Below are 139,759 nucleotides of genomic sequence, written 5' to 3' on the forward strand. Positions count from 1 at the left end.
ACTCTCATCCTCACTGGACATGTAAAAGCAATCAATCACTGAGTGACATGTGGCAAAGCTGTCAGGCTATCCAAGTCCTGGAGGCCAGGGCTGGGACCAGGAGGGTGAGGGAGGGGAGAAGAGTCCTGAGACTGGCATGTGGATCCTGCTTCCTCCCATGGACCCTGTCCTTGGACGTGGGAGCTGGGGGGGGCGGGCAGTGAGACTGAGGTTTGGGGCTCCACCTCCTGCAGTACCTCTACTCTCTAATCTTCAGGGTGCTCCTTCTCCCCTGACCTCACCCACCTCTTCCTCAAAGTCTAAGACAAAGCTGACTGATTCCTTGCTGTCTCTGGTGCTTTCCCCAAGTCCCAGGCCCCAAGTCACTTCAACTGGCCTCGAACACCTGCCCTTTGTTCTCCTTTTCACTTTTCTTTTCTTTTTTTCTTTTTAGGGCGGTACCAGCAGCATATGGTGGTTCCCAGGCTAGGGGTCGAATCAGAGCTATAGCTGCCAGACTACACCGCAGCCATAGCAACACAAGATCTGAGCCGCATCTGCAACCTACACCACAGCTCAAGGCCACGCTGGATCCTCAACCCACTGGGCAAGGCCAGGGATCGAACCTGCGTCCTCATGGATACTAGCCAGATTCATTTCTGCTGAGCCATGAGAGGAACTTCCAGGAAGATATATTTTTAAAAAATTTTTGGGCACGCCCAAAGCACGTGGAGGTTTCTGGGCCAAGGATTGAACACACGCACACAGTAGCCACCTGAGCTGCTGCAGTGACCACACCAGGTTCTTAACCCACTGAGCCACAGGAGAACTCTCCTGATTTTTTTTTTAAACTAATGCCTTTATTTTTATTTATTTATTTATTTATTTATTTGGTCTTTTTGCCATTTCTTGGGCCACTCCTGCGGCATATGGAGGTTCCCAGGCTAGGGGTCGAATCGGAGCTGTAGCCGCCGGCCTGCACCAGAGCCACAGCAACCGCGGGATCTGAGCCGCATCTGCGACCTACACCACAGCTCACAGCTACGCCAGATCATTAACCCGCTGAGCAAGGGCAGGGACCGAACCCGCAACCTCATGGTTCCTAGTCGGATTCGTTAACCACTGCACCACAACGGGAACTCCAGAACTCTCCTGATTATTTGAATGACCAGTTTGCTGGAAAATCCCATTTGTAGCCAACAAGCTCTGGAGAAAAGGCAGAGCTACCCTGCAGTGAGCCCAGGGGCAGTCACTGCTGGGATCCGCTCACCAGGTACGTGTGCGCCATTCATTTATCATATTCTGCCTGCTTCCGGGGGCCTTGGAAGTGGACCCTGAGTCGTTTCTTTCTCAGAAAAGTTGGCTGTGTTCTTTGCGTTGCTCAGGAGTCTGGGCTGCGTGGAGGGATGACATTCCCCTGGCAGAGTCCCTCTCACATTGGACTTTCACTGGCCATTTGTCTTTTTGCCCCACTGGACGTTGGCCGACGGCAGCAGAGACAACGAGCATCTTGTTCACCATGTGCTCCCAAGCATCTGGTGGGTGCGTGGCATGGACCCAATGAACATTGTTGAATATGGAATAGCAGTCGTAATATGTTGCATTTAGTTGTGGGTCAAAAGTGAGCTTAGCCACAGCTTACGTGGCTTGAAATCATCATTACTCTGTTTAATACTTGCCTACTGCAAGCCAAGAGCTTTACCTGTTATCTCACTAATGGCAAAGCCACCTTATTACATAGATATTATAACTCCATTTGAAAGATAAGGAAACTCGGAGCTCCTGTTTTGACTCTGTGGTAAAGGAAGTATCCATGAGGACGTGGGTTCGATCCCCGGCCTTGCTCAGTCTGTTAAGGATCCGGTGTTGCCATGAGCTACAGTGTAGGCTGCAGATGGGGCTGGGATCTGGCGTTGCTGTTGCTGTGTTGTGTTGGCAGGTGGCTACAGCTCCGATTTGACCTCTAGCCTGGGAACTTCCACATACTGCAAGTGCGGCCCTAAAAAGACAAAAGAATGAAAGAAAGAAGGAGGGAGGGAAGAAGGAAGGAAGAAGGAAAAGGCAACAGAGGTTCGGAGAGAGATTGTGACTTGGGTAAGAGGCTCAAATTTGGACCAAGGCTCATTTACCTGCCAGTCCTAATCCTTTTTGATATACAACCTCTCTTATTTTTTTGCATTTTTTTTCAGGGCTGCGCCCTGAAGGGCTGCATATGGAGGTTCCCAGGCTAGGGGTCAAATCGGACTTACAGCTGCCAGCCTACACCACAGCTGCAGCAACACAAGGATTGAACCCACGTGCTCATGGATGCTAGTCGGGTTCATTAACCTCTTGAGCCATGAAGGGAACTCCCTATATACAACCTCTCCTATTTATAGTCATGGACCTGTGTGTTGGCTCTTTCTATATATAGAATGATTGGTTCACACATAGGGACCAGAAGAATGACTTCATCATTGTGTACAATTTAGATCAGTCCATCCTTGCCTCTTCAGAGACCTACATGAAGATGGTAGTTATCCTCTTATACAAAATGTCTTAGTTTGTTCAGGCTGCTATAATAACTATACATAGACTGGGTGGCTTAAATAGCAGGCATTTACTTCTCACAATCTGGAGGCTTAGAAGTCCCAGATCAAGGCACTGGCAGATTTGATGACTAGTAAGAGCTCACTTCCTGGTCCTTAGATGCTGTATCCTTTCATGGACTTTCCACCTCCAAATACCATCACATTGGGGATTAGGTTTCAATATATGACTTTTGAGGAAACACAAACATTCAGTCTATAGCAAAAGTAATTGTCTATAATGGCATTCATGGTGACAAGATTTCACGTGTGGCTGAGCATCAGAGAAACTGTTTTTTTTTTTTTTTTTTTTTCTTTTTAAGGGCTGCACCTGCAGCATATGGAGGTTCCCAGGCTAGGGGTTCAATTGGAGATACAGCTGCTGGCCTTTGCCACAGCCACAGCAACTCCAGATCTGAGTCGAGTCTTCGACCTGCACCACAGCTCACAGCAACGCTGGATCCTTGACCCACTGAGCAAGGCCAGGGATCGAACCTGCAACCTCATGGTTCCTAGTTGGATTTGTTAACCACTGAGCCACGACGGGAACTCCGAAACAGTTTATCTTGAATCTGAGTGGGTGTGTAAATGTATAGGAACAGGTACCAGGCAGGATAAAATCCAAGACCTTACCATTGAGTAAATTCAATTTCCTTTGTGAAATAGTTGCTGAAAAGTCTGACCCTTAACTCTGCCTCCTTAAAATGCACCTTAGCCCACAGTCATTCAGTGTTTACCATGTGCTCCCTCAGATTGTCAGATTTTTGTTAAACAAATAAAAATTGTCAACTGTTTGTTTTCTACCTATTCCATTTCCTTAAAGAAATTGCCTGAGGGCAAGGACTCTCTGCCAGCTTTGCTAGGTGTTCAATCATTGTTTCCAACGATAATAACAATTATGAAAGAGGAAAAGGTATGCTTTCTAGTTAGTAGAGGAACAAATTTGAGCCCTGGGTGCTCAGCCCCACCCCCTGGCTATGGGGTACCCCATGCGAAGAAAGACAAGGCTCTTTTCTTTAAGGGCTTGCAGTCTTGTGTGTTCTTCCTCAGGTAGTGGAAGGTAATGGCTGAAGAAGATCTGTTTTCCTCCCGCCTAAGGGAGTCTCTTGAACAGGCAAAGGGGGCAGAAGGCAAAGGGAAAAATTCTTGCCCTGGCGAGGTAGGTCTGCGGCTGACCAGTAGGAGGCACTTCAAAGGACCATGCCTTCGTTCTTAAGTGGCAGAGAAACCCACACGAGACGCAAAGAAAACCCCGGCCTCTGATGACACTCTGTGCTCTTTTCTCTTCTGGTTTTCCTTAGAAGGGGCCGGGAGAGACTTCATGGGATCCTCTGCAGTTCCGCTTCCATCTCCCGGTATCCAGTCTCAAGCAGGCATGGGAGAGACCGGCTGAATTCGACAGGAGCGTAGAGGGGCGGGTGAGAGCCCTAAGCCAGCGCGGAAAGCGCATTGGACTCCCGCCCTCGAGCTGCCCCGCCTACGGCACTGGAGCCCCGCCCCTGGCGCGCAGGCCCCGCCCCGTCGACTCCGCCCCTCCCCTGGACCCGACTAGGTTGCGCTTACTCCTTAGCCCCGGCCGGGGAGCCTCTGAGCGGAGAGGCTCCCGCCCGCCCAGAGCCGCGGTCTCCGCATGGAGGAGCCGCGCGCTCCGCCAGCGGGGTCCGGGCAGCTCCCGCCGCCGCTGCAGGGAGGCGGAGCCGCCGATGTTCCGGAGTGCGGAGCCCGGCAGCACCCGGGACACGAGACGGCGGCTCAGCGGTACAGCGCCCGCCTGCTGCAGGCCGGCTACGAGCCCGAGAGGTGACGCCCAGGGCTGAGCGCGCGGGGCGCATCCGGGGCGGGCGCGGCGGCTCCGGGAACCCGGCAGCGTTGAGGGGGAGGGGAAGGGCCGGTCCCACCACCCATGCCGTCTTTACTACTTCAACCTCTAACTTCCTGAAACCGGGCTCAGACGCCGCGCACCTGACTTTGGTTGGGGGATGCAGGCGGGCACTGCAAAGGGTTCGGGGCTGCGCTGCACGAGGGAGCGGATCAGGAAAAAAAACGATCCCTAGTCTTAGCCCTGGATCTGCCCTCGACCGCACACCAGTTGCACCAGGTCCAAGTGGCTCCCACTCCTGGGGTTCAAATTGTGCCTGTTGGAGTCCTTGTCCAACTTTGCTTACTCCTCCTTAGCTGTTTCCTCCTAGAACTACCTGGAGAGTCTTCCTGGCAGGTCTAGTTGTCCAGATGGATGGCCTCCTCAGGGCAGGGTGAGGACAGCATCCCCTCCTCACCACTCACTGAGGTCTGATGAGGCTGCCAGGGCAACTCATCCCAGGGTCTCGCCTGAGATTCAGAACTCCCTTCTGCCCTTACCCTGCTGGGGTCTATAAGGGTCACTGGAGGAGCGTGGGGGTGTTGAGCTGGGCCCTGGGGGACTGGCTGAAAAGGAGCCAGTGGCTAATCTCTGGATTGTATCGCAGCTTGAAATGCAATCCCACTGTCCTTCCGGTCCAGAGGATTTGGACTTCTTTCTCTCTCCCATCTGTTGGTGCTCAGCAGCTTGGGGAAGTGACCTGGAAGCTGGGTTAGGGTAGGGGGTGGGAGCTGGGGGAATTAGCCCTGCAGCTCTGCCCAGGGGTTGGCTGCTTATGTAAGAACTTTTAAGGGCTTAAGGGGCTTCTGGGTGAAGCCTGGCCCCTCCTGCCCCTGCAGGGTGGCTCTCAGGAATTGATTCAGGTTCAGATGACTCTATCCTTCTTCCCATCTTGGGAATCCAGCTACCGGGGCTCAGGGTCCAGGGCAATAGAGAAAAGCCACAGGAGGTGAGGGAGTGTGCTGGGGCATATGGAGGCCTGAGGAAGGCAGTGTCTTAGTTGGAGCAGGTACTGAAAAAGTTATTTCAGCGCTCCGACCAGGGCCATGCAGGAGCATCCCAGATTGTACTTTTGCACTGAGGGGCTATCCCTATAACCCACCGGGCTCCGAAGGGCCTGTGTATAAACCTGAGACCCAGCCAGGTGGTGTAATGAGATTCAACACCTGCTGGCCAGACCTCCATCTGCTGCCACTAGCTTAGAGCAGTGGGGAGAAGACAGGGTTCCATGAGAGGTCTGGATTTGAGGCCCGAGTTGCTGCTCTCTGGCTTCCACTTGAGCAAGCTGTGTCGTCTGTCCCAGCTCAGCAATGTCCATGGTATTACCACCCCCACCCCCAAACTTTTCCCCTTGGAAGTGTTTTGAAATCTTGTCCCTTCAAGTAGCCCCAGACTAGAAAGAGACCTCTGGGCTCCCTGCCTGGACCTTGGTGCCCAGCTGGTCACTATTCCCCCACTGTCCACAGGACGGGGCTTGAAGAGCCTCGGGCTGTCTCTCCACTCTGCAGCCCTCAGGTGGGGAGCCTCAGGGGACCAACAGTCCTTCCTCAAGCTGCAAGCTGCAGAGGCCTACTGGTTGCCTGGTGTCTCCTCCCCGTGGAGGAAGCAGCTGGGGAAGATCAGGGGAGGAGGAGAGCCGAGGGTGGGGGTGAGGGATTAACAGCCTCTGGAAAAGGGCAGCCTAACCCGGGGCTGAGCCCCGCAGCTTAGAGTAACGAGGAGCCCTGACCCAGGTCAAAGCAGGAGGGGATGTGGCGCGGCAGGAGAGGCCAAATGGAGCTGTGAGGACTTTTGCCACCGGAAGGGGACCTCCCCTCAACTCAGCCTGGCAGGCTCCTCCCCTCCTTCTGAGTTCTACGCTGGGGCAGATGTCATACTAAGGTCACCTGAAGTGGCAGAACTCAACTGCTGTCCTAGGCATTCCTGACCCATGTTGTAGGAGATAGTGACCCAGAACAGGTCCCCTAGAGACCCAGGGAGACCACAGGGGCAGCCTGTGCACTGTGTCTGCAATGCCATTCTAGCCCCATCCTTCTCTGGCTAGAAAGGTGCCCAGGACAGCTCTGAATGGCTGAGTACTTTCTCTGGCTGGTCTCACTGCTCGGCCTCCAGGTGGCCAGTGGGAAGTCCTAGTGCTGGTCCCCTCAGGAGAGCGCCCCCCCATAGGGCTTAAGCCCTCCAGATGCTGAGGGGTCAAGTGCATCCCAGGGAAGCTGGTTCCAGCCCCCACTGGGCAGAGAATCCCAGCAGGTCTGCTCCCTCCTTCCCACACCAGAGCGCCTCTGGAGGCCCCCATTAGGAGCCTTCTAGGGGTTCCCTGAGTGGAGAGGGAAGCTGGCGGCGTGGGGGGGGGGCTGTGACTTCTGGTCCCCCACAGTAAGAGGACAGAGGGCAATAGGGACATCTCTGGGTCCCCTGTAGCACTCTCAGCCTCTCAGGCCTCATTGCCCTGGTTCTGTGGGAAGCCTCTGCACACAGATGAAACAGTCTGTGTTTTCCTGGCAGGGTCCAGGGGCGTCACTGGGGGAGGCTGGGCATCCCAGGGAGCCTCCCTTGGGCCTGGCTGCCACCACACTGCTGAGAGGTAAACAAACCAAGCCTCCAGGGCTGGGTGGGGAGGGAGGGAGTGCCACAGACAGCTACCTTTCAGGGAGAGGACTGCGTCCCTGGCCCGTCTTTCCAGCACCTTGCCAAGAAATGAGCTATAGGGACCATAGGAGGACAGAGGGGGAGACCATGGTTTTTGGGCTCAGGGTGGGTGTTGAAGTGTGGGATTTTTTTTTTCTTTTTTTTTTCTTTTTAGGGCTGCACCCATGGCATAAGGAGGTTCCCAGGCTAGGGGTCAAATCAGAGGTACGGCTGCTGGCCTACACCACAGCTATAGCAACGCAGGATCGGAGTCACCTCGGCGACCTACACCACAGCTCATGGCAACATCAGGTCCTTAACCCACTGAGCAAGGCCAGGGATTGAACCCGCAACCTCATAGTTCCTAGTTGGATTCATTTCCACTACGCCATGATGGGAACTCCGGGGTGTGGGGAATATTGGCTTTCTAGCTTCCAGTCAGGGAGTAGAATTAGCAGTTCTGGTCACACAGGGGGAAGGGTTTGCTCTCTGCAGCCCCTCCCCCCATGCATCAATTTGCTACCTAATCTCACTACCTTCATGGAGAAATCCGGGTCTTGCTGGGCACCCGGGGCCACCAAATTTCTGCTTTGGGAAAGTCTTAAAACTACCCTAGCCTCTGTCCTAATTTATACGTAGATTTACATGCCTAAACCAGGCCTGTGGCCCGCCCTGACCTTCCCACCACACCACCCTCCTAAATAAAAGCAAACTTTACTCTCTGGGGTTAAAACCCCTGGTATTCACACCACTTTCTGAGCTTAGGACAGGATGTCGGACTGAAGCATTGGCCCAGGAGTTAAGCAGTACCTGTCCCTCCCCCCTCCTGAACTGTAGGTTTTGCATCTATAAAGGGGGACTACTAATTGGCAATTAATAGATTTTGTAGAGTAAACGTGATTATTTGCGAAAAATACCTTGTAAACGGCAGAGGGCTCCAAGGCCACCCAAAGGTCAGGGAGTGTCATTGTTAAGAATGCCTGCCCGCTAGGAAGGATGCCCGGCTCTGGGGAGCGGGGAGGGAGTGCACTGTCCAGAGGGCACAGCCTCAAACTCCGGTGTCTGGGGACCTGGGAGCCCAAACCAGTTCCTCGAGCGGGCGGGCCCTGATTGGGTGTGGGCCTTAGTCGTGGGGACCGTAAACCCTGTGAGAGCTGCCTCCGGGGCTGGGGAGGAGGGCCAGCGGGAACGCGGGCTGGTGGGGTCCGGCGGCCCGGAGTGGCCCGGGCCGTGGGCGGGCCTGGGAGGGCTGCGGGGGGCCTAGGGGGCGGGACGTGGAGCGGCGGAGGGGGCGTGTCCAGGCCTGGCCCAGCCCCCTCCTCTGCTGGGCCCACACCCCAAGCCCGGCCCGGGCCCCGCGGCGCCGCTGGGCCACTGCGGGCGGCCCCGGGCGTGCGCGTGGAAGGAGCGGCTCGGCTTCGCTCCGCGGGGCTCTTTGTGCGTCGCGGGGCTGAGGAGGGCGGGCCCCCGGGGGAGGGGCGCGAGGCGAGGGCGGTGCCCCGGGCCCGCCCAGCCGCTGCTGCAGCTCCCGCCCCCGGCCCGCCCAGCCCGCGGCGGCAGCGTGGCCGTGGCGCGGCGTCAGCAGCAGCAGCGGCGGCGGCGGCGGCGGCAGCGGCAGCAGCAGCGGCAGCGGGGCGGCCCGCGCGGGTGTTTATGTCGGGTCGCGGTGTCTCCTGGCAGCATGGCGGACTACCTGATCAGCGGCGGCACCGGGTACGTGCCCGAGGATGGGCTCACCGCGCAGCAGCTGTTCGCCAACGCCGACGGCCTCACCTACAAGTAAGCGCCAGGGGAGGTGGGGAGGCTCGGCCCCACCTGGGTGCGCGCCCCGACGCGCCGCGACCCCCAGGCCCAGCGCCTGCACGTGCACCGCGCCCTCTTCGGTGACGCCCATGTTCCGCGGCCGGATTCGGGCGACTTGGGCGGTGGGGGGAAGGGGGGGCGGGGAGGGCCGGGCGAGGGAAGGAAGGCGGTCCGCGCTGGAGCAGACGGACGTGGCACCGCGACATCGCGGCCCTGGCTGTCATGCCCCGTTTCGGGCTGGATCCGTGTCCGGCCTGCCCCCTCCCTCCTCTCGTAGGCATCTTGGCCGCATGGAGGGGCCTTGGGCCGCGTGGGAAGGCGAAATATGGTAGTTACGGAGACTTTTCTGAGACCTTGGTCCAGGACACCCTCTCACTCAGAGCCTCACCACGAGGGCACAGGGGACCCTGGAACCCAGATAAGGCGGCTGCTTGAGTGTTGCCCCCCCCCCTCGCCCCCAGGAGAGGCCCAGCTGGGCGGTTGGGATGGCTCCTTTTTTCCACCGTCCAGTCCAGTCCTTTTTCCACTTGTGCCTCTGCCAGGCCACATGTTAGTACTGGTGCCCCCCTGGGCAGGAGTGTTCTCTGACTACCCCCGCCCAAGCCCACCCCACATGGAATTTTGGAGAAGACCTATCCTTTTGCCTCTGGCTTGGTTTACTTTTCCATGGGCCCTGGGCCAGTTGTCCTGCTGGCTGCAGGCCTGGCACTCGCTCTCCTTCTGGCTGCAGGCCTGTGTCCATGCCAAGAAAGAGCATCAGGACTTGGGACTGGGGTGGAGTGGGGATGCTGGTGAGCCAGAAGCATCCCTGTCCAGTCTTGTGTTAGTTCCTGCCCCTGCCTGTAAGCACCCCTGCTGGGCAGGCGTTTCCCTAGATAACAGGATACCCAGTCACGCCTGAGGACTGTGGCCCCTTGCCTGGCTGAGGCTGGGGCGTGAGCCAGGTGAGAGGTGTGTGTAATACCTAGAAAATGCCAAGGGACCCAGACTCCAGCATTTCTTCCCCATCCTCTCAGTGAGCCTCAGAGGCCTCTTCACGGTACTGAAGGGCTGCCAAGGGGCAGGGGCAATTAAGATTCTTTATTTCTTTGGTGGTCTTTGATGAGGAGGGGATCGGGTATCTGGGATATATTTTTCAGTGGAGTCTCCCAGGGAAACTTCCTAGGGAAATTTGCTCCGGGAGTTGCTCCAGGCCTTGGGGCAAATTAAAGACCCCCGCCCTCCCATCCACCCTGTAGCTTTTCCTTCCTGCCTGGGATGCCTGCTGCTTTGCTTAGTCGGGTTGGGAGTGTTCCTGAACATTTGCTTTTGGGTGTGTCTGTTGAGGCCCTGGGATTTCAGGCAAATTGAGCCTGTCGGGGGTTTCTGGGCTGTGACACTGGACCTTGCTGTGCCCGTGCATGCCTGCACTCCCCTTCTGGGGTTTGCTGTGAACACGGCCCACCCTAGTGTTGGCCTCTGCCATGCCTTGGCTGGCTCTCCAGTGTCCTGGTCTTAACCGTAAGGCCCCTTCCTCCCCTTTCCCATCCTAGGCCATGTCTGTTGGTTGTCCCAGTCCAACAGGGCAGACGTTTACCAAGGCCTGCTCTGTCAGAACGTGTTCCGCGCTCACCCCCCCGGGGTCCCTCCGTGCTGGCTGAACCCCGTGTGACTCAGCAGCCCCGGTCCTGGGCTCTGCCGCTTGCCCTGTGCTGGGTGGTGTTGATGCCATGCTGCGCTACTAAATTGTTCTCAGGTTCATTCTATATTTATTGTCTCCCTCCATCAAGATGGAGAAGTTTTCAATCTTTGCAGCTGCTGTGCTTGGCATTATAGGAACTTCTGTGTCCCTTGACAGAACTCTGAGCCCTGGGGGCAATGGACATTTGGGGCCAGCTGCCTTGGTGGCACCCCACGTCCGTGGAGCTTACAGCACTCTCTGGGCTGGAGTCGACGAGATGCTAGTGCAGGGCAGGAGGGTGGTTCAGTCCTCAGTCCTGAGGGGGCAACGGGACTCAGAAGCCCCACACCTTTCAGGGACCCCCCCCTGCACCCCCCCCAAACACTCACTATTCTCTCTTCACAGCGACTTCCTGATTCTCCCAGGATTCATAGACTTCACAGCTGATGAGGTGGTAAGTACCCCTTCATCGCTGACTGGGTGGAGGGGCTGGGTCTGTGCGTAGAAGCTGACCTCTTGCCCGAGGGCAGGGTGGGGGAGAGACTGTTCTTGGGGATGTGGTAGATGCAGCCGTTATTGCCCGCAGAAGAACTGGCACAGTCAGCGCGTTGTGCCTAACGGCTTAAGAAGCAGCTGCGGAATTCAGGGGTATCCTGAGAGGTGGGCTTGGCACAGGGCCAGAGGGCTCTCCATCCCTGACAGAACTGCTGGGAGGTTCACAGAGGCCCAGGGGCCTTTCTGCTATGGCTCAATGGGATCGGCAGCACCTTGGAAGCCCTGGGATGCAGGGTTCCATCCCCGGCCTGGTGCAGTGGGTTAAGGATCTGGCGTCGCTGCAGCTGCAGCTTAGGTCACAACTACGGCTTGGACCTGATCCCTGGCCCAGGAGCCCCGGGTGCCGCAGGGTGGCCAAAAGAGAAAAAAGAAAAGGGAAAAAGAGGCCCAGGGAGGGCGTGGGTCTGGCTGCGAGGGGGCTGCCTTATTATCTACTGGATTTTGTCTGAAATGCCAAGCAAAGAGATCATAGAAGCCAGCCAAATTAGGGAGACTTTGCAAGAATTAGACAGACTTGTTTATGGATCCACGATATAGAAGAACCAGCAGGAGGGTTTGAAGAATTTAGATTGTGGACAAATACGAGGAAACAGTGCCTCGCTTAACCCGAGGGGCTCAGAAGTAAACCAAGTGAATGGCCAAAGTCCTTGACACAATTACCGTATGACAAACTCGGGAGCCAGGGGGCTAATGCTGGTGGGTGTAAACTGTTTTCACGGAAAAGTTAGATTAGATTTGTCCATGACGAATTTTTTAAAAAAGCTTTTCCCGTTACTGTCACCCCTGACAGTTATTTAAGTCTGATTCTCGTGAAAAGCCAGAGCGCCAAGTGTGCCTGGATCACTTACATGTCGGGGAAGCTCATATTCAGCCTGTGTAGTCAGTGCTGACCCGGCAGATTTTTAGGGGGAGTTTGGGCTATTCTGGACATTCCTCTTGTGGCAGCAACCAGGAAGCCTTCTTGATTTGAATGTTCAGTTTCAACAGTTTACCGAGCACCCTGGCTTTGTGCCAGATCCTGGGCAGGGTACGAGGCAGAGAGCAATGGGAGACCCTTCCTGGCCATCAGGGGTCTCTCCATCCTGTGGCCTCTGTCAGGAGGCTGTGACTCTTCTCCTGGGCTATGCGAGAGAGGAGAAGGGGGAGTTTTCTAGACTGTGGGGCCAGGGTTCTGAGTCAGTGTCTGTGGATGGACTGCAGAGGCCTGTGAATCTCCAAAAACTTAGCCAGCAAAGTCTGTGTCTGAGGGTTTGGGGCTGCTGGCCTGAATCTCAGAGGAGTCTGTGACCTGGCCCTACGTACCGTTCGGAGGCAGATGCTTCCCAGATAGATACATCCTTGCAGTCCTGGCTGCTCCCTTGAGCTGCAGGCTCTCCTCTGTCACTTTCTCCCCTGGATGTCTAATGACTCCTTCCTGCGCTTCCAGCATCTCTCTGCCCGGACCTTTTGGCAGGTCCCCGTGCCTCAGGCCTTGTCACCTAGAATCCCTCCTCCACAGCGGAGCCTGAGTGACCTCTCAAACAGAAGCCAGATGGTGTCTCTCCTCCGAGGTCCTCCAGTGGCTCCTCATCTCAGAACTGAATCCAGGCTCCTCTGCGCGGCTTTGGAGGCTGCACACCCCCCACCCCCACCGCCACCTCCCCCACCGCCTGCCTCTCCGCTCCCTCTCCTCTGCTGGCTTTTTTCTTTTCCTAAATACACCTCAGGGAGAGTTGGAATCAAAAGCAGAGTTTCACACTCGGCTCCCTCGGCCTCAGACTTTTACTCGATTACTTTCTATTCATCAGCCCCCAAAAACAAGGTTTTCCCCGCTGCCGCATCCTTTCTCCAGTGGTCGTCTGGCCTTTTTGCTTTTCTTTGGAGCCCTTATCCCAACTACAGTCACACGTTGTGTGCGTCTTTTTTCTTTCCAAGTAGAATGTAAGCTCTGGAAGAGGGAGCAGAGACCTCCCCCCCCCGCTGCTGTATGTCCAGGACCTGTGCTGATGCCAGGTGCATGTAGCTCAGTAAATGTTTGTTGAATGAATGAGAAAACTTCTCCTATAGACTGTGTCTCCGTCTTCAGGACCTGACTTCAGCCCTGACTCGGAAGATCACGCTGAAGACGCCACTCATCTCCTCTCCCATGGACACTGTGACAGAGGCTGACATGGCCATCGCAATGGCTGTGAGTGGGGTACCTGGCTGGGGACCCCAGGGCCAAGAGGACTGAGTGGGGTGGGCTGGGCATCAGGAGGAACTGGACTCAGGTGGGGTTACAGAAGGAGGAGGGTTGGCTTCCTGGCTCTGACCCTACTTCCTTCTACCCCAGCTGATGGGTGGTATCGGCTTCATTCACCACAACTGCACCCCAGAGTTCCAGGCCAACGAGGTGCGGAAGGTCAAGGCAAGTACCAGGCCTGTCCCCAGAAAGAAGATGCCCCCGGCAGCTCCTGCCTCACACACCGTCCCCACCTCCCGCACCAGCCCTGGGCCCAGTGCGCTCCCTGGCTGATGACTGCGAGCTCACTTCCCCGCTGGCCTCTTAGCCCACGGAAGGTCCTGGCTCCTCTGTGGCATGGCCGGGATACCCTCTGCCCCCTGTGGCCAGACGCCAGCTTTCTTCTAGCTTTTTCCTTCCCCTGCCTCTGCCTGCAGAAATTTGAACAGGGCTTCATCACAGACCCTGTCGTGCTGAGCCCCTCACACACCGTGGGCGACGTGCTGGAGGCCAAGATGCGGCACGGCTTCTCCGGCATCCCCATCACCGAGACGGGCACCATGGGCAGCAAGTTGGTGGGCATCGTCACCTCCCGAGACATCGACTTCCTGGCCGAGAAGGACCACACCACCCTCCTCAGTGAGGTACCTGTGGGACAGGGGCAGCGTGGCTGGGACCGAGACGACCCCACAACCTGGGGCCTCAGGCTGGTGCCCGTGACCAGGGACCAGAGGGAGGCCTGGCTCCCTTCTCTCTCACCTGCCAACCTGCAGGCCAATGTTCCTGGCCCCACAGGTGATGACACCACGGAATGAGCTGGTGGTGGCTCCAGCGGGTGTGACATTGAAAGAGGCAAATGAGATCCTGCAGCGCAGCAAGAAAGGTACCAGGGAGGAGGCAGAAAACCCAAGACGCGCCTCACCCCCCGCCCCCGGCCTGGCTCCCTGCACTCCAGACACCCTATTCCCTCACAGCCTTGCAGCTTGTCCCTGCAACCAGGCTAGATAGACCTCGGAAAGGGTTTGAATAACCCCTGGCTGGGGCGTGATTCCTGAGGCCCTTTTCCTGGCTTAGAAAAACCTATCCCATATTTGGCGTCTTCCCTTAATGTTTCCCAAGACAACTGGTCCTGTGAAATGCTCGGTACAGGAAAGGGGCTCTGTGGCCTTAGATGTCTGGCAAATGCTGCTTCCTGTATCCCCCGTCTTGCATAAAGAATTTTATGTTAGTTTATCAAAGGCTCTGAGAAGTCCTGCAGTTAAAGTTATTTGATATAGGGGCTGTTGACATAATGTTTTTTAGGTCCCTATGGGAGCCCCTGGGAACGGCGCCCCTGGGCTCATACTGGATTGTTCTCTGGGGATGGTATTGGGCAGGACACATGTTCCTCCCTTCAGGACAGCCTCACCTTTGTGCCCTGGCTGGAAGTTTTCAGCCACGGTGGCCTGTGGCCCAGCAGGTGAAAGGCTGCCAGTGCTCTGGGGCTGCCCACCGGGCCTGGCCAGGCCACAGGGCAGGAAGAGCTCCAGGAACTCGCCTGGTTGCGAGGTTTCTTTGCTTCCTGTTCCTTGGGCAGAGGGCCAGGTCCCCGGGAGCACTTCCTGGGTGGGTGCTGTCACCTAGCGGCTGGTTTGGGTACTTCAGGGGACTCTCTGGCTTGGTCCATTTTCATCCTTACTCCCCGCACGGCGTCCCCCAGAGGCCTGCTCCTTCATCTCAGCTCTGGGTTCCTTGTTAGGGAAGCTGCCCATCGTCAATGATCGAGATGAGTTAGTGGCCATCATCGCCCGCACTGACCTGAAGAAGAACCGCGACTACCCTCTGGCCTCCAAGGATTCCCACAAGCAGCTGCTGTGTGGCGCGGCCGTGGGCACCCGTGAGGATGACAAATACCGCCTGGACCTGCTCACCCAGGCGGGCGCCGATGTCATAGTGCTGGTAAGGGCCTTGCCCTGGAACAGGGGCGGTTCAGTAGAGTCGAGGCTTAAGACCCGCATTCACCTCTAATTAAGCCCGGAGTCAGAATTAGGAGGGAGACTGGTACTCTTGACAGCTCAGGACAAGCTGTGGGCCCCTTTGAAGGCTCTCCTCACTCTTAACTTGACCCTAATAATTAGCTCAAGTTCGGTGAGAACCTCCCACTTGCCAGGCGCTGCACTAAGACCTTCCTGCAGGTGAACGTAGCTGATCCTCACGGCAGCCCCTCAGGTACAGTCACCTCAGCTGTGTGTCAGATGGGGAAACAGAGGCTCCAGCGGTTACGTAATTATTCCTTTTGGTCAGTGAGCTAGCGGGAACTGGCTACGACCCCAGGCACCGTCACTTTGCTATGGGAATCGGTCCATACCACGGGTATGAAAGTGCTTTGTCTGCCCTGAGACTGAACTTTAGTGGGGCTTAGCTTTTGGGGGAAGGCGGGCGGGCCCCTTTGAGAATCCACTGAGAACTGTCAAGCATCTTCCCAGAGAAAGGCACAGATACATTCTCATGTCTTTCATAGGATTTCAAAATTTGTTCACGCGGCGTTCCCATTGTGGCTCAGCAGGTTAATGACCCCACTGGTTCGAGCCCTGGCCTCACTCAGTAGGTTAACAGTCTGGTGTGGCTGTGGCTGTGGTGTAGGCCAGCATCTGCAGCTCCAGTTTGACCCCTAGCCTGGAAACGTCCATATGCTGCAGGTGTGGCCATAAAAAGAAACAAAACAAATTTGTCCACTCGAGACCCGCTTCTCAGTGAGGAGTTTCAGCCTTCAAGCCTAAGCTTCCTGTCCCCCTCCTCCCAGGACTCATCCCAAGGGAACTCTGTGTACCAGATCGCCATGGTGCACTACATCAAGCAGAAGTACCCCCACCTCCAGGTGATTGGGGGGAATGGTGAGTGTGGGGCCCCCTCCCACCCCCAGCCCTCGCTCCCTCATGTGAAACCTTTCACTGCCCTTTGGCATCCCTTGGAGATGGCATCGCTCCTGGCAAGGGGGGAGGGGGCTAAATGAATGGGCTTTGGTTGCCGTAGGTGGGAGGGTAGAGATTGGGGTCCCGGGAAGCCCCTGGGCGGGGCTGGGGCATCCTGTCCTCACACTGTTCCTCCCCCTCCCTTCCCCCTCCCCCCAGTGGTGACAGCAGCTCAGGCCAAGAACCTGATCGATGCTGGTGTGGACGGGCTGCGTGTGGGCATGGGCTGCGGCTCCATCTGCATCACGCAAGAAGGTGGGTATCGGTAGGAGAGCGAGTGGCTGCCACTTAGAATGCCCCACGGGCCCTCCACAGGCCCTGGGCATTCACTTCCACAGATGCATGTAGGGGGATGGTGGGTTCAGGGGTGACCTGGGCTCAGACTGTCTGTCTGGCCCACTGACTTGGGGGGTGGCGGGTGTAAGATGAGGTTACCGTGCGTTTGGGGGGTGTGCCAGTCTGCTTCTCAGATTCTGGCCAAGGAGGCCCAATCTGCGGGCCCCCAGCTGGTGTGGCCGGCCCCTCTGGTGAGGGTCACTTCTCACAAATGCCGGCTGACCCATTTGGTCTTCTCTGCCCCAATCATCTGAGTTTGGTCTCTAAGCCTCTGCTTTTAGCTGTCTGTCTTCGCATTAACTACTCTGGCAGGAGACACGGGCCGTCTCTACAGGTTAACAAAAGTTCATTGTTTGCTTTGTGGCCACATCCTCAGCATGTGGAAGATCCCAGGCCAGGGATGAGACCTGTGCCACAGCAGCCACCCAAGCTGCTACAGTGACAGTGCCCGATCCTTAACCCACTGCCCCACAGGGGAACTCCTAACAAGCGTTGATTGACACCTACTGTGTGTCGGGCGTTGTTCTAAACTTTGGGGACACCGTGAGAACAAAACAAACAAGACGCCTCCAGAGAAGGCTTCCTTTCCACTTTATCCAGCCTTGCATCCTTCCCTCGATAAGTGCTGGTTCCTTAGACTTCTCACTTCCAAACCTAACGCTGGAGGACCTTGGACACTTAAAGATATACCAACCAATATCCCCACTGAGGCTGTGGGTACCTAAGCCTAGTAACAGGCCTTGAAGGGGGACCAGCGCCTGGGGAGAGGAGAGGCTGAGGGCAGTGCTAACGCTGCCCTCGAGCCCCCATCGTGCTCCTGTGGCCCCCGTGCCTGGAGTGACATTCCCCCTGGTGTTATTTGCTGCCACCTAATTTTTTTTTGCCACCCGAACATCCGGGGCAGTCCCTTTTCCCAGGTGGAGGTAGGGTAGAAGAGACAGGGGCCTGGACCTGGCCCACATGGCTCGTGACACCTCTGTCTTGTGTACGGTCCCCCAGTGATGGCCTGTGGTCGGCCCCAGGGCACCGCGGTGTACAAGGTGGCCGAGTACGCCCGGCGCTTCGGGGTGCCAGTCATAGCTGATGGCGGCATCCAGACGGTGGGGCACGTGGTCAAGGCCCTGGCCCTCGGAGCCTCCACAGGTGAGCGGGGGGCGTCTGCTGGGGCTCGGGCGGGCCTGTGGGGGGGCAGTCGGAGGGCTGTGGAGCTCGAGGCACTGACCCCCGACCACCGCAGTGATGATGGGCTCCCTGCTCGCCGCCACCACGGAGGCCCCCGGTGAGTACTTCTTCTCGGATGGCGTGAGGCTCAAGAAGTACCGGGGCATGGGCTCGCTGGACGCCATGGAGAAGAGCAGCAGCAGCCAGAAGCGCTACTTCAGGTGCCCTGCCCACCCCCTGGTGCCAGGCAGACCAGCCCCATCCCTTCAGGTCCCCCAGCGCCTTTGACTTCCCACGGTGGCACCCGGTCTCCATGCGACAGTCCTGGGACCCGAGGCACGAGGCACCAGTCGCCGACCCCCCTGACTTGGGCTCCCTGCTTAACTAGGCTGTAGCCCAGGAAGTGGCGGCTTTGGGGGTCCTTCTGGGTGGTATCCCCTGTGCCGGTGCCCTTGCGGTGGGGCGGGGTCCCCTGAGCCATGGGCGGCTGGGCTCAGGCTTCCTGCCCTTCCACGCAGTGAGGGCGACAAAGTGAAGATTGCCCAGGGCGTCTCGGGCTCCATCCAGGACAAGGGCTCCATCCAGAAGTTTGTGCCCTACCTCATCGCGGGGATCCAGCACGGCTGCCAGGACATCGGGGCCCGGAGCCTGTCTGTCCTGCGGTGAGCGCGGCGAGTAGCGGGGCGTCAGGTGAGGGGCTCCCCCCGCTTGCTTCCGTCTTTCTCTGCCCGTGGGGCCCCTGACCTGCACCTCCGCCCCGCCTGCAGGTCCATGATGTACTCAGGAGAGCTCAAGTTTGAGAAGCGGACCATGTCGGCTCAGATCGAGGGTGGTGTCCACGGCCTGCACTCGTAAGTGTGGCGGCCTCCTTGTCTCAGCTGGCTGGCACCGGGTCGGGCAAGCGGGGCCACAGTTCAGAGTCCAGGCCAAGGTTTCAGGGACCTCATGGGCCATCTGCACCAGGGAAGGAGGCTGCTGCAGGATGAGCCCGCTCCCCTCCCCTCCCCTGCAGGGCCCAGCCCCCCCTTGGACCCTGTCCTTTAGCCCCCATGCAGGCAGGCCCTCCCCTCCCCTCGGGCGTCTCCCCCGAGCAGGGCACGGGAGGTGTAGCCACTAGCCCCTCCTGGGCTCCCCAGCCCTTGCCTGCTCAGAAGCTTGGTGGCTGGTGGCAGGGGCTGGCAGTGCTGGGCTCTCGCTGGTGGCGGCCCCAGGCAGGCAGGTGGAAGCTGGGGCGTAAGCCCTTGGCGGGGAGAAGGGCAGAGAGATGCCAGGGCCGGCGCTGGGGCGACCGTGGGCGGGGGCAGTGCTAGCTGGCAGCAGTAGTTGCAGGCATGCGGCCCCGCCCTGGTCAAGAGGGCCTGTCCACCCGGGCATAGGCGGGCATCTAACCTGTGTCTCTTTCTGCCCCATCCTCCCGTAGCTATACCTTTCTGCCGTGTAAGTAACCGCGCTGCCCGGGCCAGGCGTAGAGTAGAGCAGGGGCAGTCTGGGTGGGACTGGGGCTGGGGGCGGGGGCGTTGGGCTGGGGGCGGTGCTGGGTGTAATCTCGGGACATGGACCCTAGGATGAGCGTTGTGGTGGGGGCAGCTGGCAGTGGCCCCTTCGCCAGAGGAACCATGCCCTTCCGGGGTGCAGAGAGAGGTCCCTGACTACAGGCCTGAGGCTGTCCTGTCTTGGACTGGACCCAGTGACCACAAGGGGCCTAGGCCGCCGTGCCTGCAGGGGTCGGGTGGAGACACGGGCAGCAGCCGTTCAGCTTGGTCTGTGCTCGCTCTGTGAGGATGCGCCGGGCCTTCCTGAGCCCTCGCTCCACCCTGGCACTGGGGACAGTCCACCAGCTGCGGCTGCGGCCAGGAGCATGGCTGTCTCTGGGCCTGACCCCGTTCTTCTAGAAGCCTTGACCTCAAGAGGACAGGGGCTCTGGGCCTGCTTCTCCTCCCCTCCCGCCCCCCATGGCTGAGGGGCAGGGGCTTCTGCAGCTAACTGCCTCTTCTGAAGCTGGGGACCGCCACCACCCTGGCAGCCTAGGGCCCGCCCAGGCAAGGGGATCTGGGAAGGGTGCGGGGTCCACACACCCACTGACCGTTTCCCTCTGGCCTTGTCTCCGCAGTTACGAGAAGCGGCTGTACTGAGGATGGTGGCGGAGGCCGAGGCGGCGGCGGCGGCGGGGGTGTGCCCCAGGGCCCCCCTTTGGGCACAGCCTCCCTCCGTAACTGAGTGGTCCACAGATTTGCACTACTGGTCCCCCAGCTCCTTTGCAGGGAGAGGAGGGGAGGCCTTGGGGGTCTGCGGCCCCTCCCTGGGCCTCCCCTGCAGAGTCAGGACTGCTCCCAGGCTGGGCTGCCCTGGGAGCCCCCCAGGTCCCCCCTCCTTCAGTCCCCTACGCCCAGCCAGCCTGGGCTCCCAGGCCCTGCGCCTGCCTCAGGTCTTTTCTCGCTGCAGCCTGCTCCAGCCCGGCTCCCACCCCTGGGGTGGGTGGCGCCTCCCGGCTTCTCCTGTAGGGCACCTCCCTCCCTTTCCCCGAACCCCAGAAATGGTGCTCTCCTGGCCCTGCCTCTGGCCCCTTCCCGGGCTGCTGCCCCTCCAGCCATGTGGCACTTCTGGGCTCCTGCCCTAGGCCAGAGGGAGGTCTCTGCCCCCTTCCCCTGGCCCCGGGCCATCCGGGCCCTGCTCCTCAGGCCACTCCCCTGCCCCTGGCCCCGGGGAGGAGGCTGCCCATCATCCCCGAGTCACCCCCTCCCCAGGTGTACCGTTCCCGCCCTCTCCTCTCAGCTGCAGTTGAAGGCTTTAACTTTGCACACTTTGGGGTCACAGTTGCGTCATTGTATGTAAAATAATCTGAATAAATCAAGAGGTTTCAAGGCCTCTGCGATCCCGTCTCTGTCCACTGTCCACTGGACAGCTGGCCCCCATCCTGGTGATGAGCGGGAGCCCAGAACCCCGGGCGACGAGGGCCACGAGGCCAAGCATCCCCAAGAAGGCGGAGAGGGTGCCACGGTATTCCTGGGGGTGCTGGCCCAGGTGGGCCGTGTGGTGCGACGTCTCCCAGGCCTGTGCCCACACCGGCATGGCCAGCCGCCGCCAGCCGGCCAGCAGCTCGTGCAGGCGGGCACTGTCGCAGAGAGGGTCGTCGTGGCTGTGGAAGACCAGCGTCGGGGGCCTCACGGGCAGCTGCCAGAAAGCACTCACTGCAGCCTCGTAATGCCGAATGGTGCAGGGCTGGCACAGGTGGAAGTAGAGCAGGGCTGTGGCCCTGACCACCAGGCCCAGGGCCTGCGGTTTCATCAGCTGAGACACACCTGTAGCTCAGGACCTGCTTCCCAGTCTCAAAGTCCTCCCAGTGGGGACAGCACTGACACGGGGCTGCCGAGTATCCCCAGAGTTGGGGCTCCTGGGACGTTCACACTGCCCTCTCCGCCTCTGTTGTCATTGGGCAGTGGGCACCCCGCTGTCCCCCCAGGTACAGACACCACTCAGGGCAGAAGCAGGGAAGTTGGCCTGGGACTGCTCTGGTGGCAGGAAGGAGCAAAGGGTCCAGGAGGGTAGTAAAGAGCTGGAAACGTCACCACCACCAGGGAGGGGCTGCTGCAGCCCGCTCTTGACACCTGTCCACTCCCAGGCCCTTCCTCAGAGAGCCACTGTCTTGGAGCCAGCCTCTCACTGTGGCATTTACCAGCTTTGGGGCGTCCAGGGAAGAGAAGGAAAGAGCTGGACGGCAGGACTTTGGGGTACATTTGGAACTGGTTTAACACCTGCTCCAGGAGTTGTTGCAAAGTGACTGGGTCATTGAGAGTCCCTGGAGGCCTTGTCCCCTGGAAGCACTGAGGAGTGCCAGGTGACCCAGCTGGGTGGGCGAAGGATGCCCGGGTATCAGGAGACCGTGAAAAGATGAGGGGGGAGTTCCCGTCATGGCTCAGCAGTTAACGAACCTGAGTAGCATCCACAAGGATGTGAGTTCAATCCCGGCCTTGCTCAGTGGGTTAAGGATCCGGCATTGCCGTGAGCTGTGGTGCAGGTCGCAGAGGCAGCTCGGATCTGGTGTGGCTGTGGCTGTGGTAGAGGCTGGTGGCTACAGCTCTGATTCGACCCCTAGCCTGGGAACCTCCATGTGCCGGGGTGCAGTCCTAAAAAGAGAGAAAAAAAAGTGAGAGGGAATGTACCCAAACGAGGCCGTGTTTCATGGTTGGCTTACACACTGGTTTACGAAAACCACACTGGAAGCAGCTTGACCAGAAATTGAGATGGAAAAGATCTAAGGTTTTAGAGAAATACCAAGTCACTCTCCATCAATTGTTCCTTTTGATCTAGACCTCATTGGTCAATTACAGCTGACCAATAGAATGGGTCAATAGAATGGGTCACTCTATAGCAATGACCTTCCTCTTTCTCGAGGTATGTAAGCATTAGTTTGGTCCTTCTAGAGAACGTTAGAACACGGAACTCAAATTTTGGTGTGGGAGTTCCTGTTGTGGTTCAGCAGTTTGCCAACCTGACTAGTACCCATGGGGATGTGGGTTCGATCCCTGGCTTTGCCTAGAGGGTTAAAGATCCAGCGTTGCCATGAGCGGTGGTGTAGACCAGCAGCTGTAGCTCTGATTCGACCCCGAGCCTGGGAACCACCATATGCCGCATAGGTGCGGCCCTAAAAAAAAAAATTTTTTTTGGTGTGTGCAGAATCTCCTAGAGAGCTAAAAACAAAGCCAGAGGCCCAGGCTTACTGAGGACAAAAGGGGCTGGGCTTCTGAATGGTCACTCAGCATCAGGTGACTCTGAGGATCACTGTTGTAGAGGAAGTCAGCGCGTCCAGTTGCTGTTGCCTCGTGGACATCCATGGATTCAGTCAACTGCAGAGAGTGTAGTACCGTCATATGTCTTTATTGAAAAAACTCCCTAGGAGTTCCCGCCGTGGCTCAGTGGTTAACGAATCCGACTAGGAACCATGAGGTTGAGGGTTCGATCCCTGGCCTTGCTCAGTGGGTTAAGGATCCGGCGTTGCCGTGAGCTGTGGTATGGGTTGCAGATGTGGCTCGGATCTGGTGAGCAGTGGTGTAAGCCGGCAGCTACAGCTCTGATTAGACCCCTAGCCTGGGAACCTTCATGTGCCACAGGTGCGGTCCTAAAAAGACATAAAAAAAGAAAGAAATCCCTATATAAGTGGGTCCTTGCAGTTCAAATCTGTGTTGTTCAAGGGTCAACTGTACATGATTTCTAAGACTCTTTCCAAAGCATGTGTCCTAAGAAGAGAATTATAGAAGGCACAGCACCCACCCCATGGCCTCACTCTGGGGACTGCGTAAGAAAGTTATGGACACTCAGTAAGTTAGTCTTAGCACGTCGCTTTTGTCCTCCCGTCGCTCAGAAGAAAAGAGGCAGAGATAAAAGAATACCAGGCTGGACCCAGACAGCACCTCGATCTGGGTTGTCAATTCAGCCTGAGGGAGGCCCAGTGGGAAAGCAGGACAAGTGCTCCAGTAGAAAGGCCATGGCAGGTAGACTTTCGGAGAAACCCAGAGCCACATTTGGGACAGAGGCAGATCACAGGCCCCTCAGTCATCAGAACTGCGTGTCTGGGGTTCCCGTCGTGGCTCAGCATGTTGCCAACCCAACTAGCATCCATGAGGATGCAGGTTCCATCCCTGGCCTCGCTCAGCAAGCTAAGGATCCAGCGTTGCTGTGAGCTGTGGTGTAGCTCGGCTCCTGTGCTGCTGTGGTTGCTCAGGCCGGCGGTTATAGCTGTGATTTGACCTCTAGCCCAGGAACCTCCATATGCCACGGGTGCAGCCCTAAAAAACAAACAAAGCAAAACAACAACAAAAAAGAACTGCGTGTCTACCTGGGGTCCAGCTCTGTTTGTGTGCCCACCCTTGCCCTGGCACACTCACCCAGCGCTATGCGGTCCAGGCTGCCCACCACCAGGCTGTTGAAAATATGGCCTCTCAAGCGCTGGGCCATGCTGTTGTGGCATCCCGGGTCCTGGCTCATGAGCAGGAGCATCTGTGCAAAGGTGTAGCCACCCAGGGAGAGCACGTGCACCATTAGTGGGCGGCCGGCCAGTGCCCCAGATCCCCGCAGCAGCGCCAACAGGTGGGCAGCTTGTCCCAGGGCCCAGCGCAGGCACAGAAAGTGGCTCAGCGCACTCTTCACAGCCAGCACATCAAAGCCACAAGCCAGGCAGAGCTGCAGGTACTTGGCCTGGGCCGCTGGCTGGCTGTGCCCCCAGCCACAGCAGGAGCAGTGGGCGGGGCCCCAGGGACTCTGGGGGTGGGGGGGCTGGCCTGCAGTACAGGTGGATGGAGCGGGAGAGCCAGGTCACTAGTACGTTGGAGGATAGCAGCGGGGCCATGGCTGGTGCAGCCTGGAGAACAGACGGAGAAGTGGCCGGTAGCCCTCAACCCTGGCCCCACCTTTCCCCATACATCCGCTCTCAGACCATGCACCTGGGTAGCTCAGGAGGGGCCGGATTAGCCCTCGGAGGGCCCTTGAAGCTTCTGTGATTTTAATGCCAATCAGAAACTGGGCAGTGAGCCCAGAGGGGAGGGGTCAGGGCCCCAGCTGCAGGCAACTCAGCTGCCCTCAATCTCTTTCTCCACCCTCCTTCCTCACGCCTGGGACCAAAAGGGACCAGCCATGAGCGACGAGGGAAAGGCAGCTCCTCCCACCACTTTTTGCTCCTTCTGGATCCCTCCTGGCTTGTAGGGCCAGTCCCCAAGCCTAGCCTCTCTGGGTCCCCCTATTAAGGGATGGAGGGGCCAATTCTACCCACTTCCACCCCATCCCCAACGGCTTCCAGCTGAAGAGAGTTTGGAGTCACGGCATCTGCTCAGAGGGTAGTGCCAAGGTCAACGCATGCGGCCCCCTGCAACCTCTCCCAGGTCCCAGCACACACACACCCCCCGCCCTCCCCCCCACCCCGCACACCTATTGTCCTCAGGACAGTGCTCCTCACCTGCAGGGTGTGGACTCACCTCCATCAGCCTCCTCTTTACCTTTCCTGCAGCTCAGGAGGGAAGTTGGGGGGGGGGGGGAATCCGGGAGACCTTGGTCCCAGCCTCCTGCTCCACCCCCTCTTAAGCCCATTGGCGACATCGGCTTCTGGGCTGGGAGCCAGGGTGTCTGGTTCCCAAGTCGGCTCCATCCCCAGCCCAGCAAAGTCGGCAGCGAGAAGGCATGTGGGTATTACCCTGAGACAGGTAGAGACCAGGCTTTCCTCCTCCGTGTCCTCCGCTTCTCTGCTTGTGAGCCTAACCGGGGTGGGGGTGGGGAAGAGGAGCACCCCCCCCCCGTCCCCCAGCACCCCGACAGCTTCCTGTCTTTTGACCCCACACATCAGCCTCTCCACCTTCACCCTTCACCTTTCCGGGCTGGCTGAACTCAGGATGGCCAAGCACAGAGGCTGCTTCAGGCAGGAATCACACTCGGCGTCTTGGTCTCCCAGGGCAGAGGGCTTTCTGCTTCTCCCTCCTCCGCCCCCCAGGGGCTTCCCTTGGAGGCAGGATGAGTTGAGGCTCCAAGGAGTTTGTCTGACACGCGGTCAAGGTAGGCAGGGAATTTCTCCCCAGAGAAGAAAAAGGAAGCCGGGACGAGGGCACCAGGGGCTGAGCGGCAGGGAAGGAGGAGGGAGCCAGGAGGGGATGTTGCGTAAGGACCTGGCTGTGACCCCACACGTCACTCTCCCACCCCCAATTTTAACCTCTTCCTCCCCACTCCTCTCTCTAGGTGGAAAGCGGACTAGTGAGAAACAAAAGGTGTGTCTGCACCGCGGAGTCCGAGCTTCAGGAAATCAATTAAGGGGAGGGACTTCCTTCGACCCGATACTCCCCGGAGTCCTGCTCCTCTGTCCTCGTCCTATGAAGGACGTTGCTCCCGCCCCTCCCTGTGGTTCACAGTGCTTCCAGTTCCTTTCCAGGCCTCTGGAAAGCCTAGGGACAGAGTGGAGGAAGGACGATCTTTGACGGAGATGCTAAAGGGGAAGACGGGAGGGCAGAGGGGCGGGGCAGAGGGCGTTTCGCGGCTCAGGAAGGCGGGACTCCCGGGGCTGGGAGGTTTAGGAGCAGTGCGGCACTGTATCCAGCAGGTGGCGCCAGAACACATCGACCTGTGGGACCCCAGGGAACCGCGAGTGGGGCAGTTTCCTAGGTGACAGGCAGACTTTCTGAAAGCCCTGCCCTTGGCAACCATTCCCTGGTTGCCCAAGTCCCTAGTAAAATTTGGTTTCTGAAGGACAGGAAGGGCATGAAGGTAAAAAAATCTAATCTCTCAGAAAGGAGAGAGGCTGCCTGGGGATGGGGGCAGGAGTATGAAACACCTGCTCTCTGCTGTTATTTATTAATAAGCACCAGTCACTGGGGTAGGTGCATATTGCCTTCAGCACCCCTATAAGGCAGTCGTACACATCCCTTAGTATATGGATGGGGAAAAATGAGGCTCAGAGAGACAAAGGGTCTTCCCTGTGTCCCCAGCTGGTAAGAGGTAGACCTAGTTAGGAAGCTGAGCAGGCCTGGATGTCCCCCTCCATTCCACCGCACCTGCTGGTGAGTGTGAAGGGTCCAAGCCCCCATGAGAAGCTGGCATGGGAGGGGGGACTGGGGGGCCAGGCCTGTTGGGAGACTGGGAGGGCAGCGGGGAAGATGAATCTACCCCTTCCAGCCCAGCTGTCTTTGCCAGGCCTGGGTGGGGCACCCCTCTGCTCAGGGCTCCCCTGACCTTGCAAGGGGCTCCCCTCTGTCAGAGGACCACAGAGTTGGAGGGGAGGGGATGTGGGGATCCTGGAGATTTTGTGAACCCTGGAGAAACCAAGGTGGGGAGAGCTCAACAAGCAGGAGCCAAAGCTGGAGCCCAGGACAGTTCTGGGGAGAAGAAGCAGGAGAGGATTCCATTCCAGCAGTTGTGCAGCAGAGAAAACTAGCTGCAAGCAGACAGAGATTTGGAGTTCCTGCTGTGGCTCAGCCGTATCAAACCTGACTAGTATCTATGAGGACATGGGTTTGATCCCTGGCCCACTCCATGGGTTAAGGATCCAGCGTTGCCATGAGCTCTGGTGTAGGCAGCTGCAGCTCTAATATGACCCTTAGCCTATGCTGCAGGTGTGGCCCTTAAAAAAAAAAAAAAAAGAAGAAGAAGCTGGTAGAGATTGGAAGGATTCAGATTCAGTTCAATGATCCAATATACTCTCGCTCCTTTTTTTTTTTTTTTTTTTTTTTGGCTGCCTGTGGCATGCAGACGTTCCTGGACCAGGGATCGAACCCACCCCACAGCAGTGACCCCAGCCACAGCAGTGGATCCTTAACCCACTGAGCCATAAGGGAAGTCCTCCTTTGTGTTTTAGCTGCTACTCCTCTCCTAATCCACATCGCCACCAGGATATCAAGTAGGGTCTCAGGCTGACCATAACCAATAACCAACACTCAACTTTTTTTATTTTGGCCATGCCCATGGCATACAGAAGTTCCCAGGCCAGCGATCAAACCTGCACTACAGCAGTGACAACACCAGGTCCTTAACTTGCTGAGCCGCCAGGGAACTCCCAACATCCAACCTCTGTTGCCTTGTGTTAGTCTGCATTCTCCAGAGAAACACAACTAATAGGATATGTGTGTGTGTATAAAATATTTACGGCTGAGAACCAGGAGAATCATTCAATCTGAGTCCGAGTCCCAAAGCCAAAGATCAATGTTCCTGCTCAAAGACTTAGGCAAAGAGAGCAAATTCTCATTTAACCTTTTTTTTTTTTTTTTTTTTTGCTTTTGCTTTTTAGGGCCGCACCTGAGGTGTATAGAGGTTCCCAGGCTAGGGGTCAAATTGGAGCTACAGCTGCCAGCCTACACCACAGCCTCAGCAACGCCAGATCCAAGCCAAGTCTGAGACCTACACCACAGCTCACAGCAGAACCAGATCCTTAAACCACTGATCGAGGCCAGGGATCGAACCTGCATCCTTGTGGATACGAGTTTGGTTTGCAACCTGCTGCATCACAATGGGAACGCCCCTCACACCTTCTCAGGGGAGCCCAGGGGTGGAGAGGGAAAAAGAAGAGAGGAAGGGGGTGCTTCCTGCCCTGCAAGAGAGAGGGAGAACAGGACTAAGCCTGCAGGGAGGGGGGCCTGGGTGACAGGCACCTCGCCAGCCCCTGCCGGCTTTCCCCCTCTGGTCGTGTGGCCCCTGCAGCCCCAGAACTGATAGGGCTCCCTCCCCTTGGCACCAGCCTTCTCTGCTGCACCCCCACCCTTGCCTGGGGCCTGGCTACACAGGGATCCTTTTCTAGCCCAGTGAGGCATATAACCCCGGGCTGACAGGCGTCCGGATGCCAGGGCAGCTTGGCTGGCCAAGGGTGAGGTCACGGGCTGAGCACTCCATGCCCCGGCCCCTCCCCGCTCCCATCCCAGTCTCACTTCTTGCCCTGCAGGCTGCAATCCCCCCTCTCCAACCTTCCTCCTGCACCGCAGCTTCACCCCAGCAGGCTCCGGCCTCTCCTGGCAAGGCCTGATGTATTCGTTCACAGTCGCTGCTGTAACAAATTACCACCACAGCTGCATAAAACAACACAAACGAATTCTCTTACAGTTCTGGGAGTCAGAAGTTGAAAATGGATCCTCCAGGCTGTGTTCCTTCTGGAAGCCATGGAGGAGAATCTGTGCTCTTGATGCTTCCAGCTTCTAGAGACCATCTGAATTCTTTGGCCCTGGGCCCCTTCCTGCATCTTCCAGGCCAGCAGGGCATCATCTCAGATCTCCTGGCCTTTCTGGCCTCTGCGTCCACTGTCACATCTGACTCTGACACGCCTGCCTCCCTCTCCTGAGGACTCTTGTAATCATCGGATCCCCCTGGATAATCTATAACAATGGCCCCACCTCAAAATCCTTAACATAGGGAGTTTGCCAGTGGCCTAGTGGTTAGTACTCAAGGCTTTCACTGCTGCAGCCTGGGTTCAATCCCTGGTCTGGGAACTGAATCCCACATCAAGGTGCTGCATGTCGTGGTAAACAATTACGACAAAAACCAACCCTTAATAGAGTCTCCTCTGCAAAGTCCCTTTTGCCGTGTAAGCGAATACCATCGCAGGTTGCAGTGATTAGGATGTGGGCACTTTGGGGGGGCCGTTATTCAACTCGCCTTGCCCCAGCTCAGATGCTCCCCTCTTCTGACGCTAGAGGGAGTGTTTATGGCCCGTTCACCGAGCCTTGCTCCATGCTAAGTACCCTTGACCCTATCTCCCGCCATCCCTAGGCGGTGGTCCCCGATCCCCACTGTTTAGATGAAGAGCTTGGCTGACTCCAGAGCCTGTGTGCCAACTGTGACCCCAAGGCTGCCTCCACAGATGGGAGATGAGCCCCTCCCTCTGCTGTGGCTTTGAGTTCCTTGGGTTCGCCTCTTGGTCTGGCCTGCAAGCTCCCCGAGGCAGGGGTCGTGTCTTAGCCCCTAGGGTCCTGGCCTGAGGCAGGGAGGCCTAGGTACTCAGACAATGTCAGGAGGGGAGAAGAGACAGGATTGAGGGCAGGGGTTCCCGGATGGGCTCTGGAGACCCCCTGCTGTGTGTGTGAGAAGTTTTCTGTTTTCCTAGGCAAAGGGAGCAGCATTTCCACCAGATTCTCAGAAAGGCCTCCACCTCCAAGGATCAAGAAATCCTGCTGTGGGAGTTCCTGTTGTGGCGCAGCGGTGAATGAACCTGACTAGTATCCACAAGGATGCAGGTTCAATCCCTGGCCTCGCTCAGTGGGTTAAGGATCCGGCGTTGCTGTGAGCTGTATGGTGTCAGTCGCAGATGCGGCTTGGTACCCGCATGGCTGTGGCTGTGGTGTAGGCTGGCAACTACAGCTCCGATTAGACCCCTAGCCTGGGAACCACCATATGACACAAGTGCAGCCCTAAAAAGACAAAAAAAAAAAAAAAAAAATCCTGCTGTGGAGCTGGCCCTCACCCCTCTTTCCTGGGTTCTCTGAACCAGCCTGTTGCCAGGATTCACTCAGCAGCACCAGGGGCCAAGGCCAAGGCCAAGAGAAGCTTGGCAGTGGTCAGTCATGGTGCCCCCTGTGAACAGCATGGATCTCGAGGATCCATCTGCGGCCCCTTCTCCCCTTCTCCCCAAATTCAGTCAGTGACTCAATTCAATGAGCTCATCTTTTGAGCTCTCACAATGTCACTCTCTACCCTCCTCCCATGTCACAAACCCCTGCCCTGCCACCATGGGCAGCAGCCTTCCCCTCGCTTGCTCGGGGGCCAGGACCAGGAGGGCTCTCCTCCCCTCAGCTTAGTGTCTGCCTCTGGCTTCCCCATCACCCCCCAAGCTCCTTCCTGCCCTGAACCTCCCCGTGGCCTCCGCCTGCCAAGCTCTTCCTGTCCGTGCCCTGCAGCCATGGCATCACCCTCCTGGCAGCAGAGGCCCAGCCCTGAGAGGAGAAGGGGGGACATTTTCCCAGCTCTGCCCGGCACGGGGCTGGAACACAGGTCTCCAGGTTCCCAAGTGAGGCAGCTTCAGACACACTATTAGACGTGATTATTACTGTGATTGTCATTGATCGAGTTTGATGAAGTGCTTATTTCACCTTGTAAAACAAGTTGTGCTATCGGAGTTCCCGCTGTGGCGCAACAGGATCAGCAGCGTCTTGGGAGCCCTGAGATACAGGTTTGACCCCTGGCCCAGCACAGTGGGTTCAGGAGGAGGCGTTGCTACGGCTGTGGCTTAGGTTGCAACTATGGCTCGGACCTGATCCCTGGCCTGGGAACTCCAAGTGCCAAAGAAAGCAGTGTTATCAGCGATTTACTCCGGCAGCCTGAGGCAACAGCATTTCTGGTTTGCCCCCTTCGCCTGTGCCTTTCTTCTTCTTCGTGCTTTTTTTTTTTTTTTTTTTCTTTTTTGTCTTTTTAGGGCCGCACCCGAGGCATATGGAGATTCCCAGGCTAGGGGGTCTCATCGGTGCTACAGCTGCTGGCCTGCACCACAGCCACAGCAACATGGGATCCAAGCCGCATCTGCCACCTACACCACAGCTTACAGCAACGCCGGACCCTTAACCCACTGAGTTAACCCGTGTCCTCATGGATGCTGGTCAGATTCGTTTCCTCTGAACCATGACGGGAAATTCAACATGTCTTTCTTTCTAGAAAGATTTAACAAGGGCCTCCTCCAGCCCGCCTCCTACAGGCAACTGGATCAGGAGCTACATCTGTGGTGGGAGGAGGGCAGGCAGCACAGACCACTTGTGTCCACAGCCTGCAGTCCACACACACAAACATCCCAGGAACTGCCCAGGAGAGAGGCCGGGAGAGGGGGAGGGGAAGCGAGGCCGAGAAGGGGCCTGAGGGTATTGGAAAGGGCAGCACCAGGCCTGAGCCTGTCCCCTCCCTCGTTCCCTGCCCAGCCCAGGCCCTGTGGCAGGTGAGGTGAGTGCGTGTCCTCAGCATCAGCTTTGCCATTTGCAGAAGGCATCAGGTTTCAGGAGACAGAGGAGAGCTGAGACGTGGCCAGGACATTGCTCTGAGGTTCCTCCCCAGCCCTGGGCACAGAGGAGGGTGGCCTGCACGGGTAGCTGGGGAGAGGGGGGAGCCAGCCCTGTATTTCTCAGCTGATCATAGAGGGAGAGGGGGTGCCTACCCCCACCCTGACCAGGCCCTACTTGGCTGCTGCCCACTGGCTCTGTTGTCACCCTTCCCCAACTCTGCAGGCCCCTCAGCTCCTCCTCTGTCCTCCCAGCACCTGAGGGCTGGGGCATCACCCGAGGGGGAGGGGTGCGGGCAGCACTGGGCGGGCAGGGGTTGCGGGGGTGGGGTGGGGGGGAAAGAGGGGGTCTCCACTCCCCTGCAACAGAAAACAGCTGAGTCCTCCGGGCCCTGGTGGGAAGACTTCAGACTGTTAAAAGCCAAAGCCCAGCTGAGAGGTTTGCTCCAAGCCCTGTTTGTGTGGGAGGAGGGGTCAGAGCAGCTCCCCAGTGCAGCCTTTGACCTTTGGCCCCATCCCTTGGGCTCTAATCCTGCACCCGGGTGGTCGGTGGGTCTGCGATAGGGTGGGAGGGGCAGAGTAGGACCTCTGCTCTAAGCAGGCTGTGTGCTTTTTCCTAGGGATGCGAGAACCAGGACACTTTTCCCTGGGGCCAACACTGCCCTATAAAACTTAAACAGATCAACCCTGCAGATGGTATCACAGCTCCTACCAGCTACAACCTCTACCTCTACCTGCTGGCCCGTGTGCACCTGGCCCATCCCCTGGTGGGATCCTCCCTCCCCCAGCCACTTTCATCGCGTGTCCCCACACCCCTCCTGGTACCTCTAACCACCCCCCCCACCGTCTCTTCTGTGCACTGCCCCCAGACGTAACCTCCTCCACTCCCCCGGAGGCTTTATTTTTGTCGCTCCTGGAACTTTAACACCATAGCAATAGAGTAGCAAACACTTCCACGGTATTTCTTTTTTCCCCTTTTCTTTTTCTTTTGAAGGTCACACGTGCGTCATATAGAAGTTCCCGGGCTAGAGGACCAAATCGGAGGTACAGCCACCAGTCTACACCATAGCCACAACAATGCTGGATTCAAGCCAAGCCTATGACCTACACCACAGCTCACGGCAGCACCAGAATCTTAGCCCACTGATCGAGGCCAGGGATCCAACCGGTGTCCTCATGGATACTAGTTGGGTTTGTTACTGCTGAGCCACAACGGGAATTCCTACCACCACAGTATTTGGATGTGCCATTTCTACATGTTCAAAGCACTCTGTGTACACGGGCTCGCTTAGCGGTCCCAGCAACTCTGCAGAGGAAAGATTGCTGTTATCCCCATTTTGAAAAGGAGGATTCCGATACACTGAAAAAAATAAAATAAATAATAAGGTTAGGTCTACGGACTGTAGACATAAGGAGCTAGAGACACAAAGCAGATATTTTGGAACAGCTGCTCTTGTCAAAAGGTGAAAGCACTGCTCTTCTTTTTAAAAAATCGATGGAGTAATGTGTGCGGCAGACCTTCCTGACCCTTGTCCTAGCCGCTCCTAATCCCCAAGAGCTAAAGCCACAAAGAGATGAAATGCAGGGACTCACCAGAGAGCCCCCTTCCAGTCTGTCCCAGCTCCCCCATCTCAGAGGCCAATGGCAGAAAGGTCCCCATCTTGGGTCTTTGTTCCTCCAGGCCAGGAGTCAGATCCCAGCAGCAGTTGCAACCTATACTGCAGGTGCAGCCACACTGGATCCTTCAACTCGCTGTGCTGGGCAGGGGATCGAACCTGCATCCTGGTGCTGCAGAACCCATTGCCCCACAGCTTGAAATCCTCCCCGTCTTGGTTCTTTGGGCCTCCTTCCTCTCACCGTTTTTTTATGGATTTTTAGGGCCACAGATGGCATATGGAAGTTCCCAGGCTAGGGGTCAAATCCCAGGTACAGCTGCTGGCCTCCACCACAGCCACAGCAATGCCTGATCTGAACCACGTCTGTGACCTACACCACAGCTCATGGCAACACTGGATCCTTAACCCACTGAGCGAGGCCAGGGATTGAACCTGCATCCTCATGGATACTAGTCGGGTTCATTTCCGTTGTGCCATGACGGGAACTCCTCCTCTCACTCTTCTGCTTCTCATTCGACCCCATTTTTCTTCCTCTCCCTTGGAAGGAGCAGGCAGTCGTCTGCAGGCACTGGCCTTCAAGGTGCAGGGAAGGTAGTCTGTCCTCCTGGGAGAGGGCAGCTCTGCACAGCTGGGCTGAGGAGCCCCCACCCCAGACCTGACAGCTGACTCTTCTCAATGATTCCTGCTGTGCCTTTCACCCTCTCATCCCCCCACCTCTCCCTCTAAAACCAGACCAAACTCCACTCTTAGATGGCTGCGAGGAACATCCCTGGAATGTAGCCCTGTCTGTCCCTCTGTCCTGGGAGAAGGGGCAGAAAGCCTCAGAGCACAGTTGGAGAGGGAGCGAGAGAGAGCAGCTGAGCTCAAGAAGGCTAGACAGAGCCGGAGCTGTAGGGAAGATATTAGCCAGGCCACTGGGAGGAGGTGAGGGGAATTTTAGAATGGGACTCAAGGAAATCATGGAATTCTTGGGAGATGGAGATGTTTACAATGTCGAAGCACGCATCTGGATGATATGTGTTTTACTGAATCTGAAAAGGTCTTTTTTTTCTGATTAAAAAGTAATGTTTGGGGGTTCCTGTTGTGGCTCAGCAGGTGAAGAACCTGGCATAGTGTCTGTGAGGATGCAGGTTTGATCCCTGGCCTTGCTCAGTGGCTTAAGGATCTGGTGTTGCCACAAGATGCAATGTAGGTCGAAGGCAGTTCAGACGTGGCTCAGATCCATTGTCGCTATGGCCATGGTGTAGGCCGGCAGCTGCAGCTCTGATTCAACCCCTGGCCTGGGAATTTCCATATGCTGCAGGTGCGGCCCTAAAAAGAAAAAAAAAAAAAAGTAATGTTTGGACAAACCACAGACCTTGAGAAAATATTTGCAAAAGACATATCTGTTAAAGTCCTATTATCCAAAATATACAAAGAACTCTTAAAACTCGACAGTAAGTCAATGAACAACTCAATTTTAAAATGAGCCAAAGATATAGAAGACATTTCACCAAAGAAGATGGTACAAAGGCACATGAAAAGATACTCAATATCATATACTATCAGGGAATTTCAGGTTAAACAACAATGAGGTACTCCGATGTATGTATTAGAAAGGCTAAAATCGAAACACTGACATCATTAAATGCTGCTGAGGATGCGGGAGCAACAGGAAGTCTCATTCAATGCCGAATGCAAAATGGTACAGTTACTTTCAAAGGTAGTGTGGTGGTTTCTTACAAAACTGAACATACTCTTACCATATGATCGAGTGATTGTGTTCCTTGGTATTTACTCAAATGAGTTGCAAACTTATGTCCACATGAAAACTGCACGCGCATGTTTATTGGCTTTATCATAATCGCCAAAACTTGGGCAGCAACCAGGATGTTCTTCAGTAGATGAATGGGTAAGTAAACTGTGGTTCACCCAGGAAATGGAATATTATTGACGACTAAAAAGAAATGAGCTACTAAACCTTGAAAAGACATGGAGGAAGATTAGACACAATTCTTTTTTTTTTTCTTTCTTTTTGCCTTTTCTAAGGCTGCTCCCGCGGCATATGGAGGTTCCCAGTCTAGGAGTCTAACTGGAGCTGTAGTCGCTGGCCTACACCACAGCCACAGCAACACCAGATGCAAGCTGTGTCTGCGACCCACACCACAGCTCACAGCAACACCGGATCCTTAACCCACTGAGCAAGGCCAGGGATCGAACCTGCAACCTCAAGGTTCCTAGTCCGATTCGTTAACCACTGATCCATGATGGGAACTCCTAGACACAATTCTTAATGAAAAAAAAAAAAAGTTAGAGGAGTTCCTGTCATGGCTCCGTGGTTGATGAACCTGACTAGCATCCATGAGGACACAGGTTTGATCCCTGAACTCTTTCAGTGGGTTAAGGATCTGGCGTTGCCGTGAGCTGTGGTGTAGGTCGCAAACACAGCTTGGATTTGATGTTGCTGTGGCTCTGGTGTAGGCCGGCAGCTACAGCTCCGATTCGACCCCTAGCCTGGGAACCTCCATGTGCCGCGGGTGTAGCCCTGGAAAGACAAAAAAAGAAAAAAAAATTGAAAAGGTTACATAGTATATGATTTCAACCAAATGACATTCTTGAAAGGGCAAAACTATGGAGACAGTGGAAGAATCAGTCTTTACCAAAGTTTGGGGACAGAAAGCAGTAATCTAGGTCAGACAGTGATGGCGACAGAGAGAGGTGAGAGGTATTGATGTGGGAATTCTTTTGGAGATAAAGCTGCCTGGATTTGCTGATCAATTAGATGTAAGGGTGAGAGCAAGAGAGAAATCAGAGGAGTTCCCTGGTGGCTCAACAGGTTAAGTATCAGGATCTGGCATTGCCACTGCTGTGGCTCGAGTCACTGCTGTACTGCATGTTCAACCCCTCACCCAGGAACTTCTGCGTGCTGTGGGTATGGCCAGAAAAAAAGTCAATTCAGAAAATAAAAATAAAAAAAAGAATACTAAAATGGACCCGCAGGTATCCATCATATAGGGTAAGAAATGGAACATGACCAGCATCTTAGACGCTCCCCAAGTTCCCCTCATCCAGTCATAACTGCTCCCTCCTGGCCTCTCCTTCCCCAGGGAATGAGTCTCTTGATGTTGAAATTAATCCTTCCCGTACTTTTAGGATTTTAGGGCATCTGTGTATCTTCCTAAACAGGGCTGGGAAGGGAAGCCTTAGGTCATAACCCTAACTGCGAAAGGAAAGGTTGCTCTTGCACCAGGTGAAGGCTTCTGGGAGAAGAGATGCTGAATAAAGCCTTGGGATCTTGGCATGGCTCTGGCTTCCCTGAGAGTTTACAAGAAACTTTTCTGGGAATAACTGAGGGCGAGGTCATGAGGATCCTGGGAACACAGAGCTCACTGCGATGAGAGCCGTAGCGTCAAGCAGACTTCAGACACCTGGGGGCAGTGTGATCGGGACAGCAGGGTGCTCTGTGCCCTTGGCTTCTGAGCTCACTCCCATCTTGTCTCAGGAGCACGTCACAGTGGGGCACTTCCCCAGCCAGTGTGGAAGGGCGAACAGTAGCCTCATTGCCCTTGGCCAAGACAAAGCAAGTAAGTACAGATAGCAGTTGGGGTGGGGTCACCCAGGCATTGTGAGCTGAGGTTCCAAAGGCAGTACACTGGCATCAAGGATCTTGGTGACAACAGCTATCAACTTGTGCACCTCCTGAGTTAGTCGCATTGCTCCATTCCGAACCCGTGTCCCTCTGCATACAGTGCACAGCTGACATCCTGGAATCCCCCTTCACTGTCGTCCAAGGAGTTCCCTTTGTCTCTTTCCTGTGCTCAATCTCCTGTGTCCTGCCTCCCACATCATTCATGTCCCAATGGACTTGCCACATTTCCTGCTTACTTGCTTTACTTTCTGGTTTTGGTGGAACCCTTTCTCTAGCAGCTTTTTCAGAAAATGTGCATAACAGATAAATTTTGGAAAACTCGTACGTCTGAAAATCTATATATTCTTTTAACTTGATTGATAGCCTGAATGGATAAAAATTCTAGATTGAAAGTAAATTTTCCCTTTTTTTTTTTTTTTTGTCTTTTTAGGGCCTCATCCACGGCATATGGAAGTTCCCAGGCTAGGGGTCAAATAAGTGCTGTAGCTGCCAGCCCAGGCCACAGCAACGCTGTGGGATCTGAGCCGCATCCTCGACATACACCACAGCTCACACTGCAGCTCACAGCAACACGAGATCCTTAACCCACTGAGCAGGGCCAGGGATTGAACCCATGTCCTCATGGTTACTAGTCTGGTTTGTTACCACTGAGCCACAATGGGAACTCATTCTTCAGGATTTTGTAAGCATTGCTTTTAGCTTCTTGTGTTGCTATTGGGAAATATAAGCCTTTCTGATAACTAATCCTTTGTACATTACTTGTATTCTTCTTCTTCTTCTTTTTTAATTTCTAGACTTGTCTCTTTACTTTGCCTGGGTGTAGGTTTATTTTCATCTGACCCACCCTTATGATCTGGTAACTCATATCCTTCTGTTCTGGAAAATTTTCTCAAATTCATTCATTGATGATTTCCTCTCTTCCATTTTTCTTTTTAGCACTTCTTCTCCTTCTTTCTTCCTTTTTAGCTACGCCCACAGCATGCAGAAATTTTCAGGCCAGGGGTGGAACCCGTATCACAGCAGCTACCTGAGCCACTCCAGTGACAATGCCAAATCTTTCACCCACCGAGCCACATGGGAACTCCTGGAACTTCTATTATTTTGACATCGAACTCCCAAAATTATCCTTCGAAATTCTTTTCTATATTTTCTATCTTTTTGTATATTTGCTTTATGTTCTAGGGAGATTTAATCAACTTTAACTGCCTATTTTCTATTGATGTTTCTGTTTCTGCAGTCACAATTTCATTTTCCAAGACATGGTTGTTGCTGTTGCTATTCTCTGGATGTTCCTTTTTTACTTTGACTGATTTATTTATTTATTTTGCTTTTTAGGGCTGCACTCGCAGCATATGGAGGTTCTCAGGCTAGGGGTCGAATCGGAGCTACAACTGCCAGCCTACACCACAGCCACAGCCACGCCAGATCCAAGCCGCATCTGTGACCTACACCACAGCTCACGGCAATGCCAGATCCTCAACCCAGGGATCAACCTGAAACCTCAAGGTTCCTAGTCGGATTTGTTTTCGCTGCCCCACAATGGGAACTCCTTTGGCTGTTCCTTTTTTAGCATCTTGTTCTTGTTTCATGGACATAGTATCTTCTCTTAATCCCTCTAAGGATATTAACTGGGATCTTTTTGACACTTTCTTCTCCCTTTGTAACCTGTTTATCCTCTAAGTTACTTTTCCTTCCTTCCTTCCTCCCTCCCTCTTTCTTTCTTTTTTCCTTTTCTTTTTTCTTTTTTTTTTTTTTTTTTTGTCTTTTTTGCCATTTCTAGGGCCGGTCACACAGCACATGGAGGTTCCCAGGCTAGGAGTCTAATCAGAGCTGTAGCCGCCGGCCTACGCCAGAGCCACAGCAACGCAGGATCCGAGCCGCCTCTGCGAACTACACCACAGCTCAGGGCAATGCCAGATCCTTAACCCACTGAGCAAGGGCAGGGATGGAACCCGAAACCTCATAGTTCCTAGTCGGATTCATTAACCACTGAGCCACAATGGGAACTCCCCTCCCTCCCTCTTTCTCCCCCCCCCTTCCTTCCTTCCTCTCTTTCTCTTTTCTTTCTCTCCGCCTGCCTCTTTAATAGCTGCATCCACAGCATATGAAGTTCCCAGGCCAGGGACTGAATCTGAGCCATAGCTGTAACCTATGCCACAGCTGCAGCAAGGCTGGATCTTTTAACCCACTGCACTGGGCCAGGGATCAAACTCGAGTCTCTGCAGTGACCTGAGCTGCAGCCTCATTCTTTTTTTTTTTTTTCTTAGGGCCTCACCCATGGCATATGAAGGTTCCCAGTCTAGGGGCTGAATTGGAGCTACAGCTGCCAGCCACAGCCACAGCCACAGCGACCAATGTAGGATCTCAGTCACCCCTGCGTCTTACACCACAGCTCACGGCAATGAGGGATCCCTGACCCACTGAGCGAGGCCAGGGATGGAACCCACATCCTCATGGATACTCGTCGGATTCATTTCTGCTGTGCCATAATGGGAACTCCTGCAGTCTGATTCTTAACCCATTGCTACACAGTGGAAACTCCCAAATTACTTTTTCTGATTGTTTTGTCACATGTTCTACATTAGAAAATTTCCTTCATGTCTGGCAATACTTGGCTATGATTAAGGTCGTGGGAGTGGGAGGGAAGCTAGTCAGAAACTTTGAGCTTAGAGGTTGGGTTTGCTGCTGTAGGGTGGTCTACCTGGCCTGTTTCCTATGTCAGTATTTTTAGGTCTTTCCTCTTGGGCTGGTGAAATACACTAGAGTAGAGTTTTCCAGTCTCCTGCCTCAGTCCTGCTTCCAGAAACTGGGGAGCCCGAAGGTGGCAGAAGGCTCTTCATTCAGCATTCCACATGGCATGGTCACTTAACCCCCTTGGTTTCAGTATTTTTCAGTGTGGTATCTCCAGTTACAACTGTGTTCCAACCCAGATACCCTCTATCTTACCTTCTTCAAAGGAACCCCTCTGCCCAGGACTCCAGATGGGACAGGAGAGGGGACTGTTGTCCGGTGACTTGGAGCTCGGGGGAGATGAAGGGATCTGACTCCTCATTCTGGTCCTTATCTCAGCAACTTCTTCCACCGTCACCTCCAGGGATCCAGTGGTACTTTGGATTCCCAATTTTTTCTGTCCTTCCTAAGAATCTTGCGATGGATATCAAGTTGGCTCTCCATTTCCCCCACGACCAGGTGAGATATCTTTTCGTTGAGGCTGATAAGTCAAGAAGTAACCACAGGGTTGGCCTGCCATTCTGCATCAATAATTTTGTGGCTGTTGTCTCTTTCTCTGCGCTCTCCATCCTCGTAGGTTTATCTCTTGATTTAAAAAATCTCTTTATTGAAGTTTTAGTGGGGTTTGGGGAGGGAGTGAAATTAGAGGCACACCTTCAATTATCACCCTAACCCAGAACCCTAACTTCCCTTTTCAATATATTTTTAAAAAATATAATTCCTGGGACTAAGCCTCCTGGTCATGGAGGTTTGTTATTTTAAATGAACTGGGGTATGTTTATTTCTGTCTTTCCATTTAGAAGTCTTTCAGTGAACATGATTAGCAGGAAATGAGCCTTTCTGTAAGGAGGATTCAAGGAAAATGGCTCTAGTGGGATAACTTTTATTAAGTATATGAGAGAAACCCAGAGGCTGGACCCAGCATGCGGTCTCCAGGAAGCCCCTTAATGACTAGGGTTTTTTTCCCTCCTAGAGGAGGGACCCTCTAATGATCCTTGAGGGTGCATCCAGGGAATGCCCTTGGCAATATTTTGTTTAGAGACCCAGAATAAATCCCAGACTTCATTGTTGATGTTTCCTGGAGAGAGGCTCAGGTGGGGCCCGATTTTATTCTTACAGTCCATTGGGGGAATTCTGTGATTAGAAAGCAAGTCCTGAATGCCTTTCTGAAATGTAACCCATTGCCCATATGGGCCCCAGAATCATCCATTTGTTTGTTACTTACCTAACATTCATTAAGCATGTGCCATGCCCCAAGTCCTCTGCTAGCCGTGCCTGAGACAGCCCTGCCCTAAATGACTCTTTTGGCGCCCCCCTCCCCAACCCTGCAGAGCAGCAAGGTAGGAGGGTCCCGGCAGCATCCCAGGCTCTAAGCTGGGGACACTCATTTTTTTCTCTCCGAGGAGTTAATGAGAAGATGCCTAAAGCGTGCAGCATGGTTTTTGGCACACAGTAGAATATCTGACTGGGGTGGGGGAGCAGCTTTATTTATTTATTTATTTTTATTTAAAAACATTTTAAGGGCATGTGGAAGTTCTCAGGTGAGAGGCCACATTGGAGCTGCAGCTACAGGCCTACGCCACAGCCCCAGCAATGCCAGATCCTAGCTGCATCTGCTTTTGGCAATGCTAGTTCCTTAACCCACTGAGCAGGCCAGGGATCCTCATGGGTGTTAATCAGGTTCGTTTCTCCTGAGCCACAACAGGAACTCTCTTTCTTTCTTTCTTTCTTTCTTTCTTTCTTTCTTTCCTTCCTTCCTTCCTTCCTTCCTTCCTTCCTTCCTTCCTTCCTTCTTTCTTTCTTTCCTTCCTTCCTTCCTTCTTTCTTTCCTTCCTTCTTTCTTTCTTTCCTTCCTTCCTTCTTTCTTTCTTTCTTTCTTTCTTTCTTTCCTTCGTCTGGTTCTTAACCGGCTGAGCCACAACAGGAACTCTTGAGGGAACAGGAAACCGCCATGTTTTATGTTCTCCTGATACTTTCAAAAACTAACATTTGGGGAGGGATTCAGAGATTCAAGACCGTCTTGGGAGTTCCCGTCGTGGCTCAGTGGTTAACGAATCCGACTAGGAACCATGAGGCTGTGGGTTCTATCCCTGGCCTTGCTCAGTGGGTTAAGGATCCGGCGTTGCCGTGAGCTGTGGTGTAGGTTGCAGACGTGGCTGGGATCCCGAGTTGCTGTGGCTCTGGCGTAGGCCAGCGGCTACAGCTCTGATTCAACCCCTAGCCTGGGAACCTCCATATGCCGAAGGAGTGGTCCTAGAAAAAGGCAAAAAGACAAAACAAAACAAAACAAAACAAAAAACGTCTAAACAAGCCAGTACTACTCCAATCAGTCACTAGGACAGCATAACGGGACTGTGACACATCCACAGTGACCACCCTGCTCTTTGGTCATCTTCCACTCTGACCGGGGCACTCTTATATTCCTGAGCTGCACACTCTCTGAGTTCACTATTCTCTTGCTCATTATTGGAAACATGTTGGAAGCCACCTCTCACAGGCAGCTTAGCTCACCATTCTTTCTGGCTGGCAGACATTTCTGAAACTCAAGTATTTTTGAGAGATCAGTGATAGCAAAAAGAAATGTTATACGTGGATCGGCATTTGGCAGTTCACCTGTGAAGTGCTGGGGACACGCCCAACTGTTGAAAGCCACCAGGTGATGGAGAGGGCAGCAGAGAGACTGGTTCAGGTTGTCAAGCTGTGTGATCCTTCGTTTTTTTTTTTTTTTTTTTTTTTTTCCCCCTTCGGAGCCTTAATCTACCTATCTGTGAAATGGGGACATCCTCAGGGTTGCGGTGAGGGCTAATGAAATAAGGAGTGTAGACGTGCCTCTTACACTTTCCACTCACGGCTTAATAAACGTAGTGGTTCTTGCCAGGGGCCGGGGGCGGGGGGTGCCATCCTGGGTAGGGTGCCGGGGGTGTGTGCGCGCGCGCGTGTGTGCGCGCACACGAGTGTGCGCGGGATGCTCTGGCCCGCGGTGTTTCTCGAGGAGGGTGTGCGAGTGGACGTGTATGATGGGCCACCCCGGGAGCGTGCGGCTGGCTGCCCGCGCCAGGCTGAGGATGCGGCGCCCGCCGCGACTGGGCAAAAGCGCCGGGTGAATGAGCGCGCGTGGGGACGCGGGCACAGAGGCGGCGGCGGCTCGAGGCTGCGGTGCGCGCCCGCCTGCTGGCCGGGTGGGGGGCGGACCACGGGCCGCGGGCCGGGTAGGAGGAGGGAGAGGGCGGGCTGGCGGGGCGGGAGCGCAGGAGGCGGGGAGCGCGGCGGGCGGGCGGGCGGTCGGAGCGCGACTGCCGCGGAGCCCGGCGCGGGCGCCTCTGCCGGGGAGCGAGGCTCGCAGCCAGGAGGCGGCGCCGCGGGAGGGAGCGCGGAGCCTAAGCCCGGCCGGGCCGCTCGCCTGGGGCCAGCGCTGCGGGCGGGAGCGGGGCCGGGCCGCACCGCACCGGCGGCAGCGCGTCGGTGGAACCGCGGTGGCCGGGACGAGCCGAGGGGCGTCGGGCGCGCGAGAGCCGGCCGGATTCGGCGAAGCGCTGCCTAGCGGGGCGCCTGGGCCGCCGCGACCGCCCCTTCTCGGGGGACTTGGCAGAGGAGATCCGCCTTCGGGAGGGAGCCAGAGGAGCAGGTCGGCGGTCAGGGCCGGGGGCAGGGGGAGGGGGTGTGTGTGTGTGAGTGTGCGTGTGCGCGCGCGCGTGTTCTCGCGTCTGCCTGCAGGGGTGGGTGGGTGGGTGTGTAGGAATGTGCATGTGGGGGGATGACGGTGTGTCAGTGGGTGATGTGTGTCTGTAAGAAGTGTGTGAATGTGTGTGTTGGGGTGTGTGTGCTTCTGTGTGTCCGTATATACTGTGTGTGTCTGTGAGGTTGGGGCGTGTGTGTGTGTATGCACACGTGTGAAACAGAATAGGCTGCGAGATCAGAGCCTGGGTTTGAACCTATGGGGGTGCAGGCTCAGCAAGACCAAGTGTGTTTGTGTGTGTGTGTGTGTGCATGTGCACTATGTGCGGGTGTGTGTGAAGGGTGTGTACATGGGTGTGCGTGTCCTGGGTGCTAGGTGTGGCCGTGTTTGTGATGTAAGGGTGCTGGGTGCACGTGTGTCCCTGGCTCCCCCTCCCCCTCCTTTCCAGACTCGTCGCCGTGGGGTAAGGGTGGGGGTTAGGAGTCCACTGCAGCAGCCCCGGGCCAGTTTGCCTGCCTGGCCATCCTCCCCGCGGAAGCCAGAGATGGCCAAGATGCCCCTCCCCCAGGACTTCTAGGGCTGAGGAGTCCTTTCCTCCAGGAACAGGGGAAAGCCTGAAGGGGCTGAGCTTGTGCCAGACCAGGGCACCCTGCTTCCCCCACCAGGGATGCCTTCTCCACCTCTGCCAGGTCGATAAGCCCTGAGCTTTATCCCTCCAGGGCCCGGGGCTCCCAGGGCCCGAGTGAGAAGACAAACATCTTAGAGTGGGGCTGGAGCTGGGGTGGGGACAGGTTGAGACTCCTCTGCGAGGGACAGCTTGTTCACAGTTGTATTATCAGAAGGTTCTGGGCACATAGTAGGCCCCAACAGATATCCAAGGGTGGAAGGGAGGATAAAGAGATGAGCCAGAGCGAGGGAATCTGAGTCTGGAAGTCAAGTCCACTCACTCTGCCATCAGTCAAGGATGAGGGCAGCTGATTCGGTTAGACCGCGGTGCCCAGGTTGAGCAGGTGGGGGAGGCAGCAACTTAGGGAGAAGGAGCCTTGGCTGGAAGAGAAGGGAGACCGCAGGGGAGGGGTTTGTGCTGGGGCCTGAAGGTACAGGAAGGAGCTGAAAACTCTCCTTGGGTGGAAGCCTTGTGTCCTGCCCACCCCCCCCCACCCCCCTACCCTCTTACCCCGACCAACTTCTCTGTGTTCAGAAGCCTCTCTCTCTGGGGCATCAGATCCCAGGCAGTCAAGGCTCATAGCACCTCTCCTCTCTCCAGGACCTTCGTGCTCAAAAGGCGCTGAAGAGTTGACTCCCTGCCCATCCAGGCTGCCCGAGGCCAGGAGGGGCCATGGCGGGGTATAGCTGTCTGGTGCTGGGGCTCTTCTGCTGGGTCCTGCTTGCTGTTCCCGTGGGCCCCCAGCCTGCTCCCTCTGTCCCAGGGGCCCATCTCACCACTTTGACCCCGCCACCGCAGAGCGAGGCCTCTATGCTGTCTCTCAACCTGGGACTTAACTTCAAATTCCACCTTCGGGGACCCGCTGCTGCCTGGGGGAGCCCTGTCACGGAGACCCAGGCACTGTCTCCTGGGCCAAGCCGGGAGCCTGAGGAAGAGGTAGCCGGTGGGCTGAGGACTGACCCCCTTTGGGAACTGCTGGTGGGCTCTCTCGGGAACTCCCCCTCAGAGTGGGGCTCTGCCGAAGGCAGTTCTACTCCCTGGGCTTCCTCCCTGCCTCTGGAACCCACATCCCTCCTCTCTGGGCCCACTGACCAGCCCACTGCTCCCTATCAGCCCAGGATGGGCACTGTGACCTGGGATACTGCTCTGACGGCTACAGCGCCTCCATCCAGTGCACCCAGGCTCCATCAGAGCGAACTGGAGCTGAAGTTTGACATGGCGCTGAGAGCAGGTGCAGCCCCCACGCTCGGGCATCGGACGCTGCCCCTGCTGCCTAGCCTGCGGGCCAGCCTGGCAGAAATTGCTGGGCGTCTGGGACCCTTTGGTGAGTACCCACCCCGCCTCCCAAGGAGAGCCCCTGCTGGGCAGTCTGGCAGGTGGGAGGAAGTTTCAGCCCAGGCTCCTTTTGCAGGGTTCTTTGGCACCACTCTGCCCCCACTCCGGAACTTATCAGGCCCAAACTTCCCAGGCCCAGTTACATCCCCAAGCTCTGCCTCTGGAGTTTCGGATTCTCCAGGTGAGTGTTTATTTCACTGCCAGAGACATTTATGGAGCACCTCTAAAGGCCAGCACCTCCTTTTTTCCTTGATTCAAGGGCAACTGGCATTGCGTCTCCCAGGCCCTGGGACACTAGCCACTGCTCCCATGGGGAAATGCCCTCTTTGCCATACTGCCTCTGGTTTGGTCCCTGTAGCTTAGCTCCTGGGATACATGTGGCTACAGTGTCTGGGACAGTGGCTCCCTTAGGTCAAGCTCTGAGAAAGGACAGGACTTTCTCCAAAGCCCCAGAGGCCAAGGCCACCTGGTAAGATGGCACTTGAGCCCTGTGTGCTTCCTTTGTAGGGTTCTTTGGCACCACTCTGTCCCCGCCCTCATCCACTCTGGAGGGAAAGCTCCCAAGTCCAAGGCCACTGGACCCAGCTGCCTCCCTAAGCTCTGCCTTGATTGCAACAGCATCACTAGGTAAGTGTCCAATTCCTGTGAACCTGACAATTATTTAATTGAGCACTTACTACATGCAAGCCACTCAGGGGCATTCTAGGATCCTTTTATTTCATTGTCGTGGTCATAGAGGTGTATGTCAATAGTCTGAAAACAAGTGTTGCTGAAGACAGTTCCACAGAGCTGAGCGATGGTCCCGGGTGAGTTTCGCAGTCACAGGCAGGGCAGGAGAGAGACAAATGCATTGGGGCAAAAGGGCCCCGGAAGTCCTTCATGATGTCCACAGCCTCAGCACGAGCCCCACCCTCCACTCCAGGCTGCCTGGCCCGCGCCCCACCTGCCCACTCCAACCTTGGGGTGCCCTCCTTTGCCGTCTGATCTGACCTGGCACGCTGTCAGATTTGGGCAGAGCTGGGCCCCTTATGGGGAAGATGCTGAAGAGGAGCCCTTGAGTGGACAGATGCCATCCTTGTTCAAGGGAGCCTTTCAGAACATGCAGGTAGACAAGCCGGTGGTGCAGAGGAAAGACCAGGGGCTCCAGTCTCTTGAGGCTCGGCTTCGGATCCCAATCCACATACTAACTGGCTGGTGACCTTGGACAGGCTACGTAACTTCTCTGAGCCTAATTTGCTCAGATATCTAGGGGCTCGTGATAGTGCCTGTTTTGTTATTGTACAGCTTCCAGATAATGTAAGCTCCTGGCATGAGGCTGGGCACAAAATATTCGCTCATTAAATAGTATCTGTTCACCTCGCTTCTTTCCCCAGTGTATCCCAGATACACTTCCAGATCCTACCTCTCAGACACCGCAACCGTGGCCCTCAAATGTGGTGGGGCCACGCATAACCCACAAGGCAGCGTGGACGCTGCTTGGGGAGAGGTTCAAGGCCAAGGCAGCCATGCTCAGGGTTAACTGTGGCTGGGACCCCTCGCAGTCACCCCACACCAGGATCTGGCTTAGCAGTGGAAACCATGGGTCCCTGAGCTTCTTCCAGCTCCAGACTTAACACAGCAGCTGACTGTCGCTTACTCCTGAAGGGTCACGGCACTCCCAGGCACGTGGGTGGGAGCCTGCCGTCCCCCCTTCCAGCCCAGTGTGTGGCTCTGCTGTGGAGTTGGGCGCAGGCGCTGTGGCCTCAGGGGAAGGATGCTGGCTGGCGGTCTGTCAGCCTTGGTGACAGTGCTAGCCAGGCAGGTTTAATGAGTCTGGACAGTGTCAGAGGCAGCCGGCCGAGTGGCGGCCCCACCTTCCTTCCCCCTCCTCACCATGGCTTCGGGAAGCCAGCCTCTTGGATAAACCCAGGAGGGTTGCAGGCCTCCTGGAGAGAAGGCCAGAGGGCCTTGTTCGTGCCAGCACTTTCTGTGGGGAATAGCGGCAAGCAGGTAGGGATAAAGAGAGTCTCTTTGAGAGTTCTCGCTGTGGCATAACGGGATCAGTAGTATCTCGGGAGCCCTGGGACACAGGGTCAATCCCCAGCCCTGGAACAGTGGGTTAAGGATCCAGCATTGCTGCAGGTGTGGCTTGGGTGACAACTGGGGCTTGAATCTGACCCCTGGCCTGGGAACTCCATATGCCATTTCCTTTTTGGTGGTACTCCCCCCAAAAAGGAAAAAAAAGTCTCTCTGTGTCTCGCTAGGAACTTTCTAACCTAGTTATAGTTAACCTTTGACCCTAGGATTTCTCTTGCATTAGGTCCCTTTTGCCTTGCACAGGGCTTGCCTTCGGCCAGGACATGCTGGCATGGTTGTGCGGGCCATTATCATATCAAAAGACATCCATACCAGTTGTTAAGGAGCCATGACCCTTAGCCCCTGAGCACCCCTCACTCCCTGACCACCTGGCTGGCAGCTGTTCCGATCCACCCAAAACGTCAGTTAAATATTTCAAATGTCACCCTTGCAGAGAGCATCTATCCTCTGTGATCCTGGGGGTGGGGGTGGGGAGAGGGACAGGGCCAGGCCCCCCCGGATGGGCTGTAGCTTCCTGCATCCAGAGGAGAGAGTGATTCCCTGCCCTTTGATCGGGGCAGCTTGTGGACTTTTCCTGAATCGACCCGGGCCCTCTTCCCGATTCTTCCTCAACCAGCTGCGGCCTCACCAGTTGCTCACGTTGACATCCCATCTCCTGTCTTGCCCCTGAGGTCAAGAGGGGTCCCGGGGCCAGAGCGGGACCACCTTGCAAGGGAGCCTGCGCAGAAGAGGATCCCAGGAAACCACTATCTTCTGGGCTCTTCTGGGGGAAACTGAGAGCCCCTTCTGAGGAGGCCTTGAATGGGGACCCAGAGGGTGAGACCAAGCAGATCCTTCAGAGGCAGAACCGGGCCCTTCTTCACCTGTCCTCACCCCTACCTGGCCTGGCCTAACCCCCTGGGAGCCATGCTCCTAGGTCCGAACTCTTTCCTCTGACACTTGAGCTGAGCCTGTGCTCTATTTTCTGGGTTTTATTTTATTTTTTCTTTTGAGGGCTGCGCCTGCAACATATGGAAGTTCCCTGGCTAGGGGTCCAATCGGAGCTACAGCTGCCGGCCGATGCCACAGCCTCAGCAATGCCAGATCCGAGCCTTGTCTGCAACCTATACCACAGCTCACGGCAACGCTGGATCTTCAACCCACTGAGCGAGGCCAGGGATGGAACCTGCATCCTCATGGATACTCGTCGGGTTCGTTACTGCTGAACCACCATGGAAACTCCTAGTTTTTATTCTTTTTCTGGCTTCTTAGGGATGTTGAAATTTGCTCTGGTTGCCTTAATGCTTTGGGACAGAGGTGAAAGATGGGGTTCTCCGGGGCTGTCGAGTGAGAAGTGGTGCTGGAAGAGCGTGAGCAGACCTCTGAGAGCTGCACTTATTTGTGCAGTGAGCTCAGAGGAGGCTTGAGGGTCCACAGGCTGGTACAGGGGTCTCCCTGCCTCTCTGCACAGCCCACCAAGACCAAGGAAAGTCCAAGGAGACTCATGCACTTTGCAGAAGTGGGTGGGGCAAGGGCTTCTGAGGGGACCAAAACCCACCGGGTGGAGTGTGCATTTGATCCTGCTGATGTCAGACTGACCCTGCCCCCCACCCCCCTCCGCAAGCAGCAAGCAGTCGGTTTCCAGCTGAATGAGTCCTCATTTAATAACTCACGGCTGCATCTCCAGGAGGTGTTTAGGGATGGTCAGTCCATCCAAATGGTGTTCTTTAAACAGCGTTCGCAGAATGAGACAATGCATTGAGGTTCACTCATTTGACTAATTATTGACTCTCTGAGCGAGTTTAGGATGTGCTGAAGGACAACAGCCTTTTGTGAGTTAAATCAAACAGTAGTTTGAGGCCCGAAATGGTCACACTCACACAGACACACACCAGTGATGGATGGGTGATAAACATTAGCCCATGATGATGGAACCAACAACAGTGGTGCATCAGATGCTTATTATGCACCAGGCTCTCCAAAGAGCTTTGCACACATCGGCCATTTATCCTCATAACAGCCCTGTGCAGTGATGCTCTTCCGCATTTCAGGCTTGAGGAATATGCTGGGACAGGAACCAGGGAACATGCTGCCATTTGCCGTAGGCAGCCTGCTGTATATATGTAATTTTTTGGCAGCTCCCTCTCTGCTCTCCCCAGTTGCCCATTTAACCTACCTCTCTCTCCAGAGCTGCTTTCTGGCCCCTTCTCTCCTTTCCCTTGTTCCCAGGACTGCTGTGTTTTGCACAAGCTATAGCACAGCCTGGGGTGGGCGTGCTCCTGGGGTCTTCCTGTTTGTCCAGCCGAGGCAGTTGGGGCAGGCGTCTGGGTGTCACGAGATCTCCCCCACCCCCGCCTCATTCTCCATCTGTCTCCTGTGCACCTCCCTGTCCCCAGCTGGCTCCCCTGACCCTTCACCACCGTCTTTCTCCCCCCATCCTCCCCCGCAGCTGCAGTTCTGCTGAGCCTGCTAGGTGGGGTAGGGAGCTTCAGCCCGAAGCACTTTCCCTTGCTGCCTGGCCATGAGGAGAATCCTTGGCTCTAACTCTTTCTCACCCCTCTCTTGCTCCAGGAGAGTAGAATTAGGGATCTAGGGATCTAGTGATCTCGAATTGGAGCTGCAGCTGCCGGCCTACACCACAGCCGCAGCATGTCTGTGACCTACACTATAGCTCACGGCAGCTGGATCCTCAACCCACTGAGCGAGGCCAGGAGTCGAACCTGCACCCTCATGGATGCTAGTCAGATTCATTTCCCATGAGCCATGACGGGAGCTCCAGAGTTAGGGTTCCTAGTCCCCACATGCTCTTACTTAACTTCTGTTTACCCTAAGGGATGTGGGGAGGATGTTAGAGCACAGGATGGGGCCGGGAGCCTGAATTAGCAACCCCAGAGCAACTGAGGGGCACACTCGCTAAGGTGGCATTTTTTTTTATCCCACTCTGATTGCCCCAGCTGTTCTTTCTTGGGAGTTCAAGGATTGTTTTGAGCCTCAGGGGAGTCCATCTCAATGTAACCTTCTGTAAAAGAGGGTGAAAACCAAAGGAGAGTGTGTGTGTGTGTGTTTTAATGGCTGCACCCAAGGCATATAGAAGTTTCCAGGCCAGGTATTGCATGTGGGATCCTCTAATCCACTGTGCCAGGCTGTGGATCAAACCTGCCCCTCCACAGCTACAGCTACCTGAACTGCTGCAGTTGTACTTTTTTTTTTTGTCTTTTTGCCATTTCTTGGGCTGCTCCTGCGGCATATGGAGGTTCCCAGGCTGGGCTCAAATTGGAGCTGTAGCCACCGGCCTATGCCAGAGCCACAGCAATGCGGGATCCGAGCTGCGTCTGCGACCTACACCACAGTTCACGGCAAAGCCAGATTGTTAACCCACTGAGCAAGGGCAGGGATCGAATCCGAAACCTCATAGTTCCTAGTCGGATCTGTTAACCACTGCACCACGACAGGAACTCCTGCAGTTGTACGCTTAACCCACCGCCACACAGCAGGAACTCCAGAGCCTCTGGCTAATGGCTTTATGGTCGACCAGGGCCATAAGGATCAAGTCCAGTGAATAGGAAAGGTTGTGTTTTTCTCAGGGTACTGGGTGTGTGGGTGGGGCGGGGGGAGGGTTAGCTTTTCCTGAAGAGGGAAGCAGGTGAAAAACGTCAGGGGCTGAGTTCCTGTCGTGGCTCAGCAGAAACAAATCTGGCTAGTATCCATGAGGATGTAAGTTTGATCCGTGGCCTCACTCAGTGGGTTAAGGATCCGGCGTTGCCATGAGCTGTGGTGTAGGTTGCAGACCAGCTCGGATCTGGCATAGCTGTTGTTGTGGCTGTGTCGTAGGCCAGTGGCTACAGCTCTGATTCAACCCCTAGCCTGGGAACCTCCATATGCCAAGGCAACGGCCCTAAAAAGACACAAAAAAGTCAGGGAAGCTTCTTCTAACACCAAGGTGGGAGTTGGGAGTCAGGTGTGCAAAACAAGAGGTAATCAAACTAGTATTACGAAGAGGATCTGAAATCAAGAGAAGGGGCTCAAACTGGTGCTCAGATCTGGGGTTCTAGTTGCAGCTCGGCCAATCTGCAACCTTGGGCAAATCACTTTGCCTCTCCGCATAGCCTCAATGTCTTCATCTGACAAAAAAGAGGATTCATTTATTCAATGAATATCTGCTCAATGCCAACTCTGTGCCAGGCACCGCTTTAGGCGTGGGTATTCACATGTGAGCAAAGCAAAAAAAAAAAAAAAAAAAAAAAAAAAGTCCTCGTTCTTATGAGGAACAGGAAGGGGCTTCTACAGTTCCTTCTAGTTGTAACATTCTGTGACGTAAGAAGACCTCTTTTCAGTGGAATCACAGGGTGACGAATAAAGCAGGGAGCTGGGGTGGATGGAGGAGCTGAGGCGGGATGAGAGCTGAAACTGCAGCAGGGAGGAGCTTGATGGCCCAGGGGAAGGTGAGGGCTTCCAGGGCAGGGAGTCTCATACTTAAGACAAGTCATTCCTGGATGCCATGACGACTCTTCTGATTGGCATGCGTGCTACTGACTGTGGGGTGGGCAAGAGGGAGGGCTGCGCGAATGCCTCAGACGAACGTTCTTTGCCCACAGACTCCACCACCCCCACCTCCGGCCTGGGTGACCCCTCTCCTGCCAGCCTCGGGAACCTTTCTGTGCAGCCAGAGTGTGGGCCGGGGTCCTGCAGCATCAGAGAACTGCCTGAACGCGAGGGCCAGCCTCCTGCGGCCCCACTCCCTCTCTTCTTCCTGAGTCTGGAGGCCGACTGGGAAGAGGCCAAAGCTCGCTGGGGTTTGGCCTGGGAGGCCCATGTGTACGGGGTAGGCGCGCTCTTCGGCCTGGTGGCCCTGCTGGCACTGCTGGCCCTGGCCCTCTTGCCCTGGCGCTGCCCGCCTGGCGCCCCCTGTCTGGCGCTGCTGGACCTGCTCCTGCTCTCGGCCGGGACCACGCGGGCCTTCCCGCTCTTCTACGACGCCTACGGGCACCGCGATCGGCTGCCTGCGCTCGCCTGGCTGCTGCTGCAGGACCTCCCGCTGCCCTGCCTGGCCGCCGGCCTGGGCCTGGCCTGCCTGCTGCTGGCCCGGCCGCGCCCGCCACGGTGTCCCGCCGGCCTGGCCGCGCTGCTGCTCCTGGGCCTGGGGTTGGCGGCCGCCGCCGCCCTCGGGAGCGCCGCCCACCGCCCGCTGCGGGCCCTGCGGCTCGCCTCCCGCGGGCTGCACGCCTTCCTCGCCGCGCTCCTTTCCGGGCTCCTGCTGGCGCTCTCCTGCTGGGGGGGTCGGCGGCGGCGAGCCGGAGCGCCCTTGGGAGTGGCCGGCTTCAAGGGCGCCACTCCTCTCCCGCAGGCGCGCAGCCCCTTCGGCCCGCGCGAGTCCTGGCGGCGCGCGGCGCGCACCGCCCCGGTGGCCGGCACCTTCGGACTGCTGAGCGGGGCCCTGCAGGGCTACGAGGTGCTGCACGCCCTGGGCTACGGCGGCCAACCTGGCCTCGAGGGGCCCTGGCCCTGGTGGGCCTTCCAGCTCGGCCTGCGCCTGGGCGAGGTGGGTGTCGCGCTCCCGCTGGCGCTGCTGGGCCTCTACCCGGCGCTGTGCAGCCCCCGAGTGCCGCCGCGCTGCTGGGCCAAGCTCTTCCGCTTGTCCCCCGGGCACGCTGCCCCGCTGCTGCCTGGAGGCTGGGTCCCCGGGCCCCCGGACAAGAAGCCCCTGGGGAGCGCCATCGCGCGTGGCGACGCAGAGCTGCTGCAGCTGTGCGCTCTGGCAGGGCCGGGCCCCGACCTGCTCCTCCAGGGAGGAGGCTGCGGGGGCTTCGACGGCGCGGCCGCCAACCCGGCCCCTTCCCCGGCCTCCTCCCCCTGCAGCGATTACACCGTGGACTTCCGCCCGCCCTCCCCCATCAACCTGCGGCGCAGCATCGAGGAGGCCCTCTGCAGCGAGGCCCTGTTGGCGCCTGGCTTCTTCCAGGGCCCTGCCTTCGGAGAAGCCCTACCTGGGCTCGGCCTCTACCGCACCGCCTCGCTGGGGGCGCAGACCAGGGCCGGGCCCAGCGGCAGGTCTGAGGAAGCCCTTGGCTCCCCTGTGCCCCCAGAGCTCCCCTCTCCCGACGCCTGGCCCGCAGGCAGCAGCGCCTCATCTGGCTCGCTCTGCGGACTGTCCCGGGACAGCTCGTCCATGCTGCTGTGCTCCAGCCCAGACAGGCCCCCACGCTGTCCGCTGGTCTGCGTCCTCAGTCCCCCGCGGCCCTCAGGGGGCAGCCCTAGCCTCCCAGCCTCAGGATCTTACCAGGCTCTGTCTCCACCCTCCCGCGACTCCCCAGAGCCTGCTCCTGAGCTGCGGGCCCAAGAGGCCTTGCTACAGGAGCAATTCCTGGACGCCTGCCGGCAGATTGACGAGCTGAGTGTGGGCAGCGACACCATAGACCTGTGAAGAGGTGGCCTCCTCACCTCCGCGACCTTACGCCCCTCCTGGCGCCTGTTCTGCCCGAGACCTGCACACTGTAACCCTTCCCCAATCCTGCCTGGCTCACATACCTCTCCCCGCTTCCTTTCCCATCCAGGGGCCCCTGGATGGGGAGGTCAGCAGCCAGGCTCTGTTGATTGGGAACTAGTGCCACCTTCTCTGGAGCCCTGGGCGCTGATGCCCTCAGCTGCAATTCTGGGCTGGCAGGGGTCCCACTCTCCTTGGCATTCACCAGCAATAAAGCTCCAAGGTGCTCCACTCCTGACCACCACTTCCCACTCTGGTGCTGAGTGAGAGGGGCTGTCCTCAGAAGACCTCGGGAGTGGCCTCAGTCCCCATCCCGCCTCTGCCGTGCCCAGGAATCCCATCCCTGCGAGACTGAGACTCACTGTCCTCCACGTGGTCCTTCCCCATAGAAGGGTCCACAGCCCATCTAGAAGACTCTGTAGCAGTTGGGTGGGAGGTGAACGCTTTCAGAGTTAATTTATCAATAAAATATTTTCAGAGGAGAAAGGTCTGACCTTCTTGGAGAAGCTTACATGCAGCAACAGCAGCAGTGTTTCTGCCAAAACAGGAAGAGAAGCCGTGCTGGGGTGGGTGGGTCCATCTCAGACCCCAGTGACCTTCACTCTTGCTGCAAGGGGTCTTGTTTTCCATGAGACCCTTCCCCATAGAAGGGTCCTGGGAGTAGCCTTTTTCTTTCTTTCTTTCTTTTTAGGGCCCCCACCTGCGGCACATGGAGGTTCCCAGGCTAGGGGTCAAATCGGAACTGTAACCACTGGCCTACACCACAGCTCATGGTGATGCCAGATCCTTAGCTCACTGAGCAAGGCCAGGGATCGAACCTGCATACTCATGGATGCTAGTCAGATTTATTAACCACTGAGCCACAATGGGAACTCCCTTGAGAGTGGCCTTTTGAACACCAGGTGCGGATCCTCCCTGGAGGAAAGCCTGTCATCCCCAAACCCCAGCCCCACCCTGCCCAGCAAAGCAGAACTCAGTGCTGATCCATGAGGACGTCCAGCCGCCAGGCGCTCTGTAATTCCCTCCCTTGTCCAGAGCCTTTGGCTCTGAGCTCTGCAGTGTGCATTTGTCATTTGGCTAAAATGCAGTACGTTCAGAGTGACACTTAAAACAGGGTCGTCAATTAGGCTGAAGAACGAAATTCTGGTGGTGTTTTGGCAGATGTCCTGCATGTCCCAGGGAGGCCCTACAGGGCCACACATACTGGGCTTAAAGTGGAAAAGCAGGAATGGGAATGGTTTTCCTTCCAACTCTGCCCACCAGCCCGTGGGGTTTGAGAAGGGAGGAAGGGAGTCAAAAGGGATGCGGGCAGGGAGGCAGGGAGGGGCCGGGGCCGAAGCGCTAGTGGAAGAATTAAAGCTCTGTCCTGGCCGAGAGGAGCTTCTGGACCCTGGGCCCTCAGAAGGAGGAGGGAAGCCAGTGATATTTGGGCGAGGGAGGGTCGTGGTAGGGAAGAAAACGAGCAAGGTGGGGCGGGCACCGCTGATGGATGGGCCTGGAGTGGTCCTGACGGTGTGGCCTCCATCACCTGGCTTAGCTTGGCTCTGAAATTCTAGCTGCATCGTCTCTCTGGGCTGAGGCCCAGAGAACTGCCAGGCTTCTAATTACAGGCATTTCTCACTGGTATCGTAGTGGCTGTGGCGGCCCCAGCCTTGGCGCTGCTCTGTGTCATGGAGGGAGAGATGCCTCTCTGAGAAATCGTTTCCGCTCCTCCCCGCTTACCTTTCCACATGCCTCTGCTCACACTCGACTCCTCTCTGCCATCCCTTCCTCAGCCTAATCTTTGCCAGCTGTTCTCACTCACTCACTCTCCCCGTCGAGGGTCCTTGGGTGCAGGCACAGGCCTCCCAGCAAAGCAGCCCCAGCCCCCCTACTCCTCACAGACATTCTTTCTGTATGTTCGTCTGGCTTTCTCCACCCCCCGCCCCCGCAGCCCCGAAACACACACACACACACACACACACACACACACACACACACACACCCCTTTTCTGTCTGGAAGATCTGCATGGTGCTGGTGAGGCGGGGTGGGGCTGGGGAATACAGCTTGACACTCACCAGCTCCAACACTTTGATTTTTCTCCGCAAGAACTGCTTCAGCCCTTTGACTTTATCAAGATCCTGAGACTTTGGTGAGACAAACCCTTCTTTTTGTCTCATGCTTCAGCCCTTCTTTACCCAAAGCAATTTCCCAGAGGAGCCCACATAGATCCTAATACACATACCCTCAGTTCCAGTGCTTAGCACTGCAGGAGACTAAGACCCAAACTCACTTTCATTCATCCAATCTCTTTAAAACATTTGTTGGATGAGTGCACTGTTCTAGGTTTTGGGGTAGAGAGGTGAACCAGGTGGACAAGAGCCTTGAACTTATGGAGTTGAAGGTCTTTTGGGGAAGGCAGACATTAAAGAGCTAATCATATAAATAATTACAAGAGCACAAATAATCTTTCTTTCTTTCCTTCAATGGCCACACCAGCAGCATATGGAAGTTTCCAACCTAGGGGTCGAATCGGAGCTACAGCTGCTGGCCTGAGCCACAGCTCATGGCAATGCTGGATCATTAATCCACTGAGCGAGGCCAGGGATCGAACCCATATCCTCATGGATACTGGTCGGGTTCTTAACCTGCTGAGCCATGACGGGAACTCCACAAGAGCACAAATAATTAATTACAGTTATGAGAAGAGCCAAGCACAAGAAGTCTATGGTAGTATAAGAAGGTTTGCAGGTTTGGTTTGCAAGCGGGTATGGAGTCAGAGGGCTGGGGAGCAGCTGACTGAGCACACCCAGGCCTCTTTCACTTCCTCTCCAGGCTCCTGCACAGTGATGGATGAGGGAGAGGCCAGCAGTTTATTTCCCCTGGAAGCCACGTTGCCGGTGCGGTGCAGGGTACCACGTCCCCTGCTATTTAATAAAGAGCGCTGCATGTGTCCTGGTTAGATAGATGAGCAAATATTCCTGATCAGAGAACCACGTGACCTTCCTGATCTGAAAGGATAGGAGGGGATGAGGCAGAGGCTGAGGCTGGGATACTGAGCTGGGGAAAGTTGGGAAGAGTAGAAAAGGCAGCTGCAGTGTTATCCTCCCCTGGGGAAGGAGGTGGGGGAACAGGGGCGCGGAACACCTCTGCACTGCGGGCGGCTGCTGCCCTCTGGTGGGCATAGTGAGGCAGTTTCCTTTTGTTTTTTAAAGACGCTTTCTGGCCAAAGTATTTCTTTTCCAACTTCACATTGTAGAGGGTCCAAGTTCCCGTAGTGGCTCAGTGGTACAAACTGCCTAGTATCCATGAGGATGCAGGTTCGATTCCTGGCCTCACTCAGTGGGTTAAGGATCCTGCGTTGCCGTGAACTGTGGTGTAGGTTGAAGTCGAGTTTTGGATCCTGTATTCTTGGTGGCTACAGCTGTATTTCTGCCCCTAGCCTGGCAACTTCCATATGTTGCTGGTGCAGCCCTAAAACAAAACCTAAAACCCACAAAACCACTGTAGGCCGGAGATCCCAAAGGGATGTTGGAAGAGCTTTCTCGGGATTCTTCCCCACTGCATCCCCCCAAACTCAACAGCCAGGGCTGGGAAGGCCTCCCCATAGCTAAAGGCCCTGAAGCTTGTAATTTAGACTCTGTGTAGGGAATTTTGATTTTGATTTTTAAGATGGTAAGGGGGCAGGAGAGGAGGAGAAAGAAGGGAGAGGAAGCACGAATCAACCTTATTCAAATGACACACATTTTCTTAACCCATGGCCTTAAAAATCTATTTTGTATTTCAATACTTCCTCTGCTGAGTTATGTGTTTAAAGATAACTGTGCTTTCCAAGTATTATGTTTTAAGCATGTAATACTTGGAGCTAGGGTTTCATATATCTGATGTTTACCATTCTCCCTTCCCCCTGTCACTATTAACCAGTCATCCATCTATCCAAAATATATTGAAAGTAGATGGGGTTTGGGAGTTCCCTGGTGGCTTAGTGGTTAAGGATCTGGTATTGTCAGTGCTGTGGCTTGGGTCAGTGCTCTGGCATGGGTTTGATCCCTGGCCCAGGAACTCTGTATGCTGTGTCTGTGGCAAAAAAAAAAAAAAAAAAAAAAAAAAAAAGCGATTAGATTTGAGGAGAAAGGGAAACACTTTCCACTGTATCTTTTGTACATTCAAAATTTTCTACCTAGGATGTGCTCAGGTTATACTGTTTAAAAAAATGCACTGGGTACTTTTGTTCTGTGCAAATATTCTGCAGAGTGCTGCAGTTTCGCACACACAGGTCAGTGCCTGGACCAGTGGGATGGCACACACTGTGTGTGCCAGGATCCAGAGCACTCAGACCTCCTGGTCAGTGAGATTCCTCAGCCTTGGGCCTGTCTGATAAGCTCACCTGAGGAAAGATTTCCTATCTCTGGGAGGATCTGTGTTCTAGGTCTGTGTGTATAAGCTGGATGTCTAGTTTGTTCTGGGTGCATTCTCATGTGACCTTGCATGGTTCGGGCTATTATTTATTTGTAAAATTTTTTTGGGGGGGGATTAATGTCTGTCTACCCCTACTACACTGTATTCTCCATAAGACCAAGAGCCCTGTCTTTTTTTAGCTCACCAGTTTTATCCCTAGTGCTTGGCATATAGTAGGAGCTAAGTAACTTTTTTTGAAAGAATGATCGTGTATGATCTGTGCCTGTATATACTTTAGTAACTATAATTTGTCTGTGACTTGTTAAAGGCATGGTTAGAGTTATCTGCTATAGTGTGACAGATGTCTCATAGTCTCTGAGAACGTGAGAAGTGTCAGAATGAAGTATGTGACATACTTGTGTTTATATTGTGTGTTTTATGCATGTAATCTGGGAGTCTGTGGTGGCACTTCAAAAAAAATTTATTAAACATCTATTATATGTTATATCCTGGGTTAAGCCCAGAGCAAAAATAACTTCTCTTGCCTGCCTGGCTGAGTTTGGTATAGATCTCCAGAAGGTGAGATTTTAAGCAGGGTAGAAACTAGCGACGCCAAATTTCCCTACAGAGACAGGGGGCGGTACTTGGACCAGGGGTGGAGCCCCACTCGAGGAGCTCCGCCCCTGGGCGGTACGATTTTTTCCTTCCGGGCTGTTTTTTTCCCCTTCCACCCTGTTTTCCTCCGGACGCTTTTGAGCGACGAGCACTTCCGGGGTTTCCCGGCAACTTGGCGTGGTCGGCTCACCAAAGTCAGTTCCTGGATTCACGTGCGTCAACTAGGTTTGCTTGAGGCCCTGCCCGTCTCCGTTTCTCTGCCTCATGGCGGGGCTGACCCTGTTTGTGGGCCGCCTCCCACCCTCGGCCCGAAGCGAGCAGCTAGAGGAGCTGTTCAGTCAGGTGGGGCCGGTGAAGCAGTGCTTCGTGGTGACTGAGAAAGGTAGGGGGCGGGGCGATCGGGGACAGGGTTGGGGTTCCTGGGAGCCGGATGGGGGCGAGAACACCCTCCCAAACTTCATAATACTTTATTCTCCCCTCAGTGAAAGGACTTGGAGGTTAAATTTCTTTTCCAAACTGACTCTGCTCTGGATGAATCCATAGAGACCGTTTCTGAAACTCCAGTCAGTCCCTTGAGTTTGTGTACCTCTTTCCTTTATTATGTGCGCTCACATATAAGATTCTGTTTCATAGTAAACATAAGTAATTTTTAATCAAACATCAGTAAAACTTATTGAGAATCGATTGATTGCCAGGTGCCGTGCTGCGTTCCATCAATCTAATTGGGTGGGACCTTAACCCTGTTACACAGGAGAGGAATCTAGGGCTTCGGAGAATTTAGGAACGTTAGCTTCAGTTTGTAGAGCTAGCAAGTAGCAGATTCAGAATTTGATCACCAGACTCAGAGCTCTTAACCAATATGTTATTCATACACCCGGCTATTTATTTCCTCAGTATTTATTGAATGCTTGCTCTGTCACTGGCACTATTGTAGGGCCTGGGAATACAGCAGTGCACAGACCCAATCCAGAAATCTGGCTCTTGTCTTCAAGATGGGGAAGACAGCCAATAAATAAGCAAAACATATAGTGATAATGGTGATAAACGTTGAGGAGAAAAATAATGAAAAATAAAAATAATTTTAAAATAAGAAAATTAGGGAGTGAGTGTCTGAATGTATGTGTGGTGTTGGTGGGGAAACTGTAGAGAGAGGGGTCGGGGAGTCCCCAGGGAAGGCCTTAGGGATTTGAGAGGGTGAACACTTATTTCTCAGCCAGAGGAGCAGCCTAGCGCAAGGATACTGAAGAGGAGTGTGAATAGTATATTGGAGGCACAGCGAGGAGACCTGGGTGACTGGAGTACAGTGAGTGAAAGAAGAGAATTACCAGATGAGATCTTGGACTTTGGCTTTGGCTCTGAGATAGGAAACTACTGGTTTTGAGCATGGAGCAGTAAACATCATCTGACTTCCCATTTTGGAAGATTCTCTCAGGCTGCTGTGTTGAGACTTGGACAGAAGCAGGGAGACCAGTTAGGCTCATGTGGTGATCATGGTGTTGGACCAGATGTTGTAGCATTGAAGGTGGTAAAAAAGTGATTAGAATATGGATGTTTTTGAAAGTAGAGGAGTCTCTTTCGTGGCTCAGCAGAAGCGAATCTGACTAGTATCCACGAGGATGCAGCTTCAATCCTGGCCTTGCTCAGTGGGTTAAGGATCTGGCGTTGCCATGACCTGTGGTGCAGATGTGGCTCGAATCTGGCATTGCTGTGGCTGTGGCATAGGCCAGCGGCTACAGCTCTGATTCGACCCCTGGCCTGGGAACCTCCATATGCCAAGGGTGCTGCCCTAAAAAAAAAAAAAGAAAAAAAGTAGAGCTAAAGAATTTGCTGATGGATCAAATGTGGGGTATGAGAAAAAGCAGTGTCAAGGAGTCAAGTTCACGTCTAACTTCAAACATTTTGGCTTGAGCTGCTAGAGATATGTACTGACTTTTGGAATGGTCCTGTATAATTCACATTCTTTTTGATGCTCATGGCATCAGTGTGAAGGAGGGTTAGCATGTTAGAATGAGGGAGAATTGTAAGGGTTTTAATTGTAGAAGTATTCCTTCCTCTTATCTAGACTGTGTCAGGGGACCATTTGAAATAGGCACCCGATGTTGCCCAGAACATACATTTAGCTTCCTTCCAAGTCATCAGGATGTCTTTGTAGATGGCTGCCACTTTGCTTTTCAGGAGAACTGGTGGAAAGTAATATCGTGTGTACTCATCTCCCCACACCCGCCTGGTACCTGAGTACGTGAGTAGGCAGACTAACAGTGTGCTAATAACCAAGCCATCCTTATCCTCTAGTTTGTTAGTAACAGACGTTAAAGTTAGGATTGTGAACAAGGCTCTGATTGCTCTACAAACCACAGCCGCTGCCTGGTTCTTTGTTATTTTAAGTATAGATATGGGTGAGTGAGAGAATGAGAGTGCTATACAGAAATGTTTCTGGAGTTCCCTCTGTGGCTCAGTGGGTTAAGAACCCAACATACTGTCTGTGAGGATTCCGGTTCGATCCCTGGCCTTGCTGAGTGGACTAAGGATCTGGCATTGACGCATGCTGCAGTGTAGGTCGCAGGTGCACCCTACAGCCCATGTTGTGGCTGTGGTGTAGGCCTGCAGCAGCACCTCCAATTTGGCCCCTAGCCCGGAACTTCCATGTGCTACAGGTGTGGCTGTTAAAAAAAAAGAAAAAGAAAAAAATGTTTCTTAAACAGCAGAATGTTGTCTGTTAGTGGGTCTTGAGTGGGTTATGACTATAGGGGTTTTTTGTTATTAAGTGAAATAGGAGTATATTCATATGTGATAAAGGATAGGTATTCATAAAACTTTTGGGGGATTTTATGTAAAAATATGTCCTGGGTCCACTCTCAGTTACTGTGGGTTATCAAAGCAGTTTGAGAAATGCTACCCAACAGTGGTTGGTTTTATTCTAGGGAAGAACAGGCCTCTGAATGGGAATTCTCCTTTGGGTCTTTGGAACATAGGCTTCATGTAACCTTACCTATAGCTTGTGTGTGTAGTCTACACTTTAACAGAAGCTCCGATTAAAAAAAAAAAAAAGAAAGAAAAAAACCAAAAACACCCTGCTTTGCTGTCCAGACAGCCAGGTGTATTAAGGGCTGCACTTGATGGAATGGGAGGGAAGGGGTGTGGGACGAGCTCTTGCCAGTAGTGGTGACTTGGACATGCCACTTAACCTCCTCTCATTTCACAGAATATTGTTAATATTCAAGTAACTGAGAGTGCTTTGTGCAGACATCAACAGTGCATAGTGTTTTTGTGAGCACATGTTTTTGTTTTGTCACTGAACTCCATGTTTCAGCTGCTTTATTTTGGTTGTACTGATCAGGAAGTGTCCTGATTTTTCTTGTTCTGTTTCTTTTCTCCTTTTTTTTTTTTTTTTCCTTTTTTTGCCACCCCATGGCATATGGAGTTCCTGGGTCAGGAATCAGATCTGAGCCTCAGTTGTTACCTGCACAGCAGTTGTGACAACGCCAGATCCTTTAACCCACTGTGCCGGGCCAGGGATTGAACCTGTGTCCTGGTGCTGCAGAGACGTCTCCAACCCTGTTGCGCTATAGCAACAGCTCCTCTTGTTCTGTTTCTGAAAGGTGAGTGGGCAGGCTTTTGTGAGAAGGAGTTCCAAGAGAAAAGAAACAGATCACAGTGTGCTCTTCTAGGGACAAGTGTCATCTTGAACCAGTTTATGTGGATCAGCATTCCATGCTAGAGGGCTTGTATCCTGAAGTAGGTTAGCGTGTAGTTGTGAAAGAGTGTGTGGGCTCTGTTTCTTCTCTGGGTAGTAGGCAGACTCCTTGGTTCTTCCTTTCCCTTCCCTTCCCTTCCTTTCCCTTCCTTTGCTGTACCCATGGCATCTGGAAATTCCCTGGCCAGGGGTGGAATCCAGGCTGCAGTTGTGACCTACACCACAGCTGCAGCAATGCCAGATCCTTAACCCACTGTGCTGGGCTGGGGATTGAACCCATGGCACTGCAGAGACCATGCCAGATCCTTAACCCACTGTGCTGGAGCAGGAACTCCTGACCTTTTCTTTTTTGATGCATTAAGCTACTTAAAATTTTACTACACAAAAATATTAAAGTAAAAAAAAAAAATAGCATACCAAAAAGGGCAAAAGTGGGCTATGTCAGTATTTGCAACTGTTTGTCTCAAATGATTCATTTGGAAAGAAGGAATGATAATATTCCCTTCTCCCAAGATGGGTGTGTTCTGATAAAATGAGATGAGAGATTTCCAGCCACTTTGGAAAGGTTGAATTTGATGTTGATTTCTAAGCTTGGTAGTAATGTCATAGTATCTGCAGCTCCTGAAGCAGTGTTTACCGTTTGACGTTCTTTTGTCAGGGCCCCTGGCATTCATTGCTGATTCGTTCTGAGGAGGGGCGGCTGAATTACTTCATTGTAATTTTTGAAGCTACCATCCTTACCTTTCCTGCATTCTCTGGTGATGTTGCATTCTGTTTGACAGTGAGTTCTTCTTTGGGGTGTCATGTATATCATGGGTCCTCTATGTTCTCAAGATTTTCAGAGGAGGAGGAAGAGAGGGAGCTGACAGCAAAGACACCGCATTAGAAGAGGAAGCCTGGCAATTTCTGAACGAAGTGGGGAAGGGGCCACTCATGCTAACCTTGTTTCTTTCCCTCTTGAGAATTCTGGCAGACTGATAACTGGCTGGCCTGGCTGTGTATCTGCTAGTATAGGGCTGTGGGCGTTTACTGGTTTAGGGATCTTTGGCTTACTGTTGTCTCCCCTGTACCCATACTGTTCCAGGGAGCAAGGCCTGTCGTGGCTTTGGCTACGTCACTTTTTCTATGCTGGAAGATGTTCAGAAGGCCCTCAAGGAGATTACCACCTTCGAAGGTCGCAAGATCAACGTGATTGTTGCCAAGAAAAAACTGAGGAACAAGTCAAAGGAAAAGGGGAAAAACGGTGAGTTTCTAGCAACTGAAGAGTTTTCCCTCAAGATTGCAGTGGAGGTGGAATGGCACTGGGGGTAATTTCTAGACTTAAAACTTCCTGAGTTTTCTTTGATGTCCAAAATCATCCAGTGTATTTTGTTACTGTTTAAGCCTTTCAGGTACTTCTAAGTCTGGAAAACCTGATGTTCCCAGGCATTGCCATTCTTAACCCTGTCGTGAATGCCACCTGTTGCTAGGAGCTTCTTCCCTGTGTGATGTTCCGAGCCTAGAGGCATACAGACTTATCCCATTGCTTGTTAATTTTTAGAAAACTCCGAGTCCCCAAAGAAGCAGCCTAAGCCTAAGAAAGCCAAAGTGGCAGATAAGAAAGCCAGATTGATTATTCGGAACCTGAGCTTTAAGGTGAGTGCCAAAGAAAACTAGCAGTGAGTGTTCTGAAGGCTGTTGGAGCCAAGGCATACTCATTGGTTGCACTCCTCATATGGTATACTTGGGCTTAAGTCCTTCTGCAACAGACCTGAGCCTTGTTAAATTCAGAAAATGGGCCTGAATAAACAAGAACTTGCTAAGGACGGAAAGCCTTCCAGCTCTTCTTAATGATTAATTTAGTAGTTCATGTTTTGCACTTATTTGCTGTGATAATCTCTCTTCTTCTTTCTTCCCTTTTGGCTTTAGTGCTCAGAAGATGACTTGAAGACAGTATTTGCTCCATTTGGAGCTGTCCTAGAAGTGAACATCCCTAGGAAGCCAGGTACTAGCAAACCTTAATTAGCTAAGATTATTTTACTTAATAGGCTTTTTCCATGTTACCTTTGAAGTAAACACCATTTGAAATAGAAATACACGGTTTACATTATACTTTGTGAGCCCCTGATGAGATTATATATATATATATATATATATATATATATATATAGTATCAGGCACAGTGCTTGACAAGTTATAAAAACTCAAATAACAGTGTTTAGTTTCCTGATGGCATTTTTAGTTACATGAGAGCTACTTTAAGAAAATGAGTTACAGTTTGAGAAAATGCATTGCTCTCACCAGGCCTGAGTCATGTAACCTCCTCAGGACATCAGCTTTTGCTCTGAGCAAGGGGCTGGTCAGCTGGCAGGATTTGGGCCATTTTGCCAGTCCAGGTTGCCATAATGTCCTTCTTAGTCTGTGTCAGGTCCCCACCTGCCGCCTCTCACTTCTTTGTTATTTGCACACAGATGGAAAGATGCGTGGTTTTGCTTTTGTTCAGTTCAAAAACCTCCTAGAAGCAGGAAAGGCTCTCAGAAGCATGAACATGAAGGAGATAAAAGGTAAGTTTTCTTTACACATACCATTGACTCATGTGGTTCTGGTGTTTAGGCAAATTAGCGTGGCAACCCATTTTTTACATTTTCAAAAGGTGTTTGCCTTGTTGAGGGTCTTACTGCTAATATAGAAGCTGTTTTGGCGAAGTATATTTAGTACTTTATCTCGGGGTTAAACTTGACCCATGCCATCCCTCTCTTTTCTGTTTTTGGTAATGAATGACCTTTTAAATCCCTAATGAAAAATTGTCCCTGAAATAATCCCTGATAGATGCAGGTTGCTGTCTGGGGAATATGGGGTTTGCAAGTTCCTCTGTCTTGGTTATGATCACTGCTCAGCATCTGTGGACTTTTAACTGACTGAGATTACTCTGAGAATTGACTTACCAGGTACTGTGCCTGGTAAAGAAGGGTCTGGCTTAGAGACTGCCTAACTTATGAGTAGCATACAGATTATTCTAGATTGTCTGTTTTGCCTTTTGCTACTAGCATAACTGGAAACTTGATCTAACTGGAAGCACTGTTCAGATTCTTCTTTTATTTATTTTTCAACTCTGTCTTATCCCGGGTGTAGTGGCTGTGTAGAAAGGCAAAACTGTGTTCATTGATAAAAAAGCTAAAGGTTAAAGAATAGGCATCTATCAGGAGTTTTATTTTAGGATCAGCATTCTCTGAATTGACAGTTTCTTTGTCTCCTTTGGTTCCTTAACTGTCTTTGATGAATAGGAAGTCACTTATAGGCGACAGGAACACTAAAGTGAAGAAAGCCTTTCTGATGCTACTCTTCTGTCTGACAGGGCGGACAGTGGCTGTGGATTGGGCTGTGGCAAAGGATAAATATAAAAATACACAGCCTGCCTCTGCCCCAGGTAAGATATGGTGCTTTGGGTAAGACGGGTTGTATGTCCTGGAATGAGTGTGAAAATAGTCCCACCTACAATGAAAGTGTAGGGGAACCTTCTCGCCAGTGAGAATATTGGGCTGGAGCACAAGATTAAAGAAAAGAATGAGTCTGAGGAGTCTGAAAAGCTCTGAGTTCCTACTAGAATTCAGAAATGAGCCCAGAACCTGTTTGTCTTTTTTTTTTTTTTTTTTTTTGTGTGTGTGTCTTTTGTCTCTTGTCTTTTTAGGGCCACACCCGAGGCATATCGAGGTTCCCAGGCTAGGGGTCTAATCAGAGCTGTAGCCACCGGCCTGCACCACAGCCACAGCCACACCAGATCTGAGTCGCATCTGCGACCTACACCACAGCTCATGGCAACACCGGATCCTTAATCCACTGAGTGAGGCCAGGGATTGAACCTGAAACCTCATCGTTCCTAATCAGATTCGTTTCCGCTGCACCATGACAGGAACTCCCCTTTTGTTAGTCTTTCTCGTACCACCTGGTGATCTCATCCCCAAAACCAGGATATTTTGAATCTAAGCTTGCTTCTGGGCGTGGATGTGAGGAGTGGGGCCTCAGCTCATTGTCCCTTCTACTAGCTGTTCTTTCCCAGTTTTTTCGTAACGGAGTGATGGAGCATTAAAAATAGGGAAACTTAAAACTTGAGTTTTATCTTGAAAACAATGGCTTTTAAGCCACCAGGAGCTTAGAGAACAGAACTCCAGAGGTTATCAAGTTCAAGGCGGGCTCTAGGGTGCTCGTTGTGGTGGTGCATGAGGTTGGCTGTTTGCAGAGGCTCAGTTGCTACTTCACTCCTTCTGAGCCAGGTTAATCTTATGGCCTCTGATGAGTGGATGGCCTTTGAGGGAATCTCAGTGATGAGGGCGTTTTATTGTTTGGTTTTTGCTTTTTTTTCCTTATACTTTCTCCTGTTATGTATGTACAGTAAGAAAAATAGATGAGATTCTATAAAACCAAAGGAACTAGGAACTCGGGGGTTTTAGTCGTTCTTGTTTAAATAACCTTGTTTTGAATACTGAATGAGTTTCTCACTTTCTTTACCACCTGTGTAGGTGAGGAGAAGAGGCCAGGATCTGAAAATCAGGAATTAGGTCAAGAGAATGGCAGGGAAGAAGGAGATATGGAAGAGAAGGAGGGGGAGGAGAGTGATGACGACAGTGAGGAAGAGGAAGATGATGAAGAGGCGGAGACCAAGGGACCAAAGGTGACCAAGCCTGTGCAGATTCAGAAGAGGTAAGTGACTCAGGATGTTCTGAGACAACAAAGGAAGATTCAGCGTTTTCCCGGAGAGGAAAATGCTATCTTTCCCTGCCCCCATCACTGCCCAATTGATTTGAACAGCGACGTCGACTAGGTCCCCCTCTCAGCCCAGGTCCTCAGTTCTGCTCTGTGCCATTGCAGAGCAGTCAAGAGGGCAGCGCCTGCCGAAAGCAGTGAAGAGGAGCTTTCTGATGATGACAGTGACCTGGAGGAAGGAGATAGTTTTGATGATGGAGAGGAGCTGGCTCAGAGTGATACCAGCACCGAAGAGCAAGAGGAGGAAGGTTTGGCATCTTCTTAGACACTTTTAAATTTAAGATAAGTTACTGAGAAATGTGCACACGTTCAGCTCAGGCCTCTTTTTTTTTTTTTTTTTTTTTTTTTTAATTTTATAGCTACACATGAGGCACATGGAAGTTCCCAGGCCAGGGACTGAACCTGAGCCACAGCTGCAACGTGTGGTGCAGCTGCGCCAACACTACATCCTTTAACAACTGCACCAGGCCAGGGATCGAACACGAGTCTCTGCTATGACTCAAGCCACTGCAGTCAGATTCTTAACCCGCTGTGCATTGGCGGGAACTCCTCATGCCTCCTTTTAAATAGGATCCTAAGGTGCTCTGTCAAATACGGAATATATTCCTTTCTTATATTCCTTTCTTCTGAAGGTTTTTTGGTTTTGCTTTTAAAATGAGTTTGGGAGTTCCCGTCGTGGCGCAGTGGTTAACGAATCCGACTAGGAACCATGAGGTTGCGGGTTCGGTCCCTGCCCTTGCTCAGTGGGTTAAGGGTCCGGCGTTGCCGTGAGCTGTGGTGTAGGTCGCAGATGCGGCTCGGATCCCTCGTTAATGTGGGTCTGGTGTAGGCCGGTGGCTACAGCTCCGATTCGACCCCTAGCCTGGGAACCTCCATATGCCGCGGGAGCGGCCCAAGAAATAGCAAAAAGACAAAAAAAAATGAGTTTGGTGTCGTTTTCAGGATTACAATTCTTAGGGAATTTAAAACCTATCTTAATGCTGAGGTACTGTCTCTCTCTCTCTCTCTGAATTATCCCAAGTAGAATGAATAACTGGATAAATAGGATATTGCCTCCTGACCACAAAATGGATTCTATTAAATTGTTTCTGTACTCAAATTACATTGTATTAAATGTAACAAACTCAGGAGGGGACAGATAAGAAGACACCTGTGTTTTTCCATCACTGCTGTTGACTGTAAACGCAGATTATATGGAGTAGATGTGAAAGCCCAAAGATGGTGTTTTTGCCCCTCAGTGATTAGAGGTATTATTTTAAGTGTGTCTGTATGTTAGCAAACCTCAGAACATCAGCTTAGTATATTCCACTCAGGGTCAGAGGTACTTGAATTGCTGCCACCTTCCAGGATGGAGACTGGCAACAGCAGAAAAATAATCCATTATTATAGCAACAAACTACTGAACTCAGAATTTCTGATCTAGAAAAGCGCAGTCTTTGGAGCAGTCTTCTCCACGGGGCTTAGGAGTCAGATCATCTGGGTTCAAGTCTTGGCTCTTCTATTTCTAGCCAACTGGTTCTGGTCAAGTACTTGCCTCTCGAATCCCCCTTACTTCATCTGTGACTGGACGTTAGAGCTTCTCCTCTCCTGACATTTAGGAGAGTACCCTGCAAACAGTAAGCACTGAACAGTAGTAGTTGCCTTGGTTGCTGTTGTTCTGATTTTCATGCCTCCTCTCCAACAATCTTTTTAAAAAGTGTGAGTCTCATTAAGTTAGATGCAAGATGGCTGCTGGCAAAATCTTCTGCCTTTAGTGGTCACAGGGATGGAGGCGGAGGCACTCTGAGTTCTGCTGACCGAACGACTCCGTTCAGTTCAGTGAAACAAGTCCCCTCCTCATACTCACTTAAAAGGAGCATTTCTTGAGCACCTACTGATGTTAAGCTCTGGGCTGAAGTGAAGGGGAAAAAATTCTTGTTCTCTAGGAGCTTTTGATCTGGCTCCACAACTTTCAGTCACAAAGAGTTGGCAAGAAAGCAAATAAGCAAAAACGCTTTTTAGAATTTTTTTTTTTTTTTTTTGGCCAAGGTATATAGTGGCTTGAAGTGGCATCTCAGTTCCCAGACCAGGGATCGAACCTGGGCTGCAGTGCTGAAAGCACTGAGTCCTAACCACTAGACCACCAGGGAACTCTCAGAGGGTTTTTTGGTTTTTTTTTTTTTTTTCCTTTAATGTGGATGAACCAGTTTGGAACTGATGAATGAGCACTTTCTGGCACACAACCTTCCCATGTTGTGTGTAGATGCCCATGTTTTTGCTCTTTGGAAAGATTGGAGTACATGCTTCATGTGACAGTGATTTTTGAACCTGTCATGAGAAAAGGTGCCTTTACTGTTACTACATGCTCATGTCAGATAGCAGGTATTCAGAGTGCCCGCAGTGCTAGATGCTGGGTGAACAGGAGTACGTATGAGAAAGTAAAGCCCCACATTTCCCAGAGATCACAAGCGTAGCCTGTTTTGGCATAGGGGTTTAAATTCTGTCTCTGCTTCTTTCTTGAGGTATGACTTTGGGCCAAGTTATTGACCCTTTTTATACCTCCGTTTCTTCATCTGTTAAACAGGGCTAATAATAGCAAAGGGTTGTTGAAGATTAAATTACTTGTACTGCTAATATCAGACTTGTACTAAGATATTATCATTGTTACTGTTCTGTGCTGGAGTGGAGTATAAATGACAATTTTCAGTTGAAATGAGGATAAAGGATCTCCTGGGGCCTTTTGCAAAATTGTAGCCAAACCACATTGATACCGTTGTTAGAAGGATTGAGTGTAAACTGAGCTCGTTTATTGAGGGTGCAGGTCATTACAGCCTGAGCAGTGGTCAGGGAGTGGTCCTTTAGTTTGTCTGGGTGGAGGTTTTTATTCACTTGTCAAGTCTCCCTTCTCCCTTTTCTGTAAGTCTGACATGTTGATTTGACCAAACGAGAAATCCGAGGAAATAAGCTTTTTCTGGGAGGAGAGCAGGGCATATGGAAGTTCCATCTTAGAAGCAAAGAAGCTTTTACACTGAAGGAACTGTGAGACCTTGCATTCTACAAGCAGCTGTCCTACCATTCTTTCACTTGAAAAAACTGATCAGATTGATATATAATAATGTGAGAAAATTACAAATATAGTACAGAATGGTGCAACATAGAAAGTTAAGTTTCTCACCAGCCCTCCAGTAGTCCCCTGGAGTAACCTCTGTTCTTTCTTTTGTATCCTTCCAGAAATTTTCAATGTATGTATAAGCATACATATCTACTTTATTTTTTTTAATTTTTTTTAATTTTCCCACTGTACAGCAAGGGGGTCAGGTTATCCTTACATGTATACATTGCAACTACAGTTTTTTCCCCCACCCTTTCTTCTGTTGCAACATGAGTATCTAGACATAGTTCTCAATGCTATTCAGCAGGATCTCCTTGTTTTTTTTTTTTTTTTTTTTTTTTTTTTTTTTTTTTTTTTTTTTTTGCTATTTCTTGGGCCGCTCCTACGGCATATGGAGGTTCCCAGGCTAGGGGTCCAATTGGAGCTGCAGCCACCGGCCTACGCCAGAGGCACAGCAACGCGGGATCCGAGCCGCGTCTGCAACCTACACCACAGCTCACGGCAACGCCGGATCGTTAACCCACTGAGCAAGGGCAGGGACCGAACCCGCAACCTCATGGTTCCTAGTCAGATTCGTTAACCACTGCGCCACGACGGGAACTCCCAGCAGGATCTCCTTGTAAATCTATTCTAGGTTGTGTCTGATAAGCCCAAGCTCCTGATCCCTCCCACTCCCTCCCCCTCCCATCAGGCAACCACAAGTCTCTTCTCCAAGTCCATGATTTTCTTTTCTGAGGAGATGTTCATTTGTGCTGGATATTAGATTCCAGTTATAAGTGATATCATATGGTATTTGCCTTTGTCTTTCTGGCTCATTTCACTCAGTATGAGATTCTCTAGTTCCATCCATGTTGCTGCAAATGGCATTATGTCATCCTTTTTTATGGCTGAGTAGTATTCCATTGTGTCATATCTACTTTTAAAATCACTTTGTTTCCCTCAAGCCCAGATCTTCAGCCACTTAGGGCCCCTCCCCAGAGACAACCAATGTTCTTTTGTATCCAAAGATATTTAATGCCTTTATAAGCAAAAACATGTATGTATATACACTTATATAGAATATAATGTATATATAATCACATACGAATGTATATGTGTTTTTTCCTCAAATGTTCTACAGGTTTTGTAGTTTCAGAAAATTTACACAGTCACAATCGTGTATGGGAATCTCTTTGCCCACACTCTTACCACAATGGAGTTCAGCTGTCTTTTTTGTTTTTTGCCAATCTGCTGGTGAAAAAGAATATTTCATTTCTTGTGCTGTGTTTTTCTTTAATTATGAGTGAGTTTGAGCATCTTTTCATATATTCAGTTGCATATCCTTTTTTTTTTTTTTTTTTTTTTTGTCTTTTTAGGCCTGCACCTGTGGCATATGGAAGTTCCCAGGCTAGAGGTCAAGTCGGAGCTGTAGCCGATGGCCTATGCTACAGCCACAGCAGTGCCAGATCCGAGCCTTGTCTATGACCTTCACCACAGCTCATGGCAACACTGGATCCTTAACCCACTGAATGAGGCCAGGGATCGAACCTGCATCTTCATGGATACTAGTTGGGCTCATTACTGCTGAGTCATGTCGGGAACTCCCCTTTGTTCATTTTTAATTGAAATTTTAAAGATTATGCATGATTTTATATATTTTAAAAGTTAGCCCTTTGTCATAAAATTTGCGCTAGCCTGGAGTTCCCATCGTGGCGCAGTGGTTAGCGAATCCGACTAGGAACCATGAGGCTGCGGGTGGGTTCGGTCCCTGCCCTTGCTCAGTGGGTTAAGGATCCGGCGTTGCCGTGAGCTGTGGTGTAGGTTGCAGACGCGGCTCAGATCCTGCGTGGCTGTGGCTGTGGCTGTGGCTGGCAGCTACAGCTCTGATTCGACCCCTAGCCTGGGAACCTCCATATGCCGTGGAAGCAGCCCAAGAAATGGCAAAAAGACAAAAAAAGAAAAAAAGAAAAAAATTTGCACTGGTCTATTTCAGTTTGCTGTTTTTCTTTTTTACTTTGGATATACAAGGCTCGAAGAAGAAGAAGAAGAAGAGGAAATTACCCTCTGATGTGAATGAAGGGAAAACTGTTTTTATCAGGTATGACTCTCTACGTTGAGAACTGCTGTTTGTGTTGCCTTCATAGGTTTCTCTTCTCTTCTTCCTCCCTCAGTCCCTTTCTTCTTCTTCTTTTTCTTCATTAATTCTGTTCGCTGCGCCCAAAAGTTAGATGCATCTAAGACCATTAGCACACCTGCCCTAAGAACATGCCACACAATGAGAAATGTAGGAGAATAAGAACTATACACAGAAGATAAATAGCAGGGGTCTGTACATCTTATCTGTCCTCAGAGTTTATTCTTTGTTATTGGGTTGGCATCATTTGGAACAAATTAGTTCTTCAACTGTTAGAAACATCTTGCTTCTGGGAGGGGTGATACCACTTGCCCCAAGTGATTTCTCTTCTTTATGCCTAACTTATCTTCTGAATGAGTGCCCAGAGTTAAGTAAGGCATCCCATCTATTTCCTGGAAAACTGAAGGAGGGAGATTGATTTTGCTCTGTGTTGCCATTGCTGTTTTAGTCCTACTGACTGCAGGAGGTCGAGATATTTTTGGCATAACTTCTCATCCTTTTTTGGGGGAGGGGGGATTTTTCTCATCCTTTCTTAAGTACCATTGTGCTTGGGCCATTTGGGTCTTGTTTTGAAGATGTCTATTTTATCCTCTTGTACAGTCTTTTTAGATTGTTTTTATTATGCAGTTAATGTACATTTACTGTAGGAAATTTAGGAAATAAATGAGCAAAAAAACACAAAAATTAACCTTAATCACTACTCAGGAAGCACCCATACTCATGGCTGTATTATGAATGTTTACAAAGGTGATCTTAACCTATACATGCTGTGCTGTAGTCCATTTTCTCCCTTTACAGTGTATCTCTCTGTAATCTTTTTTTTTTAAACTGTGTTATCTGGAATTTCCATTTTGTATTTGTAGAGGATTCTGTGTAACAGGAAAGGAGGAGTGTCACACTTAGAAGCTGTGACCCTATTATCAAGGATACCATTCCTTATAAATCTTTTAACTCAAAAAGAACTTAGGGAAGTAAAAGGATGGAAGAGAGAGAGCTATCTGCATAATGAGGCAAATTGGAAGAACGAGTGTAGCTAGGATGTGTCTTATTGCAGACCATCTCTTTTATCTTGGTTAGTCCATGAGATAGAATTGTTAATAGGGTTGTTAACTGAGTATAAGAGAAGCAAAATTGTAGATATTTATTTGGGACTGTTTTTCTTACCCCTGGAAGGCTATGCACAGCTAGGAAATGAGGAATCTTTACACTGTGTTGAAATTTAATAGAACAAAATCTCCTTCCAACATTTTTTAATCCCATCGAGAGAAATAGTAATTTTCTTTCTTCCTTTTTTTTTTTTTTTTTTTTTTGCTCTTAGCTAGTAAACTTTACCATGTTTGGTTTTGAGTTATTGTTTGAAGGATTTTCTGACTTATGTAAAATTTTTTTTTTTTTTTTTGTCTTTTGTCTGTTGTTGTTGTTGTTGTTGTTGTTGCTATTTCTTGGGCCGCTCCCGCGGCATATGGAGGTTCCCAGGCTAGGGGTTGAATCGGAGCTGTAGCCACCGGCCTACGCCAGAGGCACAGCAACGCAGGATCCGAGCCACGTCTGCAACCTACACCACAGCTCACGGCAACGCCGGATCCTTAACCCACTGAGCAAGGGCAGGGACCGAACCCGCAACCTCATGGTTCCTAGTCGGATTCGTTAACCACTGCGCCACGACGGGAACTCCTGACTTCTGTAAAATTTTAACTGAAATCTGGATTTCATAGCAGCACAGAGGAGAATATGGCTAATGTATACATGGAGAGACCAGCATTTGACTTCTCATTAGCCCTCTGTGAGTCTTTTGGTCATAGTAAGGGAAACTAATTTCAACCAATTTAAGCAAAAAAAAAAAAATGGGTTTGTTGGTTGAACATTGGCGCAACTCACAGAATCAGAGCTGTCAAAGAGCAAACGTCAAGGAGGGGATGAAACTCTGGACAGTTTTGGGCCCCTTCCTGCAGAAGACTGTGGGGTCTTTTTCTCTGAAGACACTCCTCTTTTTTTTCCTTGTTAAGGTATAATGTGTTCGGTAAAGCGCCTTAATGTAAATGTACAACTCGGTGACATTTTTCATGTGTATAACCATCTATATGCACAGATCTTTTTATGTGGATGTATGTATATTGTGTAACCTCATCCAGATCAAGATAGAGGACATTTTCAGCTTCCCGAGTTTCCCTCAAGTAGGACATTGCTGTTTTGAAGTGGATCTACATCTATAATTTCTGCTCTTTGTATATGTCTGTTCAAATTTGAAATTTCTGGGAGAGAGAATCCAGTTAACAGAGGCAGGTCAGTCAGTTATGGCCGACGGGCAGTCATACATTGAAGGCCTGGCCACTGGGGACCACCCCTGTTAGTCCTGTCCTTGAATGAGGAAGGGTGGTTGTGAGCAAGGGAGCCGCTCCAGCTGACGTCCGAGTCACTCACTTCATTCTGGGACACAGGATCTTTTTCTTTTTTCTTTCTTTCTTTTTTTTTTCTTCTTTTTTTGATGACCGCACCCATGGCATATGGAAGTTCCCAGGCCAGGGACTGAATCCAAGCTACCGCTGCAACCTACAGTTATGGCAGTGCTGTCTCCCTAACCCACTGCACCTGGCCAGGGATTAAACCCTTGCCTCCATTATTGACCTGAGCTCCTGCAGTTGGAGTCTTAATCCGTTGCACCACAGCAGGAACTCCAGGATCTCACTTTTGTAAGTTGACTTTTTTCCCAACCTGATTGTCTTCCTTAGAAACCTGTCCTTTGACTCAGAGGAAGAAGACCTTGGGGAGCTCCTCCAGCAGTTTGGAGATCTTAAATATGTCCGCATCGTCTTGCATCCAGACACAGAGCATTCTAAAGGTATTTGCTGTCAGCTGGTCAGGCCCTAAAAGGCTTGAGACCACTGCCATGGGCACTGACTAGGTTACACAAGAGCATAATGTGTGCCATTCAGAGGGGTCTACCATCCATCCAGGTTTCTGTGGTCCATAGAAGCACCAAGGACATTCTGAGCTTGTGTTCTGTGGTGTCAAACTCAGCATCTCTAATAGTGCTGCCAGCCATAATTTTGTCTAAGTTTTTTAAGCTCTTGTTTATTTATTTTGGGGTAATGAATTCCATTTGTTATTCTTTGAATTTCAAATGTGATAGCATCTCATGGGTATTAATCAGTCCACATTTCTTCAAAATACTGGGATATTTTTCAGTTGGTTTTGTTAGAGGTGGAAGCTGACGGAAACTTTGTTGTAGTGGCAATAGTCAGAAGGAAAGCTATGGGGCAGGAGTGCTGTCCTGGGTTGTTTGTCCCTAAAGCTATTTCTTTTGAGCTTAAAGTTTGAGGATTCTTTATTCTGATATACTAATGTTAGGGAAACATCTTTTCAACCCATTTATAGTCTTTAGTTTTGTGAACTGCAGCCATGCTACAAAAGCAGTGAATTCTTAATTCATTCTGGTTCTTAGTTCCTTTGAGATCTAGCAAAAACCATGAACCTTCTCCTCAGAAAAATGCCATTTCCGAGTGTTTGGGGCCTCTCTGGAGTCTATCCATGGGTTAATTCCCTCCATTCTAAACCTCCTTATTTTCTAGATTGATGAAGCCTGATCATTTTTGGTTTTTACTCAGCTAAAAAATATATAAATTAGGCAGTATAATGGAAAGAAAACTGCTTTTTGGGGATTAGGGATCTAATCCCAACTAAACCGTAGTCCAGCTAGGTGATTTTTTTTTTGCACTCATTCAAACCAGTGTGGACCTCAGTTTCTTATGTGTAAAATGAATGGGTTCATTTAGAGTAATCACTTAAGGTGTCTTCAGCTCTGATATTCAGTTATGCTTCCTGCACTTTCTCTATTTCCATCATGCTTTTCTGAAAACAGGCAACTAGAATCGCATGGGATGTTCCAAATACTGTAGGATATTACCTGACTTCGATAATCTCCCTTATCCTTTTCTGGGTGCAGTAACATTGAGTTGACTTTTTTTTTTTTTTTTTTAAGGGCTGCACCCTTGGCATATGGAAGTTCCCAGGCTGGGAGTCGAATTGCAGCTATAGCTTCTGGCCTATGCCACAGCCGCAACAACGCCAGATCCAAGCTGTGTCTGTGACTTATGCTGTAGCTCGTGGCAATGCCAGATCCTTAACCTACTGAGCAAGGCCAGGGTTCAAACCCACGTCCTCATGGATACTGGTCAGATTCATTTAGCCACAACAAGAACTCCGAGTTGACTTTATCTATCTATCTGTCTATCTGTCTATCTATCTATCTATTTATTAATTTTTGTCTTTTTAGTGCTGCACCCATGGCATGTGGAGGTTCCCAGGCAAGGGGTCTCATCGGAGTTACAGCTGAGAGTTAATAGTCTTAATAAGCATAGTTTTCATTATTTTTTCATAATGCATTGTCTTTCCCTAGCTCATATTACATTTTTTGGCCTTTTTTGCCTACCCACATAACCTTGGCCTCTACCTACACTTCATCCTGTCAGCATGCTATTTGACTGCCTAGAAAGGTTAGGTATTACCTGAAGACTTAAGGGAAGTGTTAAGATTGAACCCAGTAGTTACCCTGGAAATTCCAATGATAAAATTCTTTTTTTAATTTGTCTTTTTTTTTTTTTTAGGGCTGTACCCGAGGCATACGGAAGTTCCCAGGCTAGGGGTCGAATTGGAGCTGCAGCTGCTGGCCTCCATCACAGCCACAGCAACGCCAGGTCTGAGCTCCCTCTGCCATGTACCCATAGCTTATGGCAACTCTGGATCCTTAACTCACTGTGCAAGGCCAGGGATCAAACCTGAGTCCTCAGGGATACTAGTTGGATTCATTACCACTGAGCCACAGCAGGAATTCCCAATGATAAAATTCCTAACCGTTCAGAGAGAAATACCTATTTTCCTCATATTGGCCAAATAGACTAATCTGCCCCTTAGAAACATTTCCCCCCTTGTTTCTTTATTATTTGTTTTTTCCTATTGAGTATCTACTAATGCTGAATGTTAGGGTAGGTGCTATGGATATAGACAGCCAAGAAACATGGCCCTTATTCCTGAGGCATTCAGGTATTTGGGGGAAGTTGCCACCTGAGCAGTACTGTAGTGGAGATGAGAGTGGAGGATTGGCAGATGGGGCACTTGGTTGTGCCTGGATAACCTCACTAGATGGTGACCTTGGGTTGGCCTGACACATGTCCTTCCAGTTAGTCTGTTGCCATTTGTTCTCAAAGATCAGTGCCTCAGTAGGTCTAGGAAATATGGCATTGTTTTCATATATGAGGGAATATTTAAAGTTTAAAGGAATACTAACAAAATATTATGAAACCTAATATTTCTTTTTTTGGAGTTTACTGTAAGGTGTGAACTTTTTTTTTCCCTTTGCTTATAAAAGTTGGGGTTTTTTGGAGTTCCCCTTGTGGCTCAGTGGGTTATGAAACTGACTAGTATTCCATGAAGAAGCTGGTTCAATCCCTGTCCTTGCTCAGTGAGTTAAGGATCCAGCATTGCCTTGAGCTGTGGTGTAGGTCACCGATGCAGCTCTAATCCCACCTTGCTGTGGCTGTGGCTGTGGCTGTGGCTGGCAGCTACAGCTCTAATTCTCAACCCCTAGCCTGGGAAGTTCTGTATGCTGCAGGTGTGGCCCTAAAATGCAAAAACAAAATAAAACAAAACAAAAACCAACCCCAAAAACCCTGTTTTTTGTTTTTTTTTTTTTTAAGTCATTTTTGGGGGCATATCTGCAGTATGGAGATGTTCCCAGGCCAGGGTCTGAACCCTAGCTACAGCAGATTGCCAAATCCTTAACCTCTAGGCCATCAGGGAACTCTTATAAAAGCTGGTTTTTTTAATCAATAGCAGAAAATTAGGCTGGGTTGAATGGCCCTGCTTCTAACCAATGAAAGTTGTGCTTGTGGAAATTCTACAACGTGAGTCAAGAGTTGAGCTCATGGCTTTCTGGTCACTACTGTATTCATGAGATACAGGCCAGAGACTTTTACTCCAAGAGGCATCTCTGTCCTTATCTGATGCCTCCCCAGTGACTGTGATGACAGTGAGATCTGTAATTAATTTTAGGGTTAAGTGCTTGCGGCCTTGCTTTTTTAGTCCTCTAACAGGCATATAGTAAATGATGCTGAATTAAATGTTAGGCTGGAATTTCTCTAGTATTTCACGTGGATATTCCTTTTTTTAACCCCCCCTTTTGGGCTACTCCACGGCATATAGAGTTCCTGGGCCAAGGGTCAAATCTGAGCCATAGTTGTGACCAATGCCACAGCTGCAGCAATGCTGAATCCTTTAAACCACTGTGCCAGAGCAGGGGTCAAAACTGTGTTCTGGTGCTGCAGAGATGCTGCCAATCTCATTGCACCACAGTGGGAACTCCTCTTGTGGATATTTGTTATTAAAGAGTGAGATGGTGAGACTAAAGTTTTAAGGAGCATTGGAAAAAACGAAGGAATAATACTCTTTCATTGTGAGCAGGTGTGCTGTCTTACCTGCCTTTGAATTTACACTGCCTGACCCAGTGTGTATTAGTTAAATCTCATAGTAATTAACAAAAAGATGTTACTGTCCCATCCACATTGTGTCAGGGTGCCACTGGGCTTCCTGGTGGGCCATGGGAGTTTGGGATCTCACTTAGTTTTGTCTGTCTGTGCAGGTTGTGCATTTGCCCAATTTATGACTCAAGAAGCAGCTCAGAAGTGCCTTGAAGCTGCTTCTCCAGAGACTGAGGTAAGGAAGACATTTCCTTTACCCTGTAACTTAGGCAACTGTGGCTCCGGGGGAACATCTGAGGTTTACACAAAGCTTTTGTTACTATTGTCAATGATGTAATAATAATAAAGCTAACACTTTTTGAGCCCTTAGTGTGTTAGGCACTGATGTTTACACACATTACCTTGTTTAATCCTCACATTAGCCCCATGGGTGTATGTTGAGTACAATCACTGTCCCTGGTTTTTGGTAGGAAGCAGATATAATAATTATTTATGGATCACTCTGTGTATCTCAGTCTCTACCCTCGGCTGATGACATGAAAGACTGGGACAAGGAGGGGTTAAGTCCATCTGTGAAGTGGAGCAAATGTTTGAGAAAGTGTGTAAATGATGGAGAATTTTTCTGTCTATTCTTTAACCAGGTATAATTTAAGCTACCCTGTATTGCCATGGTCTCTTAAATTCTCCTGAGTAAACACTACCATTTCATTAGTTTTCTTTAGACTACCAAAAATTCGCCTGTTTATAGATCATTTCCCTCAATTTAGGCCTACTTTGTTCATTTTAAAATAAACGAACACGTGGCCTTCGCACAGCTGAACTCTATACCATTAGGCTCAGTGATCCCTTGCAGCCAGCTGGGCTAAAACATCTTGGGGTTTGGGTTCCACAGCGTAATTGGGGTTTGCTGTTTTCCCTTTCCTTGGTGTTCCTTGTTACTCATTGTGGGTTTTAAGAGGAAGGTTGCAATCTTACAGGGTGGTGGGCTCAAACTGGATGGCCGTCAGCTCAAGGTTGACTTGGCAGTGACCCGTGATGAGGCTGCAAAGCTCCGGACAAAGAAGGTGAAGAAGCCGACGGGAACTCGGAACCTCTATCTGGCCCGAGAAGGCTGTGAGTAGTGGCAGGGAGACATGAACCAGGCTTCTGAGTAGCTGGCCCCTTGCTGTGACAGTGACCCCAGCAACAGTACGCTTGGGGCATGTTTCCAGCTAAAAATAAAAACCCTATGGCCTCTTTAACAGTGATATATTGTAATTCCACTTTAGCAGATGGGGCTTTCTCTTAGGAAGCCTTCACCCAGTTTGGGGATGGCCCAGTCCTGTTCTTCTTTCTGCCTGCTTGCCTTTGGACCTTTCCATCAGAGGATTAGCAGGGCAAAGAGGGAAGAAGAACTCAGATTACCTTTGCCTCTTGTCATCATTTCTGATAGCTTTTGTGAGGGAGTTGAAAATTAAGACTAAAATTACTCTTTTGGATTATTCATGGATTTTAATTATGCACTGAATACCTTTCCCTTCATGTCAGAAAGATAATCAGAAATTAGCTTTAAGAAAAGAGAAGAATTCCTTCCTCTTGGTCACACAGTAGTGCCATCTGCTGCACAGCTGCACAGCCTGGACTAGGAAGTGGGAGGCTGTTGGCCTTTGAGACTAGGCCCAGTGTTGCGATGTGGCCGTTTTCTAGGTTCGCTTATCTCACCACTGAGAATGGCTGCCAAATACATGAGCAGTGAAATTCCAAGGATGGCTTATAGGTAGAACATGTTTTGCATTCCAAATGCCTGAACTGCACTCATTTCCAGAACTTCCTCTAGTCCTTTCCGCCTAGGCATATTCATGAAATTTTTTGAGGGGAAGGAGAGGAAAGAGGAACAAAATCACAAAATGTTCAGAGTTTTAGTCCTTGAGAGCAACTCACAGACAAGAACTTAGCCCTGTAGCCTATTTCTGGCCCTACCCAGATGCCACTATGTCCTGGCCAGCATAGTCCTCTGGGCCCTGTACAAAGAGCTTGCATCATTCAAATCACATTCCTCTTATTGCTCAGTGAAAAGTCCCTTGCTGATGTCTTGGCCTTTTTCCCTCTTTCTGCAGTGATTCGTGCTGGGACGAAGGCTGCAGAGGGTGTGAGTGCTGCTGATATGGCCAAAAGAGAACGAGTGAGTAGATTAGGCACTAGCCTTTAGGTTCTGCATGACTTCATATAAATCAATCAATGAGAATAACTGAATGTAGGAAGTGCTCATCAAAGAGCCAGGTATCGGTCAGAGGTGCTCCCTACACTATTGTTAGAAAATAAGCACCCAGCAGTTCCCGTCGTGGCGCAGCAGGAATGAATCCGACTAGGAACCATGAGGTTGCGGGTTCGATCCCTGCCCTTGCTCAGTGGGTTAAGGATCCGGTTGCCGTGAGCTGTGGTGTAGGTCACAGACGTGGCTCAGATCCTGCGTTGCTGTGGCTCTGGCGTAGGCCATCGGCTACAGCTCCAGTTAGACCCCTAGCCTGGGAACCTCCATATGCCACGGGTGCAGTCCTCAAAAAGACAAAAAAAGAAAAAAGAGATTAAGCACCCAGCTAAAACAGCAAGTAGCCTAGCATTGTACATAATATGGCAGCATTACATGTGATTATTTTCCTTACACTCAGTAGTAAATGTTTGCTAAATAGTCTGCTTCTAGATCATGGGAAACTTGAGCTGTATGTAATTAGGTATCAATATAAATGCAGAATAATATAAAGAATATCAGAATGGGCTAGAGTTAGGAAATGAGCTAATTCTATGTAGATACGGGTCTTGAGAGAGTGAAGATGCCTGATTTTTTTGGGGGGGGCAGTGTGGTATCTCCAGATTATAAAATCATTTTAGGAAAACTATATTGTGGCATTTCCACTGATAACTGATACTATTGAGATCCTTTGCTGCTTGGTAATGTCTATTCCAAGAATTTTTACTTTTGCCTATATAGCTTATATTTAAAAAGCTAAGCCAGTCTAGAGTGGTAAAGATTCATAGTCATTGACAGGATTAGCTATATAACCTGAAAGTGCAGAAGACGGTGGACAGAGATGAGACTATAGTGACAGCAAGGGCAGCATGTCTTTACTGGGTAGTTTCTAGATAGTGTTCTTGAATTTTTTTGGAGTGAGCATCTGGGAATATGATTTTGGGGGGCATTGTATCCCCTTTTCTGACCACAATGTGATGGTGACACATTTAATTTTCCCTTAAAATGGATTTTTCTAGCAAAAAACTCACTGTATACCTTTTAAATCCCAGTAGGCACAGCCTTTCCTGAGAGAAAAGTCACGCTGTTGAGTTTAGGGGTGATAGCCTCTTCATTTAGCCCTTTAAGAGCGTTCCTGCCGTGGCGAAGCACGTTAAGAATCTGACCGCAGCAGCTTGAGTGGTTGCATCGGCATAGGTTCAGTCCCTGGCCCAGCTCAGTGGGTTAAAGGATCCGGCATTGCCACAGCTGTGGCGTACGTTGAGCTGTGGCTCAGATTCAGTCCCCGGCCCAGGAACTTCTGTACGCTGTGGGCTCGGCCTTTAAAAAAAAAAAAAAAAAAGTCCCGTAAAATACTTGTTTCCAGAGTGTTTATTTTTGTGATTTTTTTAGGACCTTCACCAAACATGAAGCAGCAGGAATAAGACTTGATAAGAGAAAAAATTTAAAACTTTTCTCTACTGATCTAATTTTAACAAACAAGTCAGGAGAAGAAAGTCATCCTTTCACTTTAGAGACAGATTGCCTGGGATTTGTGCTTTGTGTAACATAGTTGAGCCTCTAACAAGCAGAATTTGTTGCTATGGCCATTGACTTTTTTTGCCTCAAGGTGGCAGAGTTGAGACAAGGCAACATTCTTTCAAGTATTCTTTAAATAAATTCCATTTTCTTTTGGAAGGACTAAACAATTAGTTAAGAGTTGGTGGGTAGGTAAGGGCTTGACATAGATGTTAACCACAATATTTTTTGTTATTTGCTCTGGGCCAAGTTTGAAATTGGGATTTTGTGCATATTACCTCATTTTGGCCTCACTCAGAGATTGATACTATATTTTGATCTATAGTTCTGCTCTGCGGGTGAAGTTATTGAGGCTTAAATGGTTTCATGTGACTTCTCCAGTTAGGGTTGAATTTCTAATTCAGTCTGACTCCAGAGCCCATGGTCTATCTAATCACTTGCCCACCGTCTTGGCTCCATGAACCTTTCTTTCCCTGTACTGGGCATCAGAAAGCAGCAGAGGGGTTGATTTCCCTCCTTTCTCCTATATGTTATTGGATAGGTTATGATTCTTTGCTGTTGGAATTATGAGCTTTTATTTGTAAAGGGATTGGATTGTAATGTATTTAACAATTGATTGTTCTTTCAGTTTGAGCTGCTGAAGCATCAGAAACTCAAGGACCAGAATATCTTTGTCTCCCGGACCAGGCTGTGCCTGCATAATCTCCCAAAGGCCGTGGATGACAAGCAGCTCAGAAAGCTGCTGCTGAGTTCCACAAGAGGGGAGAAGGGAGTGCGCATCAAGGAGGTGAGAAATTTTTTAAAAATCATTATAAAATTTATAAATTTTATAAAAATCATTATAAAATTTTGTTAAATTTTATAAAAATCATTATAAAATTTTGTTAAATTTTATAAAAATCATTATAAAATTTTGTTAAATTTTATAAAAATCATTATAAAATTTTGTTAAATTTTATAAATTTTATAAAAATCATTATAAAATTTTTTAAAAAGAGAGAAAACTATGTCTCAATTACTATGCCTCGGAACTTCCGTTCTCATCCTGGGTCAGATCAAGTGTAGTTCAGGCTATGCTGCTAGCAGATCAACAGATTTTCTTTTGGACACATTGTCAGCAGACAAGCTGAGTTCGCCAGTTTTCTTTTTTATTTTTCTTTTGGCCACACCCATGGCATGCAGAAGTTCCCTGGCCAGGAACCAAACCCATGCCACAGCAGTTATTTGACCCATAGCAGTGACAATGCTAGATCCTTAACCCACCGAGCCACCAGGAAACTCTGTTCATGGTGTTTTGACTTAAAAAAAAAATGTATTTCCGTATTTTAAGAACTACCTTTCACAGCTGATAAAATTGTAGCAGAATGTGGGGGAGTCTCTGCCGTCGTGAATTAATTTAGCAAGCATTTTTTGGGTACCTGCTGTGTTCTTAGCATACCAGGTACTGTAATGTTAATTTTCTTGCAGAGAAAATAATCTGTGTGCTTTGCTTTTTTTTTTTTTTTCCTCTCTTTGCTTTCCAAAGCCACACAACCTACACCACAGCTCACAGCAACGCCAGATCCTTAACCCACTGAGCAAGGCCAGGGATCGAACCCACAACCTCATGGCCACTAGTCGGATTCATTTCCACTGTGCCACGACGGGAACTCCTGTGCTTTGCTCTTTAGAAGAGCATATCTCTACCATTTAGACTCTTCCCCAGTAGTAAGAGGGTTCAATGCCCTGTGGTGAGCACAGGGAGCCACCTGGGTCTTCAGTAGTTGTGTTGGACAAACTCTGGTTTCACACTAAGACTTTGTTGTTGTTGTTGTTCTTTTGTCTTTTTAGGGCCACATCCACCACATACGGAGGTTCCCAGGCTAGGGGTCGAATCAGAACTGTCGCTGCCTGCCTATGTCACAGCCACAGCAACTGGGATCCAAGCTGCATCTGCGATCTACGCCACAGCTATGCCAGATCCTTAACCCACTGAGCGAGGCCAGGGATCGATCCCACGTCCTCATGGATTCTATTCAGGTTCATTAACCATTGAGCCATGATAGGAACTTCCTTACACTAAGACTTGGTTAGGCTCTGAGTGAGTACAGAAACCTCTGCTCTGTGCCCATAGCACTGTGTGCATACCTCTGTCATAGCATCTACTGCCACACTGTCCTATAATTATCTGTCAGTCTTTGCTCCCAGCCAGACCGAGCTCTTTGAGAGCAGGTGTTAGCTCATTGTTCTCAGTTCCTGGCATAGTAATTGAGACATAGTTTTCTCTCTCTCTTTTTTAATTTTATAATGATTTTTATTGTTTTCTATTACAGTTGGTTTATAATGTTCTGTCAGTTTTCTGCTGTACAGCAAAGTGACCCAGTCTCACACACACATATATATATATGTATTATGAATCTGCTTTGCTCTGATTCGTCAGCATAAGCTGTTTTCCTACTCCTGGAAAGTCTCTTAGAACGTATGGTACTGGTGTTTAGGGAATTACAGGAGAGACTGAACAATATCAGCACACGGCTGATACCACTTTCAATAAAACTGTTCAAAATGTTACTGGCAGAGGGGTCAGTTGTGTAATCTCTCATCAACACCCACAGTACTTAGGGTCTGCCCATTTAAAATGTGTCATCTTTTAAAGAAATGTACATGTGTTTTACATTATTTGCATTATGTTGAATTTTCTCTTTCATCCTTTCAAATGTGGAAGTATAACATCTCAGTAAGACAGTAAGCCTCTTGAGGATAAGGGCCTCATTTTATGCTTTTCTTGATGTGCCTAGAGCATATGGCACAGTTCTAGGCACAGAGAAGACATGGGCATGGACCAAATGCAGCATCCAAGCGTCTCCAATATCTACTTTATCTGACAACTTTAGCTTCCAGGAATAAAAACATGTAAATGATCTGTTTTTCCCAAATATCCTACTGTTCCTGGGTGCTCCAGGATGCCTCTCACAGCTTAAGGATTTCGGGGGAAGTCACATCAGAGAGGAGCTGAGCTTTGAGCAAAGGCAGCTAAAGCTTCTTCCTGAGGCTGTATGTTGGGCAGCATCGTCCCCATGCCTGATCTGTCTGTCTGTCTTTTTCTTCCTTCCTTCCTTCCTTTCTGCTGCACCTGCGGCATGTGGAAGTTCCCAGGCCAGGGACTGAACCCGCACTGCAGCAGTGATCTGAACTGCTGCAGTGATAACACTGGATCCTTAACCTACTATTCCATAGCAGGAACTCCCTGAATTGTCTTTCTGATTTAAAACCACGAGGTCTTCATCCTTTCCTTCTTCACTAATTTCCTTTCTGAGTGCTTTCTTCCGTGATGAGATCTGTAGACAGCGCTTCCGCCTCAGTGCTAACTTATACAATCTCGAGTACCACGTACCTCTTACCTAGTATGTATTGTCATCTCAACAGTTAGCTTTTGTAATTTTTCCTTGGAAGGTTTATTTTGCTTACATGCTTATTCGTGGGTGTGTGTTGATGTCTATAAACTCTCAAAAAACAGGAAAATACCTCATTTGTTTGCTTCTCTCGGTAGGTGTCTTCTAATAAAGACAGGCATTCCTAAGTGTCCCACCAGTACAGTTCTGTTGGTGACGATCTAAATGGAGACTGTTCCAATAACCTGACTTTTTGGTTTTTTGTCTTTGGTTTTTTGTTTTTGTTTTTTTCCCATAACCTAACTTCTTACTGAAGCTGTTAAGCATCTTCATCCTGTAATTACTGATTTTTTTCTTATTCTGCTCTACTCGTAGTGTCGGGTGATGAGAGACCTCAAAGGAGCTCATGGGAAAGTTAAGGGTCAGTCCTTGGGCTACGCCTTTGCAGAGTTCCAGGAGCACGAGCATGCCCTGGCCGCCCTGCGCCACATCAACAACAATCCAGAAATCTTTGGGCCTCAGAAGGTGAGTCTCCTCCTGTGGGGAGACATTTGCAGAAAGCCCTCTCACATTGGCGTGGTGGGTGAGAGTGGCAAGGGAGGGAGTGAGCAGCCGTTCGGGTGGTAGGATGATCAGGAGGAACCCTGAATGGGATCGGCTGCCTGCAGAACTGGCCCCTTGGCTTCTAAGGGGAGTGAAGTAGCAACAACCTCTGCCTTGCAAGAAGGCGGGGAGCGGTGGGGGGGACATCTCAGCTCATTGCATGCACGGATTAAGAAATCTAATGAATGGCTTTCTTTCTCCTTCTGCCAGAGACCGATAGTGGAGTTCTCTTTGGAAGATCGAAGGAAACTTAAAATAAAGGAAATGAGGATGCAGCGCAGCCTGGTACAAAAGGGAAATTTTTTGGGGTGGGGGGCTTTTTAAAATTGTAGTAAATAACATGCATGTCCCATAAACCTTATTATTATTTTTTAAGTGTGTAGTTAGAACAGTTTCTTTGATGCCATGTTTAGACTTTGTTTTGTTCAGTTCAGTTTGTGTTTCTGCTCCCTTGGTGTAGGTCTCTGCCTTGTTAGGTTCCTTGTTACCCTTTACCCTTAGTCTCCTAGAACTCTGCCGGCTGTCTCTCCTCTGCTGGCCTGGCTTGTGATAGCTCCACAGGAGGAGGAGGGAGGAGAGGGGAGACCCAGCCTGATGTTATTAGCAATGAGCAGTGCTTGTACTGTAGGGTTTCATGATGTATGTGTCAAAAGTAATAGCCAGAATTAAGTGCTACTTGTTCTATAGAGTTCAGCTATCTCGTCCATACTTCTTTTTGCTTCTTGGATGGCTCCAAAGTGTGATGCCTGATAGTTTCAGCACTGTTTGTAATCTAGTAGAGTATAGAGGAAAGAACAGGGACTTTGGGGCCAGGAATACTCACGTTCAGACTCAGGCTCTGCCGCTTTCTGAGTTCCTTGGCAAGTTATTACTTATTACCTCTCAGCTTCGGTTTCTAGTTTGTAAAACAGGATTGACATCATCTGTGTTACGTGGCTGATGGGGATTAAATGGGGTAGTAGTGTAAGTTGTCTCACACACCACATGGTCCATACAGAGTCAGTACTCATTCTCTTACCCATCTTGCCCCAGGACATGGAAGGCCAGGTTATACTTGATACCATAACTCTTACAGATCTCATTGATGTTATGCCTTAGCTTGTAAATATACCAAACATTTGCTGTGTTTTGGTGTCCTTCAGGTATATACCATGAGCATGACCTATAGGAGCAGTGGTTAATAGAACGGCCCTGGGTGACCTGGGCTCTGGTGATTATTCAGGGCAGCTTTGTTATTGCAGGTATAGAATTATTTACTGCAATTCAGGTAGCGTTATTTGTTGCCTACACTTAGGCACATGCTGATCTTTCTGTGTAAAAGTGTCCCTTTTCCCTGACTCAGGGATGCTGCTTCTCAGTTTCCATATTCAGATCAATCAACTGCACTTCCTCAAGTACCATTTTCCCACCTCTCTCAAAAGACTTTTTTACTTGCACTTTCATGAACTTCCTTGAAATCGTCTTTAGTTTTTTACTTTATGTCTTAGCTCCACTAGGCTGTGAGTCCTAAAAGATGGACACTTCGGTCTATCCATCTGTGCCCTGACTGCTTAGAATCAGAGACTGGCACATCATAGGCATATAATCTTTGTTGTATCAGGGTACAGACAGAATAACACAATTACTACATTTATTTCACATGAATCTTATTTTTCTTCTCCCACCAATGCCACCTAAATCTGTTATGTAGTTTTTGCTTTCCATCTCAGGTCATCTTTTCTTTGTCTTTATTTCATTTAACTTTTTGGTGTTTTTTTTTTTTTTTTTTTGGTCTTTTTAGGGTTGTACTCATGGAATATGGAAGTTCCCAGGTTAGGGGTTAAATCGAGCTGCAGCTGCTGGCTTACGCTTCATCCACAGCAATGCCAGATCTGAGCCATGTCTGTGACCTACACCACAACTCACAGCAATGCCAGATCCTTAACCCACTCAGCGAGGCCAGGGATCAAACCTGCATCCTCATGGATGCTAGTCAGGTCTGTTACCACTGAGCCACAATGGGAACTCCTTATTTCATTTAATCTTCTTTATGTAGATTTGAGTTTCTAACATCTGTCATGTTACCTCTCTCAGTAAATTCATGTATTATTTCTTAAGGTCTACCCGTGATAAATTTCTTTAATTTTTGCTTCTCTGAGAGAGTCTACTAATCCTTCAGTTTTGATGAGTTCATAGATCAAAATTCTAGGTTGGTGGGTACAGAATTCTCTCATGGATACAGAATTCTAGGTTGGTGATTTTTTTCCGTCCAAACATTAAATATTTGACTCTGTTCTCTTCTTGCTTACTTGGTTTCTGAAGAGAAATCCAATGTAATCTTAACTTTGTTCCTCTGTAGGTAAGGTATTTTCCTTGCCTCTGGCTTCTTTCAAGATTTTCTATTCAGTTTTCTGCTGTTTGATATATTATGCCAAGGTGTAGATTTTTTAGTATTAATCCTGTTTGGTAGTTGGCCGAGCTTCCTGGATCTGAGGTTTAGTGTCTGTCCTTACGTTTGTAAATCCTCGGCTCTCACTACCTCAAATATTTCTTCTTTTCTTTCTTTCTTTCTTTATTTTTTTTTGCTTTTTAGGGCCTCACTCACGGCATGTGGAGGTTCCCAGGTGAGGGGTGGAACTGGAGCTGCAACTGCCGACCTATGCCAGAGCCACTGCAATGCAGGATCCAGGCTGCGTCTGTGACCTAAACACAGCTCACAGCAATGCCGGATCCTTAACCCACTTAGCAAGGCCAGGGATTGAACCTGCAATCTCATGACCACTAGTCAGATTCGTTTTCACTGTGCCACAATGGCAACTCCTTTTCTTTCTTCTCATTTCCCTTACACATTTGTTACACCTTTCTTTATAATTATCCCGTGCTACTGGCCTTTGTTTTCTGCTGGCTTTTGAGTTTTGGCTTTCCCTCTATTTCTGCGTGTAGAAAGGGAAGTGGTGCTTTTGGGTCCCCACCCAGAAACTGTGTTACTATTTCAGGGCCTGTGAACTACTTGCATTCTCTTTCCTAAAATCTCTGACTATTTAGGGGAAGAATTCTCCTTCTTTCACCAAACTCACTCCTCTTCTGCTGAGTATTTCCAACACATAAACCTCATCCAGAAACCAAAATGGCATTCTCTTGTTTATGCAGCAAAAAGTGAAATCCAAGTCTGCAACTGGTGAGCCCCAGCAGGAGCCACCAGAGATGGGGAAAAAACAGCAACAGAAAGCAGCTCAGAACCACACGCAAGAGCAAAGCAAGGCCCCCGTGGAGCAGAAGGGGAAGGTGGGCTCCGTATCGTGGACAGGGTTCCAGACCAAGGCCGAAGTGGAGCACGTGGAGCTGTCTGATGGAAAGAAGAGAAGAAAGGTCCTGGCGCTCCCCTCTCACCGAGGCCCCAAAATCAGGTGAGATGCAGGACAGCTTCTGAGGGGTTTGCTTTTGCTTTGCCTTTTTTCCTCTTTGTGGCTTTTGTTTGGATGAAAGGGATGTTTCGTGTGTGCCAGTCCCATGTGTAGCGTTGATGCATAAGTATCTCCACATCAGCAGAGAGCTCACTCTTGGACCAAATGGAGGCCAGAACAGGGCTGGCAGAGGGCGCCTCAGAGGAACCTTCCAGCGTGGGCTTTTGTGCCATTTTTCTTCTCTTCTGAAGAGCTTCCTCCCGTCCAGATGGCCGGCCGCCTCTGGTAGCTGAGGCCCACTTACCTGAGGTTCCCTTGTAGTTTCTCTTTGGGACAACAGCTTAGTGGCTATCCACAAAAGTCGGTCTTTACAAAATAAGTGTTACAAGTAAATGAAGGTTTTTGAGATTCCCTTGAGGTTTTAAGCCAGAATGAAAAAAATAGGTATACAGATATTGAGTCCTAGGATGTTTTGTTGCAGTATCCCTTTTTAGCATGACTTTTCATGGGCTTAGAAAAAGCCAGTGTAAGAAAAGGCATTTTATTTTCTGGGCTGAGAAAACCTCAGGGGTACCACTTAGAGGAAGAACTCAGGGTGACCCTTGACCGTATTGTTGCAGGTTGCGGGACAAAGGGAAGATGAAGTCTCTCCCTCCCAAGAAGCCAAAGCCCCAGGTAAACCATTGGAAGCAAGAGAAGCAGAAATTATCTTCCAAGCAGGTGAGTTCTGTAGGGCCCGAGGTTTGGTATGTATGGCACAGTTCTACCAGGGATGTAGCCACTTTTGTGCCTTAATCTGTTGAGCAAAAGGAAAGGGCTTCTAAATTGCAGTTATGTACGGGGTTGCATCTTTTTAAAGGATATAGAGATGCACAGTCCTAAAAGTGAGAATGGCATTAAGATGAACCCCATGTATTAGTTACTCTAGTTCAAAAGTATCTTGTTTTACTTAGCAATCCCCTCTCCCTCCTGAGTATATTGTAGCAGATTCTACCTCACTTGTAAATGTGCCTCATGTGGAAATGAGGAATATTGCTCAGAAAAGTATCTCAGAGTGCCTCTGCAGCCAATCAGGCCTTAAACACACATACACACAAACATACATTATGTCATCATCACAGCTAATGAAATTAAGAAGAAGCCCTTAATATCTAATAAGCAACCTGTATTAGAATATCCCCAGTTGCCTCAAAATATATTTAATACTTTTTTTTAGTTAGTATGAATCAGGTTCCAAACAAAGTCGACATTATATTGGGGGGGTTTTTGGTGAGAGGAAGGGCACGCCCACAACATGTGGAAGTTCCCAGGCCAGGAATCACACCCAAGCCATGGCAGTGACAACACTGAATCCTTAACTGCTAGGAACTCCTGTATTTGGTGTTTAAATCTTTTAGGTCTTGGGTTTTTTTCCCCTATAGTATCCAGTCTTCCTTACCACCTACTTTTATCTATGCTATTAATTTGTTGTTGAAGCCAGACCCTTAGTCTTTTAGAATATATTACTTTTTTTTTTTTTTTTTTTTTTTTTTTTGCTTTTTATGACCGCACCCGAGGCATATGGAAGTTCCCAGGCTAGGGGTCAAATCGGAGCTACAGCTGCCGGCCTATACCACAGCCACAGCCACATCAGATCTGAGCCGCGTCTGCGACCTACACCACAGCTCATGGCAACGCCGGATTCTTAACTCACTGAGCGAGGCCAGGGATCAAACTGGCAACTTCATGGTTCCTAGTTGGATTCATTTGCGCTGTGCCACAACAGGAACTCCCGAGAATATATTACATTTTGAATTTAGCTTCTTTCTTCCTTGTGCTATCATTTAATTTGTTCGTCTCATAGTCTGTATTACCTACAAACTGGTCCTTAGATCTAGAGGCTTGATTAGATTCAAGTTGTTTGCTTGGCAGGAGTATTTCATAGGCAGTGCTGTGTACTTTCAGTTGCATCACACCATAAGATGCACAAGTGTCTGGTTGCCCCATTTTTCGTGATGCTCTGACTCCTCAGTAGGCTTAGGGATTGTCTGCCTTCTCCCTCCATTTGTGAAGCCTTCCATCAACCTCCCACCTGTGGTCCTAGGGGACCTGTGGTCCCATTGATGATAGTTACCTAGATCCGTATCTCAGTGTCAGCTGCAGAGTGGTAATCCTCTAATTTCATCAATGCTTTTGCTTTTTTTTTTTTTTTTTTTTCTTCTTTTTGGGGCCACACCTGTGCCACATGGAAGTTCCTGGGCTAGGGGTTGAATAGGAGCTGTAGTCGTTGGCCTATACCACAGCCACAGCAACTCGGGATCTGAGCCACATCTGTGACCTACACCACAGCTCATGGCAACGCCAGATCCTTAACCCACTGAGAAAGGCCAGGGATTGGCCCTGCATCCTCATAGGTACTAGTCAGATTTGTTTCTGCTGAGCCACAAGGGGAGCTCCCGTTTTTGCTTTTTTTTTTTTTTTAAGTAGAATTCTAGAAAAAAAGAATCTTTTTGTCAGCTGTTTGGTTACCATGAAATACCATTGTATAGGATAAGCAGGATAAATGCTTGATTTTTTTCTCTTTTAAAATCAGTTTCCAGGGTAATGGGTTGGTGCCCTACCAACCTCTCTGGTGACCAGTAGTATTTTTTTTTTCATCTTGTGATTTTTGAGTTTTAATATACAGTCAGATGCAGTCATTATTCTTGTCCCATCTGAGGCCAGCAGAAGCCCATTCAGGTTGACTCCTGAGTCCTTCTGACATGACCCCGTCTTTGGTAGCATCCTTGCTTTCCAGTACAGCCAGATATCCCAGCCATCTTAGCTGCTTCTCTGCCAGTCCTGGTATTAGCTTCCAAGGAGTCCTGGTTCTTTTAGTAGAAAATAGTGGTTCTGTATTCTTGATCATTTAACGTCAAACTTTCTTTTTTCCTCCCCTAGTCCCTTTCTTTTAAGTGTTAGCTTCTCATTTTTACTCCAGAAATCTGAGTCTCTGAGAAGTCTCTCGTTCGTCATATTATCTTATGGAGCCCATCCTATGTCGTAGAGAGCTTTCTCTGGAACCCCGTAAGCAGTGTTCTTGGTGAGGGAGCGGGCTGGCGAGACCATGCAGACCCTGGCCTGACTCAGCGGCGAGGAGATTCACGTTGAGCATTTGGGAGCTGGACTAGGAGAGGCCTCTGACACACCCGAACAGTGTTTTAGTGGGGCGTTTTCTCTTAGGGATACCTCGTCTGATTTCTTACCAATGGATGATTCTTTTGGGGTCACTCTCTGGAAGACCCTCTTTTGGTGGACAAGGTCTTTGAGCCCATTCATTTTTTCCCTCAGGTGGCCTGAGGGTAAGGTGATTTTAATGCTTGAAACTTATATTTATGTTTAGTATCTTATATTTCCTTACCTTTCATTTGTAGGTGCCTAGGAAAAAAGCTCAGGGAAATAAGACAGAAATTCGCTTCAACCAGCTGGTCGAACAATATAAGCAGAAGTTATTGGGACCTTCTAAAGGAGCTCCTCTTGCAAAGAGGAGCAAATGGTTCGACAGTTGATAATGCCAACGGACTGGATAAGGAGCTGGATTGTGTGCTTCTTGGTGAAGCCCCCCTCCCCCCATGTCGTTTATTGCGGGAAAGAAACCACTGAGTGCCCTGCCACTTTGTTGGGGGCCCCTCTGGGCCGTGCGCATCTGAACTTGCGTCTCTCCCTGGTGTGCGGTTAGTTAACCAAGAAGAGGAATATCAGAAAGACATCATGATGCTTCTTGCATGTTTCGTGCGAAGGTGTGTCTATAATTCTTACGCATTTTAATTCTTTGTTTCTCAAATGGTAACAGTTATAAAAAGCATTCTTTAGTGCTGAATTTTTAAGATGTATATTTTGTTAAGGATCTTATTTAAATGAGATATTTTATGGCTTTTTGAGTAACAGACTCATTTCTAACATGTGAATCCTTTATTATTTATAAATGTGTTTGACCTTCCTAACTCTTAATTCAGTCATGTAGTCCTACATACTGCAGGGATTGATTAAGAAAGAGCAGAGAAAGATGATTTCCCAGCTAATCTCTGAGGGTGGGACTTGGAAGGTCATGGAGGGCATGGGGCCTGGCCGGAGCACCGCCTGGCGTTGTTTGCCAGAGGAGTGGGTGATTATGGGTCATTAACCAGCAGTCAGTTGGCAGCAGCCCCCAGACAGTAGCCTGGCTGGCGAGCACCTGCGTTGCCTCTCTTGCGACGCCTCCTCCTGCAGACTCAGGGAGTGGGTGGTGGAGAGAGCAGTGAGTGTGCGGCCAGAAAAAGAGCTGGAAATACAGCACAAAGTTCTTAATTCCCTAGTCTCTGATGCCGTAATAAGTGATGCTTTCTTCAGAACCATTGCTGACCTACGGATGTAGCTATTTCATTGCAGAGTCTTAGGAAACCAGTGAACGCTCAGAACGCCCTTAGTTGGTTAAAAGATGGAGAAAAGAGAGACCAGGAAAATAATTGGAATTTTTTGGAGAGAACTAAAGGTCAGGGGCTCTGTCTCTACAGTTGCCTTGAGACAGTGTGACTTAGGGAGTTTGAAACATTCTGGCAGCAGCTTAGCAGCCCATCAATGCTAGGGTGGCCTGTACTCTGTGGAGGAGTCAGCACTTTATTAAGGGGGCACTTAGAATATCCACAGCCTGCCTGGCAGCTGAATGTGTTTTCCCTTTGCCAGCTGTCTGCTCACCAGACACTTTTTCCTCTCGAGCACAAATATCTATAAATTAACATTGGAAAATCATCTTAACATTTGGGATAGATAAAAAATTGGTGTTTATTCAGACAGCTTTGCCAGATTTTCTTAGATCCAGATATTTCTTCTGACAACTTTAGCAACCCACTGTGTTTAAAACATCATTTAACTGCTCAAAAAGTTATTGCACAGTTCTCTAAAAAATTAGCCAAATCATCCACTTTTCTCGACAACCAGGTTCCTTGTAGGGTGTCCTTTGGGACACCTCACCACGGGTTATCTGGGCAGCTTCTTAGGCTTGCTGGGAATATTAATGCAACATGAATTGTGCTCACTTCCTCACTTTGGAGCCTGATTTTTTTTTGGCTGTATGTGGAATTTGGAAGTTCCCAGGGCCAGGGATTGCACCCGTGCCACTGCATTGACACCTGGTTCTTAACCCACTGAGCCATTGGGGAACTCCAGAGCCTGATGTTTTATGAAATAGAGTTCTCTGAATTAAACATGAAGATGGAGTTACAGACTGCTTGGTTAAAAAGCAATGATAACAAACATTTGGTTAACATCCAGGACTGAAGGCCATCAGTCAACACTGTCAAGTTTCAGTAGATTTTCCTGCTCGCTTACACAGCAGCCTGGCCCAGAGATTGCGGAGGGGGGGGTGGGGGGCCTGCACCTGGTAGTTTTGAGGACTGCTTGGATCCAAGGTGAACCGTCCCTTCCTCCAGCCTTAGCCTGCGGCAAGGATTGTGCTTCATCAGCTGACTTGAAGTGAGACCTGCAGCTTCTTTCTCTGTTACAAAGTTAGGCCATGTGAATTAATTCTTCGAAATACTTCCAAACGTCCTTTGCTATGTTTTTGCCTTGAAAAGAGGTTTTCCAATTAAAAATTCAGGGTGCAGAACTTCAAGGCTCCAGAGATCCCCTTCTCACCATGTATTTGACCTTCAGTCATCTGAGGAAACAGAAGGTCAGATATGCCGCCAACAGTGCTGACACCCAGAATCTTCAGTCATAGGCCCTCCGGCTGACCCACATAATCATTGCTAGTTCTTTGCTTCTTATTCCCGCCACTTACTTTTTGAGAATTGACTGACAGGCATCTGCCAGTTCTGTCGTGTAAGAAGCAACTCTGCCTTCACAACTTGGAAAGTTCCTGAAACTCCAACTGCTCCATCATGGCAGTAGCCACATCATGACTGAGGATCCCAAGATAAGTTTGTGCTTCAGTTTGTCTCAGATGATGCTCAACTGTGCTTTCTCCCACTCCCAGTCCTAAGTGGTGCTTAAAGGGCCAGGATGAGGTTGCTTTGTTTCTCTCCACCAGAGCAAAAATTTCCAGGCCTCCTTTGCTCAAGGTTGACCAGTTTAGAACTTACCAGCATGCATTGTTTTATTTTGGTTCTTTTGTTCTTGTCCCGATGGCTCTTCCTTTCCAGGATTAATTGCAGAGTCTGAGACTGTTCATTGATTGGAGTGTTATTCAGTATCCAGCCGTGGATGAGTTATAGATACCTCTGCAATTACTTTGGCTTTTGATTCTGACCTGGTGTTTGGCTGCAGACAAGGTCCTGCGCTTGTGAAGTAATACAGTGGGAAGAAGGTAAAGGTGCAGACTGAGTCTGGGCACCGGTTCTGAAAAGGAAGCTACAGAGTCAGCAGGGCACCTTTTGGACCACCCCCAAGTGGAGCATCTTGAAGGATGGCAAATCCAGTTTTCCTTAGGCTTGTCCACGCTGCCAGAACCTGCTGCCTTTTATTAGATGTCACTTCACTGCTGCAGAGTCATCCTGGAATCTCCTTCACTGGCCGTTTGACAGAAGGAAAATCCGTTCTGTCCTTGAGGGCAAGGACTATATCTTACACTTTCCTACATACCCTGCAATACTTAACAGTGATTTACACATAGTAGGAGTTCGTTTAATTCTATTGAACTCACAGCAACAGAAGGCCGTCTGTTCCAGGGCCTGGCTGGGCTTGCAAAGGACAAGAGAGTCATTTCCTGAGGTGATGTATGTGAAAGGGCCCCCAGATACCAAGTGATAGAATAACAAACTGCTGGTCACAATCCCTTGGGCACACCACCTGGGTTCTTTTTGCTGTGTCTTGTCTGTACCAACCTGTCCCCTTTCACCCATGTGCCAGCAGGAATTTCTCCCTGGGAACCTCACCCAACCCAGGACACTGTGGTCCCTCCCTTGGTCCCTGACACTTTCTGGCTGGTGTCCACTCGCTTAACATTATATATGGCTGTGGCTTACTTGTCCTTTCTTTAGGTCATAGCTCCCCAAGTAGATGGAGCCCTGGGATGTCAGTCCCAGCCGAGGGTGTGGCCTGTGGTGTCCTTAGTGATTGGCTGTTAAGGATGATGAAGATGAGGGATATAGCAGACAGACATCTGCTGCAGGGACCTCTCCCCAGCCTATCAGTTGATGTGTTTTCTTTCTCCCTTCCTTCCTCCCTCCCTTCCTTCCTCTTTTTTTGCTTTTTAGGGCCGCACTCACAGCATATGGAGGTTCCTAGGCTAGGGGTCGAATTGGAGCTACAGCTGCCAACCTACACCACAGCCACAGCAACGCTGGATCCCCCGCCTGCTGAGTGAGGCCAGGGCTTGAACCCACATCCTCATTGATACTTGTGGGATTTGTTTCTGCTGTGCCACAACAGGAATTCCTTATGGTTTTTTTTGTCTTTTGTTTTAGGGCCACACCCGCAACATATGGAAGTTCCCAGGCTAGGAGTCAATCAGAACTACAGCTGCTAGAGTTCCCCGTCGTGGTGCAGTGGTTAACGAATCCGACTAGGAACCATGAGGTTTCGGGTTCGATCCCTGCCCTTGCTCAGTGGGTTAAGGATCCGGTGTTGCCGTGAGCTGTGGTGTAGGTCGCAGACGTGGCTCAGATCCCACGTTGCTGTGGCTCTAGCATAGGCTAGCAGCTACAGCTCTGATTCAACCCCTAGCCTGGGAACCTCCATATGCTGTGGGAGCGGCCCAAGAAAAGGCAAAAAGACAAAAAAAAAAAAAAAAAGAACTACAGCTGCTAGCCTACGCCACAGACACAACAATACCAGATCCGTGCCACATCTGTGACCTACAGCAGAGTTCATGGCAATGTGGGATCCTTAACCCGCATCCTCATGGATATTAGTCGGGTTCATTACTGCTGCACCACAATGGGAACCCCCTGTTTTCTTTTTCTAGTTCAACTGCTTCATTCCTCATAGTAGGTGCCCATTAAATGTCAGTTCCTGTCACTCGTTTTCCTCTTCCCTGTGCCACTGTCTGGGCCTCAGTCCAAGAGCAAATCCTCTCAGATGTTGCTTAATCTAATCTGCTGCGGCTGGAGCCCATCCCATTCCTGTCCCTCTGTGTCTGAGGGACTCCAGGACTGGACATTAAAGGCTATATGTGCAAAAAACCTACTAAGAAACTGGTTCTCAAGTGTTACCTTCTCACTCTCATCCTCTCTCCATGTTCCCCTTTCCTCTCCTGGATCTGACACTCTCCATTGTCTACTTTTTTGTTTGTTTGTTTTTTTGTTTTGTTCTGTTTTGCTTTGCTTTTTAGGGCTGCACCTGCCGCATATGGAGGTTCCCAGGCTAGGGGTCAAATCGAAGCTGCAGCTGCTGGCCTACACCAGAGCCACAGCAACGTGGGATCCAAGCCACGTCTGCAACCTACACCACAGCTCACGGCAATGCCAGATCCTTAACCCACTGAGGGAGGCCAGGGATCAAACCTACAACCTCATGGTTCCTGGTTGGATTCCTCTGTGCCTAAATGGGAACTCCAGATAATATTCTTTTAAAAGCACCCAACAAATCTCCCTCCTCCAGGAATTTCCGTCGTGGCGCAGTGGTTAACGAATCTGACTGGGAGCCATATGGGGTTGCAAGTTCCATCCATGGCCTTGTCTGGTGGGTTGGGGATCCATTGCCATGAGCTGTGGTGTAGGTTGCAGACGAGGCTTGGATCCCACGTTGCTGTGGCTCTAGCGTAGGCCGGCACCTGCAGTTCCAATTCGACCCCTAGCCTGGGAACCTCCATATGCCATGGGAGCAGCCCTAGAAAAGACAAAAACCAAAACACAAAACCTCCCTCCTCCAGTAGCTCAGTGGCTCTCAGTATGTGAATTTGTCCAGCCCTCATGATACCACTGCCAGCTCTGCAGCATGGTTCTGGGGAGCAAAGCAGGCCTGCACTACTTCAAAGGTGGGTAGCACCACGGATGAAAGGAGGAATAATTTAGAGGCAGAGTGGCTTTGGCTTCTTCCAAGCCAGTGGTGTCACCAAAGTCGAAAAGCAGACCCCAAACCCACCTCATGTGTTAGGCAGGTCAGAGGCCACAATCTCCGTTTAGGAGACATGGAAGAGTTTCCACTGTGGTGCAATTGGATCAGAGGCATCTCTGCAGCAATAGAACACAGGTGAGATCCCCAGCCCGGCACGGTGGGTTAAAGGATCCACTGAGGTGTCGGTCACAACTGTGGCTCGGATCTGATCTCTGGCACAGGAAATCCATACGCTGTGGGGCAGCCAAAAAAGGGGGGAAATGAGAGAGAGACATGGCAAATTCAGGCCCAGACAAGGAAGACACACAAGATAAGACTGGCATAGAAGCAAGCCCAGGTCTTTGGACACTGAGACCAGTGCTCTGTCCTCATCTGATCTCTGCTCCCACCTGGCCTGCCCTGCTCAGGGCCTCTGCTCCCCACTTTGCACAAAAGATAGTTTCCTGAAGGTGCATTGGGCCTCTCTTGCCCTGCCTGTCACCAACTCTGTGATGACATGGCTCAGAAGAGCTCTTGGCTGTTGAGAGGTGGGGGCCATAGCCACGGAGTGTGGGCAGAGGCAGGGCTGGGGGGCCGCCAGTCAACTTCAGGCTGGGACTCCTGGACTTCCTGGGGCCGGGTACCCATGGGAGAGGGCTGCCAAGACTCAGGATGATGGGTGAGGGCAGGGGTGGGGGGCCCCTTCATCCCCTCCGGGCTTGAAGCTTTTCTCAGGATGGGAGAGACGGCATCAAGGAAAACATCTCTCCTCTTCTCATTTCCCCCCCTGACCCTCCCAGGCAGGGTGGGGACAGCCTCGTTGTTGGAGAAGCGATAAAGCTCGCCGTGCTAAGGTGGTCCGCTCTGGACTGGCCTTCAATCCTGTTTGGCAGATTTGTGATGCAGGTGCCCTCTTGGTGGCCACTGGATTTGGACATTACACCTTTCTCGGAAGACTGACTGGGCAGGGCTCCAGATGATCTCACAACAGTCCTGGCTTAGGTCACTGAGGGGCAATTGCCCCCACCTCTCACAGCTGCTGGAAACAGCATGGCCCTGTCCTAGGTGCCCTTGGCTGCCTGAGCTGGGACCAGAGCGGGGCTGAGACCTGGTCCAGGGCTCTGTCTCTAGGGCCTCTTTCAGGGACTTTTATTTAAAAATACTTTCTGTCAGGTATACACCCCCTCCCCGTTTTTGTTTTTGTTTTTGTTTGCTTTTTAGGGCCACACTTGTGGCATATGAAGGCTCCCAGGCGAGGGGTTGAATCGGAGCCTATGCCACAGCCACAGCAACGCCAGATCCCAGCTGCGTCTGCGACCTACACCACAGCTCACAGCAACACCAGATCCTTAACCCACTGAGCGAGGCCAGGAATTGAACCAGCAACCTCATGGTTCCTAGTGGGATTCACTTCCGTTGCACCATGATGGAAACTCTTATATCAAATGTTTTTAGGGTAAAAAACGGTGCCTCTTTTTCAAATCACATGATAAGAAACTGAAGGACGTTTTCATTCTCTCACATGTCAGCTGAAAAAATATGCACAATCAAAAAGCTGAGAGTTAAGTTTTATTTGTGGCAAAATGAGGACTATAGCCCAGGAGGCAGCATTTCAGATGGCTCTGGAAAAACCGCTCCAAAGAGGTAGGGGGAATATCAGTATACATGTGATTGTAGTGAAGGGGGAGGTACCTGCAATCAAGCATAGATTTTGCAGACAGTCTGGTGAACGTTACTGCGTCGAAAGGAGCAGGCGTCACCACGAGGGACTTTAGTGCTTTTGTTGATCTGAGGAGATGCAGGCATTGAGCTCATAAAATTTTCTCCTGAAAACATCTGTCTGAAGACCTGTGGGGCCAGTTTCCCCAGAGCACAGAGCCTCGCTCCTGATCTCCACCTGAGCTCCTTCAGGGGGTTTTGAAGGTCAGCAGCTGCAGCAGCTCAGGGTTCAGTCCTTGTGAGGCAGATGGCCAGTGCCAGTCTCCCGCTCACACAGGTTCTTCAGATGGCAGGGAAACATTTTCAAACCCATAATCAGTCATGCCAAGTTTTTATGAGAAATTAACTTCAAAATCAAGTCCTTTGCTTGAACAGCTTCTTTCCACCTATCCCAGGGCATAAGATTTCACCTAGTTTCATAGTTGTTTTCCTCTATTTCTCCTCATCTTCTCTTCCCTTTGCTTCTCTTCTCTTCCTTTTGTACATCACAAAAGAGTTTGAGCAGGAGTTCCCGTGGTGCTCAGTGGTTAGCAAACCTGACTAGTATCCCATGAGGACATGGGTTCCATCCTTGGCCTCGCTCAGTGGGCTGAGGATCCGGTGTTGCTGTGAGCTGTGGTGTAGGTTGCAGACGAGGCTTTGATTCTGAGTTGCTGTGGTGTAGGCCGGCAGCTGTAGCTCTGATTGAACCCCTAGCCTGGGAGCCTCCATATGCCGCAGTTGCAGCCCTAAAAAGACAAATGACAAAAAAAAAAGAAAAAGTTTGAGCAGAGACTACATTTACTTTGTGATTTTCTTTACAGTAGCCAGGGCTCCATACCTTAGGTGGCTTTTTTTTTTTTTTTTCTTTTTATAGCCACACCTCCTGGGCTAGGGTTCGAATTGGAGCTGCAGCTGCAACTGCAGCCCTACACTGCAACCATAGCAACACCATCAGATCTGAGCTGCATCTGTGACCTATGCTGCAGCTTGTAGCAACACCAGGTCCTTAACCCACTGAGCAAGGCCAGGGATCAAATCTGTATCCTCATAGCACTGTGTTGGGTTCTTAACCTGCTGAGCCACAACGGGAACTCCTGTACTTTGGCTTTGCATAGGGGTGGCTAACCCCGAAAGGGTGAATTGGCTCCACTAGGTTTTATAACTGCCTTTCCCGGAATTCTGCAGACATCTCCGTTCCCCTGGAGGTCAGATAATGGCTATTTATTTTCCATAGTCATGAAAACCTCTGGGGAGAGCCATGGCAATTTGACGAGGACTATTAAAGGGACATTAGGATTGAAGTGGCTGCTCAGGAAATCACAAACCCTTGCTCCCGTCTGTGGGGACAGCTGCCAGGCGGGCTCCCCTGCCCATGGCCAGCTGTGCCTGGGTGCAGCTGGTGAAGGGGAATGATGCCTTGCCTCTGCTCCCTTTCTCTCTGCGAGGGGATGGGTTCACTAAACTCAAATGTAATTGTTCATAACAGCAGCTAACAACTGCCAAGCCCTTACTCTGTGTCAGGCCTGGGCTCAGGATTATTCCATCTCTATCCCCACAGCCAGAGGCCAGATGCAAGGGGACAGAAGGGACAGGAATCTCTCTGTAGGAAGGCTAGAGGTCCCTTGCCCTCTGCTTGCAGACCTTCTGGGATGGGAAGCTCACCGCCTCCCCCAAGCGCTTCATGCATTTTCACCCAGCTCCATCCACACTTTTGGGCTAATTAACTGAGCAGCCAGCGAGGCTCTGAATCTCTCGGTGGCTCCACTGAAACTCTATTACTGGGCCGGTCCTCCCAGCCAGCATGTGAGCTGCAGATGGGTGGGGAGGGGTGCCTTCTTTCCATCTGCGCACCCCCAGGCCTACCTGGTAGCTAGCAGGCACTTAAGAGAATGAATTGAGAGTGATTTCCAGGAAGCCCCAGCAAGCCCCCAGTCTTTCCAGGAAGCATGAATGTTCTGGGGCTGGCATTGCGGTGGGGGAGGGTCCACACGGCTCCCAAGGACCTGTCACAGAACCTCAGGGTTTTGAGCTCCTCAGGGGGATTTTGGCAATCTAGGGTCCTAACAAGGGACCCGTGTTGTTCTTGACCAAGGAGGCAGTGAAGGATCCGAGCTGCTCCAGGCGAGCGAGGGACAAAAGGGGAGACTAGTATCCGTGAGGATGCAGGTTCAATCCCTGGCATCGCTCAGTAGCTATGTCTAATTTGTTACTATTATAAATTATGCAGTGATGAACATCTTTGTAGGTAAATATTTGCCTAAGTTTTAATTGTTTCCTTGCAATAGATTTTTGGAAAAATTACTTCATCAAAGGGTGTGAGGGTATGGATTTTTAAAATCTCTTCATACCTGGCACCAGAATGCATTCTGGTGGCTAAGTGGGTTAAGGATCTGGCATTGCTACTTCTGTGGCTCAGGTCACTGCTGGGTCTTGGGTTCGATCTCTGACCTGGGAACTCCCACGTGCTGCAGATGTGGCCCCACCAAAAGTAGAAATTTAGACTTTGAACAGTACCCTTATCAATATTAATATCAATATTAAGTAGTATAAAATATTAATTTAAAAGGCAGATGCAGCTTGGATCCAGCATTGCTGTGGCTGTGGCTGGCAGCTGTAGCTGATTCCACCCCTAGCCTGGGATCTTCTATATGCTGCAGGTGCAGCCCTAAAAAGCAAAAAAAAAAGCTTATATATTATATACAAATATTAAATGTAATATATAACATTTCATATCATATATTAATATATTTTAACAACTATGTGAATATATTTAATATTTATATTTTATTTATAATATTTAATTGTTTATATATATTAATAAATATACATAAATTATTGATTTTCCCTTTGGATTTTTTCCATCACTTTCATGCTTATGAAGTCCTTATTGCTTCTTTAGGTGTATATGTTGTCCACCTATATTTTCTTGAGAATTTTTAAGTGGTTCTAATTTGTTCATTGTTCTAGTTTCCTTGGGCTGCTGTAAGCAAGTACCGCAAACTGGGTGGTTTAAAACAACAGAAATGTGTTGTTTCACACTTCTGGAGGCTAGAAGTCTGGTGACAGCAGGGCCGTGCTCCCTCTGAAATCTCTTCCTTGCCTCTTCCAGCTTCTGGTAGCCCCAGATGTTCCTTGGCTTGTAGCTTTGTATGACTCCCATCTCTGCTTGTGTCTTCGGTGCTGTCCTCTTATAAGGATATGTGTCAATGACCTTATCTTAGTTATTACATATGCAGTGAGTGACCCCCCCGTCTTCCAAACAAGGTCATGTCTTGAGGTGCTGGGAGTTAAGTTGTGTGTGCACGCGTGTGCGTGTGCGTGTGCGTGTGTGTGTGTGTGTGTTTATGCATAGATATGCTGGCAAGGGATACAGTTCAACCCATATCATTTAATTCTTTCATCACCTGGAATTTGTTTATTCAGATATGTCATGTGAAAAGAAAGTATAATTTTTTTTCCTGGATAGTTAACTGATTGTCTCTATCATTTATCAAATAATGCCACCCCTTCGGATAGGATTGTGATGCCACCTTCAGTGGCCACTAGATTCTCGTATGCTAACTTCTGCTTGTAAGTATGACCCACTGACGTGTCTGCCAAATCTTGCATCAAGGCTACACCACTTTCATTATTTTAGCTTCACTGTATATTTAATATCTGGTGAGGCAAAATTCCTCTTCATTCATCTTCTGATTTTTTTTCTTAGGTACTCTTGCTTATGTATTTCATCTAAGTAACCTTTAGACTGTGTTTGGAGTTCCCTTGTGGTGCAGCAGCTTAAGGATCTTGTCACTGTAGTGGCTTGGGTCGCTGCTGTGGCTCAGGTTCGATCCCTGGCCCAGGAACTTCTGTAAGCTTCTGGCACAGCCAAAAAACAACACGGAATAACTGTGGCATGTTTAACGATAAAACGACAAATCTTGGACTTTTCTTTGGGCTGTGTTTAATCTATAGTTAAACCCTGTGATACGTTCACTCTCCCACATAGGAACATGGCATGCCTTTCCATCTAATTAATTATTTCATGTGTGTTAGAAAAGTTTATAAATGTTTAAGACCCAGTTTTCCTGTTTCCCACACTAGTTAGTAAAGTCAATTCTGGGTATTTCATTACTGTTATTGTTATTGTGACTGCTCTTTGCCCCCCACATCCACCCACCCTCATTGTATCTTCTAATTGGTTATTGCTGGTTGATGAGGAAGCTATTGAATTTTGCATGCAGTCACTTTATTAAATTCGCCTGTTAGTTCTAATAGCTTTTCAATTTATTCTTGTAGGCTCTCTGGAGCCTTTTGCACAAACCAGTTCAAATGAATAATTAACTCTCCAGCTAAATCAATGACTTTCCCTAAATCAGGTCTCTTATAAATGTAGAAGTTTGGCTGAAGAAGTATGCTAGAATAGGGCCCTTGGAAAGTTCTGGTAACCTCCAAAAAATGGATACTCTTTAATTCATAATTTCATTACTCAAAAATCTGTTCTAAAAAAAGTGGTCAGAGCTGTGAACCACTGTGGAAGAATTTAAGAACCAAGACACGTATTGCAATGTTTGTTATTTATAACAGTGAATGTTGGAGACAAGTTGTTAACATTATCGGATTGGTTATGTCAATGCTTATTTTGTTTTTGCCTGTCTCATGATCCTCTCGTTCTAACCACTCCATCCCAGGCCTCCACCTCTCCCTGAAACTGCAGCCTCCCAAATCTGCTGCCCCGCAGAAGGCTCCAGTTACATTTCTGAGTCTGTCTACACCTCTCCTTGCCCCGGTCAGAGCTGAGCCTCTCCCTCTTCTGACTATGTCAGGCGGGTGGGAGACACTCCGATGATTGGGGAGGACTCTGAGAACAGAACCATCAGGGAGTGAGCGGGGAGGACTGGCTGGGAAGAGGGTCGGACTGCAATTCAGTTACAGCAGAAGACTCAGCTGCTCCCCCAGGGAGATCTAAAGCTGTGATGGCCCTTTGGAGCTGTCCCAAGTTGAGCTAAGTGGCTGGGCTCTGGTAACCCCCACACCCACAAGTCATTGGGAAGGGGCTGCACTTTCGGGGTGTGTGACTTTGAGGGGGGCACAGTTCCTGGAGAGACAACACAGCCAGCAAGGAACCAAATGCCTCCCTCTAGAAGGAGGCACGGGGCTTCAATTTATTCATCAATCTGACTGAGTCATGGGGCATCCAGACACCTGGTTAAAAATGACTCAGGGTATGTCTGTGAGGGTGTTTCTGGATGAGATGAACACTTGGGTCCAAGCAGACTGAGGCAAGCAGATGTCCCCCCCCCCATGTGGGTGGGCCTCATGCGGTCTGTTGAAAGTGGGCATAAACTAAATGGCTGAGTGATGAAGGCTTTTTTTCTCTGCCTGGCTGTCTTTGAGCTGGAGCATCAGTCTTCTCCTGCCTTTGGACTGGAACTTCACGGGCTCTCCAGCTGGCTAGCTTCAGGTCGTGGACTTCTCAGCCTCCATAATGGCACCAGCCCATTCCTTACAGTGAGTATAAATGAGATAGCAACTGTAACTGTATTTGTATCTATGTCTGTAACTGCATCTTCTCTTGGTTCTGGCTCTCTGGAAACCCAGTGGTGCACCAGAGGCTGCACTGGACCTGCCGTGGTGGGTTCAAGACGGCTGCAAATTCTTTGCTACTCTATCCACTAAGAGGTGGGATGTCTGTCTCCTTTGCTGTATATCAGATGGCTCAGTGACAGCTTTCGTATTAGTCCGGGTTCTCCAGGGGAGGGGTGGATGGACCTACCCATCTATCATTGAGATTTACTATAGAGAATTGACTCATGCAATCATGGAGGCGGAGACATCCCACAACCTATAGTCTGCAAGGTAGAGGCCCATGAAAGCTGGTGGGAATTCAGCCCAAAGGTTGAGAACTAGGGCAGTGGTGTAAATCCCAGGCTGAGGGTAGGAGAGGATGTAATAAGATGGCCTAGCTGGAGTAGTAAGGCAGAAAAGGGTCAATTTCCCTTTCTCCCATCTTTTGTTCTATTCAAGCCCTCAGTGGATGGATGAAACCCGCCCACACGGGGAAGCCGCTCCTTTACTGAGTTCACCGATTCCAGGGCTCATCACATCCAGAAACACCTTCCAGACCCACCCACAAATACTGTTTAACCCGGGCAGCCACGGCCGTTCAAGCTGACACATAGGTGAAAATTCATCATCACATCTGGTCTCTAAAACATTCCAAAGTGTTTAATATCACACAGAATGGCTTATCACTTACTGTTAAGAGAAGCAAGCATGGCACAAAACCAGGAACACAGTATGAGGAGTTCCCTGCTGGCTCAGTGGGTTAAGGATTGGGCGTTGTCACTTCTGTGGCTCTGGTTACTGCTGTGGAACAGGTTCAATCCCTGGCCTGGGAACTTCTGCATGCTACAGGTGTGCCCCCCCCCAAACAAAACCCAGTACAGTATGAACTCAACCATGTACAAGAAATGAAACCGCAGAGAAGACTGGAAGACAATATGGCAAAGTTTTACTCATGGTTGCTTCTAGGTAATGGATCCTCAGTAATTGTTTTTGATTCTTTATATTTTTCTGTATTTTTCATATTTTATACAGGGAGCCTGTATCATTGTAATAAAGAAAAGACTTGAGAGCAAAGTCTGAGGGCTTGAACAGCACTGGAATTTCTTTGCCCCCCAGAAAAGCCAGTGCAGGGGGCACCTGGGAGCCTCCAGCCTCCAAGGGTCACCTGGCTGACTCTTAGCTGGCTAGTGACCTCAACTCCCTCCCCAATGGAGAACAGATCCTTCAAATGGGAGACTCAAGCAGCTGTGGGGCCAGACTAGGGTGCTGGGGGCTCCTATAGGCTCCCACCCACCCTGCTACTGTGACCCACCATGGATCGCTGGACACAGAAAAAAAAGAGAGGCTGGAGAAAGGGCAGACACCCGAGGACTAGGCTCCCTCTGCAACACCTCTGGGCCCTTCTCTTCGCACAGCCTAGGGGGTGCCAGGAGCTGCCAGGTCCCCTCTGTGAAAGAGCCTGGGGACACAGCTTTGCCCTGTCCTGCTGGGCAGGCTGGGGGAGGGCAGAGAGGCAGGGAAGCTGGAGTGCAGGGGGGATGCTGACCTCAGGGACCCCATGCAGCCAGAGAGGTCTTTGCCTATGGTGAGTTCTGGCCGCTTCCTCTGCCTCCGGGAGTCTTTCTGGATAACCAAGGTGAGCTCCACAGGACTCCCTGGCTGCCTAGGAGAAAACTACAGATAAAATCTACATAAGGAGTTCCCATCGTGGCACAGTGGTTAACGAATCCAACTAGGAACCATGACGTTGCGGGTTCGATCCCTGCCCCTGCTCAGTGGGTTAAGGATCCGGCGTTGCCGTGAGCTGTGGTGTAGGTTGCAGACGCAGCTCAGATCCCACGTTGCTGTGGCTCTGGCGTAGGCCAGTGGCTACAGCTCCGATTCGACCCCTAGCCTGGGAACCTCCATGTGCCTCAGGAGCGGCCCTAGAAAAGGCAAAAAGACAAAAAAAAAAAAAAAAAAAAAAAAAAAAATCTACATAAAATACAACCTCATGCCCCCTCCTTTCTAAACCCCCAAGCACAGTTAAAAACCAAACACGCCTGGGCAACAAACATCCACCTTGACAAAATGATGCTGGGCAATGTTAGTGTCACTCGGTCCCCAGTCTCACATGAGCAAGAGTAGAGATGGTTTTGTGTCCCAAAGGGGCAGCCAAATGGGAAATTTCTTTTTTCTTGTTTGTTTTTGGGGCTACCCCTGCAGCATATGGAGGTTCCCAGGCTAGGGGTTGAATCAGAACTGTAGCCGCTGGCCTACACCACAGCCAGAGCAATGCAGGATCCGAGTCGAGTCTATGACCTACACCACAGCTCACAGCAATGCCGGATCCTTAACCCACTGAGCGAGGCCAAGGATCGAACCTGCAAACTCATAGATACTGGTCAGGTTCATTACTCCTGAGCCCCAATGGGAACTCCTTCCTTAAATAATTTCCATTAGTTATTTATTTCTTTTTTTGCAAATGGGAAATTACACTTCCACCCGAGAAGGGAAGGGAGGACTCCGGCCTCACGTACAGATGAATAAAGGAACTTCTCCCCCCTTTTCCCTCCCTCAGCCATCGGGCTGTTGTCACTCTGCCCTGGCTACCAGATAGTGACTTCGGGAGTCCCAAGGCTCTTCTTCTCTTAAACATTATTGATCTTTTTAGGCCCAGTTTCTTGGAGTAATACTATTAGCATTGTCTAGTCTGCGATGTGGGATTCTGTTACTACCATATTCGTACCTGTAGTATTTGGTGGCGACAGTACTTAGTGGCTGTCATCTTTGGTATCCATCATATTTAGGGGCCATGCTATTGAGTGGCTGTAGAACTTGTGACCTCCTGGAATTCAGTGATGAAGAATGTGCTCTGAGTTTCCTTGGCTGCCTCGGAACAAACCGCCCTCCCCGCAGTCCTGTCTGCCCTGTCAGTTCAACTGCTCCCTGGGCCCATGTCCTCTGCTCATAAGCAATTTTTCAGTCCCTTGGCACAGCTTCATTAAAAAATGTACTTCTCTGCAGCACCCGAGAGAGTTTTCTGCCGTTTTTCAAAGTTCAGCTCTTTTTGAATTGTTTCCTCTACTCCTCTCCTCCTTCCACCCCTCCCTTGTCTCCAGGTTGAAGTTCCCTTTACCGTGGAATCTGGATTTTTCCATCCCCTGCCTTTACCTACAGAACAAGGACATGATTTGGCACAAGTCTTGGGACAGGATGGGGCACGTGTTTGTCCAAAGGGATCACGGGGCTCTGAGCCGGTGAGAAGAGGGCCACTTGCTGGGACTTTAGTCCCAAGGGGCAGGTGTGGGGTGCGGGGCTCAGGCTCCGAGTGCAGAAGGAGGGTTGGTGGCCCAGGCCCACCATTGGGCCAGTGGGGTCATCAGAGGCCTCTATGAACCCCAAGGTCCTGATCGATATCCTGGACGTAACAGCATCCTCCCTCCAAGGGCTGTGGTGAGGCTGAAACAGAGGTAGCTCCTTGGAAAGTGCTCGTGTGATTTATGGTAAGATTATATATTTGGTCTTTGTCCCTGTTCCTGGAACAGAGCTCCTAAGGCCCTTGGAAAGTGTTCATTCAGTGCCCTGTCCTCCTAGTTTTGGGGTTAACTGGGAGGTAAGAGATGAATAGATTAAGAAGATGTGGTATGTATATACAATGCAATACTACTCAGCTATAAAAAAGGACAAAATAATGCCATTTACAGCAACATGGATGGAACTAGAGACTCTCATACTAAGTGAAGTCAGTCAGAAAGACAAAGACAAATACCCTATGATGTCACTTATATGTGGAATCTCATATACAGCACACATGAACCTATCTATGGAAAAGAAAAAAACTCATGGACCTGGAGGACAGATTTTCGGTTGCCAAGGGGGGTAGGGGGAGGGAGTGGGATGGACTGGGAGTTTGGGGTTAGAAGATGCAAACTATGGCATTTGCAGTGGATAAGCAATGAGACCCTGCTGTATAGCACAGGGAACTATATCTAATGACTTGTGATGGAGCACGGTAGAGGATAACGAGAGAAAAAGAATCTATGTATAACTGGGTCACTTTGCTGTATAGCAGACATTGACAGAACATTGTAAATCAACCATAAAAAGGGGGGGGCTTGCTGTACTGACTGCTGGAACACCCGTGCCCCTTGGGGAAATTCAAGAAGCGTAGGGAAGGCTCTTCCTACCTTTTCTCTACCAAAAAGAAACACTTGCGCTGAGAGCTGGAGGTCCACTCGTGGAGAATGCATTGTGCTCCTGTCTCCTTGCCTTTCCCTTCTGGCTGGAAGGGAGACACATCAGGTTCCTAACCCATTGGCTGGAACACTCTCTCTCTCTCTTTCTCTCTCTCTCTCTCTCAGTAAATTTTAGTTAATTCTACAAACACTGAGCACCTGCTGACCTACTATATGCAAGACAATGGACCAGGCACCACAGATTTGTGTGAGAAAGATATGGTTTTGGCAACTTGAGAGAATGTCCCACTATCCTTTCACTCCTAGGGCTTGAGCCGGGGTTTTCCTGGGTCCCCATCTGTCCTTGGAGGAATCAGGCTTGTCTAGTTGAGATCTGGTCCTGGCTCCCGCTTTCTGGCTGAAGACCCTCTTGAAGCCCCCTCCCTCAGACGAGCCCAGGGAGCAGCCACTCATGCCTGGGAGCTGTGGCCAGCTGCTGTCAAGGCTTCTCTTCATTTTCTTGCTTACCTTTTGTCCTGTGACTTGGGATGCACTCTGGAGCATCTGATAATTTTAGACTCTAATGATAATTTAAAAATTGCAAAGGCAGGAATATAGCCTCATCCCTGGGGTAATATAGATGCTTAATCAAGCCTTTTAGCCTTTTTTTTTTTTTTTTGCCTTTTAGCCTTTTTGTTTGAAATAGAGACATTTAATGTCATTAAAGGCTGCCCCCAAACACCTTGCAGCTTCACACATTAGTCTCCCTTTCTGGCCTCCGGGAAGAATACTTTATTTTTCTCCCTTGGGTCCTCTTCTCCCTCCATCCCTTTCCATTTCCCCTTCTCCTTCTCTTGGGGGTTCCTCTGCTCCAAGTCCTGCCACAACCCCAGGAGACACCAGCTTCCACGGAAACAAGCTATCCAACTCCTAGCCTCTCACACCCTTGGCTCCTCCTCCTCCAAGCCTGCTCCTCCCTTCCAGCCCATGCTATGGACTCTGGTTGTCCCCAGTCCCATGCCCCTAAGATAATGCCTGCAGTCACTGTGCCCCCTGACTGCAGCCCCTACCCTTTCAGGTCACCTGTTTGGTTACCCATAACACCTTGCTCCTCCGGTCCTTTGGATCTCCAGCCCAAGATGCCTCCACACTGGCCCCACTGCCCAGTCCCTACCGCCTCCATGTGCCTCCCTCCTCAGCTCTGATCCATGCTCTAGCTCCAAGCACTAATTGTCTATACCCTAAATTACCTTTAGCCCCTGTCCTTCCCTTGAAAGCACCTGGCAAAGCCCCAACCCTCAACAAACTCAGCCAATGGCTTTTTGTGATGCTGGCAGGCTGGGGCCCCGTGAAGTCCCGCTCTCCACCTTCAACTGGGCCCACGAGGGCGCCCAGCAGTCTCACTGCCCCATGTCTCTAGTTGGCTCTCCCTTCCTTCCTCCACAAAGACCACCCCACTGGCTCAGGCTCTCACAAGCCCAGTGGTGCTAGCAGATGTTTAATAACAGGCTCTGGAAGGGGTGGGGAGAGCCCCGATGCGTAGTGTTTGCTGATGTTTATGGTGTAAGTCCTCCCACTGTGGCCCATTTCAAGCTACCCACATGACACCAGTTAGCTACCACCTAGATATGATAGATGTCATATCCTTAAGAGCAGAGTGGTAGTGACATGAAGCGAAATAATTAGGAAATGATGAGGCTTTAGTGTTTATCTTTTAAAATATAGTTTGATGGTAATTTATATAATTTAATAGAAAAATATTTTATTTTGTGATAATTGTACATTCACATACAGTATACAAAATAGTACAGATAGATCCCTTATACTCTTCAACCAGTGATAGCATCTTATGGTACCAGATCACAACCAGAAAACTGACATTCATACAATCCATTGGTCTTGCTCAGATTTCACCAGGTTTGTTTTGTTTTGTTTTCATTTTCTGGTCTTTTTTTAGGGTTGCACCAGAGGCATATGGAAGTTCCCAGGCTAGGGGTCGAATTGGAATTGTAGTTGCCGGCCTACACCACAGCCATAGCAACTCGGGATCCAAGCCGTGTCTTCGACCTATACCACAGCTCACGGCAACGCCAAATCCTTAACCCACCCGAGTGAGGCCAGGGATCGAACCCGAAACTTCATGGATGCTAGTCAGATTCGTTTCCGCTGAGCCACAGTGGGAAGTCCTATCGTTACTTTTTATCAGCCATTCTGGGGGGCAGTGATACCCTGGGGCAGTGCTACTGTGCGCTTCCCTAATAGCTAATAATGTCGGACATATTTCATGTGCTAGTCGGCGTCTGTGTGTCCTCGTCAGTGAAATGTCTATTCACGCCTTTTGCACATTTTCTAATCGAATTATTTTTCATTGCTGAGTTTTGAGAGTTCTTAGTATATTCTAGGAACGAGTCCTTTGACAGATATGTAGTTTGCAAGTATTTTCTCCCAATCTATAGCTTCTCTTCTCATTGTCTCAGAGATGTCTTTCACAAAGCAAAAGCTTCTCTCTCTCTCTCTTTTTTTTTTTTTTTTTTGTCTTTCTAGGGCCGCACCTGAGTCACATGGAGGTTCCCAGGCTAGGGGTCAAATCAGAGCTCTAGCCACCGGCCTACACCACAGCCACAGCAACGCCAGATCCGAGCTGCATCTGCAACCTACACCACAGCTCATGGCAACGCTGGATCCTTAACCCACTGAGTGAAGCCAGGGATCGAACCTGCATCCTCATGGATCCTAGTCGGGTTTGTTACTTTGAAGCCACCGCAGGATCTCCCTTACCTTCCCCTTTACATCCTGCAATCCTCCAGTCTTTCCCTTGAATCCTGCTTCCCTGTTGCCCCTAATCCAGGTCCCCACAGTCCTTCCTCTGGACTGTAGCAGCAGCCCCCTAGTGGGTCTTTCTGGCTCCCACCCAGTGCATCTTCCACACTGCAGCCCAAGTCACCCTCCTAAGTACCAACCTGACCGTGTGTGCCGCTCTCCAGCTTCAAACCTTCCACTGGTTTCCGATATGGTCCAGATCCTGCAGGATCTGGTCTGGCTCAATACTCCCTTTAGTCCCATGTGAGCTGAGCTTCATTCACTTGCTCAGTGGGCTTCAGGCTGTGCCCCCTCCTCCTTTAGAAAAATTGAGATGTAATTCATATACCATTTTAAAGTGTGAAACTCAGTAGTCTTTAGTATACAAGTAGCTCCCTCTTTCTGAAAGTTTGCTTTAAGTCACTTTACTTTTATGAAAGACCTACCTTAGAACCTGTTCTCACTAATGAAAGAAATCCTATGTGGACAAAAAGAGTTGAAAAACAAAAATAGGGTTGGTGTTTGTTTTGTGGCTACTGATCATAGAGGCAGCGAACACCTTGGGCAGCAAGAGTGGTCCTGCAGAGCTCCTTCCCTGGGAACTGCACTCAGCAGCCCAGCATCCAGTCGCTGTAGCTTCACACCACATCTGTGAGCATCTGTGCTTCATTTTGTGTGCATGTGTGTCTTTTTAGGGCCGCACCTGCGGCATACTGAGCCATGATGGGAGCTCCCGTTTGTGCTTCATCTTGATTTATTTTCTTCACTGTTAACTCAGTATGTCCTAAGGTAACCGCTTCTTCGCTTTATGCCATATGGCCTAACAAAAGCTTTCAGTGGAACGCTCTACTTTCAATAGCAGGGGGAGCCTGTATCTACAAAGGAGTACAACCATCCTCGCTACTTAATTCTGCAACATTTTTATTGCTCCAGAAAGAAACCGGAACCTATGAGGAGTCACACTTAATCACCCCCCAAGCCCAAATGCTAATATACCTTCTTTCTCCATGAATTTTCCGATTCTGAACATTTTATATAAATTAAATCATACAAGCATACTATTTTCAAGGTTCCAGAGCCTCTCTCTTGCCCTGGAAACTTCAAAAACACTGTTACTCTGTCTCTCTGCTACCCACCAAGACCCTTTCCCTGGAGAGTTCCCGCTCAGCCTCTGCTTTTGGGGGTGGGGGGACTTCTTCTGACCCAGGCCTCTGACGTCTTTGGCTGAGACCCCTGCTTTATTTCACAGCAGTTTCACGTTTCCCAGAATAACACTTATCACTGTTATTATTTATCTAATTGTTTTTTTTTTTTTTTTTTTTTTTTTGCCATGCCCTTGGCTTATGGAAGTTCCTGGGCCAGGGATTGAGCATGTGTCACAGCAGTGACCTGAGCCACAGCAATGACAATGCCAGATCCTTAAGCCACTGAGAACTTATTTATCTGATTGTTATGATCTATATTTTTATGATTACCTAATTTGTTATTGGATTGTTACTACCTCCCTTCCTTCCTTTCTTTCTTTCTCTTCTTAGGGCTGCACCTGCGGCATATGCAGGTTCCCAGGCTAGAGGTCCAACCAGAGCTGTAGCCGCTGGCCCATGCCAGAGCCACAGCAACGCGGGATCCGAGCCGCGTCTGCGACCCACACCACAGCTCACGGCAACCCCGGATCCTTAACCCACTGAGCGAGGCCAGGGATGGAACCTGCCACCTCACGGTTCCTAGTCAGGTTCGTTAACCTCTGAGCCATGAAGGGAACTCCCGGAACTCCTGTTTTTTCCTTATCTTTTTCCTCTCTGGCATCCGGATGGGATGAGGAGGTTGCAGGGAAGATCTTTGGACAAGACCTTGTATCTCGAGAATCTGGGCCAGAGAGGGGGGAAGCTGCCAGCCCAGAGTTGTAGAGGGGGGTTGGGGAGGGACATTCAGGGAAGACAAAGCATGAGGGACCAGGCTCTGAGCTCCTGCGTTTGTCTTTGCCTCCCCATCTGCAGTGCTGGGGGAGAAGGAAGTGCCCAATATGCGTGTGGTGAATGAATTAGTGGAGACAGACAGGCTTCAGCGTTGGGATTTGCAGCTCAGAGCAGCTTGAGTCCCCCTGTGTTTCTGCAGAGCCAGGATGAGGCTCTACTCAGAGCCTGGCATACTGTGCATTTTCTGCCCTTCCTGTCCACACTGGCATTGTGGGGCTCACGGCTGTGCTCCCCAAGGGAACTGTACTCAGAGAGAGCTGTGTCGAGGCCCCAGGAGGAAAGGATGGACTCCTAGAGTCTGGGTAAGGACTCCTCGGGCTCTCTGCCCAAAAGGCAGCTGCCACCCTGGGGATGTTTGCAGGAGGTCTGCCACCCAAGAGCTTTCCTACAGCCTGGGCCATCTGCCCTCCAAGTCAGCAATGGGTCAGAAAGCAAAGCTGGGGGCCTTGTTTCCAGAGGTTTCAGTTTGTAGCCCATCTGGACTTTGATCATTGTTATTTAGGGCTTTGTCAAATGATCCCTGGGGGATATTTCTAAAAAAAAAAAAAAAAAAAAAGGTTAAATGCTGCCCAAGCAGTCCCTGAATTGGGGGTGGGGGTGATGGAGCAGGAACATTGAAGGTATGTCTGTTTGGCCCATTATTTATCCTTGAGGCTTCTACATCCTCTCACTCCAGTGGGGTGAGCTGGGTGTTATTAGCCCTATTGCAGATGAGGAAGTGGAGGCTCCCAGAGTCTGGAGTTGTCTGAGAATGCTGGGAGCAGCATTCAGCTGGGACAGAATCAAAGTCCCTAGACTCCAAGTCCTTTTCACTGCTCTTAGCACTCCCTCCCAATGTTGCTTTGAGAGTGGGGGACCCCCCTGCCTCCCAGTGAGGCAAGAAAGAGAGCCTTGGGAAGAAGCCCAAGCTGCATAAGTCACAGCTGGGGGAACTGGCTTACTCAGCATCCCCCGTCCCCTTGCAGCATCCTCGTGAGCTGGCTGGGGGCAAGTTGCTCACCTGGGCAGGTGTGGGCTGGGGTTTTGTGAACCTGGGAAGAGGCTGCAGCTTTGGAGGAGGAGGAAGAAGAGATCCAGGTGAGCATACTCAGAAAGGCCAGCTGAGGGGAGCCCCATGGTTGGGGGTTCTGTGGTCATGCCAGGAGTGGGCATTTCTTGGTAGGCGAGGCCCTTCTAATAGCCCCAGTTCAGGGCTCACAGGGCTAGGATTATATACCAAATATAGCAAATAAAATCCCAGTGTGCCCAGTTAAATTGGAATTTCTGATAAACTGTGGATCTTTTTTAGCATAAATATATCCGAGATAAACAATATATATATGTGTGTGTATATATATACATATATATATATATATATATTTTGTCTTTTATACTTTTAGGGCTGCACCCATGGCATATGGAGGTTCCCAGGCTAGGGGTCGAATCGGAGCTGTAGCTGCCTGCCGACGCCAGAGCCACAGCAACACCAGATCCAAGCTGCGTCTGCGACCTACACCACTGCTCACAACAACGCCAGATCCTTAACCTACTGAGCAAGGCCAGGAATCGAACCCACAACTCATGGTTCCCAGTTGGATTCGTTTCCACTGCGCCACAACGGGAACTCCAACAATGAATTTTTAATATAAGTATATCCCAAATATTGCATGGGCCATACTTATACTAAATCCATGTACTGATAGACTTTTAGACCTGAGCGTAGGGTAATAGTTTTGTGGGCAGGAGCCTTCCAAATGTCCCTTCAAATCTTGATAACTCAGATGAAAAATGACTGGTTTGCTATGCTCTGATTGTTATCTTATTACTATTGCTTGGCTTGGCTGCCCACAGTCACAATGTGGGAGAATAGCGCCGACTCAGAGGTTTAGTGAGAGCAAAGCGCGTAAAAGCACTGTGTTAAAGGGTCCGGAGCCATCCAAGTCCAAAGAGCCGGGAAGAAGCTTCAGGAACAGGAGCCGCAGCGGGGGCAGGCAGGCGGGGGTGCCCAAGAGACCACAGGGCCCTTGCACCAGCCCCAACGTTCAGTTCCCCGGCGGAAAAAAGCGCCAGTAGAGAGGGTCGTCGCAGCGCGGTGCCGGCGTGGGGGAGACGTGGCAAAGGGACTTGGGGGACGCCCCCGGGGCCCGTCTCTTCCTTTTGGCCCCATCTGCCTCGTTGGGTTCGGCATTGCTGACTCAAGGGCAGAAGAAAAAAGAGAAAGTGGGGAAAAGCCAGCAGATAAAAGCAACAATAAAAGGGAATTTGCTGAGCGGGTGGAATTCTCTCTCCTGAGACCCAGTGAGTTGCGTTGCACATGCGGCTGGGCGCCAGCGGGGCCAGCGGCGGCGGCACATTTTGCGGCCCTGCCCGGGGCGCGCGGTAAACCCAGTCGGGGGCCAGGAATCCAGGAGGAAGACCTTTACCGGGGAGACGTCTGAGACCCTCAGGGACCGGGTCAGAGGAGGGGCGACTGCGACCCGGCTCCTGCCTGCCGTTTGGCCCGAGAAAGGGCATACGGTAGGCTCCCTGAAGATCAGGGGACTGGGGTTGCAAAAGTATTTCTGGAAAGAAATCCCGTGCTGGACAAAAGGAAGAGAAACCGAACAACTCAAAATTTTCATGAGGATTTGAGGGTGGGCTGTCTCCTCCGACTCCACTCTTACACCCTGTGAGATTTCTATGTCCCTCTGCAAGGAAAAAGCGCCCTGATCAGCCAGGAATGACCCCTGGAAGAGAGGGAGAAGATGAGGTGGCCGGTAAAGCCCTCCTGCAGTCATCCTCCCCCCAGCTCCCCGCCCTTCCCCGCCCACCCCAGGCAGCCCTGGCTCTTCCTAGCAGAGCGTTATTACGCACCAGCCCTGAGAGTAGTTTTACCTGCATTATCTCATCCATCATCACAGCCAACCCCAGGAGCAGGCACCTTACCATCCCCCAGGCTAGGAGAGATTAAATTTGCCCCAGTCACACAGCTGGTAAAGTCATCTGCCTCTGAGCCCAGCTTTTAACCCTAAACCATCCTGTCCCCTGTTGGACTCAGGCTTCAGATCCCTTCTCAACCCAGCCTTCTGGTGGGCACTGTCCACAGACCTATGTTGGCACAAGAAATAAAAATAATAAAAAAATAAGAAGAAACTTTAAAAAAAACCTGTTTTTCCAACATATTATATTGGTGTGTTGAGTTCTTTTGGCTGCTGGATGATCTGACTGGGCATCCTCCCACCTGACATGTTAACCTATGGGATCGTAGAATCTAGAATAGACTAAAAAGAGGAGTCCAGCAGGTTGACTTCTCAGATGAGGAAGCTGAGGCCCAGATTTGAACCTGGGTCTGGCATCCCAGTTGAGGGCCCTCGTTAACCCTTCTGGATGGCTGCGCTATTCTCTGGGAGCACAGGTCTTTCCTCCTGCCTGCCCCTTTCAGCCAGGCCGGAGAGTCTAGAGGCTGCGCTGGGACCTACGGACTCAGCCCCGTGACAGTGCGGTGTCTGGGCAGGGCACAGGAAGGCAGCAGTGGTGGTGTGCGGGGCTTGGAGGGCCAGGCTGGGCCTCCCCAGCCAAACGCCGCCTGGCAGTGGAAGCTAAGGGAGAGCTTTAGGCCTCTCCCTGGACACAACATCATGGATTTGTTTGGGAGAAGAGGGTAGGCCAGCGCTGGCTGAGCAGCCGGTACATGCTGGGCACAAACCCTGAGTTAAATCAGTTTAAAGAGATCTTTTGCTATGGCTCATCAATAAGGAACCCAACTAGTATCCAAGAGGACTGGGTTCGATCCCTGGTCTCTCTCAGTGGATTAAGGATCCTGCGTTGCCCTGAGCTGTGGCATAGGCCTGCAGCTGCATCTCCAATTGGACCCCTAGCCTGGGAACTTCTATATGCTGTGGGCACAGCCCTAAAAGATTTAAAAAAAAAAAATCAGTTTAAAGGATCAATTATTCGAAAATAAAATTAAAAAAAAAAATCAGTTTACAGGATTGACAAGGAGGCATCTGGGTCCCACAGCCTCCTCACTCAGGTCCCTTCTAGCCAGTGCTAAAGGGCTCTGATGCTGCCTTTTCAGACGCTTGACTCAGGATTACAAATTGTGGCAGTCACAAAGACATCCCCTCCACACACACTTCTGCATAAAGGCCTTTTCTCTGCTGTTTACCCTCATTAAATAGTGTATATTTTAACCACTATTAAGAACATATTAAGAAATGTGGGAGTTCCCATCGTGCCACAGCAGAAACGAATCTGACTGGGAACTATGAGGTTGCCGGGTTGGATCCCTGGCCTCACTCATTGGGTTAAGGAGCCCGCGTTGCTGTGGCTGTGGTGTAGGCCGGCAGCTGTAGCTCCGATTTGACCCCTCGCCTGGGAACCTCCATATGTTACAGGTGCGGCCCCAAAGAAACAAAACAAAAACAAACAAATGAAAAAAGAAGTGTGAACAGTGATCCATATAAAGCTCAGCAGCATATGAATAATCCACTTAAAACTCACAGCATATAAAGCTGCTCTGGTGCAGTGGGTTAATGATGCAGCTTGTCTCTGTGGAGGCCCTGGTTCAATCTCTGGCCAGCGCGGTGGGTTAAGGATCCAGCGTTGCTGCAGCTGTAGTGTAGGTCAAAGCTGTGGCTGGGATTCGAGCCCTGGCCCAGGGACTTCCATATGCAATGGGTGCAGCCAAACAAAACCAAACCAAAAAACTCAGCAGCAGGCACCCCCTAGGTATATGAGGAGGGGGTGCATGACTGCTGTGGGGGGAGGGCAGGGAGGCTCCCACAAGTGGAACCTGCTGATGGTGCCTCAGGTTTTCTGCTTCCCTCTGTCTTTGGCAGGCATCATGTCATCTAAAGAACACAGGAAACCAGAGAGGTCCGCTGGAGAGCCTCTGTGACTTGCCCCATCTCAGCCAGCTGAAGTGACAGGGCAGGAATTTGATCCCAGACACCCCGACTCAGGCCAACGTGTGATTTATTGAGGGCCGTCCCTCCCCTCCCTCCCCCTCCCCAGATCTGTCCAGATTCCTAAAACTTTGCAGTCAGAGGCCTCCAAGCCCTTTTATGGCGGGAGGGTTTGAGGGTTTCAAGAATTTTCTCTTTAAAGGAATCTTGCTGGAGGGACTCTTTCCTTGGTCACTATGACTTGTAAGAGGATCTGGCACCTGCAGAACTGAGGGGGCAGGGGTAGTATGGCAGGGACCCCAGGACCCCAGAGATCAACTCTATGTGTTTCCCACAGCGCTGAGAGCCCCTTCTCTCCTCTGTGCAAGCGTCTGCCCGGCTGGACTGTGCACTCCTCTGCTCGCTATTATTTGCTCTTATTTCTCCCTAGCTTGGCACTGTGCCTGGCACATAGTAGGCACTCCAGAAATGTCTGCCAAACAACCTCTTTACCCAGATCCTCATGTGACATAATCGGCTCGACCCAGAACCTACCAGGATTGGCCAAAGGGCGGCCATTTACACTCCTCTTCCAACCCTCCCACCCCACCTTTGCCCAAGCATGAGCATAGGGGCCAGAAAGGCCACAGGATTCCTCTAGAAATGTTTTTCATAAGCTAGCCTCCAGCAAGAGATTTGGGGATTCCTTAAACAGCCAGTATGCATTTGGGCAGAAACGCTTGGCCTGCCAGCTCCCCAACACGGCTATTAAAGGCATCCATCAAGCAGCCCCCCTGGCAGGGTAGCTCCAGACCTCCCGGATGCTGCACAGAACCCCTTGGGACTGCCCGTTCTGGGCCTTCTCTCTTCACCGCCTTCTCTCCGGGCTCACCCCCAGGCCACAGCTGGCCCTGAGACAGCAGCTGCTAGTCCTCCTTCCTGGGCTGGGGACACATCTGCGTTTAGCAGCGTTTAGGTCCATCCCTATCACCCTCCCTGCTGACTGTGCAGGAGCACAGCGTTTTCTCCAGCCCCCACCCCCTCGTCCTCTGGGGGGAAAAGCCGGATGTTCCTGCAGCCGATGTCCTCACTAAACAAGGCGATTGGCCATATCGGGTTCTAGGAAGAGCGAGGCCAGCGTGTGTTCTTGGGAGGGCTGGACGGCACCAAGGGATCATGAAGCTCCCCAAATGGGGCAAGTGGAGTGAGGCTATGAGACCGAATGATGCAACAGGAACAAGAGGAGACAGGGGTAAAAATTAGAGGGGGGGCGAGGAAGAAAGAAGTGGAGGAGGAAGAGGAAAGTCTCTTTCACAGATTTTATTTATTTCTATTATCTTTGGTGGGGCGGGGGGGCGCATGCCCAGGGTATGTGGAAGTTCCCAGGCCAGGAATCCAACCCAAGCCAGAGTATCGATCGGAGCCCCTGCAGTGACAACGCCAGGTCCTTAACCCATGGTGCCACAAGAGAACTCCTATTTCTATTATCTTTTTTGCTTGCTTTGTTTGTTTGTTACTTTTTTGTTTTTTTTAGGGCCGCACCCATGGCATATGGAGGTTCCCAGGCTAGGAGTCAAATCAGAGCTGTAACTGCTGGCCTGTGCCAGAGCCACAGCAATGCTGGATCCTTAAGCCACTGAGCAAGGCCAGGGATCGAACTGCATCTTCATGGATGCTAGTCAGATTCATTTCCACTGAGCCATGACGGGAACTCCTTTATTATCTTTTCAGTTAGACTTCAAGTGGAATCAGGAGTGCAAAAGCAACAAAGAAACAGAGAAGGAAAAAGTCAAGATGTCAGGTAGCTGGTGTGTGCTTTGGGGACCAGCAGGGGGGCTTGTTCCATGTCCAACCCCATGCCCAAGGCAGAATATCAGGAGTCGCGCCACCCTAGGGACACACACAGGTGACGATGAGAGAGGGACTTCCTGGAGGGCAGGGACCATGTGTCTCTGCTCACTTCTGTATCTACCATGCCTAGTACAGAGCCTGACATACAGTAGCTATTCAATAAATAATAGCTATGTACTAGCAGCTACACAAAGCCCTTTGCACATGTAAATTCATCTTATCTGTTCACAAGGTTATGAGATAGATACAGTTATCTTCATTTTGCAAAAGAGAAGATGGAAGCACAGAGAGGTTTAGTTACTTGCGAAAGATCACACAGTTAGAAAGCAGCAGAGTTGGCATTCAGTACCACGCAGACAGATTTGAAAGACTGCTCTTTACTCATCACGCTCCACACTCTTGAAAGCAAAAGAGAAGAAAAAGAATGAAAAATATATTAGCCATGGAGTTAAAAGAGATCCTGGACATCATTTAAATCACGCTGTTTTATCAATTAATTAGAAGGGGGAAGAGACCTGCCCTAGCCGGCAATTGGCAGAGCTAGGATTCGAACCCGGGTCTCCTGACGTCCGGTCCTGGCGCTTTCTATTCAACCAGCTTGTCCTGGCAGAGAACAACCAGTGGCCGCCAGGGTTTGTAAACTGGCTTTTTAATATCCTCAGTGTCCCCGAGGGAAAACAGTGGAAACTGGACCTCTTCTCTCTCCCCAGCCGGCCCCCATCTCATCTTGCTCTGGGCAGGCCCGGGTTCTTCAGGCTGCGGCAACTCGGTGCAGCTGGAAGAGGTTGCAGCGGCAGGTCCCTGGGAGGCGGGCGGGGAGCCCGTCCCTCAGGGGAGCCGCCCACGCTGCCTTGGGAGCCAGGGCTCTGTCGGAGGCACCCGTGCCTCCAGGGCCCCGCCCAGGACATGAGGTGTCCTCTGCAGACTCTCCGTGTTTGGACTGCAGCATAAAGTCCCAGATCTTTGGCAGCCTGACTCCTTACAATTTTCAGGGTAATTTTTCTCCCAGGGCGTTTGTTCCGGATCACTAATGTCTGGTACATAAGACATCACTTTTGATTCAACATATTTAAAACTCATTTTTCCCCTAGACAAGACAAATTGAATTTGTCTTCCCATATGGGGCTTTTCAAAAAGATTGGTGCTGGGACACATTGCGTTCCCAGAGAGATGTCATTTGATTAGTCCTGACATTCTTTTCTCACTTATGGAAAGGGGGGTAATTGCAGATATTCCAACCGGGAGAAGGTGTGATTGGGTTTGTCTCCTATGGGGGAAGAACAAATCCTTTCATCTGGATGAGTTTCTGGCATCTGCTGGTTTTCTCTGCTGCTTGGTAGAATTTTCTAGAATAGAAGCCTTCCAGCAGCACGCAGCCTGATGGTCCAGAGAAGTCTTCATCCAAGCTGGGGAGGGTATGGTGAGCTGAAGAGGTCCTTTCTCTTCTGACCCATGCGGGCTTTGAGAAGCCCTGCCTGGGAGTTCCCGTTGAGGCTCAGCAGGTTAAGAACCTGACTAGGATCCATGAGGATGCAGGTTTGACCTCTGGCCTTGCTCAGTGGGTTAAAGGATCTGGTGTTGCCACAAGTCTCAGTTGTAGGTCGTGTATATGGCTCCAATCCCGCGTTGCTGTGTCCATGGCATAGGTTGGCAGCTGCAGCTCCGATTCAACACACGGCCCTGGAAAGAACTTCCATATGTCGTGGGTGTGGCCCTAAAAAGACAAAAAAAAAAAAAAAAAACCCTGTCCCATTCACCTCAGACAATGCTGGGAAAGCTCTCTGACTTTTGTGGAGTCTGGGGCCAACACAGAGCGGGATTCCTGTATGCTTCTGAGGCTGAGTCTCTTCCCCTCCTGCCGGTTGTCCCATGTCTTCAACAGTGAGTCCCAGGGACAGGAAGAGTGGGGTCAGGGGCCCATTTTGCAGGGGGTGCCATTTGGCTCATCAACCCATGCTTTGCTTAGGGCACAGGCAGAAGGTCAGGATGAGAGGATCCTTGGAGGTTTCCAGGGGCAGGACAAGGAATGAGGTGGGTGGGGGTCCCTAGTTCCCCAGAGGCTCTTCCTTCCATGACAAGAGGCACTGTCTCCTCTGGCAGCCCTGACCCCTTCCTTTCTTTGCCTTTTTTTTTTTAGGGCCCAACCTGCGGCATATGGAAGTTCCCAGGCTAGGGGTTGAATTGGAGCTGCAGCTGCCAGCCTGCACCACAGCCACAGCCACGCCAGATCCGAGCCTCATCTTCAATCTACACCACAGCTCACAGCAGCCCTGGATCTTCGACCTACTCAGCATGGCCAGGGATCGAACCTGCATCCTCATGGATACTAGCCAGGTTCGTTGTGGTAGATCCACAACAGGAACACCCACTTCCTTTCTTTGGTATCAAGAAGAATCTGCAAGTTGGGAGAAGGCCAAGGGGGGCTGCCAGCTGATGGGACTTGTCAGCGAGGGGGACGAGCGCTGGGGAAGAGAAAGGGGGAGAAGAGAGGGCTTGGGCGGGAAGATCCCAGCACATCCAGCTGGGGTTTCAACTCACCTTGCGACTCCCCCGACTCTCCAGGCCCTGCTAGACTTGTCCCCTCCCTCACTGGGACCAAAGCCCCAGTCCCATCCCTGGTCCAGCCAGCCCACCCTTTGAGGAGAGAAGGAGCTGGGTAGGAGCCGAGGATTCCCACAGCAGGGCCGGGCCTGCTCGTGGGGGACCCCCAAGTGCTGACGTGCTGGGCTGGGCTCTCATCAAGGCTGCCGGGGGCCCTGTGGCCCTGTGGCCCTGTGTTTGTGCTTTGGTCCTTCTGAGCTGCTGTAGTTTGCACACACACCCCCCACCCCCGCCCGCAAGCTAACTCTCCCGGGAAGTAGAGTGCAGCCTGCAACGTCTAATCTTGTTAAGTACATGAAGCCTTGAATAGTGTCTGCTTATTCCTTGCCAATATTTTCCTCCCACCCAAGGCAATATAGCTCTGTGACCTTTAGCCAGTCACTTAACCTCTCTGAGTCTATTTCTGTATCTAAAGAGGGTCTAATACTGAACTCTTTCATCCTGGTTATTGTGCGGCTCAAATATAATTATGGGTGTGAAAGTCTTTTCTAGATATCAACGAGCTAGTCCCCTGTAAGGATCATGAAGACGATTATACTTACTGCGATGTGACCAGAACAGCCATGCCTTACAATATAAAGTGTCAGCAGCAGGAGTCCCATTATAAGGGAGAAAAAAGGGAACCAATTTTCCCAGTGGAAAAGCGTGACCCCAGACAAAGGAGAGAGACCAATAAAATAACCCCAACAAGAGCAATGACAGTTTGGATGACTTCATAGCAAGGCTCAATCCAGTATAACCAATGACAAAATGTTCCTTATTCGAACCGAGAAGTTCTCAGCGCCAAGGACAAAGGCTCCACCCTCTTCGAAGCGCAAGGTCAAAGGCTACTATTTATTTGATGCTGTGTGGTTGAAGGTAAGAGCCAGCCGGGGTTGGTTTTAGATCTTTGTGCAAAAGAATAAGGGGTCAAAGTGGGTCTCCTCTCTTCCCTCTCTCAGAAAGAAATCTGAACTGAAAGGCTGTCAGGAATCAGAGAAGCCAGGACAGAGACGCTCAGAGCACTCCTGGAGGGGATCGTCTGTTGTTTCCCAGAGTCCTTCCTCTCTCTTTTGGGTATAGAACCCTCTTTTCCTTTGGGAAACTCTCTCTTCCCCATCCTCATTCCAAGTGAGACTGACCCCTTCCCCAGTTTCTGGGATGACTCAACTCTGACCAATCAGCACTGCATCCTCCTGGCCACGGTGATGGATTCAGCAAGAGACATGTTTTACAAGCCAGGCCCGTGAGAGTCAGCCCTGGGACTTCCGTTAGAGCAGCTATGAAAGAGATGCTGTCTTTCCTGGGGAGTTGCTAGGCGGGAAGCGAGAAGCCTTAAGAAGTTTGTTTTGTTTTGTTTTAGGGCTGCACCTGAAACATATGGCTAGGCGTCGAATCAGAGGCTGCCAGCCTACACCACAGCCATGGCACCGCCAGATCCACGCCACATCTGCGACCTACACCACAGCTCGCAGAAACACCGGATCCTTAACCCACTGAGGGAGACCAGGGATCGAACCTGCGTCCTCATGGATACTAATCAGATTCATTTCTGCTAAGCCAAGATGGGAACTCCCTGAAGAAGTTTTTTGTGGTCGCCTTTGCTACCATCTAAGAATGATGCCAATGTTGAAGGAGACATAGTTGAGAGACGGAATGGTTCCCGTTGACGTGGTTTGAGTACGGGTTCAATCGCACAGGAAAGCCAGGGCAGAGTAAGCAGATTCAGGACTGGCTCATTTGAAGAATTTCAGCTCTGGGCCACAGGAATTGTGTGTGTTGAGGGTGGGGGGTGTGATTAAGGCAGGATAATAGTGGTCCTGAGTGTGAGAGCCCAATAAAGGAGGTGGGTGGCTGGTCTGCCTTTGGAAGACATGCTCCCTTTTGCGCTGTTTGCTGTCTCTAGGAATTGCCTAACCTTGGGCGGGCAGTATCTCCAGGGTCAATGAGGCCCTAAGATGCCAAAACTGATTATCAGATAATGCAGAAAATTAAAAACATGCCTGGAATTCCCATCGTGGCTCAGTGGTTAACGAATCCGACCAGGAATCATGAGGTTGCGGGTTCGGTCCCTGGCCTTGCTCAGTGGGTTAAGGATCCGGCGTTGCCGTGAGCTGTGGTGTAGGTCACAGACGCAGCTCAGATCCCATGTTGCTGTGGCTCTGGCATAGGCTGGTGGCTACAGATCCAATTAGACCTCTAGCCTGGGAACCTCCATATGCTGTGGGAGCGGCCCTAGAAAAGGCAAAAAATAAAATAAAAAAATAAAAAATAAAGTGTACGACAAAAAAGACCAAAACAAAAACAAAAGGTGGGATAGTGAAGGCAACTTCGGGGTTAATTATCTTTTTTTTTTTCTTTGCCACGCCCATGGCATGTGGAAGTTCCCAGGCCAGGGATCGAACCCATGTCACAGCAGTAACAATGCTGATTTCTTAATGGTTAGGCGACCAGGAACCTCCCAGGGTTGGTTTTTTGATTTCTGATATTTCTCGGGACTTCTGCCTGAGATGAAGCTCTGGTGTGCGGCAGGAAGACCCTGTCCGAGGTGCAGTGGCGCCCAGTGCCCAGGGGCCTGGCTTAGGCCCAGCGGGGAAGCCCGATGTACCTTCCAAACAGGCCTCTGGGCTGCCCTGTTCTGCACTCTCTGAATCTCCAGGAGCTTATAGAAGGTGTGCAGAGTGGACAGTGCCCTGCACTGGGAGGGCTCTGAAGGAGAGGAAGTGAGCCTGTCCCCCGCTGTGGCCAGGTCCACAGCCCCTGGGACCAGGTTTTGAAGATGGGGGTGAAGTGCCCCCCCCTTTCATGATAACTTCAGGGGGAAAAAAAGAGACAAGAATCCCATTTTCCTTCACAAACAGCCTGAGGGCTTCTCTCCCTAGAAGGTATGTTTAATTTGGAGGGTAACTGCGCAGAGGGAGCACCCCGATTTCCTTGGGGAGGGGAAGGGAAGGTCCCAGCAGGGATGGGGCACGGCCCTGGGCTCTGATTTCTGCTTTTCTGACTTTTTCTTGACAGGACTTGTCTTCCCAGCATCTTCAGCTGGCTCTTACCACTTTCTCCTGGTTCGCTTTGGTGAATGTCTGTTTTAAGTTCGGTGTTTCATACGGGCTCTGCAGTCCGCCTTCCCACCCCGCCCCCAGCCCCGAGGCCCTGGGACAGCTGCCAGACGGTGACATCAAATGTGAAGTTGAATGCACCTCGGCTCCTCGTCGCATCCTCGCTCGCCCTCCTGCCTCCGTCACCTCCTTCCTTCCGAGAATGCAGAGGAGGGGCTGGGCCGAGTGACTCTCCCCCAAAATATTTATTCTGGAAAAGTCGCCCCAAAGTAGAGGACCTGGTATAATGAACGCGTGTGTATTTATCACCCAGCTTTAACAATGATGAACATTTTGCTGGCCTCATCTGTAATATATTATGTGTATATAATAATATATTATGTACATATAGTATATATTTATATTATATAAATATATTTCTTCTTGATATATTTTAAAATAAATTCCAGATATTATTAAATTACTACAATTTAAATCCTAAACTACTTCAGTGTAAACCTCTAATGAATTTACAAATAATCACCATGACACAGCTAAGAAAATTAACAATAATTCCTTGTCATAATCTACTTTTCATGTCCTTTTTTTTTTTTTTTTGGTCTTTTTAGGGCCACACCCACAGCACATGGAGGTTCCCAGGCTAGGGGTCGAGTCGGAGCTACAGCCTCCAGCCTGAGCCACAGCCACAGCAACGCCAGATCCTTAACCCACTGAGCAAGGCCAGGGATCGGACCCACCTCTTGGTGGATACTAGTCAGGTTCCTTAACTGCTGAGCCAGGATAGGAACTCCCCTTTTCATAATCTAAAACAGAGTTTCTGTCATTGCCCCAAAGCTGTCTTTTATAGTTGGTTTGGATCTATACCTTTGAACTCAAAAAAGAAGTTTGCTGAGCAGATTAAATGTGAACAGAATTCTGATAAGTTGAACACAATTCTGATAAGTAACGTGCAGGACTGCTCTCAGGCTGTTTGCAGAATTGGCTTACGTGTAAATAGTGGCCTCATCATGCGAGTCTTGATTCCTTTGGTCACCAAGTAAGAACGGAGGGCCTGCCTTGTGCCAGACCCTGTCGCCAGGCCTTGGGTGAGGTGGCCCTGACTGTAGAGGCTCACAGTCCAGAGTGGAAGGGATGTGACAGTGAAACCCGCACAGAAAGGATTCCCTGTGAACTCATGCACGGGGTGAACAGGGGCTGCGGGAGCTCAGCGGAAGGGAAAAAACACCAACATCAGGTCCCAGTTTGTAAAAAGATATTTTATGCAGAAAATATTCAGTAATGGAGACTCCTTTGATTTGGCCTGATCTTTCCTCCAGTCAGTTATCCTAAGGTGATGCCACAGATTGGATGTTTGTGTTGCCCCCAAATCCATATGTTAAACCCTAACATCCAGTGTGATGGTATTAAAACGGGGGCTCTCAGGAGGCGATAAGGTCACGAGGGTGGAGCCCTCATCAATGGGATTAGTGCCCTTACAAAAGAGAGCCCAGAGAGCCCCCCAGCCCCTTCCGCCGCATGAGCACACCCCAAAAGATTGTGGATCTTGATCTTGGACTTCCAGCCTCCAGAACCGTGAGAAATAAGCTTCTGTAATTTCTAAGCCGCCCAGACCGTGGTATTCAGTTATAGCATCCTGGATGCACTAGGCCAAGTGGTGTTAACTTTATGTACATTTCTCCTCCTCTCATTCCTCTCCTTCTCTCTCCCTCCTTCCTGCCTCACCTTGCCATTCTTCCATCTTAGTCGACGCGCCTTCCTGCCTTTGCTCTCTTTCCCAAGTCCAGCTTTCCCGAAGAGGATTCCCTTCTTCCTGAGGACCGGTCTCTTAGCCTCGTTCCTGGGAAGGCCCAAGGTTCTCCGAGTTCAGAGGGCAGTTCCCGCATCCCTCTGAAACCTTGCTTCACAGTCTCCCAGCACCCAAGTCCATCTCCATTGGCTCTGCCACGGCCTTACCTTGGGTTCCTCCTAGGGCGGCGCCTGAGCCCGACTTCTGGTGCAGGAGGTGTCCTGGGGAGGTGACTAGAGGAGATGAGAATGAGGAGCTGGAGGGCGAGATGGGGAAGGAGGAAAAGCCAGCGAGAGCGTCTTGCGGATGTGGGGACTGGTGCGGCCGCCCAGGGCTCGAGGCACCTCGCAATTGGCCCTAGGCAGCAAGGAGGCTGGGCTGCACCCCCCTGGTTGGGACTTGCTTCTCTGGGGCCTTCACTGTCCCCCTCTTTTTGGCTGACCCGTGTGAGTCGAGACGGCTCCCTAAGGCTTCAAAGCGGAACAACGCGGGGAAGGGCTGTGCAGGGCACAGCTGCACTAAACTGGGAGGTGGGCCCAGGACATCGAACACCTGCTACCACAACCCTCATTCCTTTTGCTTCCCTGACTCATTAATACTAATAACAGCAACATAATTCGCTGCTTTTTGGCTATCCGTCATTGGGCTAATAGCTTCCCAAGTATTTTATCATCTAATCTTCTAAAGAGCTAAGAGGATGTGCTCTTATACTCCCATTGTACAGATAATCAGCTGAGGCTAAGTGAGGTTAAGTAAATTGCCTGAGGGTAAAGCACCCACCCTGTGAGCTTAACCCAGGTGGAGGTGTGGTCAGACATCGAGAGACTCAGGTCCTGCTGTTAAGAGCCTGGAATAAATTGCTCTAAATTCCTTTTGGAAAAACAGGGTGTAACTTTTTTGCTGTTGTGTAGAAGGCTTCTGGGGCAGGGTCTTCAGAAAGGTTCCCCGGGGTTGATTTGCGGTTTTTCTTTCTAGACTCGGCCAAAGTCTTGCCTTGGGAGGTTGAAACGTGGCCAGTCTCTGCCCCCAGACTCTGCCAGCTGTTGGGCAGATGTGAGCCGCTGCCTCAGGGGAGTGTGACAGGAAGGGTCGGGAAGGGCAGCTTGAGGACAGACCCTTCCACTCGGACCCGAGGAGTCACCCCCCAGAGAAGGGGGTGTCATTTCCAGGCCTCTGCCCTGAGACCCCTCCGCTGCTATGGATAGGCTGCCCCAGCCGCTGGGCAGAGGTGGGTGAGGGGCTTCTCAGGCTGTGTCTGCTCAGAAATGAACTGATTCAGACAGCTCCAGACAGCCACTGAAGTCAAACACATTGTCCCCAAGGCCCTGTACCCACCTTAGGTGGGCGGGAACTGGGGTGGATCATGGCACCAGCACCTTTCAGGTCCCTGGGGAACGACTGAGAGCAAAGTGTTGTAAGAGATGGACCGTGGCCTGAACGTCTCAGCAACATGGGCCCAAAAAATTTGTTTTTATTTAAGTCCGTTTGCCTTGGTTTTCTGTCACTCGCAGCTAAAGGAGTCCTGATGGGGACAGAGGCCAGACCCATCTCCCAGCTGCCAAGTGACCCACTTAGGCTGCTCCAGGCACATCCTGCCCCCCTCTTCTTTGGTCTCCCCTTCTCAGGACTTTGCTCCTCCCTCCCCTCCCTTCTCCCCTCCCCCGCCGGAGCCAGTCCACAGGAAAGGATGAGCCGCTGTCATCTCTCCCCGAGATGAGATTGCACCCGTGGGCTGCCTGGCCCTGCATCACTGACATGTAAAGCCTGCTGCTAATTGTGAAGAGACGAGTCACTTAAATCTACGGTAGGGAGGCCAGACCCAGTGCTAGGTCATTAGCTCATTAAAGAGCCAGCAGCAACTTTGGGGAGGGAGGGGGCCCTTGAAATCACCCACGGAAGTGACTTCCTTTGATGGGCCAGCCCCACTCCCCTCAAGGCCTCCCCAGGGCTTGGGCTGAAACTCTCGGGTCTTAATGACACTGCAGGGGTGAGTGTCTGTGCCTCCTCCGTGGCCGCGTGACAAGAAAAGCCCTCCTTCTTGCTGCTTTTTGAGTCTGTGCCCCTCACCTGGTCTGTTATCGGGCTGCATGTTTCTGTGTGTGTGCTGTTCTTTTAAAATTTTTGTTTTTAAGTCGTTGGGTGCTTGGTGCTACTCGAGGCTGCTTTGCCGGCGCACATGGACTCTGTGCAGAGTGTACTCTGAGCTCCGGGGGCATCCTTTAGCCTGAATAACTGGTGGCCGGCTGTGGCCAAGCCCGGGCAGAGCTGACCCCAGGGATGGACGGAGGCCAGCCAGGCCGTGCCCTGTCACACACAAGCAGCCCTGCTGAAGCCCCTCCACCACGGGCTATGAGAAACAAAGGCCAGGGGGCAAAGGTAATTTATTTGGATTTGAGGGAACAAAAAAAAATGGCTCTGAATTATGGAAAAAGACAATCGTTTACATTTTGGAAATGTCACATTCTGGGAATGAGCCATAGTGCCAGGTTTTGTGAGCAAAAGGCTTCAAACACCCCAGCCTGACTGGCTGGCCGTGATTATCAGGACATTTTCCAGAGCGGGTCTGACTGTCTGCCACACGAGTCTTGCTCTAGAACTTGACTCTTAACTCTTTCAACAGCAAATGTCTTTACCTCTGGTGGCCTCTTCGACGTGACTCTTTCCTTCTTCCTTCCTTCCTCTGCCTTTCTCTGCACCTGGCTGCTCATCCTGTCCCCTTGGTGTCTCAGCACCGAAGCTTCAAACAAAACAGCCTCCTCCCTCCAGGCAATCCACTTCCCTCACCTCCTGCAAAATCAGCCTGGAAACTCCGCTCTTCCAGCAAACACTTCCTGAACTCCCTGCCCAACCCTGTTCCCGTCCCCAGAGAACACTAGCTGGCTCAGGGGACACTGACTCTAGGGGTCAGAGGACCCAGGTTCTAGTCCTGGTTTGCCACCAGTCTGCTGTTATGGTCTTGTTTTTTTTGTTTATTTTTATTTATTTATTTTTTTTGGCCTTGCCTGCAACATGTGAAAGTTCCCAGGCCAGGGATCGAACCCTTGCCACAGCCGTGACCCAAGCTGCTGCAGCAACAACACTGGATCCTTAGCCCTCTGTGCCACAAGGGAACTCTGGTATTTTCTTATTTTTATAGTCTCAGCTATCCTGCTTCAAAGGGATGCGGCTTCTCAGTAATAGATGCTGATGCGCCCCGAACAGTAAAAATGCTACCAAGTGCAAGCAGGGTTAGCCTGTGGGCCCCCGGGCACTGCCCTCCTCAGCTCAGCCTTTCCACCTGCTGAGGACCGCACTGTGTTTCAGCTGCTCGGTTGCCATGGTGAAATGACAGCCTCTGCAGACGGGGTGTGGGGGAGGTGTTATCATCTGGAATGCAAGGTCCCTGAAGGCAGGACTGGATTTTAATATTTATTTGATGAGCTTCTCTGAGCCCATAGCACCAGTTGGGGCTGAGCACAATAGATGCTCAGTCTTGAAAGTGATTGCTTAGATTCAAATTTCCTTGGACAGATCTACCTCCTGTAGTGCGATGGCTGCATCACAGCGGCAGGATGGTGGGAAACCCATGCCTCCTTGTTTGACCTATTGAACATGACCTGTAGGGAGAAGGGGGCTCCTCGAGGCCGGTCACGGAGTCCCGGGACTCACTGACCCAGGACTTGGGACCATCTGCTAAAGCCCACAGACCTCCCAGAGCTTTCACCCTCCCCCTGGAGGAAAAAATCCTTCCCAAATGGATGGGAAGCAGGCCCTTGCTTTGGGTGAGCATACAAATCCCAAACCAGGGCACTTCCCTGTTATGACATCAGTGTGGGATCAACCCAGACCATTCAGAGGGCCACGGCAAGGATCCCCGCCCTGGGGATCACTGTCTCCAACGCGAGACCCTCACTCCCTGATGAGAAAGACCAGCCTCTAGCAGCTGGAGAAGGCAGAGCTCACCACGGCCCCCAACGGTCTTCGGCTTCAGCCCCTTCCCCACTCCCTGCACGGGCGGCTGGCAAAACCCCACGACCCCCGTGAAGGAATCATCTCCTTCTCTCATGAAAACCACGAAGATGAGACAATGACCTCACCCTGTCCAGAGAGCCCCTCACACAAATGTCCATCACACAAGAAATACACATTCTGGATCCATGCCCCGCCCACCAACACACTTCCTGTCTCCGCGTACACACCCCTGACAAAGTTCATCTTCTTCTTTCTAAGAGAACCTGGCCCTTCGAGATCCGCGCAGGGCGATGCCAGTGCACACGCTGCAGTTTTAAAGTCAGTCACAGTAGAAACAAAGCCAGTCTCTAGAGAACGACCTTGAGAGCCCTCAAGTCACTCAAAATGGGTTGGCCTCAGCCAGGCCCATGGATGGTACTGGAAACAGCACCTCGGGAGCCTCCCCCTAGCCCCGGCTGACCCCAGAGAGCCTGGAAAGGCTGGTGTTTTGCTTCAAATCCAACCAGAATACACCGCATAATAAATAAAGAAATGCTTCCAACTTGTGTTGCGTGGGAGCATCCAGCTGTGTGTGCCTGTAGCCTTCACCGTGCTCCCCGGAATTCTCAGATGGAACCCTGCTTGATGGTCGAAAGGCTCTGAAATCCCCCCGGTCACGCTGAAGCACGCGGTGAGCTGGAGATGGAACAGGAAGGAAGACGTTGGTGGAAAATCCGAAATCTAGTCCACCGTTGGCTGGACGGGCCCCCCTTTCCCGGTGGGCGCGGAACCAGGCCTTTCTGTCTTTGGTGTCGTGCCTTGGAGTTTTCTGCCTTTGGAAGAGCAGCTTAGCGGAGCGAGAGAGAAATGGCCCGCAGACCTGCAGAGAGGAGGTCCGCACAGGCTCTCTTCTCCAGCAGACTCCTGGAAGCTCAGGTTTCTTCCCCCGACTGTGGGGAGAGAGGCCTTCAAGGCTTCAGCAGCCAGGGCTGAGGTCCAGCTGCCGCAGCATGTCCTGCAGAGCCCCCTGCAGCCTGCTCAGGGCCACCACCTCCGTGGAGTAGAGGGAGGCTTCCAGGACGCCGCCCAGGCTCTCCAAGGTCTCCAGGGCCCTGGCCTGGGGCAAGGGGCAGCTCTTGGAGGAGGCCAGCAGGTGGAGAAGGTCCCGGAGGTTCTCCAGGTCATTCGATATTTGGATCACATTTCTGGAAGGCAGACTGGTGAGGATCTGTTGGTAGATCGCCAGGGTCTGGTCCATCTTGGACAAACTCAGGACAGGATGGAGCCCAGGGATGAAGTCCAAACCGGTGACCCTCTGTTTGGAGGAGACAGACTGCTGTGCAGGAGGAAGGGGAGAGCGAGAGCTCAGCGAGAGAGATGTTGGCTCTGCCAAGCCCCTGGCCCTTCCTGCAGGCGTGGAGACGGGTCCACCCCCACCCCCCACCTCCGGCTGCCTCTTCCCCTTCCACACAATCCTATCTAGGCCCGAACTCCTTGGGCTGGCGTGGCTGCCAAGCCTCCAAGCTGGTCTCACGGCCTTCTGTCTTCCTGCCCTTGCCAAAGCCCCTGCCCTCCACCCCCAGACCAGCCTTTGCGGGCCATTCCGAATGGCCTCCAGATGCCTCTTCTGTAGAACCAGCCACGACTGTCTGTTTCTCACATAGTTGGGTCCCTTCCCCAGGCCCTGAGGTCCTCCACACATGCCCCTCCCTCCTGGTCAGGCTCTTCATGAAGTCTCCCCACTTAGGGATGGAGGCTGCAGCCCCCGCGATGCCCCGCCTCGCTCCTCAGCTCCCCCGCCCCCTGCCCGCAGCGCTCACTCCCTGCACCACACAGGCTGGGACACGCTGGATCTGTCATGCGCAGCTTGTTGCATGGCTGGAAAGCAAGGAGACTTAGGGTTTTTCTCTTGAAAGTGCCCAAGACTCTATCTGGTTCTCAGCTGTCCCTGCTTCTGGCCACCGGACTGCTCCCAGGCTGCCCAAGGCCACTGTTAGAAACTCAGAGTGGCCAGGAGATGCGGAAGTCTCCAGACTGCTCTGGGCAGATTGAAAAGCTGGCTTTTAAGGCTGGGTGCTATCAAAGCCACAACCGAAAACTTTTCAAGAAGGCATGCTCTGTCCTGGTTCTGCAGGGATATGTGTGGTGGTGGAGGAGTCACTTGCTTTATCTAATGTAACCTTTTTTTTTTCCATCTTTTGTCTTTTTTTAGGGCGGTACCCGCGGCACATGGAGGTTCCCAGGCTAGGGGTCTAATCGGAGCTGTTGCCACCGGCCTACACCACAGCCACAGCAACGCGGGATCCGAGCCACCTCTGCGACCTACACCACAGCTCACAGCAGCACCAGATCCTAACCCACTGACAAAGCCAGGGATCGAACCTGTCTCATGGTTCTGAGTCGGATCTGTTTCCGTCGCGCCTCGACAGGAACTCCTATCTAATTTAATCTCAAAACAACCTTGCGAAGACTATTAAGATAGTCCTGAGGCAGACTAATAATTCAGGCAGTTAGTGTGGGAACATGGGCTTCGATCTCTTCCCTGATTAATGGCCATGGTTTAAGATTTGTAAAAACTAATCAAGACAAGCAGGCCTTGCTTATTGGAAGATTAACTATTGAAAGGACATTTGATTTCTGTGAAGGTGGGAATTAACCCCTGACCTATGCATTTGACTGTGAGCAGAAGAATGGAAAGAGTGGCGACTCTAAGTCTAGGGCAGAGAAGAGCAGACGCACCATAAAACTTACGGAGCACCCCTAACTCTACAGAGTCCCTCCTGGACAAGGCGCCATATAGGTAAACTGGGCAATGGGAAGAAGAACGGATATCTGGACCCCACATTGGTACTCCCGTCTTTAAGTGATAAAAACCTCCGTAGAACAATGGGCGGGGGGACTCTTCCCTCCCCGTGTCTGTGCTGGGAGCTGTCTGCCTTCCTGTAATAAAGACTTCTGCTTGCTCGCTCCCTGTGCGTTCGCCAAGTTCATTCTTGAGCTCCATGAGCAAGACCCTGGATTCCGGTAACATCTTCCCAGTAACAGTCCCATTATCTGGATGAGGAAACTAAGGTTTCAGACACGGAGGGACTTAACGTGCTTGAGATTTTACAGAGAGGGAACAGCAGGGTGAGGAGTCACACCTCGTCTTCTGAATTCTAAAGACGGACCTCAGCTGAGAAGAGGCTGAAGGTCTCGGCCTGCGGACCCCAGAGAAAACACCCTGGGGACATTGAGAGAAGTTTGCAAACATGTAGAGGGTTGTATAGGAAAAAAGGCTCAATGGGCAGGACTAGCAGTAAGGGGCTCCGCAGGGTCAGAGTTCAGCTGTCACCAGGAAGAATTCCTACAGATTAGAACATTCCGGAGACGTGATGGAGGCCCAGAGGGGATGATGCTGGGGGGTCTGGCCACCTGGCAAAGGCACACAGGGACCTTTAGGGCTTCCTCTAGTCCTGGGCATCAGGATTCCAGTCTGGGAAGAAGGAGGATAAGGACGTGGGGGGGTGCGGTGAGGGAAGCGGAGGAGCAAAGGCAGCTGTTGGGGGGGGTGGGGAGGCGTCAAGGCCACCGCGGCCCCTTCCCAGCCTCCGCCAACCTCTGAGGTCCGGTACCCCTCCTCCCCCCGGGGCTGGCCACAGTTCGACCTTGTCTCCCAGGCCTTCCCTACCATGTGTGAAATGTCACTGATCCTGGTGACAATCGTCTTGATGAGGGTTTTGGTGTCATCCTGGACTCTCCAGATGGGCACGGCTTCAACGTAGGACAGATAGGGCCAAAGCCACAGGAATCGGCACAGGGGTCCACAGCGCATTTTCCTTTCCGGGATGTGCTTCTGGGGCCTGGAAACAGAGGGAACCACACATGGCGTGTCCCTGGGGTCTCAGCGAACGCCCCCTCCCCACGCCCGTTACCAGCCACAGCCTCAGATGCAGATCAAAGGGAGCTTCGCGTTCGGCTGTGGCTATGGCCTCCTCAGAGTCAAAGATAATTCATTACCTAGACATATGTTAATGAAAAGCATTCCCTTGGGGAGAGGCACAGCCGGATCAAGAAAACGGATCAAGAAAGCGACGGTGAGTTGTGCTGTGGGCCACAGAGTGGGCAGTCGGGGCAGGGGGCATGAGCAAACAGGCAGGCTTTTGAGGTCTGGTTTGAATCCAGCCATTTACTAGCTGCACGACTTCAGGCATATCCCATAACTGCTAAAGACTCCCCCTCCATCCACCACAATATACACATCTCCAGGCTTTTATGAGGATCAAATTGGATAATGCGTGTGAAAGAGCTTTAAAGGTGTTATGAAATGTACTCTATAACCACCCTCGCATTAGAGATAACGTTACTGTCCTCTCCATTAGTCTCACGGCAGCCCGCTGGTGTCTCCACGGCGGCATTTATCACCGGCTTTATTACTTCCTCGCTCTCCCACTGGGAGCCTGAATTCAACGGGCATTCAACCGTAAACTGGCCTTTGTGGAAGATCTGATAATATGTCAGATGCCGTGCTAGGTACCACGGATGCCACAGCGAACAATGGATGTTCTCTGCTCTCAAGTAGCTTACAGTTTATCCGGAGAGGCAAAAGGGTGAACCGCCGTCCCGATGCCGTGAGGAAGAGCTCTGCAAGAAGGACATGACATCTCAGGAGTACAAGCGGGGCTCCCTGGAAGAGGGGTCCCCTGGGCTGGGTATTGAAGGCCAAGGAATAGCCAGTAAGAGTATAATGTGGTTGCTGTTAGGGGCCAAGAAAGCTTTTGGTGCAAAGGCATGAAAGAAGGACAGAGTTTATACCACGTTATAACCCAGAATGTCTGAAACATTCAGAGTCATGGAACTATGAATTCTAACACTAGTAATAGCCAGATGTCGATCAATCAGCAAAGTTTTAATGAAATACATGAGACAAAAGGTCATACAGTTCAATGTACGTGGGTCCGTAGTCAACGACCCGTGCTAAGTATGCATGGATGAGCCGGAAAAAATGATCAAAAGTAAATATTAGCACAAAGCTTCTGGAGATGGCCAAACTTCCACCTGTGCTTTTGTGTTCTGATTCAACTAGGTCTTGATAAAAACAGGTAATGCATTTTTGGTCCATAGGTGGCAATATTAGTATTAGATTCTGGCAATATAGTACAACTAAGCAATCAGTTTCTATATTGTCCATGGTGCTTGATCACAGGTACGGGTGTTTTTTGTTTTTTGTTTTTTTAATTTGTTTTTGGCCATGCCCACAGCATGCAAAGGTTCCCAGGCAAGGATGGAACCTGCAGCACAGCAGTGACCTGAGCCGCAGCAGCAACACCACCAGGTCTTTAACCTACTGAGCCACCAGGGAACTCCAAAGGTACAGTTTTTAATCTGAATTTTATCGAAGGGGAAAATAAGGCTCAAGAAGGTAGTTAACTTGTCCAGACTGAATAGGTAAGAGGCAAAGCCGGGATTCACAGCCACAGCTGCCTCATCTGGAAAGCCTGGGCCACTTTCTTCCCCACTAGTTTCTCCAGCCTTTAAGGGGAAGCCCAAATTACAAGCCACCCCAGTGCCCAACCAAGGGCAGCTGGGACCATGGCACATGGGAGCAAATACCTGGCTCTAGGATGAAGCTATGAGATTGTATCCCCATGCCAACTTCATGCATGAAAAACACCAAGTAATTCAGAAGAGGGCACTTCAAATGTTTTTCTGCTTGTTTTCTCTCCTAAAAAGTTATTTATGCCTCTATTAATGACTTATTACCTGAGTAAACATTTCCACCAAAGGTCTGAAGAACGGAGTTAAACAGTGCTAATCCCCGGAGTGATTCCACAAACCCCTAGCAAAGGTGGAAGCACAGCGTTGAAGTCCCAAGGCTTCATCACTGGGGTCTGACCTTATTAGCTGTGTGTCTCTGGACTAGATTTTCTTTTTTTTTGGTCTTTTTTTAAGGCCGCACCCAAAGCATATGGAGGTTCCCAGGCTAGGGGTCGAATTGGAGCTAGGCTAGGGGTCACCAGAGCCACAGCAACGCCAGATCCAAGCCCCGTCTGCTACCTACACCACATCTCACAGCATCGCCGGATCCTTAACCCACGGAGCAAGGCCAGGGATTGAACCTACAAACTCATGGTTCCTAGTCAGATTCGTTTCTGCTGAGCCACAGTGGGAACACCTGGGCTAGACATTTAATTCCCTAAAGCATCAGTTCCCATCAGTAAAATGGAACAAATAACATCACCTGGCTCAAAGGGTAATTGAGATGAACCTATAAAGCCCCTGCTCGGGTGTGTGTGTGTGTGTGTGTGTGTGTGTGTGTGTGTGTGTGTGTTGGTGGCGGTGGGGGAGTACATATCAGTGCTTTTGCAATGGCATAATTACTCACCAGGGCTTGAAAAGCTCGGTGACACTACTTGTAGCCAAATGAAGCTAGCATTTGGCCTGGTGCCTCCCCTGGGCCCTCTCAATAGGGTGCCTGGTATTTCTGGGCTCTCCTCCTGCGGTCCAAGACGGAGTGGTAACCTTTTCTAGGATTCATGCGAAAATGACATCCTCCTTCCCAGGAGAATTTATCACCAGATTAACTCTGGTTGTAGTCGCGCTCACATAATGGCCACCCCGTAATACGGGGTGGAAAAGCAATTTTCCTAGCCCCATCTATCACCACCAACAATAGGCTTCAGTGGGCTCGGAAAGAAAAAATCAAAGTTCCTTGAACTGAGGACATGCTGCTGAGCTGGTCTGGCTACGAGGAGAGGCCAGGGTGAGGGGAGCTCCCTGGAGGGCTGCAGAGAGAACAGGTCCATTGGAGGGAGATCAAAGCGATGGGGAGGGAGTTCCCGCTGTGCCGCAGTGGGTTAATGAGCAGACTTGTCTCTGTGGAGGCGCCGGTTCAATCTCAGGCCCAGCGCAGTGGGTTAAGGATCCAGTGTTGCTGCAGCCGTGGCGTAGGTTGCAGTTCTGACTCGGATTGGATCCCTGGCCTGGGAACTTCCACCTGCCTCGGGTGTGGCCGAAAGAAAAAAACGGACGGGGAGACCCTGGCCCACCGACACA

The 139,759-nt window shown here is 50.7% G+C and overlaps 4 protein-coding genes and 1 pseudogene across 14 annotated transcripts in view; 3 read left to right on the forward strand and 2 right to left on the reverse strand.

Moving 5' to 3' along the window:
• The first annotated feature begins 4,115 nt into the window (after positions 1–4,115).
• On the forward strand, positions 4,116–20,563 carry IMPDH1 (inosine monophosphate dehydrogenase 1). Of its 2 annotated transcripts, none has more exons than XM_021078709.2 (15): positions 4,116–4,346; positions 8,713–8,811; positions 10,901–10,949; positions 13,116–13,217; positions 13,362–13,436; positions 13,688–13,894; positions 14,046–14,133; positions 14,989–15,188; positions 16,033–16,123; positions 16,361–16,456; positions 17,537–17,680; positions 17,775–17,919; positions 18,217–18,360; positions 18,466–18,549; positions 19,809–20,563. In XM_021078709.2, the coding sequence occupies exons 1-15, from the start codon at positions 4,177–4,179 to the stop codon at positions 19,828–19,830; spliced, it is 1,716 nt and encodes a 571-aa protein (XP_020934368.1). In that variant the 5' UTR covers positions 4,116–4,176; the 3' UTR covers positions 19,831–20,563. The 2 variants fall into 2 exon arrangements, with proteins under 2 accessions (XP_020934368.1, XP_020934369.1); XM_021078710.2 differs by lacking the exon at positions 4,116–4,346 and adding an exon at positions 8,425–8,469.
• Positions 20,500–24,053, reverse strand: LOC146394960 (uncharacterized; annotated as a pseudogene).
• Positions 24,054–42,056: 18,003 nt separating this feature from the next.
• On the forward strand, positions 42,057–53,804 carry PRRT4 (proline rich transmembrane protein 4). Of its 4 annotated transcripts, none has more exons than XM_021078910.2 (6): positions 42,591–42,729; positions 44,048–44,383; positions 44,561–44,771; positions 44,859–44,963; positions 45,290–45,409; positions 51,433–53,804. In XM_021078910.2, exons 2-6 carry the CDS (start codon positions 44,120–44,122, stop codon positions 53,256–53,258), a joined length of 2,526 nt encoding a protein of 841 aa, XP_020934569.1. In that variant the 5' UTR covers positions 42,591–42,729; positions 44,048–44,119; the 3' UTR covers positions 53,259–53,804. The 4 variants fall into 4 exon arrangements, with proteins under 4 accessions (XP_084861674.1, XP_020934568.1, XP_020934569.1 ...); XM_085005549.1 differs by having other exon boundaries at positions 44,048–44,771; positions 51,433–52,376; positions 52,694–53,035; XM_085005548.1 differs by lacking the exon at positions 42,591–42,729 and adding an exon at positions 42,057–42,204 and having other exon boundaries at positions 44,048–44,771; positions 51,433–53,507.
• A 4,704-nt stretch (positions 53,805–58,508) lies between these two features.
• On the forward strand, positions 58,509–93,416 carry RBM28 (RNA binding motif protein 28). The gene is made up of 19 exons (XM_021078708.2): positions 58,509–58,693; positions 63,090–63,248; positions 63,546–63,640; positions 63,914–63,989; positions 64,456–64,548; positions 65,340–65,411; positions 66,502–66,682; positions 66,851–66,993; positions 71,844–71,913; positions 74,679–74,788; positions 78,584–78,657; positions 79,400–79,535; positions 80,519–80,583; positions 82,796–82,954; positions 85,914–86,063; positions 86,352–86,426; positions 89,271–89,527; positions 90,145–90,244; positions 92,917–93,416. The coding sequence occupies exons 1-19, from the start codon at positions 58,576–58,578 to the stop codon at positions 93,049–93,051; spliced, it is 2,268 nt and encodes a 755-aa protein (XP_020934367.2). The 5' UTR covers positions 58,509–58,575; the 3' UTR covers positions 93,052–93,416.
• Positions 93,417–131,158: 37,742 nt separating this feature from the next.
• Positions 131,159–139,759, reverse strand: part of LEP (leptin) — a 16,492-nt gene continuing 7,891 nt past the window's right edge. For 2 of the 7 annotated variants that reach the window (NM_213840.2, XM_085004815.1), the window contains 2 exon segments: positions 131,159–134,060; positions 136,395–136,566. In NM_213840.2, the coding sequence (NP_999005.1) occupies positions 133,701–134,060; positions 136,395–136,538 (504 nt within the window). In that variant the 5' untranslated portion in view covers positions 136,539–136,566 and the 3' untranslated portion in view covers positions 131,159–133,700. 7 annotated transcript variants of the gene reach the window in all.

The sequence above is a fragment of the Sus scrofa genome, chromosome 18, assembly GCF_054392235.1.
Source record: "Sus scrofa isolate SSC_HxYL_T2T_F1_AM1 chromosome 18, Sscrofa_HxYL_maternal_Yorkshire_Landrace_v2.0, whole genome shotgun sequence".
Classification (NCBI taxonomy): Eukaryota; Metazoa; Chordata; class Mammalia; order Artiodactyla; family Suidae; genus Sus; species Sus scrofa.

What these genes read in the sequence shown, in the direction of transcription:
- RBM28 (XM_021078708.2), top strand. Translation starts at nt 58,576, where the DNA reads ATGGCGGGGCTGACCCTGTTTGTGGGCCGCCTCCCACCCTCGGCCCGA. An exon ending in AAATCTTTGGGCCTCAGAAG is followed by an intron (nt 86,064 to 86,351) that starts GTGAGTCTCCTC and finishes TCCTTCTGCCAG; the next exon opens with AGACCGATAGTGGAGTTCTC. An exon ending in TGAGGATGCAGCGCAGCCTG is followed by an intron (nt 86,427 to 89,270) that starts GTACAAAAGGGA and finishes TTGTTTATGCAG; the next exon opens with CAAAAAGTGAAATCCAAGTC.
- PRRT4 (XM_085005548.1), top strand. Translation starts at nt 44,120, where the DNA reads ATGGCGGGGTATAGCTGTCTGGTGCTGGGGCTCTTCTGCTGGGTCCTG. An exon ending in TGGGCGTCTGGGACCCTTTG is followed by an intron (nt 44,772 to 44,858) that starts GTGAGTACCCAC and finishes CTCCTTTTGCAG; the next exon opens with GGTTCTTTGGCACCACTCTG. An exon ending in GATTGCAACAGCATCACTAG is followed by an intron (nt 45,410 to 51,432) that starts GTAAGTGTCCAA and finishes CTTTGCCCACAG; the next exon opens with ACTCCACCACCCCCACCTCC.
- IMPDH1 (XM_021078709.2), top strand. Translation starts at nt 4,177, where the DNA reads ATGGAGGAGCCGCGCGCTCCGCCAGCGGGGTCCGGGCAGCTCCCGCCG. An exon ending in ACTTCACAGCTGATGAGGTG is followed by an intron (nt 10,950 to 13,115) that starts GTAAGTACCCCT and finishes CTCCGTCTTCAG; the next exon opens with GACCTGACTTCAGCCCTGAC. An exon ending in GGCCCTCGGAGCCTCCACAG is followed by an intron (nt 17,681 to 17,774) that starts GTGAGCGGGGGG and finishes CGACCACCGCAG; the next exon opens with TGATGATGGGCTCCCTGCTC.